We start from the raw sequence: 132,743 nt of genomic DNA, 5'->3' as shown, positions 1-132,743 counted from the left end.
CACACGTATAAAAATTGCTGTTTTTATCCAACGCAATCATAGGTTTGAACGTTGTTTTCATTTTAGACTTGTTTATATATATTATATATAAATATATGCACTTACTACTATTTATTTAGACTTGAAGCGGCCTGTTTTAGAATATGTCATCATTATATTGGACAATTGTACTTTACAGGGATCAAATTTATTAGAAATCAAGTTTTGAAAAAAAAATTGAGACAGAAGGGAAGAAACATGAATTTACTTCATAATAATAAGATATTAACGGATTTTCTTCAAGTTTTATGTGCTTATTATGAGAAGCTTGCCTCCATACATAAACTTGGAGAAGAGATGCTCAAAATTATAGACTTCCTAGTTGCAGGATAGATTCAAACTTTGAAAGTTGAATACCATATGTTGTAAAACTATTCAATGACCTGGATCCCATACGTAAAAATATTTTGTCGATAAACCAATTTATAAGTTGATTAGTTATATAGTTGGAATACACCCGCACACCATTATTGTGATTCTAGTATGGAAAATTCAATAGCATCCATTGTCAATTACTAAAGATACCAATTGATACAAATTTTCACTTGTTTCATTGTCGATTTGTGTGTTCATTTTCCCCATACCATGTTTTCATTTGAACAATTAACAGTTTCTTCTATATTTGTCATATGTAATGACAAATTTCAATTTTAACTTGTGTATCATTTGTTGACTCTTGTTAATTATGTCTGAAATTTTGAAGTGACCTTAAGCAAACTAAAATTTCATTGAAATTCAATTTCAGAACAGAATTTAAGCAATTCAAATTAAACTGTGATCATATCACATGAATTAAATCCCGTCCCCTTTTCCCGAATGTGACCTACTGAATTAGACTTATTACCGGGTTTGAACTAACATGAGCAACACGATGGGTACCACATGTGGAGCAGGATCTGCTTACCCTTCCGGAGCACCTGAGATCACCCCGAGTTTTTGTTGGGGTTTGTGTTGCTCAGTCTTTAGTTTTCGATGTTGTGTTTTGTACATACTATAATTGTTTGTCTGTTGGTCCTTTCTTTTTTAGCCATAGCATTGTCAGTTTATTTTCGACTTATGAGTTTGAATGTCCCTTTGGTAACTTTCGCCTCCCTTTTAAAATACTGAACTATTTGGAATTTTTATTTATCAAATTAGCATAGAATAAATGGAAAATGTGTCTATGGGCCACAGATGCCCCCGCTTGTAAATATGCATGAGTCAACTTCCACATACAGATGCAGGATTCACGTAGTTAAGACCGTTTTGTGATTATAAACATTGTGTATAAGTTTCATAGCATTTAGTTGAGGCAAACTAGAGAACGGAAACAAGAAAATCAGCAATTTTTATGTTTATAAAGGGGCATTACTCATGAACGGTAAAAGTGAATCCACCCAATTTCAAACTTGATCTGTGTTTTGTGGTAATGAGCATTGTGAATAAGTTTTATAACATTTGGTTGAGGCGAACTACAGTTAGAGAACGGAAACGAAAAATTCAGCAATTTTTATGTGTATAAAGGGGCATAACTTATGAACGGTAAAAGTGACGCCACCCAATTTCGAACTTGATCTGTGTTTTGTAGTAATAAGCATTGTGTATAAGTTTTATAATATTTGGTTGAGGCAAACTAAAGTTAGAGAACGAAAACCAATTTTTGGGACGGGACGGGACGGACGGGACCGACAGACAGGACGGACGGACAAGGGTAACACTTAATGCCCCCACGGCAACATCGGGGGCATAAAAATAGATAATATTAGAAAAATTTCAAAATTTAACGTGTTTTTATTTTTCGGGAGCTATGATGTTTTCTTTTCCATCTATGACATTTGACTAATGAATTATCTAAAATTTTGTCAAATAGTAATAAAACACTATACCGTGATGCTTGTATTGAAGTTAGCATTGACGTTGAATAAGGGTTCAATCAGATGTTTAAAGGTTTAACGTTGAATAATGATTTGAGGCTTCTTTAGTTTGAATTGACGATTCAAATAATTCAGTGAAATACCCAAATTCTGCTCTTGTTTCAATGTTGAAATTTGATACAACTTTCGATTGTTTGGGTATGAGCGTTCCTGATGGAGGTATATCCAGAAAAGAGATTTGGACGCACGAAATCCATCAAGTGTTATTTTCATTTGCAATCAACGTTGCAACGATGTCATATGTTCAACGTTGGTTACATCAAATCGTTATTGATCAAAGTACCGTAACTCTGGTGGTTAGTTGTCTCATTGGCAATCATACCACATCTCCTTATTTCTTTATCCTAATTCACCTTTGTTAAAAAATAAAATTAAAAAAAAATCTTTCTTTTAGTATGAGAACACACAGACACAAACGCGCCAAAGCAAAACCGATTCCTATCGAAACCATGCACATGAATGGCAGCAGGTGATCCATATTACGTCACGTTTTATATACAAAAGATGTAGTTTCTTTGATGACTTTAATAAAGAGGTATACCAAGAAGATTTTAAAGCTTTTATAAAGAAATGCAATTACTTAAATATTATATTGAATTGGATTAAGAAGTTGGTGTAATTGTTCTAAATTAATTTGCTCCATTTTATTCATACTTTTTAATGTGATCTACTCATATTAATTCTGTACCCCAAAAGCAACATGTGAGGGGAAAAAAACAAGATAAAAATGCATGTCAGACATTGGTTGTCTACTGTTCTCTATTTAAAGACTAAAAATATAAATATATATACATTTGAATAATATAAAATAAAGATAGCACCAAACGATTTATAATAATAGATTAAGACCACCCTTCAAAAAAAACTAGAAAAACCATAATGAACACAGATAAAAAGAAAAAAACACAAAAATCATTATCCAACTTCTCGAAATCCTGCAGTAGTGGTATGTTAGTGATCTTGTATTGACAAGTGATTATTTGTTATTAGTCAAATCCAATGTGACAACAAGAAGTTGAAGAAGTTTTTTTTATTGTCAGTTGTATGTTTGAGATAAAAAAAATAAAATTAGATGGTAGGCAAAATTGGTTCGTGACTTTAAATTTCTATAGCTAAAACTTGACAACATAGGTCTTTTCATCAATAAGACTATCATGTCATTTAAATCTTCAACTTATTGGAGGCGAATTTGAACTTGATATTACGCTGATCGCATTGAAAAAAAAACTTTTTATCTGCTCAAATTATCAATTCAAGTACTTAGTATTTTAAATTCAAGTAGACATTCTTTGTAAATATTATAAAAGATTTTTTTTCATTATAAGGTAAGGAACATATGCGTGCGTTTCAGTACAATTACTAACAAAATGAAATTAAATAAACAAAAGAATTAAACATATTTATTATTTATGTATGAACAGTGTTCTATTGCATTCGCTTAAATGGAACAGGATCCTAGATTGATGAAGTATAGACTAGGAGATGAAATTTATGAGTTCGATAGTTAGTCATTATTTACAATGAACTCATGTTGTTATCTTATTCCCAAAATTTTCTAAAAAAATATATTTTTTTTTCGCTAATGCTGCCATTTTTTATTAAACAAAGTCAGGCTTTTGATATCTGTTTGAAATACGGAGATGCCATCGTTTGGTAGTTGTTTAAAAGCGCTTGGATCTAATGCAATATTTAGGATATTTAATTCGTGACTATATATAGAGCAAATATGATTGATTGATTGTTCATTGTTTAGCATCCAGGGGCAAATATTTCAGGCATGTTAAGGGCGAGAGCAAATTAAAAATCAATACAATATGCAGTTTCTGCAAGGAAGGTAGACAATGGTGAAGGACGGCTACCGAAAAATGAGGGTATGTTGAATAGGAATAGTAATTTTGCCTAGCAACAGGCCACCTCCGGACTCCTCAGAGAGTTGTTGAAAGGTTTCTGTAATGTGCTGGGAACGTGGAACTCACCGTACACGAGGCACTTAATTTAACGTCTCCATTTGAACCGGACGTGGTTGTCTCATTGCCTTAGAGTTAATACACATGCTTATTGCAACTGCTTAGTCCTTATTCTCGTCTTCCCTTTTCGTTTTACGGGTCCGGGTATTTTATTTGTCATTCTGTGCTGTTCTAGTCCACGGCTTTGTTTTTGTCTCTTGATTTACCATCTTTTTACTAGATCTTCGGTTCCCCTGGCCCCTCTCGAATCAAGGGAGTTAGGTTTCACCGCTATATTAACTACATAAATAAATATATCAGAGTTGGATAACCCTACCCGCCTTCTTTGGTCGTTACATTTTCAACCCTTGAAGTTTTAATTAATTGTGTCGCGGAAAATGGCGACAAATGAAGCGTCAGTCAAAAATGAGGAAAACCACGAGACAAATACAAATCCAGGGCCCAGAAAAATGAGGACAAAAAAGGACGAAACTAGGTGCTCCGAAAAGATGAACAACTCCTGTTTCTAACAAGACACCCACCGTGCGTTTGATGAATGTCATGTTCGGGAACATGAATCCACAAAATACGGAGACAGAACGCGGCACTTCCCATAACGATCGATCAGACATAAAGATGACAATATATATGTAGGGGTCCCGACTTTATGTCCCGAGCTTATTTTAAAATCTAGAAAAAAACATGCCACTTTTATAATGCAGTTGGGCGGGCAGGACGGGGTAAAAACGTTTTTAAATTTACTCCGTTCTCAATGATTCTAGTTCCATTTCAAACACAAATGTAAATGTGAGAAGCTTAGGGAGTTGTCGAAGGACAACAAGATACACGCGAAAAATTGCATGTACAGCAGGGATAGCAAATAGTTCCTTTTGGCGAGGGTCCTGATAAAGTGAGTGTAAAATAACAAGATATTTAAGCCAAAGATGTGGATGGAAAATAACTATACAAACACAAGTAAAACATATGAGTTTGATGTGTACTGAATAGTTTTTTATAGGCTCTTCACCATCTTTGTGAACGTTTCAAACAATATTTATGACTCGCATGTAGTTTCTACTTCCTCGTGAAATTTTGAGGGCTGTAGATCTATTATAAAGATCCAGAGCCCCATTATTTTTCCTAAAATAAATTGTATGCAGTGATCCCCTGATTATGTAAATTTTATGGCAATGACCAATTGATGGAAATCTTAGAAATGTTCTTTTGAGGAATACATGTGATTTCTAAAAAAAAAACAGTCAATGGTACGTTGTACAGCATCTTAACCGAGATCACCCTATCAGCATAAATTATCATAATCGTCCGAAATTCGTACATACTTTAAGGCACCGAACATTTATCTTTTGTGAGGGGGACATGTTTTTTCTTAAATGTGTGATTTGAAAAAAAAAATTTGATTCATAAATATAAAAGCCCCCAAAAAAGTGTTTAATTTAAAAGCTATGTACCTGTTGAATAAATACCGTTTCTAAAAATATATTATTTTTCTGAAAAATAATTTGAAAAAAGTTTGCTTCTGCCAACTATTTAAAGCCTTTTTTTGCTTTGTATTTTTATTGGAATAACATAGACTCTAGAAAAGAACTATGCCCCCCCCCCCCCCCACCTAAAAAAAAAAGATGAATGGTCGATGCCTTGGTAGAGATATTAAATATTCTAGGTGCGGGTTATTTCGAGCTAGATACATCTCGGACCATAACAAACTTGGACCATTGCAAACTGGGACTACTTCGTTATTGAATTTGATTGGCTGTCATGCAAGGAACCAATCATGCCCCCAAACATAATAATAATAATAAAAATAATATTTATTCAGGTAAAAGCAGTATATACAAATACATAATAAGTTTTAGAAACTTAGCTAAATAAAAATACTTTCCGACAACATCAATATAGTTTTATCCTGGGATCCGTAGCAAAAATGTTTTTTTTTTCTCATGAAATACAAGAAAATAGGAGAAACCGGGTAATTTGTGGTAAACTCATCGTATATTCTTTTATTGAAAGCATGTAAACGGGGCCTCCACAACCACTTAGGTCAGAAAAATCATGGGTCATTATTCTTAACGCATGACTGTATGTATCACAATGGGGTTCTTACTCATTTTTATATTTTGATGAAAAACAATCATAACAAAACAAAATCAGATGGAGGTCAATAAATATATACGTTGGTTTAACTAGTTTTAAGTGTCTATTGTTTGTTCTTGTGTAATATAAAAATGCGGAGATGTGGTATATTGGCCAATTAGACAACTATCCACCAAAGTTCAAATGACGTGGATGTAAGCAATTATAGGCAACCGTACGGCCTTCGACAATGAGAAAAACCCATAACGTATAGTTGGCTATAAAAGGTCCTGACATTAAAAATATACTTACTCACAACAACAAAAACACAAAGTACAGATCTGAGAGTACTCGCAATTACTGACAGCTAGTTCAAAGCCAATAACAACTAATAAAAAATCATGTATCTAAGACGCTGTTTGTTTTTCTTGTCCCGTGTGTGACTTTGTCAAATGATTACCCTTCTCCTGGACTATCGCTTGGTTTGTCTACCATTAATTGGTTAAGTTAAGAAAATTGTTGAGGCAAGCTGACTGTGCATAATACTAATGTATAGATTTAATTCTTAATTTTAGAACAATTGGCGTCAATGTCTCTTAAAAAAGCGTGTGATGCTGAAGGTCAATTTCAAAATGTGAATATTGAAGAAAGCAGATACTACTATTATTGACAATATCTTGTAAAATGTACAGTGTATGTTTTTGCATCACTATACGGGGCCTCAGTAGAATACCCTCCTTAGGTCGCGTTAAAAAAATGCGTCAGTTTGCCTCAGTTTTCAGCAGATTTAAGATTTTGTTTTTAAAAAATGCCATAGGTTGTATTAAATGAGTCGCCCACCTAATCCCTAAGGTGGCGGGTCAGATTTGGCCAGATTGGAGCCATACAATATCAAATATACAGAATAGATTCTGTATTTTATAAAGCAAATCATATTGTGACCCCGCCTAATTTGTTGAAAATAGTTTGATGAGAATCTGTATAAATAATTCCCTGTATAACGTATTCTGCATATACTAGTCGACAAAAGAAACGATACAAGGCAATGTATTTTCCATTTAATATAATGAAATTGGATACACTGTACCAAGGTAAATAATTGCCCAATTGGTCTAATATTTAATGAGTGTTATTTTCTTATAAAAATCATTGATTTAAGGCAAATACGCGAATCTTTTTTTTGGCAATTTTTGTTATTTCAAAAATCATATTTTCCCCTTATAATTAAAAAAGTCGATAGTAGAACTTAAACATAGTCTGCTAAAAATTTTGAATGGTTTTGCAGATATTTGAATACTTTATTCTCATCTTCGAAATTAAGTGCCGGCTTTTGTCATCATTTTCCGCAAAATAAATTTGACCCAGGGCTGTGTTCAATAACACGGTATTTTCTCACTTTCCAATTTGGTCAGATTCTTTTAATCATATGCATTTGTTTTGCAAATGAATTTTTTTCATTAGATAATTTAACACTTTTTCCAATTATATTGTATGATAAACTGGAGTTCAAACTTGTATATCGTTACTTTAGTTGACTAGTATATATATATATGTAATAATAATTATGTATTTAAGAATTGTTACGTCATAATACCGTATATACGGAATTCGAAGTCTATCCATACGGAAATAGTCTGTATATCAGTTTTTTGAATTCTGTTAATACATAAACGATTCCTGTATATACGAAAAGGCGCGAAAATATATAATGACGTCCATAATCACTGAACTAGTACACATTTTTGTTTAGGGGCCAGCTGAAGCACGCATCCCGGGTGCGGGATTTTCTCGCTGTGTTGAAGACCCGTTGGTGGCCTTCGGCTGTTTTCTGCTCTTTGGTCGGGTTGTTGTCTCTTTGACATTTCCATTCTCAATTTTATAATTGAATAATATACCTCTATTCACAAATTTTAATTACGTATATACAGATTTCGAATTAAGTGTATAAAAGTATTCGAACTACCTATATAATATATATGGAATTATTTCTGTACATATGTAATAACACGTACGTTATAATACAGATAGACATAATTTGTTTACCCTTATACCGCGCAATAATTATTTCTAAGTGTCGGACTAATGGGTTGTCGGATTATTGGGCTGTCGGATTATTGGGTTGTCGGACTAATGGGTTGTCGGACAAATGGGCTATCGGAACAATGGGCCGTCGGACTAATGGATGTCGGAATAATGGCGTGTAACCAAAAATTTCAATCTCTATGCAGGAAATATTTAACTGAATAATCAGGGATAAAAGAAAGATCTGAAAAAGTGTATTAAAAAAAATGTCGAAATAAAAAGCTGTATTTCAACAACACAAGCTTCGTGTTGCTTATGTTAACACACATAACGATACGGGAATATATACCGGCATTTGATCGTTAATTGACAACCTAATTTGAGATTTATCAAAAGTTAATGTTGTACTTTTACTCTTTATTATTTTTGATTAAAGTAAAAAAAAAGACTTTCTGTGTTGTATCATTTACTTCTACTAGGACAGCACAGGAAAGCCAGCATTTTAAAGATGATCATTATCATCAAAAGGACATAAAATCATTATTTCATGCGGACTCTGCCAGGCATCGATTTGGCTAATCATTTTGGAAAAGCTTTTTAGAAATTTTGGGATGCTCTTCAACTTCGTAATTGTTCATCGCTATTGATTAGTCATATGCAGACGAATAATGACTAAATTATAAGCCTGGTTTCTTTGATTATTATTACGAAAAACCAGTAATATTTGGTATAGTTTGGTAGGATTTACTTTTTTGTAATATGCATCAAAGGGAATTTAATGACTCAAAAAGTGCTTACATGATACAAGATATACTTTGAATAGGTTTTTGAACTTTAGCAAAATGGCAAACAAAATTGATTGGCTCACCGGGCAATCACTACTGTAAGCTAATTTTACGGACAACTTGTTTTGATAACATTGACATTCCTTTCAAGACAACTTTTAATATTCAAATGATCAAGTTTATTTTATAAAATATGAATTGTGTATATATACATATAACAGAATAAATAAAAATAACACTGAAATTACAATATTGGTTTATTCATTTGAGGACATATTTGTGATATTATGAGTTTGACTTTGACAGACTTGTTAATCGTCAAAATATAATAACATTTAAAAACATGCCATTGTATAGCAAACTTTAAACTCAGACAATTTCTACACTGTTATGGGATTATTACTGCATTACACCTTTTTTCCATTAACAAAAACATTTGTTTATTACCAATAAGAAGAATAACGTGACGAAGAAATAGTGGATGAACATTGTCCTAGTAGTATTTGACCTACCTAGTAGCTTATCTTTGACTTTTGTTAGGAAAGCGTTTTCTATTGTTATGATTTAATTTTGAGTTACTGACAATAACCTATTTTTGCTGCAATTCAATGACACTGTCTGAATATAGTACAAAATATAATACAATCTATAATTTTAGCTACCAAAAAAAAATATACTGTATATATATCTAATGTGCTATGCTATGATTACTTTATACACACGTAAACATGTATCGTGGCATAAATTTAATGTTTTTTTATATCGGAAAATATCTAAATTACTGTTACATGATAGATAAGAGAACACTAAAAAATCCAACGGAGGTAATCGTGGAAAACAAACAAAATATCCAACTACTACGATAACAGATAACACAGTTCTTAAACTCTGAATGGTTATGTACAAAAGGGACAGAATATATCAAGGAGGCAATCACCAAAAACATCATAAGTCGAAGAAAAACAGAGAAGACCACGACCAAAAAGACTAACAACAGTCTACAGAACAAAAGCGACAAAAGGAGCTCCAGAAGGGTAATTTCCAGCTATGCCTAGTGGCACCCGTTGTGTTGCTCATTGCAAGTAAACAAGACGTGATAAGTCGCATTTGGCGATATTATAATCGAGGAAAAGAAAAGAGGCTGTGGTTACGACAATTAGAACATATCAATGGTAATCTGTTACACATATATTCCATTACCAGTTTGAAATCTAGTGAAAATCTTTTACGAAAAAGTTGAGAAAATAAATAATAACACAATGCCGGTGACGATACTGATCAAAAGTTATTTCTAAACAACAATTGTACATTTCAAAGAATTTATTTGTTAAACTGTGTTATTAGAAATATACATGCAAATACACGATGCTGTCCGTTCAATATTTATCAAGATAGAGGCTTGTGAAACTGAAATCTAAAAAATGTTAATCCTTGGTGCATAAAATCATGTACATGCAAAATCTCAAGATATTTCGGGTCACCTGTCTGATCTTGTCACGTGAACATTCAATATAGAAATATTGTCTTTTCGTGAATATAACAATTTAAAAGTGTGTCTGTGCAGGTTCAAAAGTTAAAGATAGATGTTTTTATACAGTAGGTATCTTTATACTATTTTTTTCAATACTTTTAAGAAAAGGTCGTCTCGATTTTTGTACATGTATTTGCGGTCTTTTCGATCTATTCACATTCAATGTTTACTTCGGGATAAGGTCCGTTTGGATGTGCTAAGTGGATTAATTTCAAACGTGTTAATCTTTACTGCATATCAACCGATTCATTTGAGATGATTTGATCCATAGAAAGCCTTTGTTCATTAGCGTCCTCGTAAGTAGCAATCTCCTATCAAGTAAATCATGTTAGGAAAAGCAAGCAGATACGATATTACATAGCTCGTGTTTTCTATTAGAATTATTACGACAGAGGTTTACTGCTTCTAAAAGCATGAAAATGTAATTGGTTACATTCCCAATCGTCTAGCACACATATATCAAAACAAATCCTTTAGAAAGAAAAAACATATCTTCTATCATTTATTCTAATGTATATAAATTAATGCTGCAACTTAATACAGAAAATTTCGTTTGATCACGAGAAAGATATATATAACTTGATAAGGTCAGTCAAGCTTTCTGGCAAGCTTACATTTGTATTCATTTGATATCATAATAATCTCACTAAATTTAAACAGTTGATACCACAACAATAATATATTGTCAAAGGTGAAACAAAATTTTCAATAATATTTCGACAACAATCGAGCTAATATATTTACACACGAACAAAGAAAATGTTTTCACTTAAACTAGATATAATAACGGATTCCTAAAACGAAATGATCTTATTGATAGAAAATATTAGTCAAGACTTTTGTATTTAAACCACGTGATACAAACGTATCATAAGCTCTGTCGTGGGATTTTAAGGATAGCGTAACGGAGAAGACATATTAACATGAAGCGGAAAAGGGTTATTTTGAGTTTAATTTTATTTGGTAAGTTCCATAAGAATATTATAACACCCACAGAAATAAGGATTATAGCTAAATACTCTTAATTAAAATATACGATATTTTTCCAGAAAGAAAACAAAGTCGGGTCGTAAAATGAAGATGAAAACGCAACTGTTTTATGTTTTATATTTTTTTTTAATTATTTGACCCGTTTCTTAAACAATAGCATGGATCTTAATTTCAATAGTGCTTCAGATCTCTTAGCGCGTTTTTTGTGTGTAAAGGAAAAGCTGAGACTATGATTTGATTACTTTGTGTAATGTACTGATATAACGGTGTTTTTTCTATTTTCAAATTGAATTTTGCTATTCTTTTTTTTTTATGATAACCTTGTGTATCTTTAAAGTGTATCATTTATTCAAATACTTTATCGCTTTTGTTATCTCAATCCTGTTTTAAAAAGACAAACGTGTTCCCGTGCACTGTCATTGGGTGATATGTTCTACTCGAAAATTAGAATAGAAACAAATATTATTGGTTACAAGATTTAAAAAAGATTAAGTGGTAGATGGCAGGAAAAGAAAAAGAATATAAAAATGGAAGCCAAAGCGAGGAACATTTGGAAATTTCAAACCTTACATTGCTTGCTGTTACATTCATGGTATATTGTAGTAAGGTGTTAAGAAATCAGCGTCAATATTAAACATATTAGGAAGGATTTTTATTGCTTTTTTATTTGAAATCCACATCATCTTTTTTTTTTTTGGCAAAAGGAATAAAATGATAATCTCTATTCAATTTATTTACAAATTTTCTAGACTTTGTGCGGTTAAAAGCTGGACAACTGTGTAGAGATTTGTCTATTGTTGATGACTGTATGTTGTATTCAAAATTGATCTTTCTTTGTGTCATTGAAGTACATATCTGTCAATCAGTACTAAAAACAAAAACGGAAAGGAAAACGTTTTGATGTATGTCGAGTGCGAATCATAAAAATATGATGAGAAAGTAAGATTTGGGCTTATAAATACTCGGAAAATAAAAACTAATGCATGATACAATTTTTTATCACAAGTTTTAATCATCTTAATGAAAAGTATGAGAAAAATAAATATATATAAGCTACAGCTTGCTAATAGATTTTAGTAAAACTAAAGTTATTCCATGAACAGTAGCCATCATCTCTAGTTCCTATTCCCAGAGAGTTTGCGTTAAACAAAATCTTGGGAGAGCGAGTTGTTCTAATAACAAGGTGTGTATATCATACCAGGTTTAACCCACCATTTTCTATATACGGAAATGTGACAGTTGTTTTCTTTTCGTTTGATGAGTTTGAGATTTTGATTTTGCAATTTGATAAGGGAATTTGCGTTTTGAATTTTCCTTAGAATTCGGTTTTTTGTTATTTTACTTTTTACTAAATTATGTTAAAAAAAACCAATTTCATTTTGTCCAAATTTCCTTAATTAAGCATGAAAATCTGCAAAAAAGAGTTCTCAATGATTTCAATGATTTTATAAAATCCCAAGTAAAAATCAGGGATTTTATAAATTCATTTATCAAGTCAGTGAGTATACAAAACTTCTGAATTTCAGGTTTAAAATCAAAAATAAAATCATTGTAACAGATACCAAGCCTACTTTCTAAGTTTTGTTTTCCATTACTCTCAAGCTTGATGGTATAAATAATTGTTTTATTAAACATTCGTAAAGTTGAATGGATGTCACGAATATCCTTAAAATTACTCATTTAAGAGTTGTCTCCTTTCGCTAAAATTATTGGAAACAAAGTAGGTAGTTTGAGAATGAACTTTCAACAACAAGAGACCAAGTGGTCAATCAGAACAACACAATTATCATTCAACACATCAGGATATAAATGACTGCTCCCTATCAATCATCTGTGCGTTCGGTCCCTTGTCATAATTTAAACATAAATTAAAAATCCCACCACAATAACACATTTCTTTTGCTTCATTTTTTAAGAGATTATCGAAACACTTTAAAGTTTTTAAAATAGGTCAAACCTTTGTGTTCTATTTCATTTTCTTATGGTAACTGATAGTATTTACGTAATGTAATGATTTCATTCTGTAATTTTAATTGATTCGTGACAATAAATATCTATATTTAAATCATTTAACATCATATATTCACACTATCATGCTACTTTTTTTTATTTTTGTGTATTCGGACTTATAGGACAGATGTAAACCTTTTTTCTGTACAATTTGTGAGTGCAGTTTGATATGATTTCATATCAGTGCTTATATCAGTGCAGGTTAAGCACTTAAGTTTGCTTTTAGTAACTGCCAGCATTCTTATATACTGTATAATATTGTTTATTATTTATTACATGTTTGATATAATATCCAAACTTTGGTTTTTCTACACACTGCACTGTCATTTATAATGCTGAATTAAAAGATCGACTACGTCTTCTTATCAAACAGTGTCTTTTCTTCAAAATTGAAGTCACGGATACAAATTTGTTTTTCAGGCCATGAAAAATCATATTTTGTGAACAACCACACTGATTCAATCAACGAATATACAACGAATACGATATTATAAATTTGTTGAAATTTCTGAATGACTAAATTATGTCGAGTTTGGTAGATTGGTATTCATAACAAACAGTCGGTAATCCAATGGGAAATTATTGTGCACTCCTACTGACCGACTTCATATCATATCAAGCAGAATTCATACAAACCCTTCTTAAAGACAAAGAGGAAAAGCACCTTACAAAGTTCTTTAATTTCACGTTCAGGTATATTTATATTGACGATGTCCTGTCACTCTTTTGTCCACATTTCAGAAGGTTCTTGTGAACTTGATATTAAGAATACTATCGAAACTAGAAAGTCTGCTTCATATCGAGATATTTTTGGAACGAATTCAATCTAGGATTAATGAATGTGACGATTTCAAGTTGTCAACTTCTCAGTAGTAACATACCCTATGCCAGTCGTATGTTGTATATTTATCCCAACTGATACGTTAAGCACGTGCATATTCACAATATGCAAACTTCATTACCAGTGTTGTGCTCCTAACACAAAAACGCCGCAACAGGGTAAGGAGGAACAATAGCTAAAATAGTCAATACACACTTTTTACGGTCACCATCACGAACTGTTTGATCGTCACGATGTGTTTTGTGTCTCAATTGTGACATTTTCCCTATTCAAAGATCTTAAAATATCAAAAAAGTTGTCTTTATTCCTCATTGCGACATTTTGACTGAGGTAGGATCCATGCATAGCAAGACTCTTACTCTGTCGACCCAGTCTCGTTCTATTTTGAGTTCACGAAATTTTACATCTTGATTTGATTAGTATACTTAAAAAATTGGTTTACGAGTTTTGAACATAATTATACTACTCTTGCCTCTTTCTTATTATAATTTAATTTTTTGTTTGTCCTTGTGTTTTTGTTTGTCCTTGTGTTTTTGTTTTTGTTATCTATTATACCCTTGTTATTTACCCTGCACTGACATGTAATTCGTGTATTTTTTGTTTGTCCTTGTGTTTTTGTTATCTATTATAGAATCATGTGCATAACAGTGTAGACGAGACCATTGATTGGCGCGCTAAAATATCCCATTGACTTGGTCAGATTAGGTGAACGTTCGTCTGTAACGCCCACTGCTCACGACGTACTTATTGTAGAAATTTAAACTGGGGGGTCACCAAAGGGTCTCAACGCCTAAATAAAATAATTCGAAAAACTAATCAGGAATAACCTTTGTGTTTTGATTTTTATTGAATACTTAAACGTTCTTTACTTGTGTTTTTGTTATGTTTTGATAATCAATTTTTATGACATCGCACGTTCTTTCAGCAAAAAAAAAAGGATTTAACTGGCTTTAAAAGTTACAATGCATGTGTTGATTATTATCTTTTTTTCGGACGTCAAAGCGATTTGATAATTGCGGTTGTCCAATTATGTCATCTTTTAACTTTTATCTGGTCAAAGTTTTATTTTAGAACGAATGCATGATCAACTTTAAAAAGTGTGCAAATACAAAACATATAGACAAAATATACTTCTGTCCTGTCTTTTTCGTACTTGCAAGTTATTAGACAGTAAAAAAGCTATTTGGATCAAGCCTTGTGAAATTTGCATTTACGTTATTGAATAGGTAAAATGTATAGTTTGGTGAATTTTTCTGCTAACTACTATACTTGAGAAAAACCCTTGGCAACAGAAACGTATTCAGCTTTTTTTTTTTAAATCGACCCAATTTACATAGTAATGGACGACTACGTACATTTTATGAATGCAAATAAAATATGTATATAATATACTGTGCACTGTAGTTCGTATAGTCATTTTTTCTTTTGTTAATGGATTTGCCCGTCTTTCTGGGAGTGATTTGTTATTGACTCCTTAAGCTTACTCGCAAATAATTTAAAACCAAGACTTGCATTATAAAAATGTCCAAACAAACCTTGATTTTCCTTTTTTTTTTAAACATACATCTCAGTCATAGATAAGGACTTAAATTCGCCAGGTCTTTAATTTCAAGTTAGTGAGTTGACCAAAGTAATATTGCGGACCATTTGCCAGTTTCCATGCGGTATCCGTGTTTTTTTCTCTCGCTCTGTTCTGCATCCACTCAACTTTCGTGTTTGTCATGACAAGGCCATTTGAAGCTTTCATGCTATACAGTGTGTGTTTTGCTTATTGTTAAAGGTCGTACGGTGACCTATATTGCTAACGTCTGTTGTTCACTGGAAGGGATTTGTCTGATTGTCTATCACACCACATATTTTTATTTTTTATATGCAGTTATATCTATAATAAAATTGAGAATTGAAACGGGGAATGTGTCAAAGAGACAACAACCCGACCAAAGAGCGGCAAATTTGTTTTTCGTTAAATGTTTTGTTGTAGATTAGGCTGTTGGTGTTCTCAATTGAATTGTTTCATATTTTTCATGTCGGGGACTGTTGTAGCCGACTATCGGTATGGGTTTTTCTCATTGTTGAAGGCCGTACGGTTGCCTATAATTGCTCACATCCACTTCATTTGAACTTTGGTGGATAGTTGTCTTATTAGCAATCATACCACATCTCCTTATTTTTATATAAAGCTGTATCAATTGTGACTTTAGATACATTGGTATATTGATTTTTGTTTGCGTTACGTCTAGTGTCAAATTTTTCATGCATGTTTAGGACTATTAAATATATTGCAGATAGTTTCGTAATTAAACGGCTTTAGATCTGTTATACGACAATAATACATAAAAAGATAAAAGGTAGGAAAATTAAGAGACCACAACAACAAAGACCACCGAGTCCTGTTCATAAATAGTAAAAATAGACATTTAATCAAAAATGAACAACACCAAAACCCGGATAGCCGGACGTTTGGCTCAAAATTTAGTGGGGCTAATCCAGTTTAACATGCAATCCCTCCCTGGCCAGACTTGGTGCAGGCACACAATCCGGTGTGTTAAATCAGTATAACATGTATCCTCCCCATCCCGACTTTGGCACAATATGTAGCGGTGTATTGCTGTGTATTTGTTTAATCTACATTGGCTAGAAATATAAGGGGAAGGTTGAGATCTCACTAAACATGTTTAACCCCGCCGCATGTTTTGCTCCTGTCCCAAGTCAGGAGCCTCTGGACTTTGTTAGTCTTCAAGTTATATGTTTTTTAATTTTAGTTCATTTATTTGTTTAGGAGTTTAGTATGACGTCCATTTTCACTGAACTAGTACACATTTTTGTTCAGGGTCCAGCTGAAGTGCGCCTTCGGGTACGTGATTTTCTCGCTGTGTTGAAGACCCATTGGTGGCCTTCGGCTGTTTTGTTTACTCTTTGGTCGGGTTGTTGTCTCTTTGAAACTTTCCCCATTTCCATTCTCTATTTCAACATGTAACTTTCCAACTTTTTTTTGTCTGTCTTGACTATATTAGGCATTAAACAATACAAGAAAAATAGGCTACACAGCGCAGCTTCCAACAGGATTACAACAAGAAAATTAATTTTAAAAATGCGGTCAAAGGTCAAAATTTGCTCGCAGTGGAAAAATGCAACAGCTTGATATTCATTTGAAATGAAATAATTGTAATGATTTACACAACGTTACTTTTTCCAATATAAACATTCAAATTATATTGTTTTTTTGTTGTTTTTGATTAATTTACAACATCTTTACAAAGACCACATTCTGACTTCGATATTAAGTAAACCATAAAAGCGATGTTCATTATCTTTCTTCTTTTGTAAGTTTAACTTAGTTATTTTGTGTTATGAATTGATATTGATGTCATCTCGTATGTTTTTAAATATGAAGAAAGGGGTAGTCTGGTTGTCTTATACGTCAATGAGACACAAAAAAAACCGACAAAAAATAAAAAAAGGGGCAACATTCATTCTTCAACAAAAGAATACATAACAAGAATATAAGTTTTGTAAGAAAAAGACCAAATTCGTGAGACGTTGTGTAGGTTTTGAATAGCCAAGGCAAACTGATAAATATCTGAATGAATGAATCGATTTATGTAAAAAAAAATCAAGGTTTTAAACAAAAAAATAAAATGATTTTTTAATAATCCGGAACTCTTCATAAACAAAACCTACATGTATGCATTGAAGAAATAGTAGGCCACTCTTTTAAAATGATTACAACGTGGAAGTACTTATTCTCGTAATCAATAAGATATTTTGTGAATTAACCCCATCAACTTAAAGTTTTTTACCCTTGCACTGACATGTAATGCGTATATTTTATTGTTTGTCCTTGCATGGAAGTATTATATGGACGTCAATATAATACTTCCATCATGATGGTCCTTGTGCTTCTGTTCTCTATTATACCCTTGTTAATTACCCTGCACTGACATGTAATTCGTGTATTTTATTGTTTGTCCTTGTGCTTCTGTTATCTATTATACCCTTGTTAATTACCCTGCACTGACATGTAATGCATGTATTTTCATTAACTAATTGCTATTCCACTGATGGAAGTGAGGGTTGAGATCTAGAGATAAACCAATTTAACCCTTCCAAATGTTCATGTTCCTGTTTACAATCTCGTTAGTCACGGTAGGTATAGTGTCCGGCTAGGATCGTGGTTTTTCGAGTGATTTGATCGGGTTTTTTCGAGTGTGACTACTTTTTTCGAGTGAATATGATCAAAATGTAAACAAACAGACTTCCTTTCTAGCAAGACGTGATTTATAAGTTTAAGTTTAATATACAAGGATAAACAAGGTGTGTTAGTATTTGAGATAAAAAGATATTATCAAACCGACATTATTTTTCGTTAAAAAAGATGAATTTAGCCTTACAATGCTTTTATTCCAAAATACAGAATAAAGCCATTTTTACACACATACCAATGAAAATGTCGATGGAAATGCATACATGGAATCCATATATCCTTAGATATACAGACACTTTACAAAAATTCTTGTTGTTGCATTGAAAACGACATTTTGAGACTAAATTCATTTCTATGTGTTCGGGTTTGATCGAGAGCAGTCCGGGCTTTTTCGAGTGCGTCCGTGTTTTTTTGAGTGATTATACTAATTTCCTATAGCTTAGAATGTTATGTGTCAGTGTATTTACTTTTAAAAACAATAAAAAAAGGTTCAAATTGTGTAGTTTTTAAGTCACGAAACCAATGCATTCATCAGTTTGATAAAGGTGTACTAACACTTACACTTTATAAACAAGTTTAGTTCATTTGTATATATTGTTGTTTGTCACATCTTATAAATTACATGTACAGTATATATTCATGATGTCAACAATCTAATGTAAGCATAGACAATTTGGATTGAGACGTACGTACAAATAGTGAATTAAGCTGATGAATTATTCATTTCATTGTTAACTATATATATGTACGGAAGCGTATTAGCGCCACACGTTTTTTTTTATATTTCTTCCTATGTTTGCGTTATAACGCAAACCTTTTGCATTATAACGCAAACATTTGCGGTTTTTCTTGTCGTAGAACACACCTCGGGGTGTCAGGATTCCCCAAAGAAAGACCTTCCGTAACGCAAACTTTTGCGAAATAACGCAAACCTTTGCGTTATAACGCAAACATTTGCGTTATAATTTGCGTTATAACGCAAACCTTTGCGAAATAACGCAAACCTTTGCGTTATAACGCAAACCTTTGCGTTGTAACGCAAACCTTTGCGAAATAACGCAAACATTTGTTTTATTTTATTTCTTATTTAAGTTTCAAAGGAAGCAGCTGTTATAAATGGAGGAGGCTGCATATATTAAAATTTATCACTCTTTGTACTCATTGCAATGTTAAATGCTTGAGTGTTTAGCACACATCATGGGATAATAATGAGCAGGATAATACATGTATATATATATATATATATATATATATATAAAGAAAATTGAGTAAATTGAAGTTATACCGAAGAAAATAAAAAATCAACCCCGCTAGTGTAGCCGAATTTAAGTATACTTCCAAAGTAAGCGCTCGTTTGAGCATTGTGTAAGATTGGTTAGATTCAAACAAGCTACCCTTTTTCCATAAATGTATAAGATGAAGATGTTATTTTATTTTAATTATGTTCTCTACATTCAAATTGCTACCCAAGCATCTTATATAGCTACCTCACTAGATTGAAATTAAAATTCAATGACTTTTTTTAAAGAATCTTTATCATATTCTGAGATTTCAACAAACGATTTCTTACATCAAAATTTAAAAAGAATGTTTTTTTCTGAATAATAAATTTTAAAGCAGAAAGATCATTTTGTCTATTTGACTTATAGTTTCACAATTGTATGACATTATTTTTGCTCTTATCTAGTTTACCACTTTCCGTTATTCAAAATTTTCAAAATCTTGGCCTTTCAATTAAAATTTGCCTATACCATATCTATTTACTTGTTAAATTTATATAATCTTCTGATGCATAAACCATTTATAAATTTATGTATAATTGCACTTCAAGTATTCCTTTATTTCTATGCATATTTATTATAATGATTTGGCCTTGTGTTCATGGTTCTTCTCTTAACTAAATCACAACCGAAATTTGATGACAGTCGGACATGCAAATGCCGACATTTACAAAACACTGCTTTCAAATTATATAATAAACATTAAGTGTAAATTTAATATTATATATAGTTTTTTATTATTAAATATTCAAAACTTAATGAATAATTAAAATCAAAATGTTTGCGTTATAACGCAAATGTTTGCGTTATTTCGCAAAGGTTTGCGTTATAACGCAAAGGTTTGCGTTATAACGCAAACATAGGAAGAAATATAAAAAAAAAAACGTGTGGCGCTAATACGCTTCCGTATATATGAAATTTAATTCAGATTTTATTTACAATGGGAATAAAAACTGGTCGGATTAAGTCTGTGAATGTGTGTGAATGAGGGGGCATACCTCTTTTAGTAGAATATTTTTTATTACATAGCATTTTTCTGATTCTTCTCTGCTGTCCAGTAGGTTTCTTACTCCGTTTTATAATAACAGCTAGCTGCGCCATGGGCGCATGATACGCCCGTCGCGTTTTCAAATAATAAAGTTCATTCTCTTATGGTTGTGGTTTATTATGTATTTCTTGCACGAATAGAAATTTCTTATATCACACTGCACGGAGTGTGATACGAAAATCTGCGTTAATTTTATTTGCTTATCCAGCATCATAAGACGACATTACGGCATTTCCATTGGCTATTCGTTAGGTCATTGACGACCATCAAAGGTTACGACGATGTACATTTCGTGTGCAAAACACTAGACCAACGATTCGCGGAAATATTAATTTAACACAGTGATGGTGTTGACAAAAGAGAAATCGGTTTAACAACTTGTGAGAATGGGATATCGCTTGATATCAACTCTCGTTATTTAATTCAAGTAAGTAAGTCAGTAAGTAATTTCCTCTCGTTATTTTATTCAAATAGTAATAATAAACTCACCGGAGGCTCGTTTATTATTATATTGAAATTAAATAACTCGAGTTGATATCAAGCGATATCCATTCTCACTCGTTATGAAACCTGTAAATAATTTCTCAATGTCATTTAATTTCTCAAAAATTTATGAAAAAAAAACTGAAAGGGAGGTTACCTTAATCTACATAAAGCAGTCACCAAAGTTTCATGAAAACTCCTCAAAGCACTTTAAAAATATTGTCCGAAAACTGTAAAATCGTCCCTTTTTAGCTCACCTGGCTCCAAAGGGTCATGTGAGCTTTTCTAATCACTTGGCATCCGTCGTTGTCCGTCGTCGTCGTCCGTTAACTTTTTCATTGTGTTGTCCCGTGATGCTCGGAATTATACGTCTAGAGTTTTAATTGCTGTTGAACAGATCACAATCTGAGCAGCTAAATAAATGTATTTTAATGTTAAGGATAGCGGATCATGAGCAACGCAATTTTTTTAACAAAAATCTTCTCCTCTGAAACTTATGGACCAAGTTCATTATAGATAGAATAAACAGCAAGAATGTTCAGTAAAGTAAGATCTACATACAAGTCACCATCACCAAAACAGAGAATTTAGTCATGAATTCTATTCTTGTCTTTAAAATAGAAGAGTGTCCTTTGTTTAATATGCACTGCAGCACATAGACCAAGGTGAGCGACACAGGCTCTTTAGAAAAATCCCATAGCTCGGAAACGTAAAATCTAAAAATTTTAAAATTCTAAAGGGAGGATACCTCAATAGATATAAACAATTCACAGAAGTTTTATGTAAATTGGTTACCGTATACCATAATACGTCCCGTATAAAAACTCCGGGGTTCACCTCGAAAAATATTATTAACTGTGACAACAAAAGTAGCATAAAATGAAGTTGAAATGATTATGAGTCCCCTGCACTATGGTCTAAGGACCTTTTAATAAAGAATCCAATAATTTATAATTTAATACTGGAAAGTAACAGTAATTTTATCCGAACAGAAAATTTGCATTAAATTGAAAATGGTTAATTTTGATCAACGTAGTAATATGTTTTGGTGATTTATTGAGAAAATTTGATATTGTCATTCATTAAATTACATTTATAAACTAGAAAAGTCATTTTTTAAAGTCAAGAATTCTTTTTTTCTTATTAAAATTTCTGTTAAAAAACCCGGACCATTTGTTTAAAAACCGGGACGGTTTCACAGTTCCTCTCGAAAAAACCCGGACAGTAACAAACACTGAATTTAATGGTTAAATACAAGGTTATTGTGCTTCTTTGTTACTCAAAACATGTATAGCATTCAAAATAAGATGGGTAGTCATGTAAAAGACTATTTTGATTACGAATTAGCAGTTAATTGACCTAATCGCATGTTTTATCACTCGAAAAAGCCCGATCTACACTCGAAAAAATGGACAGATTCACTCGAAAAACCACGATCCTAGCCGGACACTATACCTACCGTGTTAGTGATTGATTTTTTTTTCTCATATCTTGATGTGTTTTGTCTAATGGGGAATTTGGGATTTATTGTAAATTATTGATATTGTCTCTATCAAATTAAGGGACTTTCTTTCGTGCCAAATAATTACACTTTTTTATTGCAGGGTGAAGCGTAGGGTGTGCGTCGCCTAATTGCGTATTTCCAGGTCATAAATCAAAATTATTTATGAAAAGACATGTTGAAAATGCCACGCTTAACTCCCAGATATTATCTTGTACCATTGATATAATCGTATATATGCTCAATCATGAGTTTTACGATTAATCATGTAAGGGAACAGCTATTAATACTATAAGTGTTCTTATTACATGAAAAGGAGTATAGTCAGAAAAGTTACGAGAAATCCTGCAAAAACTAAGACATCAAACCATCAATCCCTAATATTGTCGTTTTTCATGTCTAACAAACAAACAGAAGAAGGTACTGACTTACATTGCAATGAAGTTTGAAGCCAAAAATGATGACACAAGAGATATATAAATGACATTTGAATCAAGTGTTAGACACTCCTGCTGAATAATCAGTCAATCAGATACTGATTTAGTGTCTGCATCAAATTATCTAGAAATTTGTCATGTTTGAAATACAGAATTGCTAAATTATTGTGAACAAATTTCGATGCCCCTTCCCATTTGGGGTATTTAAACATTGGAACCCCCCTTTCCATTCCCAATTTTTTTTCAATGCTCCCCTTAATTTACTCCAATTTCCCCTTCAGGTTCCAAATGACCAGTCCCTAATTAACATCTTTTTGAGACTTTATGCGTTTTTTTTTTGGTTAAAAAGTATTTATTATTGAAAACTATAACAATTGAACAATACAATTTTACATAGCAGTAAAAATATGGGGTTCGGAAACAAGTTTTGATTTTTTTATAAATCCGTCTCTTTTTTTGGGGGGTGGGGTGGGGGTAGGTGGATAGAGTGTGAGTTGGAGTTGCTTTCTAATTTTCGTTTACCCAACATCATGTTGTTATTATGTTCCGTTTAATATATAGTTTAGGTTTATTCCGTTTTTTACCACATATATGGCAATATATTAATAAATTATAAAAAAAACTTCAACAAATCTATTGTTCGAAAAACAAACATTGTAGTTTTAAACTTTTGTTCAATTGTTGTCAAAAGAAAATTGATAAGTATGTTAAGATGAATACGAGCTTTCTTCATGTCAGACTTGATTTGTGTCTTTCATTATTATATAAAGGACATGTTGTGTTTAAATACTTTTGAAAACGTTTATTTCAATAACTTAACAACTAGTGTATATATTAAAAAAGGACACATGTTCTGTTTAACATCAATCCATGGTATCTGGGATCTAATATATCATATAAGACCCTAGATGGTATTTAAAACTAAAATCGTATTTTATATTCTAATTTCATATTATTATATAGATTATAATATGTTACGTACGAAGTTCTCCAATTATACAATGCAATGCTTTAATTATTCTCAAGATTGAAACCAGACAAATATTTTAGTATAAACTAAAAAACGTCCATTGGACCATACCAATGAAAAATTCCGAAAAAAGATTTGAGATTTCAATGCGCAACGCAAATATTCTTTTAAGTATTCCAAATGTTATTCTGTATTTGTCAATTAGACAAAAACAAATATTAAGCGGATCATCCTACATGCATGTATCCTTAAAGAAGGATTAATTATGATGGTAGTTCACTAAATGTAAACTGTAAATTTCAAGGGTAGAATATATCAAATAATAAAGTTGGATTTACATGATTGATTGATGTTTAACGCCACTTTCAGTACTATTGGCTATTTTGTAGTAGCCAGTTTTTATCAATGGATGAATCCAGAGTTCCCGGAGAGAACCACCGACTTTCGGTAGGAAAACTGACAATCCTAGTCAATTAAGATTAGAGTCGAACACACCTGTCACATACGGGGTTCGAACTCGCAACTTCAGTTTTGACAGGCTAGTGATACAGTAGTTGAATTAATTAAACCACTCGGCCATCGAGGCCCTCTTATTTATATGACATCTCGTATATAATAGGAAAAACTGTGTACACACATTATGAAAGCTTTAACATAGAAATATACAGGAATGTGTAAAATATGTAAAACTTTCGATATGTGTTGTGTCGGAATACCACCATAAATTTATTCAAATATACTCCGGAAATATGATAAGTTCCTGCTCCACTTGTGGCACCAGCACAAGTGAAAATCCGGTGATAAATTGTGTTCAAATAAAACCAAAATGTACATGGCATACAACTTCAATATGTATGTAAGAATATTTTGACATATATATTGAAAAGGATCACTTACAAAAATTGATCACATGAAATTGAACTGACTTTCATTTCTTTTTATTAATGCATTTGATTAATAACTACTATATCTATTATGGTAGACACCAATATCATTTTTTTAAATCTAAATGTTCTACCAAAACTACTCTCAAAGGACTCATCCATATTATTAACATATTTTAAAAGAACTGTGCTAGATAAATCAAATGATTGACCTGGACAAATAGACTAAGACATTTGACAAGTACTTTGTTACCCCCTCTCCCTTGGACATAATATATTGACAGTCCCAGCCTCTTCCAATTCTTTCTGAACCAGTGCATAGACCTGTAGCTTATAACCCAGTTACAGGATTGATATAGCTAATTTCATTATACACTTCAGGTTTGTGGGCTGTGTTACCGGAAGTGTATGGAAAACCGGCATATAGCGCATATCTTGAAACGTCACTTCGAAACGAGTTGTTCAACACCTATGAAGTTCTCCAAAGACCAGAAAATCAGATGTTCATATCAATGAGTCTTACTATTTTGACTGTTAATGATATGGTAAATAATTACAAATTATCATAAAAAATCATATTAATCTAAACTGTTTAAATATATTTTCATAGAGATATTATTTGTCGATGCTGCTGGACAAGCGAAACCAGAGTACAGTACGGATCTGGAGACATCGCTTCGAAATGAACTGTTTAACCAATATGAAGTCCTTCAAAGACCACAGGAAAATGTTTATGTCAATGTGACCTTAACCATTTTGACAGTGAACGACTTGGTATATTTTATCAACTACGCGTATTTGCTTCCCTTACTGCTTACTATCGCTTGTATGTGATTTTTTATATATTTATATAGTTTTTATTCAGAATAGGCAACATTTTTTCATTTGTATATAATACTAATATCTGTATACTAGATGCTGTGTGGATAACTTCGCTTGTGCATTGGCAGGAACACAGACGTTCGTCCTTCTATTGCAAATAATTTATATTGCTTCATGGTATATGCTGTAGTTCATGGTTTTTTTTATGTTTTTCTTAACATTACATATATATAGGCGTATTGGTGTTTGTCACTCATATAAACTAACTTTGTAGTTTCCACCAGTTTTTTTTAATTCTATTTTATTATGACAGATCGAATTATTTTTATTTTATATAAAGATAAGAAGATGTGGTATGACTGCCGATGAGACAACTCTCCACTAGAGACCAAATGACGTAAAAGTTACAATTATAGGTCACCGTACGCCCATCAACAATGAGCAAAACACATACCGCATTTTAGTAAGATATAAAAAGCCCGATATGACAAATGGAAAACAATTCAAATGAGAAAACTAACTGCTTGATTTATATACAAAACAATAAACGAAAAAAAAAATATGATATGCATTTTATAGCTCACTATGCGGTATGGGTTTTACTCATTGTTGAAGGTCGTCCGGTGACCTATAGTTGTTAATTTTTGTGTCATTTGGTCTCTTGTGGAGAGTTGTCTTATTGTCAATCATCCCATATTGTCTTATTTTTATATTTAGGCTATTTTACTATACATTTAATTAAAAAACAAATCAACATCGGAACATGGGGAAGCTATTCACAAATGTTTTTGATGAGGAATATTGACACAGTGTAATGAGTTGAAACACACTTATTTTAGTGCCTAACTATATAATGTGGACTATAATGCATTCTGTTTCGATTTTTTTTCTTTTGACCATGGTATTGACTATGCTTATTGACTGTATCCTTGTTTTTTAGTTATTATTATTATTATTATTGGGGATTTTTTTGCTTTTTCGTGTCGCTTGACTCATAATATTGATGTCAGTTGTTGTTTGCGTAAATCTCTATACCTTTTCCATCCACTAGTCCTCTTAAATTGCTCAATAAAAAGCAATCTAGTCAACCTTGAACTTAGTTTTCAACAAGAAGTCCAATTTAAGACTGTTACTGTCATGTGCTTGTATTACTAATTTCGGGAAATCCCCATAGCCATTAAAGGTGCTTTGCATGGTTATTTGAACTTCAAAGAAAACTTAAACCCCTAAAAAAAAAGAAAAAAAAACTCAAACAGAATCTTCAACAAAAAATGGTGTTGTACAAACCATATTAGGGTTTTTGCATGATTCATAAGGGCTACATACTTACATCCCGAAAAACAACAATCGGAATCTCACACACGTGTAATAATTCTCACCTTGTCAGTTTTTGTTTGATTGAATTTGGAATGTTCCTTGGCACGTTTGTACCTGTACGTGGATTATATGGGGTGTGCGACTTGTTTTCGAATTACACCTTAAACCACTGAACATGAACAAACCATGCATGGACTAATTCTTGTGGTGATGCATATTCTATTTCATTATTTTATTTTTATTATTGGATTTTCTATGCTTAAACATGATTTTTTGCTTTAGACTAAGATGGTTTGTATTTGAAAATCTATCTATATTTATTAAACAACATTTTATAACCTTAAAGGATGAAACAAAAACAGTTATAGTAGAATCAATTGATTGGCTTTTATTTGTTTAATTTTGTGTGGCAAAATATAGCAGTTTGATTAATTTCATTTTGCTCTTCCTTCTTTATAATTTCAAGAAACGTAAGACTTCCCTATATTTTATGAACGATAAATAGTACATTGTAAGATTTATATGTCTATTCTATGAGTGTCCATTCTTACTAGAGATAACAATATTTTATTCTTCAGAGCATTAAAGATCAAGCACTCTCAATATCAGGTTACTTAAATGTGGTAAGTTTAGTATTGAATAGATATAAGAAAATCTAACGCATCCTTAAAGGAGACATGACACGATTTTCAATTTGTGTTTCAAAATGTTTATTTATACTTAACTTTCCCCAAAAATACATCGATAGCAATATAAGTGTCAACTATTTAAGAAAATATGTATTTTAATGAGATTTTAATGCAACGATTTATCGACCTGTCAAATATGCATATTTCCATCCCGGAAGTCACTCAGAACGAGGCTAATACGTCAGTGGTTACATTCATTCATATTGACATATGGGTACAGCACAAATTTAGTTTCGATTATTATCCAACAAAACGCATGACAGTGATAAACAATGATTATGTGTGATGCCGATGGATTCAACAATATAATTAAAAAGAATATTGACATGATATTTTGTTTTTTTAATGACACGCAGACTTAGAGGGTGTAAAGATGGGACTTTTTAACAAGCCCAAACTACACTTCTTTTCGCCCACTTTCATTATTATTCTAGAGTTGGGGTCTCGGGTGCCATGTCATGAGTTCATCATAGGTCACAGGTGTACGGTACAGATGATTGAGTTTCGCAATTTCAGGTCTCGTTTGAAGTTGCAAACTTCAAGTGTCACTCCACATGGGGGGTTGATAAAGACATATAGTGATTACGCAATATTACTTCATAAGCTCTTTGTGTACATCCTGGATGTTGGTTTTGCCGAGGGCACAGGTGAGATTGGAATATATTATTGTTGTGTACAGAAAACAGGTACAACTACCTAATCATATATGTTTAATGAATACCTGTAGTACGACCATACAATACCCTATGCACCTTCAATTAAATACCCTAACCCGTGTTGATAACAATAGACAACCTGTATATAGATCTTATTTTTATTGCTTTTAAGAATATGCAGATATAAAAAGGTTTATAACAGATGCATTTTTAATTGACTTCTTGAGATGGAAAATTAAAATATTCTTGTATGCTTGCAAGTCTATAACTTCATAAGAAATTGTTAGACATAAAGCATAAAAAGCAAACAAGGAAATGATACGAGAATGTGAATCATAAGTCTTTTACATTCTTTTTCTGACACATTCCCTATTTCCATTCTCAATTTATTATATTGAACATCGAATATAATTATTGACAACTATTTAGTTGATAAAGATTCAGATGATGAAAAACATTTCTTTTTAAAATGGAAACTTTATAATAAATGAAGAAAGTGTCGTTTACCGTACGGCCTCCAATAATGAGAAAACCCCATACCGTATATTCGGCTATAAAAGTTCTCAACGTGAAAAATTTTAACGAGAAAACTAACTTATTTATAACAAAATAATTTCCGTAGAAAAAAATTGACAGACGTGAATCAACGACAACAACTGATCTATATGCTCCTGATTTCAGACAGGCACATTCAAAATGTGTCGGTGATATATATTTGTGAGCGCCTACGGTACCCTCTCCCCCTCCCAACGTGTGACAGTGGTCTTACAGCAGTACATTAGAACTATAAAAAACAGTCTAACGCAAAAGATCGGTACGAAGTAGAGAAACCACTAACGTTAAAACAATAGAGACAACGCAAAAATACTGATAGCTAGATCAAAGCCAAGTACAGCTAATACACAAGTCATGTTCTCGAAGACTGAAGTATGTTACATGTAAACATTTTCCTGCTCAGTCCCATTGAAAATCTAACATTTATTCAAATGACCCCTTTTGGAAAAAATATTTTGAAAAAGAACATTATGTGTTGCGAATATTTTCCTGGACTCAAGCGTTTTGCTGGTAGCAATAAACAAATTGATAGCTAAATGATATTTGGAAGAGAGGGGTGGAAATAAGTGAATTTGAATTTACTTTGTGTAATTCCTTAAATTTGAAGTTAGATTTATAAGGGTCTGGATGGAATAGCATACTTTAGAAGTGTAGTATAACTATATTAATTATTTCAACATAAGATAGTTTTTCTTAGAAATGTATTGTTTTTAAAGGTAAATAACATAACACGTGACTAAATCACACTACAGGTGCCTTCTTGCCTTTCTCCTGGTCAAGTATGCTATAGGTGTCAACATTTAATCACTAAAACAACAGCCTCCAATAAATGTTTTGTATTGTGTAATTTTATACATTAGGTGAGACGTAAATAAAATATTGAATTGAATTGTTTACATAAAAGAGGGAAAGTAATAAAATTGTTAATTGAATATCCTAATGCAGAAATAGTGTGATAACGGATTTTTCACTATACAAATCCTTTGTGTGATGTATGGTTTCCAACCAAAAAAATTATAAGCATAACTTTTGGTGATAATTTATACCTATTAAAAGTCTCTATGTAATAAATAAAATAAAAACAGACACTTTGCGAACGCCTAATTTGACTTTTACTATCTTTTTTTTCTGCTTCTGGCGCACACATAATTATAACATTACCGTAACAGAGAGAGAGAAAAGAACAATTTGATCATCAATAATTAGAAATTTATATTTTCAATCATGATTAAAAAGTAGTTTTATTTAAATGAAAAAATGCAGAAAGCGGTCTATTAAATTTATTCATCAGACAAACCAAATATGTATGGTAACAATCCGATCGGTATTGTCTGAAAAGTCGTCGTTTTTGGACTCTACGCATGAAGAATTAATATCCTTTTCTTGGTTATTTTTCACACACAATGTCTTTATAGTTTGTCAGTAATCTGGAAAAGTGCAGTCAATACCGTCCATAGTGTATCGACATCGTCTAGTTAAGAGACATTTTCCCAGCTTGTAACCACTGACGTAAGCACGATCACGTGATCGTTATCTAATTAAAAATCATTCTTAATGACAAGCGCTTGATTCTTTGATCAGAAAAATGCTGATTTATCAGGTTTTGACCAGCAAAATTGTACAAAACATGTATTAAGACCAATATTTATTAATTTAATAAAAAAAAAATTTAAAAAAATCGTGTCATGTCTCCTTTAATAAACATCATTAATGGTTAAAATCAAGGAAATCACTGAGGAATTGAGTAACTGTTTGAAATTACGATTGAAATGGATCACTCAAGGGATTTTGTAACTCTTGGGATAAATGATTAAAATGGATCACTAAAGGAGTTTCTTAACTCTTGTAAAATACGATTAAAATGGACCACTCAAGGAATTTCTTGATCATTTGAAAATACGATTAAAATGGATCACTCCAGGAATTTCGTCACTATTGGCATTCTTTTAGTAACTAGGTGGTATATTGGTGAAACGAATCCCTGAAAAATTGAGTAACTGTTAGATAGAAGTATAATTACTTTCTATCCGATGATATAGAAATGCGTTTCAAATACCACAGAAGCACATATTTTTCTGTCCAAGGGCAATAACCACTATATTTTTTTGCCCTTTTGAACATTTTCTATAAAATCCGACATGAAATGTAGGCGTTAATGTGCTAACAAGATCGGACTGACGGACGCTCGAGAGTTCTATGTCAACACTCTGCATTACGATGAGGGACAATACATTTATTTTCATTCAGACTAAAATTAAACCCAGACTCCTGAGGAAATTACATAGCATATGACTTTTACTTTGTTTATTATTATTTTTCTTATCTACAATGATTAATTACCTTCATCACTTTGTTAATGCATTCAGCTTATTCAGTTTTTAAGAGTTATTCTCCTTAATTTATACTGTGGACCAAAATCTGATTTCAATACAGATCATGACTGTGTCCACACTTCGCTTACAAGGATCCGAAAATTATCTGGTCTACTTTCCGTTCTTGTAATTAATACATTAGCCAATGGAATTTCTGCCTCCAAATTTATGAAAGTATGTATCCTTACGACAAAACCCGAGGATCTCGAAAGGTCTTTAAAATAAAATATACGGCGTGAACAAATGATCTTTACCTTAGGTAGCAATACACAGTTAGAAGTTTAGTTTCGCATTTTAGTTATGGTGAATTTGTTAAATATGATTTTTTTTTTGTACAATAAAATAGATTTTTCTGTTTGATAGTCCGTATTTTCACATCCGTACCGCCAATAGGTCCAGAAATTATTGTAGTGTTTTTCAACAAAGATTTGACCCCTCGAACTTTTTAATTCAATTTTATGGAAAAATGAGGTAAAATGCATATAATTTTTTTAACCTCTTGATAGATAAAAATCTATGGTTTCAGGAAAGGTATCACTCGAATGGATTGAAATTCTCCTTTGGATCAAATTTCTGGGACTTTTGTGACATTTTAACCCCCCTATTTGCAATATTTTGTATCAAATAAATGCAGATTGTTGCCATGGTTACACCAAAAAGAGATTATATTTCACCATTATAACTATTGTAAATCAAATCTATGGAAGATGCTGTTTCCATATATATACACATGCATAACACAAAAATAAAGCCTTATTTGTTAGAAAGCCAGAGAAAGAGGTGGTTAAAAATAATGAGTGTCAATTTTAACTTTTTTTCCTAACTGTGTATTGCTACCTTAATCAGATTGTTTGTACACCGTAGTACAACATTTATATATTATTTCGGGTTAAGAGTAAAATGCGTTTTTTGAGATTACTATTTTTGATTAATGCGTTCAATATTTGTGCAAGAGTTACAATTTAGAATATATTGCATTAATGCGTCTGTTAAAGCAATGTATATTTCGTCTGCTAGTGAACATCTTTGATGCGGCGTAGTTATTCATTCAACTCGGTTCAACTGGAAAAGAAAACAAAAATGTCTCCTCTGCCGGATAATCAAAGTATAGAAAGATGTACCACCAAACATTCTCAACATTGAGAACTACAAGCCATTTAAAGTTATAGATTCATAGCCCACATTATGCTAATAGTGCCAGCCAAGTTTTTGATATGTAAGCGTATTTCGTAGACCCTTTACAAATCACAGATGTAAAATTTGGTGTAGATAATATCCAAATAAGAAATTTAGACAATTTTTGTGCTCCTTGAAAATCTCAGTATGGTTTACTTTGTTTTTACACAGTTTTGACTTAGAAGAAAAACCGACATGGTTAGAAAATACAAATAATTACACCATTACTAACACAATTCTATATTAAAATTCTTGTAATGATTAGAAAATACATAAAATAAAACCAATACAAAATTCATCCCAATTTTATATTCTATTTTTAGAAATTTACCTGTGAAGTCACTTTTTGTGGCGTTGATACATTCGTGTGACGTACAGTTCATGATTCTATTGTGGTGAACTGGTGTACTCAGTCGTAAATTTATGGATGTTTGTCCGTTGTTATTCTGTGGTTTAGATGTTGTAATGTACTATCATATTATTTATTTATGTACATTGTATTTCTCTGTCCAGAGTGTTCTTGCGTTTATTTGTACTGTATTTCTGTCACGTAATGTTGTCATTTTAGTGGTATTTTTAACATTGACATATAAGCGGGAGTTTTGGCTAGCCATAAAACCAGGTTCAACCTACCATTTTTATCTTAAAACGTCCTGTACCAAGTCAGGAATATGGCAGTTGTTATCAAATAGTCCGTTTTTATGTATGTTGGCTTTTGTTTTTGTAGCAGTTCAGTGTTTCTGTTGTTCCGTTGCTTACCTATTACAGTTGATGTGTTTCCCTCGGTTTTGGTTTGTGATCCGGATTTGTTTTCGCTTAATCGATTTATGACTATTGAACAGCGGTATACTACTGTTGCCTTTATTTACTTCCATTACATAAAGATTCATTGAAATTCGTTTCTGATTATTTGGTTATTTCTTGGTCGTTAGTTTTATTGGCGGAGGAAACCGGAGTGCCTGGAGTGAACCACCGACCTTCGACAGGAAAACTGACAATCCTAGTCAATTTAGAATGAAGTTGAATGAACCTGCCACGTGCGGGGTTCGAATTCAAATTGATTTCTGTGTAGGAGAAGTAGGAACAGTTTCTCTTGGAAACTTGTTCATTTTGTTTGGTTTGATATTTAGTTTTGTTTTAAAAACACTTGAGTTTTATGACTTGTTGCTATTCATCCTATTCATAACTTTATTAAATTCAAGATTTTGCTCTCTTACGAACAACGGCAGAAAGTTAAATATCCGAAAAAAAACCCAGATATTTTATTTAAGTGTCTTTGCATTAATTTCTCCTTAGAATAGTACGTTAATGTTCAAATGTCTATTTTCTGTCCGGTCTTTTGCAATTGCTTTCATAAGGTTTTATCGAGGACTATTAACAAGCAAGGAACTGCAAATTTGGACACCACATGTTAAGTGAGTTATTTCAAAACAAACACTGGCGGATCTTTACTCTTATACTTAATTCAAAAACTATAGTTGTGTAAGTCTTGGATTCAACAATGTCACCAATTAAAGTGTATTTGTGTGAAAACACTTGTAACATGTACAACTGAATTGTTACAGGCTTGGTCAGATGATCGACTAGATTGGTCAAATAGTTCCACGACTATGCAAGACTATACTAATGTCAAATTTTTGTTTAGTACTGAAGAATATGTTTGGAGACCAGCCCTTATTATAGAAAATTCGTAAGTGTATCCTACATAATGTTTATCACATCACATCATTACATATAATTTAGTATCTTGGTGAAGTACATGTATCTATATATGCGTGTCACTATAATTGAAAACCTAACTCGGTGAGCGGTTAAAATTCGTGTTGTATTCTAATTAGTGTTTCTATAGAGAGGAGGCAGTCAAATAAAAACCAATATTTTACATATGAAATTTCCCTTCTTTGACGATATACAACATAATATGTATCTCAAGACCATGTCAACGAATTTGTATTAAAAGTTAAAAGAAAAGAACAACTGCTTCAAACAACATGTGACTGAATAATACTGATAATTCAATGGGTCTTCAATCATGTGCTGTGCGCATTCCCAAATTGATGTGTTACTTGGTCACTCGTTTAATATTTTCGACATTAAAATATTGCTTTAGTTATTTTTATAATTATTTAAATATATTTATCACTACCACGACAAAATTTCTACATGAAAATATTCTACACATATGGAGGCGAGGATTCAGACGGGGTCACACCCTTTACGCGCCCCATTAAACAGAAAAAAAATATATAATAGGTTAAATTACAGCAAATTTTGTGTCAAAATATGGTCCTCAAACTCCTAATTCTCAAGAGGGCCCGTATACTCAAATTTCGTTTTTTAAAGTTTAATTTAAATCTAATTGTCGATAATGTTACAGCTTTTACCGAAGTGTAGAAATCACTGGTACTTTTGCATGGAAACAGAAACTGAGATGAATAAAATTGTATATACAATATCAGATCTTTGCTGTAGAAACTTTCTGTTTTGCTCAATGCTTATCGATGTTACGAAAATTTAATATCACATTGTATATTTCAGAGTGAACGATATAAGTATCATAAGCGATAAAACCATTCCAATGCGTATAAACAGTAGAGGGATTATCTATTGGAGTCCATCTGGTATTTACGTAGTTAGTTGTGAATCGGACACTACATATTATCCCCTCGACTCACAGGAGTGTTCTATTAAGGTTTCTTCGTGGGCTTACACGTCAACTGAAGTATACTTAACATTGGGAGCAGATCCGATTGATTTGAGTTTTTATTCAGCTAACGGTGAATGGGATCTAATTGCATCTAGTGGTACAAAATCTGGTGATAAAACAAGAGGCTCAGACTCGTTTTCATCTTTAACGTTTACGGTCAAATTGCAGAGACGACCTATGTTCCACGTACTCAACACCTTATTTCCGGTCGCATTAATGGCGGTCCTAATAGCAATGGTGTTCAAGCTAGATGTAGATTCTGGTGAAAAGATCGGATTTGCCTTGACTGTCCTGTTGGCCTATGCTGTGTATTTGACAATGATATCTGATAATATTCCCAGTACATCAGTAACTGTTTGTTACCTGTGTAAGTATAATATTCCCAGTACATCAGTAATTGTTTGTTACCTGTGAAAGTATAATGTTCCCAGTACATCAGTAACTGTTTGTTACCTGTGTAAGTATTATGTTCCCAGTACACCAGTAACTGTTTGTTACCTGTGTAAGTATTATGTTCCCAGGACTTTAGTAACTGTTTGTTACCTGTGTGAGTATAATATTCCCAGCACATCAGTAACTGTTTGTTACCTGTGTAAGTATAATGTTCCCAGTACATCAGTGACTGTTTGTTACCTGTGTAAGTATTATGTTCCAAATACACCAGTAATAGTTTGTTACCTGTGTAAGTATAATGTTCCCAGTACATCAGTCACTGTTTGTTACCTGTGTAAGTATTATATTCCCAGTACATCAGTAACTGTTTGTTACCTGTTTAAGTACTGTATAATACCTTTGTAAGTATAATGACTCCAGGACATCAGTAACTGTTTGTTACCTGTGTAAGTATTATGTTCCTAGTACATCAGTAACTGTTTGTTACCTGTGTAAGTGTAATATTCCCAGTACATCAGTAACTGTTTGCTACCTGGGTAAGTGTAATGTTTCCATTACATCAGTTACTGTTTGTTACCTGTGTAAGTATTATGTTCCCAGTACATCAGTAACTGTTTGCTACCTGGGTAAGTGTAATGATTCCATTACATCAGTAACTGTTTGTTACCTGTGTAAGTGTAATATTCCCAGTACATCAGTAACTGTTTGCTACCTGGGTAAGTGTAATGTTTCCATTACATCAGTTACTGTTTGTTACCTGTGTAAGTATTATGTTCCCAGTACATCAGTAACTGTTTGCTACCTGGGTAAGTGTAATGATTCCATTACATCAGTAACTGTTTGTTACCTGTGTAAGTATAATATTCCAGGTACATCAGTAACTATTTGTTACCTGTGTAACTATAATATTTTAAGTACACTAGTAACTGTTTGTTACCTGTGTAAGTATAATATTCCCAGTACATCAGTAACTGTTTGTTACCTGTGTAAGTATTATGTTCCCAGTATTTCAGTTACTGTTTGTTACCTGTGTAAGTATCATGTTCCTAGTACATCAGTACATCAGTAACTGTTTGTTACCTGTGTAAGTATAATGTTCCAAGTACATCACTTACTGTTTGTTACCTGTGTAAGTATTATGTTCCCAGTACATCAGTGACTGTGTGTTACATGTGTAAGTATAATATTCCCAGTACACCAGTAACTGTTTGTTACCTGTGTAAGTATTATGTTCCCAGTACACTAGTAATTGTTTGTTACCTGTGTAAGTATTATATTCCCAGTACATCAGTAACTGTTTGTTACCTGTGTAAGAATAATGTTCCTAGCACATCAGTAACTGTTTGTTACCTATGAAATTGGGTAGTAAGTTGGAAACAATTAAATTAAGGAGGTTTTGAATATTGAATATTGAAACAAAAAACTTTGTTTTGAATGTAGCTTTGATTCTCATAATAATAGGCCATTATAATTTTGTTAAAAGATTTTTTTCTTTTTACCATATTAGTTTCGAATGTTTAAAATAGTGTCATGATAAAATTAATGAAAGGTTCTAAGCTTTAAAAGTTTTTAAGATCGATATTGTGCAGATAAAGAGTTACAGAAAAAATAATAAAAAATACCTAATGCACATTCAGAATTCAATATACAACACCAAAACGACACGTAAACACATTTGTTTGGAAAAGAACAACTAATTAGAGCTCTGTTACTTTGCATTTTATAAAAGGTAGAATATGTGGTATGATTGCCAATGAGACAATTCTCCACCAAAGACCAAATTACATAGAAGTTCGCAACTATAGGTCACTGTTATGCCTTAAACGACGAGCAAAACGCATAAGGCATAGCAAGCTATAAAAGGATCCGACATGACAAATGAAAAACATTTCAAACGAGAAAACTATAGGCTTCATTTATGTACAAAATAATAAACGAAAAACAAATATGGTCCACAGCAACGAACGCCATCCACTGAATTACAGGCTCCTGACTTGGGATAGGCACATACAGAATGTTGCGGGTTAAACTTGTTCGATGGCGCCCAACCCTCTCCTAACATGTCACAATAGCGCAACAGCATGTGAACAAACTATAAAAATCAACTGAAAAGGTCTTTACTCATCAGATCGATATTAAGCACAAAATCAACTATCAAAAACACTAAAGACACAAAGTCCAGATCTGAGAGTACTCGCAGTTATTGAAAGCTAGTTCAAAACAAATAACAACTAATAAAAAAAAACAGGTGCATCCAAACACTTGATAGATATTATGCAGATATTCAAACCTCATTCTCTATCTAACAAATGCTTTTTTTTTCTTAATATTCAAAATGAAATTGATGCATTAGTTACTTTCACTCTTTCTTAATCTGAAGTTAAAAGGGTTTTTTTTATACCTTGATCTTAAAAAAATTCTTGGAAATCTGCATTCCAAATTTATGACAAAAAAGAAGGACTATTCCTTACCTATTCATTTGAAATGTGTTTTAATGGAGTAAACATTTCTCAAATATGAATCTATAGGGAAAGAAAAATTTCGATTGAACTATTTTTTTAATGAAAAGTGGTATTTCAGACCCACTAGGTTTATATTAATATTATTTATAATATCTGTAAGGCAAACAAGTAAAAAAAAATGCCCTTAAAATCTTCCTACATGTATGCCTTTTATTCTTGTTGAAAATGATACGGCAGTTAATCTTATATTTTAGGAGATTAAAAACGAGTCGCCTAGGTTAAGCAGTCTGAACTTTGAATAAGGAGAAACAGTTCTTGTTCATATTGTTGTTTGCAGCTGCTTTGTCGTGTAATAAACCGATGTCAATAAGTTAAGGCTTGATTTTGAACTGTTCTGTAATGTCTGTTTTTCTCTGTACTTTTTATTTCTGTTCGGAATAAATAGGGGAGGATTGAGCGCTCACGAAACTTGACTCCTCCTCATTTATATATGCCAGTCCTGTCCAAAACCAGGAACTTTTTAAGTGGTTGTGTTTATTTATACCTTAGTGTTTTGTCCTGAAATTAAGGAATTAGGTATTGATTCTTTGATAGTCTTTATTATATTTGATAACTTATGTATAACGTTTAATGATATTGTTCTTGACATATCGTTTAATTCCTTGCCTAATGGTTCAACTGTAGATGTAATGTTGATTTTTATTGTATACCTCACAACAGATTCTGACGAAAGTAACATTTAGAGGTCAATTGTTCAAATTCAAGTTCTTTATTAAATTTTGAGCCTCATCAACTTGACATTTTAGTTAATAGAAATGCATTTTTGAAGCGCTGAATGTAGGCACACTTCTATGAAAGCTGTAAAGGTATGAATAAAAACTGCCGCCAATTGCACATACACACTTCTATATAAACAAAGACAATAAGTGACAATGTCAATGGCTTCGGACAACGCAAGATAACAACGTATCTGGTGGGTCTCATTTGGGGTCTAAGCGTGATGCGGGATTGCCGATTTTTTGTAAGCGTGACACATGAAAGTCAAATTATTGTGCCGTGAAAACGGGAAATGAAGTCTAGCGGGACACGGGAAATTACAAAAAATGAGAATTGCTTACGTACATAGTGTAAGCGGGATACGGGAATCTGACAAAACAGTAAGCGGGATCCGGGATCAGAACCCCCCCCCCCCCCCTTCCCCCCCCCCCCACCCCAGAGTAAAGCCAGAAATAAAGTTCATAACTTTAACTAAAAAAAAACGTAAACCTTATTCAGCATTACACAAAAATATCTTAAAGTCTGCACACGTTGTTAGATTACACACCATGTAAACAATTTGAATGAAAACATCGATTTATCTGGAGGATCTTTTTTTTTTGCAAATCCTATTCCAAAAGTTTGGAAATCCAAAATATCAAACGTTTGGGACAATAAAAACCAAAATAGGGCATTAAAGGAACAACCAAACCGTTAATGTTCAACTTTGCCTGAAGGAGTTTCAGTCGTGCTTTTATTTGAATTAAAAATATTTCCATACCAATATGATATTTGTTTTCTTATTTCAGCGTTGTACCTGGCATTTATTTTTTCCTTAGGGGGCATATCAGTAGTCCTTACAATCTTTGTTCTCAGTTTACATCACAAACCGGAAGAAGATGAAATACCACGATGGGTGAAATCTCTTACCAACACAGTTCTCCTTAAAATGGCATTAATGAAAAGCTGTGGAAAATGTTGCAGAAATTCCAAAGTAGCAGAAGTGGTATCCTTATCCGACAAAACAGAGACCAAGAAACTAAAGATATCCGAGAAATGTGAATTCCCTATTGTAGAAGCCACTGAAGATAAAAATGAAGACGGGATTACTTGGCACAAGTTATCAATTATTATGGACAGAGTTTTCTTTAATATTTACCTTCTACTGATAATTTTGAGTACTAGTATGCTACTAATGGTGATCTTTATTCATTATTCCAAAGCATAATCAAACCATTGCTTACCGGTAAAGGGAAGATAAACTTGTATAATCTTTATTTTTTCTGGAACATAATCCTGTTGTTAATTGTATATTTTTATTGAAGTCAAATTGTATATATCAAAAATATTGCCGATTTTTTCGCTGCGTACTATGCATGTTTTCATTTACCTTCATCACGAAAGGCAGATGCAAAAGTTCGGACAGCGAAAACTGATTTTATAGTATCAATAACAATCATATATTTAGAGTACTAATATTGCATCACACTAATAAAAGGAATCACTTACTGTTCCCTTTTTTTACATTACCTTTAGTACGACAACATAGAATAATTACAAAAAGTCATTTTCCATGTTTCCTTTTTTTCGTCATTCTGTAATGTATAACGAAAGTTTAGCTTTGAAAACAAATCTAGGATTTCTTAAACTGAACAGCACTGTAGTTGTTAACATTATCGTTCTTTGTTCTATGGTGGATAGTTTCTTATTTTTGTACTGTACCACTATTTGCAAAAGTTTTCGTTAATGATGTTTTGGATGTTCTATTTTTATATAGACTATTTTATGCTCCCAATTGTTCATAAAATGTATTCAGCGTATCTGACCTTTGTACTATCAGACGAAATATGCTTATTATAGAAATTTGGTTTTCCTTTTTTTTTGCATTGAACATAGAATAATTGAATTTAATATGATTGATGTTTACAAGTAAGTGGCATGTGCACAATTATATTGGATGTTTTTATTATGAAACTTTGACGATGCAATAAGCTACATACATTGAGGGAAAAAAAATTCTTTGTGATAGTTCAATCATTTATTATCGTATTAACCACTATATTATAATATTGTATATCGTTTTTTTAATAAATATAATGTAATTTCTAAGTATGTCATTAGCTCAGTAAGTAGGGAGATGACAAACTGTGCAAGGGATCCAGGGTTCAACCACCCACTGATACAGGGGTAATTTTGGAACGAAAATCATGCTCTACTGTTACAAATAAACTGATCAAAGATACCAGGCTTAAAATTTTGTATGTCAGACCCGCGTTTCGTCTACAAAAGACTCTCAAATAAAAATGTTAAAAGGGCCAAATAAGTTAGTAAGTAAATAAATTTTCTAGTGTCGGTACATATTTCCAAACAACTACAAACATGAGTTTAATAAAGCTCTTACAACCGTCTATAAAACATATACAAAAACTCATAAATACGAAGTTGAAGAGCATTCGGAGGTAAAAAATTCGGAAAAATTAAGAATACACTACTTTTCAGTCGAATACTTCATTCACATTTAAAAACTGTTATGTTATCGGTAATAGCCATTATTTTATATGTACAATGTCGTTATGTTGTTTGTAAAGTATAGATTCAACTATGAACAGTTTAAAGAACCGTAGAAGCAGTTTTACTCTATTCCCACACTATCGTATGTAAAACTATATTTCGCGTTGACAGCCATTAAAAAAAAATAACAAGATGTGATATGATTGCCATTGAGACAACCATCCACCAAAGTTCAAATGACGTGGAAATAAGCAAATAGATCACAGTACGGCCTTCAACAATGAAAAAAAACGCACACCGTTTAGACAGCTATAAAAGTCCCCGGCATGAAAACTGTGATTGTTTTTGGATTTATAGCAAAATGATAATTGATAAGGGCATGTCAAATGACCTCAAATGCAGAACTTATATTTAATCACTGAAATGGTTCCAAAAAATAGCAGTTAGCATGTAATCCCCAAACTGTACAACTGTGTGATTGCTGTTATTGCCTGTTGAGTCGACATATTATATGTAATTTTTAGAAAGAGTATGCTTTAAACAATTTTCAAAGGAAGTAACTGACTTTGATGCCGAAGACAAGTCGGAGGCATCTGAGGTTTGTTTACACCTCAAAACAATTCCAAGATCAGATTTATAGGTCTTTGTGAAAATGAAAATTATTTTTTCGACAAGTCAATACAATTTTCCGTCACACTTAAGCCATTTTCCAGAAAGGGTTAGTTAATGTAATGACTATATCATCTTTTTGGTATTGTTTCGGTGTATGCTGTACTTTAGGTTGTTGTTCCTTTAATTACTTTTTTTCTTCCTCATTTTCCATTGTTTTTTCCTTGTATTCCAGTTTATACCATTTCTTGCATATTCGATTTTAAAACTACAAGTCGGTCTCGCAGGAAAATTGAAAAGATAAAAGCAACATGAACCCTTCAGAAAAACAGGGACGAACTCAGATGATATGGAAAAGAAAACATAAACGGGGAACTATGCATATCATTTGTATCACTCGTATTTCTTTTTTTTTTAAACCAGACGTTGTTTAGGAAGATATTCTTCAATTGAATATATTTGACGTTCCCTTGTCACCATCTTATGGTGTTTATATATCTCAACTTGTTCGATTCGCTCGTATATGTAATAACTTATTTGATTTCAACGAAAGAAATCTCTGTATTACTGAAAAATTATTACACCAGGGTTTTCGATATCACAAACTAGTCAAAACATTTACTAAATTTTATCATCGGTACACTGAGGACATCATTCGTAAATATAAATCAACATGCAGACATCTTATACGTTCGGGTATTTCACATCCAATATTTTATGGTAATATTCTTTATAAAGCACAAAAATATCGGCATTCACCTAAAAAGCTAACCAAACCTTTAAACAGACTTATTCGGAAAGGATATGGTTAAGATACTGTTGTCAAGTCATTAAGGATTGCATATTTTGGTATTAATATTGATTCACTCATAGGGTCTTTGCATCGGAAATAAACACATTTATTCTAAAACCAGTTGTTGGCATGATACGGGTTATGTTCTTCTCATATATTTTATGATGGTATGATACTTAAACCCTAACGATAGGGATTGTACTTGATTTTCATATGATGAAGACATAATCTTTCAATCAGTTTAATTGAGGTCTAGAGCTGGCATGTCAGTAACTGCTAGTAGTCCTTTGTTCATTTATGTATCATTGTCATTTTGCTTAGTTTCTTTTGTTACCTATTCTGAAATCGGACTCGGACTTCTTTTAAACTGAGTTTTACTGTGCGTATTGCTATGTGTTTCTTTATTCTACATTGGCTAGAGGTACATGTTTAACCCCGCCGCATTTTTGCGCCTGTCCTAAGTCAGGAGCCTCTGGCCTTTGTTAGTCTTGTATGTTTTTTTAATTTTAGTTCATTTATATGTTTTGGAGTTTAGTGTGACGTCCATTTTCACTGAACTAGTACACAATTTTATTTAGGGGCCAGCTGAGGACCACCTCTGGGTGCGGGATTTTCTCGCTGCGTTGAAGACCCATTGGTGGCCTTCGGCTGTTGTCTGCTCTTTGGTCGGGTTGTTGTCTCTTTGGCGGCATATTCCCCATTCCATTCTCAATTCTATTTTACACATATGAATATGTGCAGTGGTCATTTTTCAGCTTAAAATGCCTTTGTGTTTATTTGAAAGATGGATGGTGGCCTTGGGATATTTTCTGCTTTTTGGTCCGCCGGTTGTGGTAATTTTGACACACTCCCTGTTTCTATTCTGAATTCTATGAACTCACAATTATACATATGTGATTGGAATGATCACATATTAACGTTTACCCTACATTTCTGTCAATACATACATTAATTCCATTTCAAATTTTTTCCATTTGTTTGCGTTTTTTGCCAATTATCTTGAAAACTTTACTAGATAAAAGAAACTTCAGAAACGAAAAATGATCAGCAGGATAAGATCAACAAATATGTCAACATGACTATAATGGTAGGTTAACCCTTAATAGAGTTATTTCCCTTTAATGGTAATTTTTATTAAAAGTGGCCATTGTTGAAGATGTAGGTGAGCGACATAGACTCTTTAGAGCCTCTAGGTTAAATGAGATTAATGCATGCATTTCTGCTATGTGATGTAATTTTGATTTTGGGACTGATATTGTATGTTTACGTTTTGTTAGTTTTCTGTCAAACATGTTATCGCACCGTATCATGTGAATTTGTTTGGGTTTAGGGTTTTCTATATGAATTAAAAGAAAACTAGTATTTGTTAACCTAGTTAATTATGTCAAGAGTTTTATTGGTTGTTTTTCAAATTATAAAGTATAACGGTACTGTAGCCAATATATAGCATGGGACATTTGGTATTGGTTTGCACCTGATGAGATTTATTTAATAAATAATTGTCTTTCACATGGAAATTGAATTCATACCATGCATTTTTAAATGAGTAGGTTGTCACCTGCCTTTTTATTCAAGTATCTGAATTTCAAGTGTGATATATAAACATTTTCAGTTTTGGGATTTTACTCTACTGTTCCTGTCATACAATAATATTCATATTGTGAAGTATTTATTTCTAGATTAAAAAACATTAACTCAAAATCTCGCTTCCTTGGTCTTTTGCTAATTGTGTCTAGCTCAAATGCTATATATTGACTGTGTGGAATGGATACCCGCTAACATCTATCCTATTAAATGAGAAGACCTCATTTTGTGTGTCGCTTCTCCTCATTCCACAATAAATTAATCATCATGCCTTTGTGTCCTATAGGTACCATGCATAGTCCCATTTGTCATCCTCGCTTATGATTATTCAGTTTGGGTTATTTTGGGAGAAAAACGAAAATAAAAGCGTCCGAATATTGTTTCCGTCATCGGACGGACTTTTAAGTCATGGACAAGACTTCCGTTTAGGACAATTATTTTTGCGTTTTTCTGTATACCATGCTCATATACTATAAATAAAGTGTATTTGCTATTCACTTTCAATTCAAAGTTTACTATCCGCGGCTGTCACTGATATAAAATATAGATAGTCTCTATAATGACTATATCGCCTAGGATAGTATTAAAACTTGGAATTGATAGTAAATAGCAAGTACACTTTATTTATAGTATATGTATGTTCATAGTATACAGCAAAACAGAAAACAAAAAATAACGGACTTTGGAAAAAAGGGGGCGGGCTAAAAAAACAATGTCCTTTCATCAAGTACCTATAACTTTTGATACCTCTCCTGAAATTCTCCAGTCATAAATTTTTTTACAAAAATTCATCCTACAATAGTTTATATACTTTCAACCACACTCTAAATGCCCGCGATTTCACTGGTGTGTTCTAGTTTTATTGACTTTGGGACGTGAAGTCCAATAACTTAGTTTTAAAGAGCATTTAAGACTCACAGTAACACGGTAAGAATAATCTTCAATGGGTCTTTTGGAAAGTTAGATATCTAACTGGTTTCCATATGTTAACTTACCATGCCCTTAATTCGATGTTTATTTGCTTTTGGTCTGTTTTTTTCCGCTTTTTTTGGTGGCGTTGGATCTTAAATGATAATAATTTGACTTTCATAAATATTAAGTTTTTGTCATCAACAGTGTTTTAACCATTTACCTATTATGCCCTTGAATATACACCTTTTTGAGGCGTTTCAATCTTTTTGGCTGATAACAAAAACATGGTGTTTCGTTTTTGCGAGTTTTTTTTTAAACTTTCAATCTTTCATAGGTTTTTTTACACAACCTTGGAGCTATGTCCATTTGTTATTTCCAATTTTCCCTGTTATTGATCAACCTCATATTTATATTTGCCAATCATATTCCCGGATGGACCAGTCGTAACCTATTGAATTGCTGCAGGATTACTACTAATTTCATTATGTAAACAAGTTCGAAATTAAGAAATATACAATTAAACTTGGGCGAGAGTCCAAATGACGTAGATGCATGCAACTATAGGACATCTTATGGCCTTTAACACTGAGCAAAATCCATACCATATAGTCAACTAGATTTCATTCATAATTTGATGCTATTTTGGTAAACAACAAGACTATGAAATCCGGCAGTAATATTCGTATACTGTAAACATGAAATTCTTATTTTCGATAAGCATTAAAAGAACTATGAAGTAGGTGCAACATTTAAAATTGGTATTTTAAGAACTATTCATGTCGATTTGGGAAACATTACAAATCATGTGTCACTTTTTATGGACAGGTTGGTTGTAATTAATGTTCTTGTCTATCGTTTCGTTGCTATACTTTTAGAGGTAGAAATTCAGATTGAAGCTAATTTTCATTAAAGGTACTCATAACTATCAAAATTGATACGTTTTATATGAAAGGTAATGATTAAAACACACACGATTTTGAATATTTTTTGCTATGTCACATGCTTTATCCTTATTTTGATAGCAATGTACTTCAAAATATAAGTTTAAGTACAAAAACACATTTCAATTGATTAGTTAATGTGAAATAATATTTCAACTATAAAAATGTAAATTATGTAAACACTTCTAGAATGGAAACTTGTCGTCTCTTCTGAACACAAAACACGACAACAGATAAATTAACAAACATAGATTTAATTAAATTGGAATTAATTCAACTTCGTGTTATATTCATCAAAAACGATCTATATCGTGATTACAAGTGCAACAATTCTCTAATGATAGAATACAATACAAATGGTCTAAACGGATTTCTGCACCGGTAGTTGTAGTGGACACTGTGTAAAGAATCACCATTATTTTTTGTAGTGAATAGGTGAAGTGTAATTAATTTTATTTACCTTAAAGATTAATAAAAATGTAAACATTTAACTATGTTGATAATTAAACACCACCAATCAAAAGAAAATCGTTGTAATCACGTGATTTAAACCATATTTTAAAGGTATCGTTTCACATCTGAAACTATTTCTTTTGCGTGGTTTAAAAATACATGATATATGATAGATTGCACACAATGGCATGGACAAAATTGATATTATTAATAACTCTGATGGGTAAGTCTCGATATGCATTTCATTTACAAATTTTCAAATGAAAATAAAATAAAAATAGAAACAACAAATTAATTTTTCTTATCGAATAATTTTATTGATCATGAATATTTACTTTTTTGAGATAGCTTAATATTTTCCTTCAATCTGATTTTGGCGGTCATGTTTCTATTTATGTATTAAAAGACATTTTTCGAGAAAAAAAAACTCTTCCCCTCCAAAAAAAACAACAGAATATTCCGCAGGCTTTCCTTTGTCTTCAAATCTCGTTCATATCGTAATTTCTTATATTTAAGTACTTGAAGTGTTACCTTTTCGAAGGTTTTTGTTGTTCTTTCGGAGAACCTTTTGATTATATAACATCCCATGTATATACATCTATTGCTTCCCAACTTTTGACTCGTGTAATTTTCTTGAAAAAATAAGGAAAATTTAATATGATTAACTGCCTCTGGATCATGCCACTTTTGGTAGATGTATTATTGGTCAGCTATTGGTTTTTTATTGCACTTCCACCATTTATCATTATAAGACAGAATACTGTAAATTGTCACATATCAAACAAAGGCCAATGGTGGCAATTTCCCTTGAAAGGGTTGATCTTAGATGGTCGTGTATTTTTGTGTTTATATATTTTCTGCGGTTTTTTTTTTTTGCACGAATCTTTGGCTTTCACTCGAGTACCTATTGAATATAAATCCGAAACTGTGCAATGAATACAGAAAAATACGATCCATTCTCATTGATTATTTGGGATTAAATGATAATAATGAGTGAAAGTAAAAGATATAGGGTCAAAGACACTGAAGTATCAATGTCAATCAATAATATTTTAAAATTAATAACAAATGTATTTCATCTGTGTTAAACTATTTGAGTGCATACTGACTGGGATCTCAGTCTTGAGAACAATAACACAAATTTTCTCGTCCTTATATGACTTTGATTTAAGCTTTACCTTAAAACATAATACTGACAACAATTGCTGTCACGGAATTTATTTATTAGGAGATGTTTTGTTTTTGTGTTTTATGTATAAAATCTGTCTTCTTCATAACGTTTTTAATCTGACTTTTAAAAAATATAATAAAATGAAGAATCACTTTTGAAATCTTATATTCATTTGTCCCTATGGAGTTTAAGTTTCTAAATTTTCCATTTGTAAATGTTCGCCTATAGATAGCGGCATGACAGTATTATAGTACTTCCATGATAGGAGCGAGGATATTTTTTGTTTTGGATCAATTAATTTTTCAACAACAACAAAATCTCACAAACAGGCTTTGAAAATTTGGTTGAAATGCTTGCTTCCAAAATGTCGTATGTGAACTTTAACATTTTTGTAAATGGATGAGAAATAAAAACTTGGACATTTCTTGATAACACACAAACTAACCTAATTTTAACAGAAATAAAGAAATGTACAAGTTCTTGATTCCCAAAGCCATTATACAACACTTTTTTGCAATGTATATAATTCTATATTTTTGTCAAAACTTCAAAATTGAATACACGTAAAAGGTATTGAAGTAAAGATGAATAACCGGGGGAAATTATTGTAAATATGTTCATCATCTGTAGATGTGTTTCTTTTGAAAGTCACAATCCGTTACATCCAGCACTAAATTTTGTGAATAGTATAATTAAAAACTAGATGATCAAATTCTAATTGCAAAGTAAAACGTTAATTGATCAATTTAATGAAAACCGTTAGATAGCTAAAACTGCAATCAAATTCGCCCGTCCGTTTATTCATCACTTAAGTCACCATATCTGTGTCCAATCATGCTATTAATTATGATCAATCAAGCTTCATCTTTCATTAATTCCTTTCTATTTTTATTTTTTTTATCTTTTTCAAAATTTACAGTGCAAAAATAAATCTTCTATATGTATATTACACATTATCACAGACATTTTATCAAAGGGTATTTTTTTATCTTATTAAATTATATTTTCAAAAATGTAGGTATACGTAGGTAGGGATACAAATCGCTCTTTTGGTGCTTAAAATATACAAAAAGACTTGGGAGAATATAAGCAAATTTAAGTTAAACCCAATTGGTGTAATGCTTTCTTATTTGATAGTGGTATATGTCATGATCTGTATGGATAAAGGCGTTTACTGTGTTGGGTTTAACATTTTAAAACTCTACGAAAAGATAACAGGAATAACGAAAAGTATAGGACAACACAACTCAAACTAACCTGGGACAGTGGTGTAACACCACAACATAAGAACAAACTGTAAAAGTCAGAAGCAAGTGGCTTAACTAAAAAGATCGGTAGGAGGCATAAAATCAGCTAACATAAAAATAATAGACACAAGGCACCAAAATAAGAGTACTCGCAATTACTGAAAGCAAGTTCAAGGCAAGTTACAACTAATAAATACGTCTTTTTCTCCCAAACTAAAGTATATTAATCAGTACAAATCCAACGGATTTAGTGTAAGGACGTCATAAACAGCCTGACTTGGTACAGACTACAGGCACAAAATCTAGTAAGGTTCGTTAGTTTTTTTGTTTTTTTTTTGTACAAATGCACTTAACATGTCTAAACAACGGTAACACCAGGTATTAGACGTTCACTGATTGGTTGTGTTGTGTCTGTTTTGCGCCTTCATTGTTGATACTTTTTTCGAATCTCTGTATGGGAGCAAGTAGTGAGCTTATTTGTTTGCTTGTTTTTCTCTCTTTTGTGTATTGTCTCATGTATATTTACAACATATATCTTTATATTTAATAAAAAAAAATTCTACCACCTGAAATATTTTGTTGTGTCTCTTTGAAAATATTCGTTCCATGGGTATTTCCTTGGCTTTTGGTGTCGCATTGAATGGAAACTTGTATCTAAACTTGTTAATATCCATTTAATTTGTAATGTATTTTGAAGTCGGAAATGATAAATTGAAAAAAATATAATTGCGAGTATAAAGGCTTCTGTTCGATTAAGTATGACAAGAACGGACAAACGGTGTTTTATTAATTCCTATTAAAATCTATTATCAATACAGTATTTGCTTTCGAGAAAAAGTAAATAACTGTCTTTTCGATCTTAATGCTTAACATCCTAATTATTGATAGACTTTTGTTTTACGATGAATATATTGTATTTACTCAATACAAAAGTAAATATCTTTTATTAACTTTAAAAAATTATTCTTCTACTCATTTTGGTACAGCCAATAACTGTATTTAGCTCAATTAGACACGCGACGATTTATCTTTTCTGGTGTTTACATGATACTATTGAGTCATGGAAAAGTTGGAAATACACCGAAAATGTCATACAGAGAAACACTATATTTGCCTAATTCATTAATTTTTTCCCCAGATATACATTAGACCACTTTATGACATTTTAGATAGGTTATGATTTGTGTATATTTATATATATGATATTAGTACAGTGTAGGAAAATATAAAATTTATTTGACGAGCTTTAGAAACAGAGACAAAAAAGAGGCTCGTCGAGCTTTTCTCCTGTTTCGTAGCGAGTACAAATAAATAATATTTTACTACACTGTACATGTATTGTTTTTATCCTGCAATTTAACTTTGAGCTTACACGTATAGTTTTTCCACATCAGAATCGTTGAATTTGGTTTTTTTTTGCATGAAATCGGCACGACTGAAACGCGGACCGCAATGAGGACCCTAAATTGAACATCACAATTCAGTAGTCCCGATTTCATTCAAACAAACAAATTCAACTATTCTGATGAGGAAAAACTATACGTGAAAGCTCAATGTTAAAACTGTAATTTTAACATAACCGTTCGCTCGCAACAGAATCAGGTTACCAAAAGACTTTAAACGTATACGTTTATCGCTTCGTGTTATCTGTACACTCTGTACACTTGTGTATTTGTATAGTAGAAAGGGCGATTGCAGGATAAAATGGACATTGTCTGCTGAAGTCTAAATTCCTAAACACTCTGCAACTTAGAAATAAATAAAAAAACGATTGTGGTATTCCATAACGTTAACTTTAATGAAATAAATGTCGTTATATTGATGTTTTTACATTAAAATATTTGCATTTCAACTATTAAAATCAATTTTTATGTGTTACACATATCGAATTGTTCCCAATATATTTTATTTTGAAATTTCAGTGTCATTTAAACCTGTTCATTTCCTCTAAAGAAGAAGAAAAGAAAAATAATTTATTTAAGAACTCAAGATCAAATATTCGATATAATCAAGCAAGATATTTTTAGCATATGGGGTGATTCTGCTTTCCAGGCAATAAATTATACCAAGTAAAGTTTATATTTTAACAATTACACTGCATGTTCATGATACAATGCAAAAATCTGAAATCATGCTTTAAAATCAGTTTCATTTTACAAGAAATAACAGACAGTGTCAATGTACATTGGTTGAATACGATGTCAAATTGTTTGTGACGTTTGAAATAAAAGGAATCAAGTAAAAAACAATTTTTTTTAACCTACAATGAAATGTGCTTTTGGTGATTTGATCCAGAATATAGGTAGTTACAGGTTTTTCATACAATTGAGCATTAAAATATTTGACCATGTCTTAATTGTTATTTGCCCCGACTCATATCATTACGTTGGGATTTGGTTGAGCTTGATTTGTTTTTTTCTGTTTGCGCTGGACCAACCGTTTATTTGTTAAACACTGTGATCACGCTAACATACTTTGCGAACTTCTCCACAAGCTAATTTTGAAATAGTGTTTTAGAAATCAGTAAGAATAAAATGAAATAGGTGGGATCAGTCAAAGAGACAACAACCGAACAAGAAAAAAACACACAAAATACATCTAAAAGTTAACATGCATTCTTGGGCTATGGATAATTGTCTATAACAAATGTGAAGTTTAATATCTTATTGATATGAGTGGACATGTTTTATCTAAAACATAGTAAAAATTTAACTCTTGAGTTGACAAACTTAGACACTTCAACGATCAACCAAATTATGATAGCGAACACAGAAATTGTGAAGTGATGACACCAATCGTTCATCCTCATCAGATTGATTCATTTAAACCGCAATTATGAGAAATTGCTGTAGCATATATAATCAACTCAGATATGTAAACGTCATAGGCTGTGTCAGATGGTACTACCATAGAATGTGAAGTTGACAGTGAGAATACTTGTCATAGATTCAAGATAAATAGTAATCATTGAAATATTGACTGTTTGTTGGAATATTAATCCTGAAAATTAATCAAATATGGTGTTGATAAAAACGCTCAGCATATATTTATATACCTACGCTATCATTTTTTTCATTACACCCACAAAGGGGAGCTATCTTCAATTCCCTTGTCAAGAAGTCTCCTATTTTATATCGATACAAATTTTTTATGATTTGAAGGATGATAATTATTTGCTTACTCTCGTAGAAGCAATGGAAATGCTGTTTTTTTTTAAGTGGGTATAGAAAATTTATTTACTGTTGGAACCATCAACATTAGAACGGGAATCTTCCATGCTTTCATAGAGTCTTTCGCCTGATTCATTAGAATTATTTAAAAAGACATCTGTTTTACTCGAATTTGTCGTGTTCTTGTAGTTGGAACGTATCCGTCCATCATGTTCATGACTTATTATTATTAACCCCACAGGCTGTACATGTGCCATAGGATGTATTACCTTCTAAAGTACTTTGTTTCACCATCGGTTTAAAGTTTCTGTTAATGCAAAATTTCTTTGAACATATTTTGAAATTATTTGCCGAAATGTGCATCTGGTGCAGTAAACTTAGTACCGTTTAGTGTTTTATTTCAGAACAAATAAAATTTCAATTTATTCTCAGAAATAACAGACTGAGGGGGAAATATGATGTATTGCCTTGAAAACATATCATACACGCACCACTAGTACAATAACATATTCATGTCAAACTTGTGAATGCATTTAAATCATATTTGGTTTTATTTTACAATATGTATTGTCTCTTCTTTACAGCTTGTCACCTTTGTTATGGTATGCTTGTAATGGGTTTTTTTTCTGTGTAGGAATTTAGTACTATTTTGTTATTACACGTTTTCTTTTGTGTGAACTTATTTTTCTTTGATTTATCATTGAATATTTATGTTTTGAGTTTCTTTGTAGAATAGTATTAGTATCAATTGTTTTTCAATGTCAATAGATAAATGTTTGGCTCTTACGGAATAGAGTGGCCATGGAATTTGTAAGTAGAGCTTTTACAGATCTTTGATTCGTTGCAATATATTTCATAAAACATCTCTGATAACAATTAATTATATGACAGAGCGTATCTACCTATAAGATTTTAATTTTAACATATATGATAACAAATTCAAATGAATGTATGAGAATATGATGATGAATTTACAGTTTTTAAAAACAATCAACCGTTTTGTCACCTTTATAAGGCTTGAAAAGAAGAAGATCGATTCGTCAACAGAACCATTTCGTTACATCCATACGCTGTCGTATACGTAAAAAACTAGAACTAAGGTAAATTCCTCGACTACACAACGGAAGACTATTGGCGTTTGGTTCAGTGTCACTGACTATGACCCAATAGCATTTGCTGTTCATCTTATGAAAGATGAGTAAATTCAAAACTGCTTGAAGAAAGATCCCGTCATTAACCTCTCCCTTTTCGTTCCATTAAATTTTATTGTAATGCAAGTGCAGCTTTTACTCTCAATTCGTCTGTTATTTCAATAGTAATGCAATATCGGTTGATCCCTTCGTGGTTTCTTAGAATTTTTGAAAACTCATAACCTCATTTTAGTATTCAAAACTGTTTTGGTTGGAATAAGGTCAATAACACTCATTCCGGTAAAAATGGAATTTGGACCATTTACTCACCATGTACATTTCAGATTCACACAAAATTTCATGGTAAAAATACATTGATTAATTAACTTTGAAAACATTACAGATTAAAGCACTTGATATATCATCCAACTGGGCATACTATCGCAGTAAAAAGAGGGTTAATGTATGACTTTATTCATGGTATATCTAAAGATTCTTATTAACTAAGTACATATGCGGAACTGGGCTCCTTTAATACGCTGAAATATATCATTTATTTTGTGTTTTGTTATGCATTATACCGTGTTTTTTTTTGGTTAAATGCTTTTGCTTTACTGGTTTTTATTGTATATTCTTTTATGTACGTTTTTTAATCTACTGATCGAGATTAAAAGGAAAAATAAAGGGGGAGTAGATCGCAAAAACTAGTTTAAAACCGCCACATTTTGTGTGCTTTTCCCATATCAGGAACCTCGCAGATATTTCTCATATGTCAGATCTTAACTTTTTTCGTTGTTTGGAGAATTGGATGTTTATTGCAAATCTTTGATTGTTTTTGTTAAATTTATCCACAGTATTTATATATACTTGAGACGATTTAGAGCTTGATTTATTGCATAGACACCTGTCTGTTGTTGAAGACTGTATGTTTCCCTCTAGAATACTAGTGGTTATTTTTGTCGTTTCCTTGTTTGTCTCATTGACGCATGCTCATAACTTCTAGCTATTCATATTTCTGCTCCAAAGTATTGTATCATGTGATCAGATTCAGATAAATTAACCTATGTTCCATATCGTGATCTATAATATTTTCCCTTTTATTATCATGTAAACTTCGGATGGACGTACTGAATTATATATATTCATGGTGACGGCATGTAAGTCTCTGAAATCTTGAATGAAATAGGAAATACTTATTTTAGAGATTAAATATAGCATCGTAATTTGACAAATTTCGTCTTCATAATTATTCACATAGTGTTTGTACTTCCGGTTTAGATTTTTGTTATTTACCAAATATGACCTGATTTATTATATATGTTAATCTAAATAAATGCCAACTGTAAATCTACTGCCATCTGCATTCGGGGAAATAGCTCAATGAATTAGGATTCTATAATTGGTATGATACATTTTATGATTATTATTACCAAACATCGTCCAATATATATATATATATATATATATCCAAATCCCGGCGAGGGAAGAACAAAAAAATTGCGACATTGTTGGGCTGATGTTTATGTATATATATTGGACGATGTTTGGTAATAATAATCATAATTCAAGAGTCTATCCTAAATTGAGGTAAATTATGTGGCATCCAATAACCGTTTCGATTCCTAACATCACTGAAGAGACATTAATTGTCGAAATCCGGATATGGTGTACAAAAAATCTTTGCACCTTTGTTTGCGGTATACCATCTTTGCCGCAAGTTTATTGTTTTCTGTTTGGTATTAAATTTATAGTTAAGATCCATTTATTACACCTTGTGATCCGTTTATTTGGCAATCGCCAATGGCAGTCAGCAGGATTAAAGAACATTTGTTGTTCGACCTGTTAGTCAAATGCGTTTTGTTAAAATATACTTTTTCACTTTTTTGGTCTTTTGGAAAATGTTGTTTGTGCTGTATTTAGACCCCTCTAACAAGAAATTTGTTTTGAATGCACACGTATAAAAATTGCGGTTTTTATCCAACGCAATCATAGGTTTGAACGTTGTTTTCAATTTAGACTTGTTTATATTTTTTCGTTTGGGCTTGTATTATATTTGCCTTCGGGTTTATATGATCCGTTCATCCTATTTTGACTCCTCAAAATTCAAGAGTCTATCCTAAATTGAGGTAAATTATGTGGCCTTCCAATAACCGTTTCGATTCTTAACATCACTGAAGAGACATTAATTGTCGAAATCCGGATATGGTGTTCAAACAATCTTTGCACCTTTGTTTGCGGTATACCATCTTTGCCGCAAGTTTATTGTTTTCTGTTTGGTATTAAATTTATAGTTAAGATCCATTTATTACACCTTGTGATCCGTTTATTTGGCAATCGCCATTGGCAGTCAGCAGGATTTAAGAACATTTGTTGTTCGACCTGTTAGTCAAATGCGTTTTGTTAAAATATACTTTTTCACTTTTTTGGTCTTTTGGAAAATGTTGTTTGTGCTGTATTTAGACCCCTCTAACAAGAAATTTGTTTTGAATGCACACGTATAAAAATTGCGGTTTTTATCCAACGCAATCATAGGTTTGAACGTTGTTTTCAATTTAGACTTGTTTATATTTTTTCGTTTGGGCTTGTATTATATTTGCCTTCGGGTTTATATGATCCGTTCATCCTATTTTGACTCCTCAAAATTCAAGAGTCTATCCTAAATTGAGGTAAATTATGTGGCCTTCCAATAACCGTTTCGATTCTTAACATCACTGAAAAGACATTAATTGTCGAAATCCGGATATGGTGTTCAAACAATCTTTGCACCTTTGTTTGCGGTATACCATCTTTGCCGCAAGTTTATTGTTTTCTGTTTGGTATTAAATTTATAGTTAAGATCCATTTATTACACCTTGTGATCCGTTTATTTGGCAATCGCCATTGGCAGTCAGCAGGATTTAAGAACATTTGTTGTTCGACCTGTTAGTCAAATGCGTTTTGTTAAAATATACTTTTTCACTTTTTTGGTCTTTTGGAAAATGTTGTTTGTGCTGTATTTAGACCCCTCTAACAAGAAATTTGTTTTGCATGCACACTTATAAAAATTGCGGTTTTTGTCCAACGCAATCATAGGTTTGAACGTTGTTTTCAATTTAGACTTGTTTATATTTTTTCGTTTGGGCTTGTATTACATTTGCCTTTGGGTTTATATGATCCGTTCATCCTATTTTGACTCCTCAAAATTCAAGAGTCTATCCTAAATTGATGTAAATTATGTGACCTTCCAATAACCGTTTCGATTCCTAACATAGCTGAAGAGACATTAATTGTCGAAATCCGGATATGGTGTACAAAAAATCTTTGCACCTTTGTTTGCGGTATACCATCTTTGCTGCAAGTTTATTGTTTTCTGTTTGATATTAAATTTATAGTTAAGATCCATTTATTACACCTTGTGATCCGTTTATTTGGCAATCGCCAATGGCAGTCAGCAGGATTTAAGAACATTTGTTGTTCGACCTGTTAGTCAAATGCGTTTTGTTAAAATATACTTTTTCACTTTTTTGGTCTTTTGGAAAATGTTGTTTGTGCTGTATTTAGACCCCTCTAACAAGAAATTTGTTTTGCATGCACACGTATAAAAATTGCGGTTTTTATCCAACGCAATCATAGGTTTGAACGTTGTTTTCAATTTAGACTTGTTTACGTCTAAATGTGTGACATCTTTACGACAGATGTTCTCCATCGGATAATTTGTGGTTCTACAGGACTAACCCCATAATTTATATATATACTACATCTCAAATTTAGCCAACAATGTTAGATCTGCAAATTTGCGTTAGCAAATTTTTGTTCTTCCCTCAGCGGGATTCGAACACCTGCATCTGAGACATCGTGGCAACACCGCCAGCACTGTGTCCAGCGCACTAGACCACTCTATTAACTAGGCTATATAAAAATATAGCATTCGTTAGTCGAGTAATGCCTTTCTTCGTCGGCGTTATCCAGGGTTGTAGCACAGTACATGATGTATAGTGGCTAGTAGTTGGTATACTTTTCAGATTAGCTGTTTTTTTGTCTGTCGTAAAGGATGATAATTTTACTTACCATGCCTTCACATCAAATTTTAATTTCAATTTTATACGTCTAAATATGCTTTTGGTACATTGTTCAATGTGAATTTTATTCAAAAATTATATATATATTAGACACACACTTTAAATCCGATGCAATTAATATCATAATAATCAAAACATCGACATTATTCTCAAAGTGTTTCTTACAGCATTGCCAGAAACTAGAGGCGGCTTAGGACCAGGAGGACCAGGTCCAGATAAACCAGAATACAGTACATCATTAGAAACAACACTAAGGCGTGAATTGTTCATGGACTATGAAGTGTTACAGAGACCTCGTGAGAACGTCAGAATATTTATCAGTTTAACCATTCTAACTGTCAACGATCTGGTAAATATATACATAAACTGTTAATTAATGCAAAACACCAAAAGAAACTAGTAAAAGTAAAACACTAATTAATTATAGTTTGTAAATGTTAAAAAAAAAAGAGCTACACAACTTATATATTTATAAAAACCTAAAAATGAAGTTTTGAACTTCACCGAAACTTTTACCAATATATTGCGTAATGTCAACATTGAATGCTGATATATAAGTATTAAATTTATTTTGTTAACATTATTTAGAAAGCTTACATTTTATTACATTATATTACTTTAATTTACAAGGCTCACAAGTAGTAGTGTTTGCTGTGCAAATGTGACCATAAATACAATACCGTTAATTATTATACCTCAGTATGTTTTTTCTATATAAAAAAGAATGAAATATTTGTGCTTTTTCATTCCACAGACTATTTGCCAGTCAATCGTTTCAAAGACTATTACCCCGCTCAATAGTTTTATAAACATATTTCCCGTACTTTTTCATACTAATTTTTCATTGAACAAACAATGACGTCATTGACTCTTCCGCTTGGATTTGTGCGCTTGGCAAGGTTAAACTCTGAAATATCGCAAACGGTATAACCTGTATGTGTCTGTCGTCGTAATTTCAAATTAATATATTAGTTACCAGAAGCAATTAAGGGCATACGATACAGTGTTGATCCCATTTTTCACCTAGTCAATTCATATATGTAATAAGAAATATACCTTCATGTGCTATTTTAGAGATAATTGGGATCGAAATTTTAGACATTTACTAGAAATTTCGGTTTCTTTGACATTTCTATCCTTTGGAAAGACATACCTAACTTTTTTGTTTTAAAAGATAAACGCAAGCGGACTTTTGTAAACACATCTGTGATATCTTCTCTATATAAGTGTGCTTTGAATTTGTGTAACACATCTTTGGAAATAATTAATTTCTATCACATTTTCATGATTTTAGTAAAAAAACGGCATTTTTGCTGCATATATATCCAATTTAAAATAAATTCATCGGTGATTTGTTTATAAAAATTGGCACAAGTAATCTTCATACATAATCAAGCCAAATGTCATTTTTAGAAAGAGTGGTCCATGAACTCGTTTTCAAGATAAATCAGTCTGAATGATAAAAATCAGTCAAAAGATGCATCTTTTCCCGATATGTCACAGTTTGACGTCGCGAAAAATAACATTTTACGTTAGCGACGTCATTACCTCCCCTGTAACTATATACGGCAGCTGTGCTATTTTATACTGCAATCAGCTATTTTACTATACAGATAAAGCTATACGTATAAACGTTAGCTTTATACGTCAATGACCTCAACTAACCTATTAGCCACGCCTACTTACCGGAACTACTGTATTTCATCAACAACGTCACGTCACAACCATGACAACGTGTAGTAACAATTGTCAAACTTTTGTAAATTTAAACTTGTTATGTCTTGAAATTCGTAATTTACATACCATATTTATTAAATACTATTAAATTAGTTTATTTTCTCTTTCTAATTCCTAAAAATGTCAATGTCTTATCGCCTGGACTTTATGAGTTACTACGCTTATAGGGAAATACCCAACAATGGTACCCCAAGAGGGAAATTCCAAACACTTTTTTTTAACAATAAATTTGTTACGTATTTTATTTTATTTTTTATGTTTTTTATCGATTGCAGTATAAAGACAATATACGTATAGTGTCTTGAAATATGAAATTTATTTGTATTCGGCACGAAACAGGGGGAAATGCTCGGTAAACCTCGCATTTCTCGGTAAACCTCGCATTTCCCCCCGTTTCTTAGCCTCATACAAATAAATTTCATATTTCAAGACACTATACGTATATTGTCTAATTTGCAGTCAAATTGCATTTACCGTATAATCATTTGTGATATACATTCACTGACCGTATATTGCCTTGTCTTTATGACGTTGACAATGCGTTTCCGTAGAGTTTTATTTATGACGTCAATAAACAATAAAGGTTCGCGAAAGTTTTACGTCGTCCGCTCCAAATTAAAAAATGATGGTTTTTACCCCAAATATTTCATTTAGAACAGTTATAGGAGTTGCAGTATATAAAGAATAAACATACATTGTCTCGAGATATACATTTTATTTGTACTCGTCTCAAAACAGGATAGAAATGCTCGGCAAAGCCTCGCTTTCTACATGTTTCTAAGCCTTGTACAAATAAAATTTATATTTCGAGACAATATATGGTTATTCTATATGTATCGTATGCCCTTAAGGATGTAGTTAGGTGAAATTAAAAAAATCTAGAATTTAAAATTGATACTATAAGTCAGAAGAGCATTAGTAAAGGAACAAAATAAGCTAAAAATATTGAAAGGTTATGGAACTCCTTTTTGCGATATTTGATTTTTTTTAAATGGCGGGAAAAGGCTGACTCGGACTTTAACCTTATATTTAGCATTGGCATTATTTGGGTCTCAAATCGTAAGAAAACAAATCTAGAATCTGCCTAAAGTTGGTAATGATTTTTTTATGAGCTATTGAAGTCTTCTATGAAAAGAAAAGTGGGTGATATGGGGTAAATTTTTTACCTTGTATCGTCGGAAAAAACCCAAGAAGTCCGAACATCTGACAAAAATTCATAAACCTGACCTAAGTACATCCTTAAAAATGAAAAAGAAAATCTACGTGATATATTTTAAGAACTAAAACATAACAAATGTATGGTATGGGTTTGTCGTTGTCTTCATAATCTGGGATTGCTTTAGTGTACGGTAAATTTTAGCTAGCGTTTATTATATGCAAGGGAATTTTACACAAGGATTCCTGGTCTTTATCTCACAAATGTCGGGCTACTCATGGTAGAAGTCCGGTAATAAATAATAAACTAAGAAGAGAAGGTAGTGTTGCGACTACACCAAACAGAACACACAAAGTGTGTCAAAATTACCAAACAAATTTACGATTTATGTATTTTCAATGAATAGTACGATTCCTCAAGCAGACTTTATAACATTTAGATATCATCAATTTTTTTAAGATTTCAAGCGTTGTCTATTTTCAATAGAAATACTATCTGTTATATTTCCTTTAACTTGTAATTGACAATTTTCGTGCATTTGTCCAGTAGATAATGTTGTTTTTCATGCGATATTAAGGTTTGGCAGGATTCCAGATTAGACTGGTCAAACAGTTCCACTACCTCACAAGACTTTACCAATGTAAGATTCCTCTTCAGTACAGAAGAATATGTTTGGAGACCCGCGCTTATCATAGAAAACTCGTAAGTATATTAAAACACTCTGATGGTTTTGATACTGCAAGATTAAAGGAAAAGTTAAGAATTTCCATTTCAAGTGTCAAAATATATGATACTAATAAAAGGATGATGCATACTTTCTTTAATTATAACATGTAGCTTTTAGATGACACAGTCAAAATGAAGCAAAACTCGCACTAAGGAATTGCTTTTGTTTATATTTTTTTTTTTTGGAGATGGGACAGGGTCAAGATCAACAGAGATCATAAGTACCTTAAACCATTAATATGAAACGTTATGCAAAAAGACGTCAACTGTTATTTATGTCATGAAAAGATGAATATAATAAAACGTTGTTTAAACGTCCTTGAGACACAAGAGTAAAAAAACAAAAAAACGGGAATTAATTTTTTCGAGGTAACGATATTTACATAGACTAGAAAAAACAGTCTATCAAGTTCTGAATTGCTATGATTCTAAAGAACTTGTGAACAAAAAAAGCGAAGATGAAAGTGGATGAAAAATCGGCATCATGCACTGTTATTCTATAAGAAATGTATAAATACCGCACCAGATATAAAGCAATCTTTCAAATAAAAAATCAAATAATTTGGCAACAGAAATGAAATGTACAGATATTGAAGAACATACAATCACCCATTTGAAAATCACTGACAGCTTATTCCTTTGAACAAGGACAGCCAAATGAAAATAAATTGGTTTGTGACGAATATGTGTAAATTAAAATTTCAGAGTTAAGGACATAGGAATTATCAATGATAAATTCATTCCAATGCGAATTGTGAGTGATGGAAACATAGTTTGGAATCCATCGGGCATATACGAAGTGAGCTGTGAATCTGACATCACGTACTACCCTCTGGACACACAACAATGTACGGTAAAGATAAGTTCCTGGGCTTATACCTCCGCAGAAGTTTCATTAGACTTTGGACCTGAATCTGTAGACCTCAGTTTCTATTCAGCAAATGGTGAATGGGATCTAATTTCTGCATCAAGTAGCAAATCGGGTTCCAAATCAAGAGGGGGAATTTCGTTTTCAAGTCTGACTTATTCAATCAAACTCCAGCGCCGTCCGATGTTCCACATCATTAACACATTGTTCCCTGTTGCATTGATGGCAATTTTGATTGCTATGGTGTTCAAGCTGCCGGTGGATTCAGGAGAGAAAATAGGTTTCTCATTGACCGTTCTATTAGCCTATGCTGTATATCTGACCATGATTTCGGACAATATTCCCAGTACCTCTGTCCATATCTGTTACCTCTGTAAGTAAAACTTCTGTGGTTAACATATAAAGTTACAACATATTTCTAAAGTCATCTTTGTTACTTTTTCTTGAATTGTTCTTAATAAAAGAAGAATATATGGTAAGGGTTATAGATGGTCCTGTAAATTTGTAATAAAAAATCAAACGTGCACTGTTCCATCTAAAATCATAAAGGAAAACGGTAAAAGGTCAACATTTTGTATTATTAAATTTTTGAAAACATCGAGGTAAAATAATAAATCCATCAAATAACATTTTTCAGATTTTCACAAGATATTTCTTGTCAGATATCAGTCATATTTTTGATTTTTGTTTAAATATGAATAAAAGGAGAAATGGGTTTACGTCAATGAGACATCAAACCAACGACACCAAAAGTCATTAAATATATTAGCTTGTGGCCATCATAGTTCTTTTAAAGTAAAAATACAAGAATTGCGACCCTTTATTCACTTTCTTTTAGATCTATTCATCAATTATTACATTTGAGCAGGAACCCTTTTTTAAATTAACATTTTACAACAAAACGCTTCTTCAATCTTTTGATAGTAAATCTACTAAATTATGGTTGTACCAGTTACCAGCAACACGTTCATAAATATGATAACAGTAATCAACAAAAATACTGGACAGTACAACCTACCACTTTAATTACAAAAAGCGGACTCCTCCAAAGAAATCTCAAATATTAAAAAAACCAACACACAATATAGCTTATATATAACAAAGTATACAAAAACGAACAACACGTTTCAGATGTGTTAAAAAAACTTTTATCTGATTCAAATAATTTTGGGGTTACCCCAGTAGATCGTTGCTCACGTTTGATTGTACCAAAAGATGGATCGAAATGATAACTTTGCAATTTTAGCGTGTTAATGATGTCACAATGACATCGCAAAATATATTTCAGCAATTAAAATATCAGAAATGTTATTTATTCATTTATCAAAACAATTGATTATGTTTCAAATATTACTTGTCTGGCGTACGAAATTTTGATCCTGGTATCTATGATGAGATTATTGAAAGCCGCTTATTTCAAATTCAAGAAATAGAATAGGCAGACTGTTGTGGTCAGGTTTTTAATTTTTTAATTTTGTGACAGTATTGTTAAATCAATACGAATGAAATTGATCAATAAAAAAAAATCTCTTTTTTTTTCTCCAAATTTTGTTGATTGTCTATGTGTATGCAACTACATACCCTGTGTCCATATATGTTAATAATAATGAAATACAAATAATGATGAAATATAGATATAGATTCATTTTACTGTTGAAATTACAAATGAAAAGAGACATTGAGTAAAAACAAAAAAGATACCTTTTTCTTTCATTTAACCTATTAGAGAGTTCAACGTATTTATGATAATATTTCCCGCCATAGCTAACGCCTTGGAGACATTTTACTTATATAATGTGATATAATTTTACAAAACTGGTTTATTATTTCATATTTCAGCTATATACCTGGTATTTATTCTAACACTTGGAGCTACATCAGTTGTCCTTACAATCATTGTTCTCAGTCTGCATTTCAAATCACAGGAAGATGAAATACCACAATGGGTTAAAACCATGACAAAGAAATGTCTTCTCAAAATTGCTGGCATGCAGAGTTGTTGTAAATGTTGCGAAAATCAAAGAGAAACCGAGGTTGAAGTTCTGACACAGACGGCCATAGCAAATATGAAAATAGTAAAGAAAGGTCACCCTCCAGTTGTTGAAGCAATCAGTTCGATGGACAACGAGTTGACCTGGGAAAAACTATCCAAAATAATGGACAAAGTGTTTTTTAACATTTACATCGCCATGATTGTCATAGTCACTGTGATGTTGTTCTTGGCAATATTCGTCAATTACTACACGTCTTAAATGACAGTTTTGATTATTGAAAAAGACTGAAGGAATTGACATAAGGCCACACCAATTTGATTCCTAGTTCTTTGGATTTTCCCGCTCCTGTTTTGGAGAAATTGACTTTTCAATGAAAAAAAATTATTACCGCTTCCGCAAATTTTTGGTCCGCATGCCGCTCCAAAATTAGTTTCTCCTTGAATTTTTTTTTCACATAGACGTTTTTCTATTGCATTTATTGGTCCGATCGATTTAAACGCACGTGTGATAAATCGATTTGTAAATAAAAGGTCAAAAATTGGGATGCCAACATGCAGTTGTGTCAGCTAATTGCCGTGGACAAGTAGTTATTGAACACACAGTTATCCGAAATGCATCTCGTTTTACCTTTGAAGACCTGTTCTAGGAGGCAAAAATTTAAAATCTTTCATTAGATGACCACAATCACATCAATATTTGTTAGAACCATCGTCATCCCCGATCCTTGTTTCAACAGGCATAGACCTATCTATCTTCGATGAAATAAATTGTAAATTTCCATGAACTTTTTAAAAAATCACAGAACTATCTTATTTTGATGAAACCCCATATCCTCTTGTTAGTCTATTGGCATGCAAGCAGAACTCATTTGTTAGGGGAAATTTAAGAGTTCCAACGTTCGAGACCAAGGTGGTAGTATTGTGATTGCCATGCTCATAATAATAGGGATGTGTAATTGGTTCAACCACTTCTAGTCAAGCTAAAGAGTTTTAAATGCATTGCAGCTTTTAGGAGCAAAAGGAAAAAGTATTTTGCTCAGTCAGAATAATGCATGTGAATGTGGTGACAGGTAATTTAAGGGAATATTTTAATACATTGAGATCTACATGCATAGCAATATAACTATCTTACTCAGGATGTTGTTTTAGTACAACGCAAGAAATATTTGCCTCACTCATTATGTTGATCCTAAATATGGATAAATAGTTCCAACTGGATTTCAAGCAGCCAATAAGCAATCATTACCATATAATGAAAACAACTATATCAAAAAATATTTAATATCTTTCAGGGGCATTCTTTTGGATACATACACATATTTTAATTTTATTCAACATATGTCATTTACCTAACTAACATAATTCCTCTTGTAAAACTGCATCTGCTATGCTTCCTTAATATATATACATGTATGGATTTAAATGAAAATTCACGCAGACAAAGCTTATTTGACGAAAATAATCAAAATTAACTAAACCACAGTGAGACAAGAAAGTCTGGTATAGTACAGGCACCAATAAATCAAATTATATGCATTAGAGCATGTTTCTCCTCGTTTTTCTATGAAGTAACCCAGTTATAACATGTACATAAACTCTAAATCGCACAATTTAAGAAAAAATATACAGCTCGCTTCACTTGTAGAGCACTCGTCTAAAAAAAAAACTCATTTTCAAGAAAAAAATTAAATAAAAAAAATTTCGCTCGCTCTTCCCATATTTTTTGGAGCTTTTGTCCGAAGAACTACAAATCAAATTGGTGTGGCCTAACAAATGAATTATATGGACATTGATCTGAAAGTTTTGATAAAAAGCTATATTTCAATTCACTAGTATTTAATCTTATATCTGATGTCAAACTCAATTTACAAATATAATGCCATTCAATTTGTTCTAATAAAACATTAAGACAGATATACCAATTGATAAACCGAATTTAATAATTTTTACTGTTTGTTGTGTAATTAAATACTTCAGAATGAACATAGTTTTTAACCTGATAGTAAAAACGTTTTTACAAGATTCAATATGTTTAAAGCTGCATTTTTTAGGCTATCACAACGAATTTATTTCAGTTAAATATTCTATATGCATTTTTATCTGTTCGTATCCAATTCAATAGTGCAATTGCAAAATGTAAAGCGTGCTTTTCAACTTTTTTTTATAACCCCAACTAGTCCATTGGGCTAAGTGAGCTACTATCATCACTTGGCATCCGTAAACCTTTTGAAAAAACCATCAGGGCAATCATTGATTTTAATTGGCTTGTTGGTTTTTTTATATTTTTTCATCTGGAGACTACCTAGCGAAAGGTTTTCGAAACTTTGGAGTGTTAACGAGAACAAATTCATCCAACGCTACATTTTTCAAAAGGTGTGTACTCTTGTAAAATGAAGGGGTATGTTTGGCAGGTGAATGATTCAGGCTCCAAGAGTTTCTTGTTACTATATATATATAAAAATATTAATTTTCGCGAACCATTTAGGTCACGGAAATTCCAATTTTTGCCATCAGTAAGGAGAGTTGTACAAATAATGTGAATACACAGAACCCCGATCCAATTCATCTTTTGCTAAAAATATTTATCATTTTCTGTTTTATATCTCCTAACATCCTTCCATTTTTCTTTAATTTCGATTAAAATATGCCAAAACCTGCAGTAAAAATAGATGTATGCCCCAAATAAACATTCACCGATTGGTTGAACTACTATGGCGTCGATGTAAAGCAACGCAAGCCTCGATGTAAAGCACACGCTTCCCAAAAGTAAGGAGAGTTGTACAAATAATGTGAATACACAGACCCCGATCCAATTTATCTTTTGCTAAAAGTGTTCATCATTTTCTGTTTTGTATCTACCAACAAAATTCCATTTTTCTATAATCCCGATTTAAACATGTCGAAACCTGCAGTAAAAATAGATGTATGCCACAAATAAACATTCACCGATTGGTTGAACTACTATGGCGTCGATGTAAAGCAACACAAGCCTCGATGTAAAGCACACGCTTCCCAAAAGTAAGGAGAGTTGTACAAATAATGTGAATACACAGACCCCGATCCAATTTATCTTTTGCTAAAAGTGTTCATCATTTTCTGTTTTGTATCTACCAACAAAATTCCATTTTTCTATAATCCCGATTTAAACATGTCGAAACCTGCAGTAAAAATAGATGTATGCCACAAATAAACATTCACCGATTGGTTGAATTACTATGGCGTCGATGTAAAGCACACGCTTCCCAAAAGTAAGGAGAGCTGTACAAATAATGTGAATACACAGACCCCGATCCAATTTATGTTTTGCTAAAAGTGTTCATCATTTTCTGTTTTGTATCTACCAACAAAATTCCATTTTTCTATAATCCCGATTTAAACATGTCGAAACCTGCAGTAAAAATAGATGTATGCCCCAAGTAAACATTCCCCGATTGGTTGAAAAACTGTGGCCTCGATCTAAAGCAACGCAAGCACACGCAAAAATTTTCGTTGATATGTTGAACTTCGACCCCGGGATTCAGCTAATTCACATATAGATTTTCTTGCGCTCAAATGTAATTCTATGTGAAGTATATTGGAAAAGTAAAATTATATTCTTTTACAGAAATATTTACACATTTTATCATTAATGTATTGTTATGCTTCTGCATATTTACGCTGAGCTTTAGTTAAATATAATTCTATACAAATTTTGTTACGTCAAGCATTAAGAGTAAGAATATTTCGCGCCAAAACAAGATCTGTATCACCAAATAAGTTTATCAGCATCTTTCTGAAATTTTCCAACCGAGAATAGCGTTAATTATAGAGAAATTTTGGTAAGTATTACTTATTAATGTTAAGGTTCTCCAGAGGTGGTTCTCTAGACCTTCTTGGCGGTCAATTTAATCCCATTTATATCAATTATGATCAATTATCCCCGATGACACCCAGTCGATTTGTGTCATGAGTGAAAATCTTATCTATTTGATGAAATAACTTCTTCATTAACTGTACATTCAATATTTTTGTAGTTTTTGATAACCGTGCACATTCCCATTGCATGTCCGCAAGATAAATGGGTTATGCATTTGTGATAAAAATTGGTGACGTCAGTGCGTGATCACGTGACATTATTATTTGTACAAACGGGCCCCCCATGTAACACGTGTCGGAACTATCCATACAAGGTGCAATCAATCTTATATTTCACTTTTTGATGATATTTCTGTGTCTGTTTGTAGGTTTTGCAGATCAGATGTCATAGTGTAGTTTCATAGAAAAAAAAATACCATTGTTCCTGTTCAATAGTCAGTTCTGAATTTTTTTTTATAGAATTAGAAGGTGTCTACATTAGTCATTATTTAAATTAAGTCTGAATAAAATGACTCAACTCCTCAATTTTCGAAATACACATAATTTAAAGAGCATTTGCTTCCCTTGAACCCCCCCCCCCCTACAAATTGCCCAAAACTCATACTCATAGTCCGAGATTACTCTGACGTCCAACGTCTGTTTTGCGATTCCGGCATTTTAACTCTTATTTTCAAATTGAACACACTCGGCCATTCAGCTTATTTGCATCATTAATGAACGAGGTGTTAGATTATGTTTTCCTATTGACTGAGGGTCATTTGCATAAATCAGCTCCCATAATGCATTGTAAATTACTTTTTCTGTTGGTCATGTCACAATCTTTTAAAGTCAAAGTAAAAATTCCAGTACTGATGTGTCATTGTGAAAACTGTCCAAATATGAGAAGATAACGGGTGGCAGGTCGATCAAACTTACTTAAATGAAGAGAAAAATGAAAAATGAACAAATTGAGGCTTGATTTATATGGATCCAGTCACCTCCAAAAGCAACGAAGCAGCACGTCCACTTGGGACGGGCAAATATCATCTATCTGATATGGGACGAGCTGAAGTCCCACTGCCCTAGCTGGTGTCGCAAAACCGTCGTTGGAGGTTAGAGTAATCTCCGACTACAAAACTCAATTCCAACGACAAAAATGCCCTAATCTTAAATTGAAAGCAATGGAAAAGTAAACTGTAAATTATAATTTTGACAATGACCACATTTTGTTTTAGTTCAATGTACATGTAATAATATGCAGGATAATACATGGACTTGATACTGCTTCAAGGTTGTACAGGTTTGTCAATGTAAAAATAAAATAATTTTTTTGCTAACTTAGGGAGCTACCATTTAATTTTAGGGGGGGGGGGGGGGGGTCTAGGGTGAAATTTGAAAAAAAGGCAGGAGATGAGTTTTTAAATAAAAATAAGGCAGGTCATGAGACAATTTGAAAAAAAGGCAGGATGACAATTTATGTAAAAACAAGTCAGGATAAACTAATAGAAAAAAAGGCAGGACAAAAGAAGAGTGAAAAATAAAAAGACAGGACAGATTACAACTCAACTAAACAAAAATTCAGGACAAAATTTTCATCCTAGCCCCCCCCCCCCCCTTTTTCCCCAATAAAAATGGAAAGGAAGCTCCCTTATAGTGTTTCCTTTAGAGGGTGTTGGCCTGGAATGGTACAAAATGTACCCTGCAGTTTTCATACGCCTGTTCATGAGAAATATTATGGTATGCCTTTGTCCGTCTGTCTTTCCTGATCTGTCTGTTTCTAGCATGTTGTTCACTTACTCAGTAATATATTCACCAATTTGCTTAACTCTGGTGAATTGATTATATCTACTGACGTGAGCTCCCTTTTAGATTTTTAGGAATTTTATAATTTACGTTTTCAAAATGTGAGGTTTTATTCATTAAAAAAGGGGGATTTTCATGTTATCGCCCATTAACTCTAAAAATGCTTTGTTCACTAACTCTTCAACGCTTTCACCAATTTGCATGAAACTTGTGAATTGATTATTTTATAAATTTTAGGTGTCCCGTTTCAGAGTTATACAATGTTATATGGGATTGTATTCATGTATTGATGTGAGCTCCCTTTAGATTGTTTTGAAATTTTAGAATTTACATTATCCAGTTACAATGTAAGGGGTTTTATTCATTCAAAAAGGGGGATTTCCATGTTTTCGGACATTAACTCGAAAATGCTTTAAGCAGTTGTCATTTGTCACGAAACTTTGGTTAATGGTGTATATATATATATTGATGCAAGCTCCCTTTCAATTTTATAAATTTAAGGTTTTAGGTTTCAGAATTGTGGGATTTTATTCATTAAAAAGGATGGCTTTCCCAGTTTGAGGATCAAATTCAAAAGTTTGTACATGCACTTCTCTGACATGTTTCAGTAAATGTGTAAATTATAGCTGACATAACTAACTTTGACAATGACCACATATATTTAAGTTCAATGTACATGAAATATACAAGGTAATGCATATAGACTCGATACTGCTGTAAGGTTATACAGGGTTGTCAATGAAAAAAAAACCAATTTGTTTGCCAACTTAGTGTTTCCTTCAGAAGGTTTTGGTGTGGTATGACACCCTGTCATTTTTATACGCCCGTTTACGGGACGTACTATGGTATACCCTTGTCGGTCTGTCTGTCTGTCGTCAACATGTTGGACATTAACTCAAAACCGCTTTAACCAATTTGCATATAACTTTGGTGAATTGTTTATATCTATTGACATGAGCTCCTTTTCGTTTTTTATAAATTTTAGATTTTACGTTTCCGAGTTATGGGGTATTATTCATTAAAAAAAGGGGGATTTTCCAGTTTTCGGACAATAACTCAAGAATGCTTTCACCAACTAGCAAGAAATTGTGGTGAATTTTTTGTATCTATTGACATGAGCTCCTTTTCGATTTTTATATATTTTAGATTTTACATTTCCGAGTTACAGGGTTTTATTCATGAAAAAAGGTGGGATTTTCCAGTTTTTGACAAAAAATCAAAAATGCTTTCAGCAGTTCGTATGAAACTTTGGTGAAATGTTTATATCTATATTGATGTAAGCTCCGTTTAGAATTTTATAAAGTTTACATTTTACATTTCTGAGTTATGGGGTTTTATTCATTAAAAAAGGGGTGATTTTCCAGTTTTCGGACAATAGCTCAAAAATGCTGTCAGCAATTCTCATGAAACTTTGGTGAATTGTTTATATCTATTGATGTAAGCTCCCTTTACATTTTCATAAATTTCTAATATGACTGGGAATTAATTGAACTTTATTTGTTTATAGTCTGACAACAGATTTACTAAGTATTGCGCAACAGCACAATGTATTGCACAACAGCAAGAAATCTTTAATTTCATCACGTTCTAATGAAGTAACAAGCTTATTTTGCCGAAAGTTAGAATGATTTGATCTACGCTTGAGTACCAAGTACCAGAAGTGATAAAAAAAATTGTCTTTATGAAAATAACATGCAACCAACTTTAAAATCAATGCTTTAACCTTCTTAAGAAAATAAATCGTTTATGTCTTTGAATTTCTTTACTTTCAAATGAAAAATTGCTGTTTCATCGACTTGGTAAATGTTGAATATTGCCGATGACGAAAGCGACTAAAAGCGAATATCGTAAACAACAGGGCGACTAGATTTCGCTTTTGAAGGTCGGTCAATGCGAAGTGACGACCGGTAAAGCGACTTTGTCGCCCCAGTCGCATGGTAGTGTGAGCCCTGCACAATGCTTATTACTTTAAAACACAGTCCTGTAATATGGATGCGTAGAATCCTTTAGGATTTTTTTTTATTCTACTTTGAATATTGCCTGCTTATTTCAGCAACTATTCTTACAAAACAATCCTCTATTTATCCTAGGTGTTGCAGTATTGTTGATTAAATTTATATGTATATGTAGTAAAGTGAATGCAACCCCTTTTTGAAGGTAAGTAACAGTTTACAAAATTTATCACTTATCAGTAGTTTAGAATGGTTTAAAAAAAATCTAATAGATGTTACATTCGTTATGCCTTCCTCACAAAAAGTTTGCATGTGTTTTAAAGTGGTTATTTAGCAATGTAATTTTTTCCCTCAGTATTAACATTAGTTTGGAAGTAAGTTAAAGGATTTCAGTTAACCAAAATTATTTCACGCCTGATTTATATAAACAAATCCCACGTCGGATATATAACATGTACAACAATCAAACATCAACCCACGCCAAACTGGATGTAATTGAAAGACATCTAGAGGTCAATATACAGTCTCGAACAAAAGACAAAATAAGGAAAAATATAGCGAATTTTTGAGAAGAATTATTATTGTATGTATTTGCAATATTTAAAATGTAGCCTTTAAAATTTCTTGAGTTTTAGGTTCTACCTACCATTTTAGAAAACTGGGATTTCATTGCAGCTAGTCTATTAGATAACATTTTATAGTTTTGAATGTTTCTTCATCAGTTTACTAAAATTAGGTGGAGGTATGTTCTTATTTCCGACAGAGGGGTACTCAACCTATATCAATTTGTGCATGAAGCGATTGATAGTTGAAGAATTTTACCACAAATTCGTGAAAGTTTTAACCGGTGTATATACTTAAAATATGTTAATAAAGTTAATGTCTTTTTCAGGACTTCTGATCCAACCATGTAGTATGGCATGTTTGTGAGATATGGTTTTGGCCAATAGGATGTTCATGAAGGACCTGTAGTACAAAGTAATATCACTGGATTGAGCTCATTGTCTAAGTGTATTATTAAAGTGCTTTGCTTTGAGCTCAGTTCATTGTTATGCAATTCATTCTTTGTGAAATAAAGATTTGACAGACAACTCTCATGTACAAGGAATTGTCAAAGTAGTATCCATTCTATGTACAATGTAAGTAATAGGGAGATAAAGGCATTTTATTTAGATTTGAATCAAATATTTTTTGTCCATCAGCCAAATTTAAAAAAAAAAAAGCACAAATTCACCAAACAATGCTACTCGCGCTACTAGAGCAATATGATGCTAGGTTCTTTTGTTACACTTAATTTTTTAACATCTGTACAGCCTACTGGCGACTCAGTCCTGAGTGTAAATGGTCATTCAGTATGTTAAGAAAAAGACCAAAATTTATAAGGCCTATCTGGCCTAATTGATTTCTAAAATATATTTCATTGTACATGTTCAACATTTATCATTCATTTGTTTATTTCTTAATTTGTGTGAATTAACAGTAAATGTTAATTACTACACTTTCATACCATATCAAAACTGCCTTACTGTATTGGTATCACTTATATTTGTATCCGTATAACAAAAAAAAAATGAAAAGAGAATACTTTTGCAATACCTTTTTCATATTGAATACTAAAACTTTTTAGATATTTAGACATATTAATTAGATGTTCATAATATCCACTTGACATTTTATCAGCTTCGGAGGAGATATATTCAAAGAATTAATAAAAAATAACACTAGAAGTTCACTTTCTAGCCCCAATCATCATGTCAGGCATTGTCATTACTAAACACCATTAAATGTCTTCTAATCTGAGAAACAATTTCGACATTTAACAGAAATCTTTTACTTATGATACTGACGATCCACCACAAAGTAATATAAATAGAACCATACAAATAGTAAGCAAATACATGTTCTCAGATACCATCTCCCATATAAAAAAAATCACATTATGAAAAAAATGAACCTATTATGTGTTCCTCTCCTAGCTACAAAATGTATCCAAAATTATAGATGTGGAACATATTCTATCATAATCATTTGGTAATTAATGCAATTAGTACCTCTTCCATGCCCGTGTTGAACATAAAAAACTAAATATTAAATAAACAACACCCCTAATGCTCATGTTGGTTGTCATTGTGCAACACAGTTAATACATAGAAAACATAAAACATAGAACTCCTTTTGTCATATAAAACACTTAGTCTAGTCAATTTAGTGAACAACCTTCAACTAATTGCAACACAAAGTTTTTCTCTGAAAAACAAGTCTGTTACTATCTATGAACAACATACTAAAACTATACAAAAATATATTTTGCGGAAAGTGGTGTAATTTATAAAAATGTTTAGTAGTAAAAGTAAGGTTATATGAGTTGCTTCCCCTTATTTACCAAAATTGAAAAAAAATAAATTATACAAAAAATGTTCTCTCTCTTTTAAAACAGTTGAAATAATACAATACAATACATAATTATTTCAATTTAAAAGAATAATATTACAAATGAATCACTTTTCTGTCTCAAAATTTGTATATTTGAATAAAGATATAGACCGAGATTGTGTTCTGCTATTTTACAATCCAAGAATCTAATTCTCCAAAATAGTGTTGGTAAGTAACCTATAAATGGAAAACTGTACTAAATTATTTCTATATACAAAAAATATTCTCGCTAATTTCCTAGTATATATATAAGTTAGAATTTGCTTTTTCGGAATGCAAAACACTCTTAGTATTATTTTCGAAAGCATACATCAAACATTATGATTGGCCAATGTCGTAAAAAAAAACCTATGAATATTCAACAGATGGCGTGAGTTATTGTCATTTATATTATAATATTGTTTTGTAATTGAAGTATGAACTTGCCCTTATTCTTTAGAATTACTACCTTGTTAAATCATTTATTTCACCGGAGGATGTTGCTCTATTTTTTATGTTGAAGTCTTACCCAAAGATTATGTTGGTATATTTCGAAGTGAACAATATTTTTTGCATCTGAATTTTTATTTTTTTTCCTGTAAAAGTTATTTTTGTTTTTCTACGCACACTTATAGTTTTATTTAAAGATAGACAGGAGTTTTATTTGAATTATAAGTAAAATATTGATGTCTCATACTGAAGACCTGTCGAAATAACATTCTGCTTCTCAGGTGACTTTATTCCTGACTTCATTTACCTTTCCGTCTCATTTCTTTGCTTTTCTTTTCCTTTTCAAATCTTTCAGTTGCAACAGGTCTTTAGGTACTTCTTGAACTGATTTTTCTAAGTCTGCTTCATATCTTTATCATTTCCTCGTCATTGACACAGATGGACGACTTTAAACTAGAATATATGACAAACGTGATGATTTCAACTTTCCAATTGTCAACCTCCCATTTTTCATCATATGGCGTTTACATTTCTCTGTATATAAGTTACGTTCGTGCATGTTCACATTATACAGACTTCATTAACACGGTTGTTCTCCGTACACAAAAACTGCTCCAACAGAATTACGAGGAAAAGCGACTGAAATAGAAACTACATGTGTTTTACTGTTACTAACACGATATGATTGACCGATTCAATGTGTCGGTGTCTCAACTCACAAACGACATGTTTTCGCGGTCTTAGATCTTTAAATACCAGTAAAGTCGTCTGATCTGAAATTTTGTTTCTGTGCTATATCCGTCACTTTTACTGAGTGTGAATTTGCGTGGCGGGGGATACATGGATATGAGTATAGGCTTGCGCTGGCGGCGCATCCGATCTCGCTCCTTTTAGGGTTCATGAGATTTCTTCAGTTACGTTTTTTACCTGTATTTGTATGTTCATAATCGATTTGCGAGATTTGAACATCGTTAAACTACTGTCGCCTTAATTTACCCTTGTGATTGTTATGTGAATATGACCCATATTAACTTAGATTTGATCTTATGTTCATATAAATTAACGATTTTTGATTTCATGATTTAATTAAAATCTGCATACAAGCCTATAGAAAATGTGCATTTCGTTGAACATTTTTAGTCGTTGTTAATCATGTTCACGAAATCTACGAAAATAGGTACTCAACGAATAATAATGATTCAACAGTATGATGAATACTTGTACATAAAAAAAATTTATGAACTTTTTCCTGATTTGAATGCATATTTTTGTTCTCCGGTCTCATTTTGAAAGACATATTACTATCCATTTCATCACAATACTGTTTTTAGAACATGTAGTTATTGTTTGATTAAAGCTAAATAGTAATCAGTGTTGCTAATTTTATTCAACTTAATACATGGGCTATCAAATGGTTTTAATTTGAATGCCGTTGGTGAGTCTTATGAAGATGACACCCACGTTTGGCGTACTTAATTATAAACCAGGTATCCGCCAAATTTAATAAAAAAAAAATAATATTTACGGTGTTGAATGGAAAACATATATACATTCGTAGAGTTGTCACACATTTAAACGTACATTTGTATATAACAGAAAGATATTGATGTGACTGCATGGTAAGTACATATATTTATCAATCTTAACGACTGACAAAAATAGCTGATCTGCAAGGTTTTCCATCTACATGCCACCCTAAATCATGTACTGCGTTATGAACCTAGGTAAAGCTGACGAAGAAAGGCATCATTCGAAAATCTAAAGCTATATAGCCAAGTTAGCCTAGTGGTTTAGGATATTGAACGTGCATGCGGAATGCCAACGATGTCACAGACACAGGGGTTCAAAAATCGTTGAGGGAAGAACAAACACTTGCTTACTCGAATTTGTAATTCGATGGAAACAGTCAGTCGTAGAGTATATATATATATATATATATAATTCGTCTCAAATTTAGCCCAACACTGTTAGATCTTCAAATTTGCGTTAGCACATTTTTGTTCTTCCCTCAGCGGAATTCGAACCCTTGCTTCTGATACATCGTAGCAAGGGTTCGAACAAAAGTTTGCTAACGCAAATTTGAAGATCTAACATTGCTGGGCTAAATTTGAGACGAATTATATATATATATATATATATATTATGGTGTTAGCCCTATATAACCACATGTTATCCGATGGAGAATGTCTGTCATAAGTTGTCACATGTTTAGTCGTGTGTGTATATATATATATATATATAAGAAAACATCCACACAAATCACATTGTAAGAAAACAAGTATATAAAAAATACCGAACTCCAATGTAAATAAAAAAAAAAGAGGAAGTCCATAAAAAGTGACAAAATCAAACGTTAGACTTTATCAACCAATGGAACTAATGGAAAATAACTGTAATATTGCTGACTTGATACAGACATTTTCCAAAGAAAACGGTGGGTTAAACCTGGTTGTATAGCTAGATAAATAACTCACTTGTATGACAGTTGTTTGAAGTGATATTGGTTGAGTAACCCAAACATACATAGCATGTTAATGTGACAATAAAGTAGATTGAAAATGTCTCGTTAGACTTTTTCTATATAAGATTAATAATACAATAAGATTGTTCATAATTACTCGTTGGTTGTAATTAGTAACTTTCCGTAATATATATCATTTTCCGACATTTCCAGTGTAAGATTCTGGTACTACGCAGAATCCATTATAACAACTGCGATTCTTATGTTAGTTTCTTTGATTATCTCGTACCTCTCATTTCATTATTTATGTACGATTTGCAATTATTTTCTGTTGAAATTTGACTGGATTTGTCAATGTGCTAAAGTCGAATAAGGAAAATTTTATATGAATTCACAGTAGTTATCAAGTATTTTTGCTGTAGTATAACCTCTCTTGTTTCTTATAAAGAATTCCTCTTTATCTTTATCTTTGGAAAGGCGAAGTTTTCTGCAAAGTTCCGAAATGATATCCTTAATTCTTAATAGTTTGATTTCTGAGGCGTTGGGGTAATTTTAAGTCCATTTGATAAAATATTCAAAGTATTATAAAAGTAAATGTTGCAAACACTGCTTCTGGTATCCAAGGTTTAAGGAAGACTTCAAAGCGTACTAAAAGTAATTGGTCAAAAAGACCTCATGTCGGAGCAGTTTCGACTGAATTGCACAGACGTGCATGAGAGTGTTGTCATACATTAGGGACTTTGTGGAATTGGAGCCGAAATAGTTTCAGCGATGAGTCATGATTCCCCCACTCCCCCCCCCCCCCCCAAAAAAAAATGTGATTAACGAACCCGCGTGTACAGGCGATTCCGAAAGTTGACAAATTTGGCGGTGTTACCGTATTGATGGCGCAGCAACAGCATACAACCGCAGAACAACCCTAGTAAATGCTCGAGGAAATTTAACGGCTCAACATTATAAAGACAAAATTTTGTAACCACATATCCTCACTGTTATTTACCAATGGAGAGAGATGTTTCATCAGGGCAATGCTCATCCCCATACAGCAAGGGTAAACGTGGATTTCCTGTGAACAACATTACTGTATTGCCATTGCTCTAAAAGACGCTTGATTTGGACCGATAGAACATCTGCGGGTAGAACTTGATAATTGGTGATAATATTTTTAATCTTGTGATAACTTCCCTTTTTCACTGAACTCTAACAACCGTCATACAAGTGGGAGGTTTAGCTGGCTATATAACTAGATTTTACCCACCATTTTCTTTGAAAAATGCCTGTAACAAGTCAAGAATATGACATTTTTTTAACTGCTGTTTTTATGGACTTCTCCCTTTTTGATTTTACCTTGGATGTATTTTTATCAATACTTTTTACCCTTTAGATTCGTATTCCATGTTTATCGAAATTATATTGCGGTCAGTCCGATTTGTTTGTCCTATTCATATTAATTTCTATCCAAGTTTTTAACATAACATTAATGGTACATATTTTACAACAAATATCGGTATATGCCACATGGTTTTCCGAATGTTTGTACTATTTTTTGAATTTTAAAAGTAGATAGTCGGACAAATTCTTTTCCTTTTAGTCTATATTTTCTTTACATGTCTTCTCGTCTGTGTGCAAAATACACATACGCAGTGTTATCGACATTTATCAATGAATTCCATTCAATCCAGTGTAAATTGACTTTCTTGAAATTATATTAAGGAATGGTCTTTTGTCGTGTAGAAGATTTAATTGTGATTTGAACATAAATTAAAGTGGTGTTCCTTTGCTTTTGTTTTTAAAGGATTTCGGGTCACGAATTAATGAATCATATACCGTCTTATTCATTACATCGCGTTTATCTCCGACTTGCTGTTTGGTTGCCATAAAAAGTGTCCCCGTGGTTAAAGGTGTTATGTTTTTTAATTCAATGGGTATCTTTTCTTGAGATAACTCCTCTTATGTGCATTTCTTCACTGTTTTCCTTCGATTTTTTATCTTTATCGAATTTGTTGTGCAGTCCTTCTGAATTGTTTTCCATTCATTTTCATACATTATCATTCTTCTCAAGTAACTTAAAAAAATATCTTGCAACGCAGCAACACAAATAAACCAAAGTGGTAATCTAGAAATCACCATAAGATACTTTTGGGCCGTTAATGTAAAGGCAATCCTTTTGTATGAAGTAAAGTTGTTATTTTTCTTTCTTGCTTGTATGTAAGTATGTATAGAAAAAAATAATGTCGACAATGTCTGCAAGTATGATAAAATACACAATAAGTTTCCATTGAAGAGTTGAATGACTAGTTTGTTTTGGTCAGCATATATTGTGTGTATTTTTTCAATGCCTACAATCTACTAGCGTTGCAGAATAATTGAACAAGTAAACTATGTTAAATATTAAAATTATGGCCCGGATGTTAAACATTTTGAACATTTATAAAGAATAGAAATATAACAAACAGTTTTAACATTCATATATTGTCCTCAAATTTATATGACGGTTCTTTATATAACACTACCAAATAAAGCTGAGCTCCCGCATTATGTTACCACCTTTTGTTGGTAAGTAAAAGTATTTTTGTTCGGTTTTGAGAGATAGATATGCATTGTAAAATTTAAAAAAACAATCTTTTTCTGTCAAGGATATAGAAATAAAGTTAAGTATGTACATCTTTGGTTCTATGCATAATCATTTCATTTACCAGTGTCACGTTCATTTCAGAATTTATTTTGCAAATTAAAATTGTAAATTTTCAAACAAGGGCAGAAGTCAAAATACATACACATTTAAAATATAATAGTGATATGATGTAATTAAAAAAAGGAAACAGTTTCAGTTTTCAGGATTTTTTCATAATTTGATATTGTATTATATTGTAATATATTGTACTGAAAATTGATATATATATAGTCAAGCAAGCTTAATATAACCGAAGGACAAAAACAATCATCATTTACAGGAGTAGGTATAATGCTAGTTAAAACATAAGAAGGTGTACATTGTTCTGTGTTTTTTGCACATGTTCACCACAGAAAGGAGAAGGTTCCATAAGGCCCTAAATGGCCCCTATTTCTAGATAAAATTTCAAATAAGATTAATTGACCAATAGTACAATGAATCATGAACTAGGTATGTATATCTATTAAAAAACTTACAAGAAACATATTTTCTAGTAAAGCTGAAATGTCATGGTAAATCTCAGATGACGCAATTAATTTTTCAAACACTCATAGAAAAATAATCTATGTTAATTTCTGCAAAAAGTGCTGCAACAATTATCCTATATATACCTTTTGATTTTAATATCATGCATTTAATGTTTGGTAAATTTCACAACATGTAAACAATTATCTTAGTGATACAAAGATGAAGGAATATTTTTAACAAACGCTTCCATAGTCTCCTTTTGCATTATGTTTAGTTATATAAAAAGTAATAAGTATCTATAAAAAAATTAACCACAAACAAGTCGTATTACTGATACTCATTAAAGGGCGATTTCCCATTTAGACAATTTATCACTAGGACGATTTGACTTATTGACACCATAAGGTTGTTTTTTATTCTCTACAAAGAATTGATCAGAAATGACAGCTTCCAGGTTCCATTGTTCTTAAACACAATGAAAAATCCATAACCCCCTAAGAACACTGTATTTGCTAATGTAAGTAACCTTTTAGCATAAGTTTGTACTTTACTAATTGGGCAGATCTTTTCTATCTTTTGTTTTTAATATTTGATGAGTTTCTACAACAATTTGGCCATGTATATATGAAGACAAAGACACAAAGTTAGGTATTGTCTATGGTAAAGATTAAATCATTTTTTTGAAAAAAATTGAAAACAACACGTTTAATAATTTCATGCGTCCGAAGCGCTTTTCTGGATTTACCTTCATCAGGAACGCTCAAAGCCAAACATTTGAAATCCGAAAGTATACGGACGCTATAATATTGTTGACTGTTATGGAGTATTTGTGTCATACATGACTACGGCTTGTAGCCCAACTTATGTCCTCTCTCTTTGTTTGTGACCTCACCGAGTGCAAATTAATTTCAGATGTTTACTTATCAAGGCCCTCAAAAATCACTAGTGGAGCTGTAACTGCTTACCAAACCGGGTTTTTATGGAAATTCTTGTTATCTGTGAAGAGTTTTGTGGGCTAGTGTTTGTCTGTTGTTCATATTTTTGATTACACAAGGTGTTATTTGTCTTTTTTGTGAATATATGATTTGTAATAACCCCCCATGTAACTTCTTTATTTTTTGTTGTAATTAAATGTAACTCTCTGTTCTATATCGTGATCTACCCTTTTCACTGGTTACCTTTACTTCCAATGATATTATAAATTACATAATTAGTGATGGGATATAAGTCTCTAACGTAAAAAAAAGTTAATTGCTCCGGAAATTGAATTTAATTGTAAATTGAAAACATGTTATCATGAATCTTCAAATGACAAATATTCGAATATAGTTTTCTAATTGTTGTTGTTTCCTTTTTGTTGTGTTTCTGTTTATAAATACACAGTGTTTCAAACAATTTCATTTGGGAGAATATCTGGATGAATTATGAGTATGGGTTGTTTGTATGATTATCAGTTGTTTTGAATAATAGCATAATGGCTACAAATAACAATAAGGCTACCCATTCATGGTACCAATTTTCTAAACCAGATGCTCATTTCGACATTAAATTTCTCTTCAGTGATGCTCGAGGCCAAAATATTTGAAAATCAAAAACTTATTACAAACATGAAGAGCTTATTAACCAAAAAGGACATTAAGTATAGCTAATGCCGGGCAAGGAATCCGAGTTTTGCATGAGGGAGATGTATTTCTTAGTTTGAAATAATTATTTCAAAATTTTGTAACAGTAAATTTTAATCAAACAATATCCGTATTTTCATCCCAGTACCGAAGTACTGGCTACTGAGCTGGTGATACCTTCGAAGACTAGCCGTCCACCAGCAGAGGAATCGACCCATTGGAATTAATAACTGTAACGGTATCAATTTTTCTTCACCAGAGGCTCATTTGGACAACAAAATGTCTCTTCATTGATGTTCCAGGACAAAATATTTGATAATCCAAAACTTTAAAAAAAGAAAAAAAAAGAGCTTATAAACAAAAAAGGGCAAAAAGAATAGCCACCTATCATATTTTTTTATATATTGTATTCATATTTAAGATCCCTAGAAAATAAACATTGATATGTTTAATATTTATAGTATAACCTGATAAACCATGCCATAATGTTTATCTATTTATTTTTATCGATATCTTATTCGGTGACCTTTTATCTGATTATGTTTTGTCAATTGTTCATTGCAGATATTAAGTTGTTTGTAATATTTCTCGATTGTTCATAGCAGATATTTTAAAAGTTGTTTGTGATCTGTCTTAATATAAATCTTAAACCAACATCATTCTTATTCATAATACTTTTTACTGTTAAAGTTTAATTTTTCGCGCGAGGGTGAAATTTGCTTATTTTGCGATCACGTAAACTATGAGAAATATTACGAGCGCGAGAAATTTGCACAATGCAACAACACAGATTAGAAGGGCGCACTTATCGTTAGATGCACGAAATTTAACCGCAGAAAGAAATAATAATGAATCGAAATCGTGAATATATCCACGTTAACAGTGATTCTTCATGACGAACAAGTAGTTTTAACATACAGAAACAATTCTTGAATTTTCATAAAAATATTTTGAAGCTTATATACATTAGACTAAACATTTATATAAAAAAACTAATATTCTTTCTAATAGTTTTTCTAACAGTATTACACGCATCGGGAGGGTTGAAACCACGTCCAGAAAAACCAGTTTACAGTCCATCGTTAGAAACAAAGCTAAGGCATGAATTATTCATGGGTTATGAGGTGTTACAGAACCCTCGCGAGAACGTCAAAATATTTATCAGGCTAACCATTCTAACTGTCAACAACCTGGTAATTATATATGTATATAAATACAATTACATATCCTACAGCTATTTCCAAGCTTTTTTTAAAATTTTGATTGCCTGTATTATTTTATATTTGTGTTTTCAGATTATTGTATTATATCTTTAAGATATTATGGAATAAGTTACTGCTTCTGTCCAATATATTGAAGAAGAAAATGTTTTGGTTATTTTTACAACAATATCATGAGTGTCTACAGTAGTACAATAAGTTTATCATAATGTAAAATTGGTCTGTCTTTGATAAAAAAATATCTTTTCTATTTAAATTAAGTTCTACTCAAAATTTAGAATTGCTGAAACACTTTATGCTTATGCCTCAGTAACAATATTTCACATGAAAAATCAAAAGTATATTAGTTTTTCTTCAAAATGAAGTAGAAAGTGGACGTTTTAAAACTGTTGACCATGTATATAAATGAGCAATATTGTGTTAGAGTCGATGTTATTTCTTCATCACTTTTGTTTAAGAATATTAAAGACCAAGAACTATCAATATCCGGATACCTGTCTGTTGTAAGTACGATAAAGATTCTTTTATTTTTTTTTTCAAATATACATATTTTGGATATTTGATGACCTGTGATTGTTTTTTTTTTTTATGAAGACGGCTTGTTTGCAGTTTGATAAAAACTGGAAATTTTTATTCAGGTGATGATGATGATTGTTGGTGTTTTATGCTACTTTAAGCACTATTGGATATATCATTGCACTTAGCTTTTTTTAGTGGAGGAACCCGGAGCGCCCGGAGAGAACCACCTACCTACGATAGAAAAACTAACAATCCTAGTCAATTAAGGCTGGAGTCAGACGCACCTGCAACGTGTGGGGTTCAACAATACTACCTCAGTGTTGAAATACTAGTGATGCAGAAGGTGTACTACTTAGACCACTCGGCCACCGAGTGCAAATATCTTATGCGATATATTTTGCAGTCTTATGCCGTAAGGAATAAATAGTTCTTTATACATGTCACCTGATACGTATTTTAATTTAGTTGAAATATCCAAGCAAATGAATTAAGTTATTTGGATTGAAAATTATATTCAAAGGGAAATCAAAAATATATTTGCATTTTGAAGCAACAATACATACTTTTTTTTAATTAAATTTTGGTATTTTTTATAATGCAAAAAGAACAAAATAAGGCAACAATAGGTTACCGATGTTCAAATCTTTTAAATCGACAAGAACGTTACACTTTCTTTTTTAGTTTGAGAAAGTTAGCTCAAATGACGACATGACAATAATCAATCTGAGTTTGCCTAACAGTATACTTAGTAACTAACATTTTATATATTTATAAAAAATCAATAGCTTTAAGAAAAATTCTCAAAAAAGTATATTTCCATTTGCTTAAAGGGACATTAAAAATGCATCAGTCGAAATGAAGTGACATATACAAACACGTCTGGTGAATGAACTTGCACGAACATATTTTGTCTGACAGAAGTTTATTATTCCGCTAAACATGAACTCTTTGTTGACAAATTTAATTTTACAAATATCGTAATCTTATTTTTATCCGATAATCTCTTTGAATATATCATATATGATACATAAGGGTACTGTGTGTCCTTTTTTTATACAGTAAAGTGTTTATAAAATATAAATTTGTAATCCAAAGTATTGATTTGAACTTTAATGTTTATATAAGTGAAACATTTAAATGACATTACTTTTATCACCGTATGGGAGCGACACTGTTTATTGGTACTAGCTGAAGCGGAGATAGGTTGTAAAATGCAAGCTGTCGTACATATCACTAATAATTTGTCGTACACTATCCAAGCTTTGTCTTTGTGATTTACATAACTGTAAAAGACATTTTATGAAAATTTTGGTCTTGATTATTTATAGTTGGTAATAATGGGAAGAAATATCCAATTTTTAGGAGCAATCAACCACCTTCTTTTCTTGATCTGAAGTAATCAATGCATTGTTTTTCTGGTACTAAATGGTTGTTTTTTTTATCTCCAGATTTAATTTACGCTGATGTCTAACATTCCTTAACTATTTGGAGAATAGGTCAATTCCCACCATATAATTATACAAATGGAATTTTTACCTGTGATTACAAATTTTTACAATCTCTCTTCGCTTCAGCTAGTACCAATATCCGGTGTCACTCCCATATGGTGTTTATCATGCAGAAGGTAAACCAATACTTGCTCCTAATGAAAGAATTACATATTAAGGCTACTACAAATGAAACACAAACCAAATGTATCAAGCAAGATAAACAAATAGCGATTAATGTAAATGTACTTTTATTGCGTCATATGATTTCTTGCAATAATGGCAAAAACGTTCGACTTCGTGAATAATTTTACAATTTAAGGTGCACTTACCGCTTCATTATCGAAAATATGCATACAGGGTATACATTTCATGTCATTATGACATTGTATTCACTAGACGCTTTACGTGAAATTATCTAGGGTATTAACATTAAGATATTTTTCATGTGCTGTTAAGGTTTGGCAGGATTCTAGATTAGACTGGTCAAACAGTTCCACTACCTCGGAAGACTTTACCAATGTAAGATTTCTCTTCACTACAGAGGAGTATGTTTGGAGACCCGCGCTTATCATAGAAAACTCGTAAGTTTAGTGCACCCCAATGATCATTTAAATATTCGTAAATTAATGAAATGTTGAGAACCGATATTCTTTATTATATATTTTTAAATTCACGTTGTAGATTCTTAAATACTACAATGGTGTAGTAAACAAACTTCTCTGATTTAACAGTCAAAATGAAGAAAAAATCTCCTTTTGATTGGAGCGGTGATATAAAAAAACTTAATCGGAAAAGTTTCCTAAACTAACATAATTTGATATTTCTATGTAAAATTTTATTGGCAGCTTATATGTAGACATTCAAATCAAAACAAGATTATATAAAAATTGATGTTCCATTTCAGAGTTAAGGACATAGGAATTATCAATGATAAATCAATTCCAATGCGAATTGTAAGTGATGGAACTATAGTTTGGAATCCATCGGGCATATACGAAGTAAACTGTGAATCTGACATTACGTACTATCCATTGGACACACAAGAATGTACGGTAAAAATAAGTTCCTGGGCATACACAACATCAGATGTTTCATTAGACTTTGAAGCTAATCCTGTAGACCTCAGTTTCTTTTCAGCAAATGGTGAATGGGATCTTGTTTCTGCATCAAGTAGCAGATCAAGGTTAAAATCAAGAAGAGGAATTTCGTTTTCAAGTTTGACTTATTCACTCAAGCTCCAGCGCCGTCCGATGTTTCACGTCATTAACACGTTATTCCCTGTTGCATTGATGGCAATATTAATTGCTATGGTTTACAAGCTACCGGCTAAATCAGGACAGAAAATAGGTTTCTCACTGACGGTTTTATTAGCCTATGCTGTATATTTGACCATGATTTCGGACAATATTCCTAGTACCTCTGTCAATATTTGTTACCTTTGTAAGTAAACCATCTAATTTGAATTGACTATCTGCTATAACATATTTCTGAATATATCCATTAGTGTCTTTCTATTTCAATAAAAAAGGAAAAACCCTGCACACAAACAAAGCATGATTAAAACTATTTTTTTTAGTTTTCAACTTAATCAAACCAATAATAGATCTTTAGAAAATTTCTAGTGCTGGAAAAATGTTACTGCTTATGTTATAATATATACATACTAGAACACACCCGCGACATCGCGTGTCCGTGATTGAAGTAAAGTAACTACACCTTATTTTAAGCCTGAATTTTAGTATTCGTATTAGCATCTGATAAAGTCATGCTGATTAAAAGGTGTACAGTTTTCTCTGCTTTCAAAATCTTTCTGTTTGAACCCGTCTTGGTTTTCTTACTACAACCGGAAAATTCATGTGACAACGATTGTATTTAGTGGTGTTATTTCCTGTGTAATGACGAAGTTCAGGTGTAATTATGACCCGTGTTTATAGCAAATCCCAAACACTCCGTTTGGTGGTGCGCCTGACAGGGGTCGAACGCTCAGATTAGGTAACAGGTGACATATACTATTGGTATCGGTATCGGATTCGGATTCGACCCGGAACTTGTTAATTATTGGTAACATTAATTATGTGGAAAATAAAAGGGCCTGGAATGGTGTAATTTTTAATCAACACCATTGTCCTATATTAGTTATATATAAAGTTGAATTCTTTGATTCGTCGTTGTTCCGTCATGCCGGCTAGCAAATTGGACCTCGTTATTTTAGTATTATAGATATATTTAAATTAAAATCATCTCAAAATATTTAAAAACATATTACCTTGTTATCTCAAAATGTTTAATAATATATTTTACCTTATAAGAGGCAATATAAAGGATCTTTCCTTTTCCATTTTTAAATTTTAAATCTGTGTTTTAAAAAATTACCATTACCAAAATTTCAACGATTTACAATTATTTGATACGAAACAGTAGACATGAATTTAGTCAATAAGGTACGAAATGATATATGCAGTTGTCCGATATGGTACGAAATGGTTTTGATCATTGGTACCAAATGGCATATTCTAAGTACGAAATAGTATTTGAAGGTACAAAATAGCAAAGGTAAGAAATGGTTAGAGTACGAACTGACTAGCTTCCAGCTGGGACAATAAAAAAAAATCTAAAGAAAATAAACTGTAATAATTCTATATCGTACATGTATGATATCCGTCCTCACAACAAATGATTAAACAAATTTTTTAAAAGTTGGTTGGCAGCATAACTATATCTAAAATGGTACAAACAGAACAACCAAAATCGTATAAGGTTAATCTTGCCAGAAAGAGTTGCACCCTTTGTTTTAGCACGATTCAATACTTAAATAAGCTCGGAATAAACAATAAATATCATTTGAATTATACGAATACAGAAGTGTTAGAACTAGTTGGATGGTTGCATCTGATTATGGTTAACCAGTTGAGGAGTAAATGTTCTTTTGTTATCTTTCAAAAATTTCCTCTATTTCCTTTTATGACCTTTTCTATTGTATTTTGTTTTGTATTTCAGCTATTTACCTTGTATTGATTCTTACATTTGGAGCTGCATCAGTTGTCCTTACAATTTTTGTTTTGAGTGTACATTTCAAATCACAAGAAGATGAAATGTCAAAATGGGTAAAAAACACGACAAAGAAATGTCTTTTCAAAATTGCTGGTATGCAGAGTTGTTGTACCTGTAGCAGGAATCAAAATACAACAAAAGTCAAAGTTTTGAACCAATCTACCATTGCCAAAATGGCAAACAAATGTAACCCTCCAGTTGTTGAAGCAGTAAGAATGATGGACAATAAGCTGACCTGGGAAAAGCTATCCAAAATAATGGACAAAGTGTTTTTCAACATTAACATCGCCATGATTGTCATAGTTACAGTCTTGATGTTCTTAGCAATATTCGTTAATTACTTCACTTCTTAAATAATTCGTTTTATATATTGTTATTGTTTCGGAATCCATGGATTAACATAAGAAATATTATCAAAAAGAGGTAGAATTAACTGATTTCTATGCACTACCTGAAATGAAACCTTGAATATAAAGATACCAGGGTTATAATTGTGAACGCCCGACGCAAGTTTTGTCATCAAAAGACTCATGAGTGACGCTCAAATAAAAATAATTAAAATGGCCAAATAAACTATGTAGTTGAAGAGCATTTAGGACCGTAAATTCCGAAAGGTTTTGCCAAATGCATAAAGTTTTTTTGCTGTTTCATATTCATACTGAATTTTTCAAATGTTCATATCGGGTCCAGTAAGTCAATACACTTTGTCTACTTTTTGTTTTTAACTATTTAACCTAAACTTCATCGACCACTAACTTGCAAATAAAGATTTTGTCGTCTCTGAGGTTACAAGCATTGTGTATAATACTTTCAAACGCTTATAAAAATCGTTGGAAATTGTTAGTACCGTTCAGAAATTTTTTTACAAAAAAACGTGACACATTTGCTATGTTAGTGTTTGAAAATACCCAAAGTCTTTGGAACATAAAATGGTGTCCTATGAGTTCGTCTCAAAACATGAATGTTGTTCTGGGTTATCTTTTATCATCGAAACCAAAACAGCTTAGTTGTCATAAATCCACTAGTTCGTTCGTGTTCCCGCGTATTGTTTTACGGTAACCGATTGGGTCATTTTTACAACCGGCACGAGTTATATTTAGGGACCTACAAAGGGTACATGCTCTAACGCTTAATATTGAATATTCTTAAAATTTTTAAAATCTTATAAAAATAATTGGGTTTATTTGCATGATACACATCTGTTTTCAAACATTCAAAGTTATGAAATGAAATTAAGTAAAAATACACGTTAAAATGACCTGATTTTCTTCCTTTTTTGATGGAAGTTTTTTCCCCCATTACTTTTTAATACGTTAAGAAGACGATTCATGTCAAGTTACCTCATACGTTTCAATTAAAATTATTCAAAGGAAAATCAAGTTACTTTTTGTCAAGGGAAAATATATTAGAAATTGACCAAAAAGGGGGAAGAATGACATACTATATCATGTGTTATATGTTGTGTTTGGTATCAGAAAATTTCGATGCGATATACAATGATCTTGTCATATCACTGTCAGGAAGTTATTCTTTGGTTCCATTCTTTAGATGGACATTAAGCATTGTAATTTTTAAACTATGTAACCCAAAGTGTTAGGTCTTCAGTATCAAAATCAGGTAAATAAATATCTACAAACAGATTTTGTTTTATTATTATACAAACAAGCCGGGCAGTTCAACTGTATTGAAGTTATGATACAAAATGTATATGACCTTCGCATAACTAAACCCAGCAGTCGAGGAATTTAAAATAACCCAAAAAAAATTTTCACTTTCAGGGAACAATAAATATTTAGAACTTTAGTTTTTTTTATGTCTTAATTATTCAATAGGGAATTTGATAAATGTATGTTATAAATCATGTCACAACCGAAACACTAACTACAAAGCTCAAATATTCCTTGGCAGGGTTTGGATATACATTGTATTTTATGGGTTTGGTCAGCTCTTCAGCGTTTGAACAAGTTTTGTATTTTTCACATCAAGCATCACTGAAGAGCATTTATTTTCGAAATTGAATACCTACAATTCAATTGGTACCGTTAATGTACAACTCATCTGATGATACCCTCGGGGACAAACCGTTTAGCAGCAAAGGTATCGTCCATCATCATAGGAATATTGTATCTTTCAAAATTCACGTTCAACAAATAAAACATCTTTAAAAGGACTACAAATGTTATGTAAGGTTTTGTTACTTGTAATATTTAGTGAAACAAAGATACACGTTGATGAAAAAATCTAAAAAAATCTGGAGTCTGTAACTCGAAAAATGCTACTTTTGTCGCCTATGGGTAACATATTGTATTACTTTATACAACTGGGTGAAGACTGAGTACGATCTCATCACTTAAGTCATGATATAATTTCTATCTGAACTATGTTAGAGAAGTATATACGTTTTCTTGCTTCCTTTCTTCTTTAAATGCATTGACCGTTGATAATGAAACCTCTCCCAGATAACTTAAATTATCTAAAAACTGATAATTAAAATCTTTTAAATGAACGTCAATTTCTTACCCCTTTATAACAATAATCAGGTCAATTACTTTATAGTATCAAGAAAAGATATATTGTAACAAGCAAATAACGAGAACAAAAAATGTATTAGTTTAATGAAAGGACTCGTGAAATATAGTCTGATAGCTTTACAACAGCACAACCAATTTGGAAATCTTAATCGATGTCACCTGAAGATACTGCGGCGGGGCAATTCCTTTTCAAAAGGTAAAGTAAGCATACTGCTTTCTTTAAAATAATGTGTATATTTGTATTTATGTGTGTATGCATGCGTTTGTCTTTAAAAAAAAAACCCAATGACGTCAGGACATTCAAAATTAAGATTATAACAGTTTCTTCTAAAGATATGAATGACTAGTTTGTTTTGTTAAGAAAGTATTACTAGTATTTGTTGTCCACCGTGTACTGTTGTTACAGAAAGTTAATACAATAAACAGACTTTTCATTCGGTATATAAATATATCATGGTCAGGATGTAAAATATTGCCAGTATAGTACATGTCATAAAGAAATAGACCTACAATTTAAACTTTTATGTAATATTCTCTCTTATTTACTTGACGGGTCTAGTAGTTTGTATAACATTATTAATAATCGGAGATCTGGCATTATGCTACTCGTTGTTTTTGGTAAGTGATAGCACTTATTTTTTTCTAACTTTTTTATATTCACAAAATTGAACATATTATACTTACGAATTAATATTGAAAACTAATAACTGTAAATATCTTAACAAAAAGCAACCATTACGAAACAAACTTATGAAATAACATTTAAATATATAAATATAATGTACTTGTTAACCTGTAACTTTTTACTCTTTTTTACTTACTTTTAATGATAAGTATTATTTATAAGGTACTTGCATATTTATTTGCTACTAAAACTGAAAAAGATACAGACTTTTGGTCACCGGTGCATATTTTCTCATTGGCACATACCACATCTATCCCTTTATAAAAAAAAATTGATAACATTTTAAATTTAAGGAAAATACTTTGGAAAAAACGTGATTAGTATTAGAATATATATTAAAGTGTGATTAATTTTAAAATCGAATAAATATGTAATGACAGTTAATAAAAAAAACTAGGAACACGACTGTCATTTTGTATATATCGAGAAAAACAAGTTGTTTTTTTAAAACAAAAAGACAATACGTGAACCTTAGAACTTTTTCATTCTAATTATTTATTCAACTGAATAAGAAATTATATATCAGTGTTATCTTGGCCATGTGTGTGGAGGATAATATTTTCTTTTTATTGTAAATCATTACAATTTTGGCATGTTGAGAGAAGTGTTAAATATAAAGCAAGGAGAGAAAAAAAAAGATTCCCGTACGTATAATTTCTTAAAGAATAATAATAATTCAAAACATGGAGGACACATGTACCTTCTTCCAAAAATTCATAAAAATTAATCTAGAAATAAGTAATGAGGCATCGCGAACTGGTCAGCTAGCAGGACACATTAATGTTCGTTACTGACCAATCATCAATAAGTGTAACTCTCCCGCGAGAGATACTTACTTGATCTAATTATAAATATAAAAAAGAAAATGTGGTATGATTGCCAATGAGACAACTCTCCACAAGAGACCAAATGACACAGAAATTAACAACTATAGGTCACCGTACGGCCTTCAACAATGAGCAAAGCCCATGCCTCATAGTCAGCTATATAAGGCCCCGAAATGACAAATGTAAAACAATTCAAACGAGAAAACTAACGGCCTAATTTGTGTACAAAAAATGAACGAAAAACAAATATGTAACACATCAACAAACGACAACCACTGAATTACAGGCTCCCAACTTGGGACAGGCACATACATACAGAATGTGGCGGGGTTAAACATGTTAGCGGGATCCCAACCCTCCCCCTAACCTGGGACAGTGGTGTAACAGTACAACATAAGAACGAACTATAAAAATCAGTTGAAAAAAGCTTAACTCATCAGATGGATACAAACAGAAATACTACACAGAGTGGACGTGGCCGGGTACTTGTATATCCTAAAACAAATAGACACTACGTACAGATCTGAGAGTACTCGCAGTTACTGACAGCTAGTTCAAAGCCACTAACAACTAATTAAAAAAAATCATGCATCTAAGACTAAATTATCAATTAGTACACACCCAACATTCAATTATTGAAGAGGCATAACTTTTACATTCAAGATACAAAAAATTTCATTAATAAAATTGAGTCACACGAGGTAAAAAAGTATGCATTCTTATTGCCTATGATGTACGTCAATGTACACAAATATGATCATTGATAATTTAGAAGAAACTGTTATCAATGCATTAGAATTTATTGACACACAGGGGAATATACTTTAAAGATTCTAAACAAAATAGATTTAACTGCATTTGTTAAATTAATTCTTAGAAACAATGAATTGAGTTTAATGGACTGTTATACAAACACATTTTAGGAGCGCCCATTGTCACCAACATGTACAGATCTGCATCTGCCTGCCCTATTCATTAAAATCTTAGATAAGTTCCAATGGAGAGAAAACATCAAATTACACTGTCAATAGGGATGACGGTGTTATGGTCTTCACAGGCAAATTAGAGCAAGTTGAAGATTTCTTTAAACTTGCAAACGAAATTGACCATCTTCTTAAGTTCTGATATGAGGTGTCGACATCTAGTATGGCCTATTTAGAGGGTAGTAAAGGGTTATTTTCGTGCAACGTTTTCGGACTTTTTATTTCACGTGTTTCCGTGTTTCGACGTTTTATTTCTCGTTTTCTCGTGTTTGGTTCGATGTGCGTGCTTCGTGTTTTCCCTTAATTATTTTCCGTGTTTCGTGTCGGTACTCTTATTTTCTCGTGCTTGTCCCGCATTTGATTAAAAAGTAAACCGGGACTAATTCAAAGTCAGCCCAAATATTGTTTTAAATTATAAACTAATTAACTGGTCCCACGATATTTATTAATAGCCTATTGTATTACTATGATAAATCGGATGCAACTAACGGACGCTAAAAGGTGACCACATGCAGGGTCACCATGTCAATTTATAATGACTGCATGATCTCCAAGAACGGCTGAGTAATAACTTTTGTTACTTTTTTCCTTAATATTTACGATTTTATTCCTTGGCTTCGTTTTTCCAGAGTGGTTTTTTTCCGTGGAACGTTTTTTCGATTTGTTATTTCACGTGTTTCCGTGTTCAGACCCTCCATTTTACCACCCTCTATTTAGAAACCGAAGTGTACAAAAGTGAACGATTCCATAATAATGGAATTCTTGATGTTAAGTCACATATATTAAAAACACAGAAACGTATCAATATTTACCAATCACTAGTGCACATCCAAAACACACATAAATTTAAGAGCATTACAGTGTGTGAATAATATAAGAAATTTCTACTTCTACCACTAAGTGACCACCGTCATTTGGTTGACTATCCTGTCACTGTTTGGTGTGCGCTTGCATATTTAACAAGTCCAAAAATAATTTTAACAGAAAGCAAATAATTTGTGCAGTACATAACATTTATACATGGTGCAAATAAAAACATGGGACTTGAAATTTAATGTGCATGCAGTAGTCTCTTGAACGAGTGACGACTTTCTGCAGCGGTCACTGAAATAATAGTGACATCAATGAATTAAATAAACATTTAATTAACTTACAAGATAACTTAATTGATAGAGAATACTGTAAAAAGGAAACAGTAAAAGTTGTAAAAATGTATATTAACAAACAGTCTTTATTTTACTTGTTTTATTTTCATTTGAAACAGATTGTTTTTTATCTGATTTGTCAAAATGACAAGTGTGCATAATGATTTTATTATTACAAATCAAATCCCAAAGCCCACTATAACTCATTATGTAGAAACCACAGCACTATTTTAAAATATCTCTCTGTAAATATCTAGACACAGATGTTTGATACCATAGGTCGTTATAATTAATTCTTGACCATTTAACTTCCACTTTTTTATCAAAGGGTACAACTGTCAACTTTGCTCAAGTCAGTAAATCCTTGCAATGCATAAAATGTAGCTTTACAATAAATATACATGTTTGAAAAGGATCTATAGATTGTTTATTATCATATATCAGATAAGTGAATTAGCGATCTGTGACTATTCTTTATTGCCATATTTTAAATACCTAAGGTACACCGTATGGGGGTGCTCTTAATTGCAGGAAGCTAATACAAATAAGATGAATAGGTGTTCCGAATGAACAATAATTTGGCTTCCGAATATTCCTCCATAGACTATATTTCTAACTAATAAATATGCGTGAACCCTCAGGGGTTCACGCAATAATCGTGAAGGAATAAGTAAAGATGGTCAATCATTGCGATCGGATAGTGTAAGATCTTGTATGATCGGAACCTGAATGCAATTAGATACAATTCAACTTCAATATTTTTGAAAAAAATCTGCTAAACTTCTATTATCAAAAGGCGGGAAAAATCAGAAAAAAAAGAAGTATGGCTGTCAAAAAGGTTCAAATCCCTCTACAATACTTTGCACTATTGGAAAAGAATAAATTTAGTACATTTTTTAAGAAAACACAAAAGGCGACACACAACACTATGCGAATCATCAAAGAAAAGCCCGTTTTGAATCTATAGTGATCACATTCCAATAATCTTGATTAATTCACAAGGGGGGGGGGGGGGGGGGGGTTGGATAAACAACATATATTTTAAACGTCTACCGCTTTCATCCTTGATGAAACCTATATACATAATTGATAACTGTTAAATACTTGAGAAAAACATTCTTATTTATAAAATATATATAAATAATAAACACATTAAATAACAGGTGCCCCGATTACGTTACGTGACTTTACATCGATATTTTCTCCTCATGACGTTTACCGCCATAAGCATGGAAATGTCATGGCGGGTCACATATTTAGACCTGTTTTCACTTAGAGGCAATAATAACTAGACACACAAGATTAGAAGGCCACCAGGTTCCTAACTTGTCGAAAAATAAGTATAGTTGTATCTATAATGCTAAATGCATTTGCAATGCGAGAAGTGGTCTGGGGATGTTCATTGGAAAGACATTGAATGTGAACGCAGCTTCGTTTTTTGCCTGAGAGTTGTTAACACTTGGCATCCTACCGTACTATCATTTTTTTTTTGGAGTATCATACGTAAATTGATTCTCACCATAGTACCCAACTAGGTGGTGACAATACCAACGTACGTACCGCAAGTGTTTAGGGATTGATCCGATAGCTTGGCCTGTAAATTTCCAGATCGTCACAAGTCTGCATTCGCTTGCCTTGTGATGCATGCATAGCAGAGGACGCTAATGTTGTGGACACATTCGGCCTCGCCCAGTTTGAAGATAATTAGTTGCCATTGATTGCAGTAGAAATCCAATCACATAAAGATGAAAATCATAATTTGTTAATTTTTTATATAATAAGTAAAATTTTTACATTTCTCCCCGATTTTCACATGCAGCAAATTCTAAATGCCCAGTATCAATTTAAGATAATATATTATACATACTTATCATTTTTCTTTGAAATTCTAGCTCAAAAAGATATTCTCAAAATTTGTGAGGTTTTTTAACGTAAAAGAATGATTTTTTACCACAATGTTTCCCGCTTTTATTTTTTTACAAAAAATCGACAAGGATTTTCCTCTTATCGATGTAGATAACGTTACGGTTCATGCAAATGATTGATATCAGTTGGGGCAATCTTGAATTCGACATAAAAATGTTGACGGCTGGATTGATTGATTGGTCATTTGGATTCACATCTTTTTCACAGCAATTTAAAGCTGGAACTATTGTACAGACACCTCTCTATTGTTGAAGACAATGTGTTGCCCACATGATTGGGTTTTTTTATCGTTCAGTTGCTGCCTCAATGATGTTTAACTAACAGCTCTTTTTTTATCCATAAACATTATATAATAAGAACTACAAACAAGTCAGACATAAAACAGGTGTTCTTCTCTGTAAGTCTTAACCTTTTGAACGCCTTTGTTTTTCAATGAGCTAATCTGACTGAAGGAGATTTAAGGTACCACTATTTGGTCCGTTGTCCATATGTTGTTCATCACTTAACATTTTAATTATAATCACTGAACAAATTTTGACCTGGTTGTTTTAAATCAACCATGGGGCGTCAGCTTTGAATGTATAGAACCACTAATTCGGGCATACAAGAAAGTGTTACATATTTTTAACAAAATAGTGCCTACACATTGCTGAAACTTTGTCAATAAGTAAATTATTTAGGTAGTTTTGGTATCAAATAAAAGCTTAAGGACTTGGGCTCCTTCTTAGAAAAAAACTCTTAACAGATCGGAGAAATATTACAAATTCTTTGATAATATTTCATGTAAATTCTTGATGTCAACAGTGAGTACATTTTCAGTAAAACCGCGTAATCTATGTAATACATTTATTTAGCATAATATCCATTGTAAACTGTCATAACTCTAACTTTAAGCTGAAACCGGACGGACGAACAGACGATCGGTCGGGCTAATTGACGGGCGTTCAGAAGGGAAAACATAATGGTCAAAACTATTTTAGGCGGGGTATAGAAATCATTTATTAAGATCGAGTGTGCATGATTATCTTATTATTTCCAGGAATAATAACATTGTTATGCTTACCGGTTGAATATGCTGTATTAAGCAATTCAAGATATACGATTGACTTGGAATCGTCACTTAGGAGAGAATTGTTTACAACAAACAGCTATGAAGTGCTACAAAGACCTGAAGAACAAGTTTTTGTAAGGATAAGTATGACTATACTCACAGTTAATAACCTGGTGAGTATAATAACTGCCACTTACACTAAGTCTGGCTTTACTCAAAGTTTACAATCTGGTGAGTATAATACAATGCCATTTACACTAAGTCTGACTATACTCACAGTTAACAATTTTGTGAGTATAATACAATGCTACTTACACTAAGTCTGGCTATACTCACGGTTAACAATCTGGTCAGTATAATACACTGCCACCTACAGCTTCCAAATTGTGAACTTTCCATTTCTATGTAGCAACATTCCAGCAGCGCCTGCATACGGAGTATATATCTCATAGTTGATACGATATTCCAGGTCTTGTTTTTCCTATCATAAATTCCTTGAAAGATGGTTACTGCTCACAAGGAAGCTATTAAACCAAGCGTTCCAAGTGGTGAAGTTGAAATCATCCCTTCGTAAGTTTCAAGGACACCATCACGAGTTGGTTGATCGTTATGGAATATCCGTTTCACATATGATAGCGGATATGTTCCTAATGTCGTAACTACAATCCCGTCCCCTTTTCCCGAATGTGACCTACCGAATTAGACTTATTACTGGGTTTGTACTAACATGAGCAACACGACGGGTGCCACATGTTGAGCAGGATCTGCTTACCCTCCCGGAGCACCTGAGATCACCCCCAGATTTTGGTGGGGTTCGTGTTGCTCAGTCTTTAGTTTCTATGTTGTGTTTTGTGTACTTATGTTTGTCTGTTGGTCTTTTTCTTTTTTAGCCTTGGCGTTGTCAGTTTATTTTCGACTTATGAGTTTGAATGTCCCTCTGGTATCTTTCGCCTCTCTCTTACAATAAGTCTGATTATACTCACAGTTAACAATCTGGTGAGTATAATACAATGCCACTTACACATTTTTCTTAGATTTGTGGAAATGTGGTTGTAATGAATTTTTGTTTAAGATCCAGTGACAAATATCATGTGGTTTGAATCATTATATGCTGTGTACAAAATGAAAGTAACACTTTATGAATTTCTGGATTTACTTTCATCAGGTACGCTCAAAACCAAATATGAGATAATTCAAATGTTCCTTTTTCAAAGTTTTTTCCCCTAAAAAATGTTTGGTTTTAGTAATCAACTTTTTGGATTGTCACAGTTCTTATAAACTGATCAAATAAACTCCAAATCGAAAACGGAATTTATGTGACCAATATTCAAGTACAACTCAAAAAGACTTTATTCAAGCTAAAAAGTTACAAAAATGTGATAATATAAAAAGAGTCACAATTTTAAATAAAGGAAAAAATCCAATATCCACTGTATTAAATAACAAATGTTCCGTTGTCCAAATTTAGAATTCAAAAGTTTTGAAACCATTACTTTGGATTTCAGGATATTAAAGACCAGAGTCTGTCAATATCAGGATATTTATCTGTGGTAAGTAATTTTTACCCATATTGCAATTACCTTTATCATTCAAATTTGTTTAACCTTAAACATGTACTAAAATTCCTAAGTTTAATTAATCAAAGGTAATATTGTCAAAACAATTTAATTCTCCAAGTGTCAACTTTTTTCAAACGAACGATGGCACGGCACGTGGAAACAAACAGATTCGATGCAATTCAGAGCTTGATATATATAGACACTTGAAGAATATGCTTCTCTTTAATCAAGGTTATCTTATAATATATTCTAGGCTGAAATGTTTCAGATTCATTTATACTAATGTTGTATCGAACAATGAAACTATTGGAATTTCTATATTTGTTTATGTGTATCAAATACTATGGTACTTTTCCTGCTTCAGATTTGTTTGCTTAATTGATCAAATCGACTGATATCACTTTTATAGGTATGGGACGACAAAAGATTAGATTGGACTAATCCTTCGACTACAACATTGAATTATTCCAGTGTTAATTATTTGTTCAGCAATGAAGTGTATGTTTGGAGACCGGCTATCGTAATCGAAAATTCGTAAGTTTGATATGAAATATATGCATATCAAGAATCTAATAAAAAGTCAATATTGATGCAATAACATAAAAAAAATTAAAGTTCATTTCTTAAGTAAAAAAAATAAGCTGAATATATATATTCTGGACTTAGTTTTTTATTCACCGTTTAACAAAGTTTTGTCATTTATCCTCATTTATCACAATAGAAAATACCATTTCTGTTTTCCCAGTTTACTCTGCTCTGTGTCCTAGTATCGACGAATGTTATCAAACGTACAAACCATAAAACACAAAATTCTAACATTTAATGTGTACCGCGTATTTAAATATTTCCAAAAGCAAACAAAAATAAACGTAAAAAATAAACAAAAATAATGAGTGCTAAGGAAATAAAAGAAAGTACAAAAATAAACAAAAAAAGATGTATGTTAAAGAAATACAGGAAATAAATTTTCTTTTGAATCTATAACATTCAGTTGTAATTTCAGGGTTCGTAACTTGGGCGTTATCAGCGACACGTCTATTCCAATGCGCATAGTAAAAAATGGACAAGTCGTCTGGAATCCATCAGGAGTTTTTGAAGTAAGTTGTGATTCTGATACAAGATTCTATCCCATAGACACACAAGAATGTACCATAAAAGTAAGCTCCTGGGCATACACTTCTACGGAGGTCGAATTGTTTGTTGAAAGTGATCCTGTAGACTTTAGTTTCTATTCTGAAAATGGCGAATGGAGTCTCATTTCTTCATCCGGAAACAAAATAAGCGACAGTTCCAGAGGAGGAAGTTCTTTTTCCAGCGTCAGCTTCAGTATTAAACTACAGCGTCGTCCAATGTTTCATATTATAAATACTCTTTTTCCAGTCGCATTGTTGGCAGTGTTAATAGCAATGGTCTTTAAACTTCCGGTAGATTCTGGTGAAAAGAATGGATTTGCTCTTACAGTTCTTCTTTCTTATGCCGTGTACCTGACCTTAATATCAGACAACATTCCGAGTACTTCAGTTTCAATTTGTTATCTCTGTAAGTATATAAATATATGTAAGTATAGGTAATCTATAAATTACTAGTAGATTATTAAGTCAGGGATATGTTACCACCAATTACTTAAAACCTTTACTAAATTCTTCCATACATACAAAGATTTGGTTTGCAAGTTTGGCTGTACCTGTAGAACACTTATTTCAAACGGAATATCACATCCTAAATTTTTACGGTGATGTTGTTAACCGAGCACAGAAATTTAGATACGATCCGGGTAAACTTATCAATCCTTTAAATAAACTTATTCTAAAAGGTTACCAATTCAACACTGTAATTAATTCTTTGAATATTGTTTTTATTGGAATAAATATTGATTTTGTTATCAGTAAATTAAAACCATACTAAATATTATTGTTATACACATATGTACTTTCACGTTACTACAATCTGTCGATACCTATATTTTGGAATTGCACAAGGTCATGTTTTTCTCTGACTGCTAAATTCATTGGATGTTGAATGTGTACTGATTGATATTTTACTCTAAGATACATGATTTTTTTTATTAGTTGTTATTGGCTTTGAACGAGCTGTCTGTAACTGCGAGTACTCTCAGATCTGTACTTAGTGACTTTTTGTTGTTAGGTATGAGGGGTAGATGCCACATCTAGTCTGTGTTATTGTTTGATGCTTTTCTACTTTGTATTGATTTGGTGAGTTAAGATTTTTTCAACTGATTTTTATTGTTTGTTATTTTGTGCTATTACGTCACTGTCCCCAAGTTAGGGGAGGGAGAGGGGGTTAGTGCTCACAAACATGTTTAACCCCGCCACATTCTGTATGTGCCTGTCCCAAGTCAGGAGCCTGTACTTCAGTGGTTGTCGTTGGTTCATGTCTGTCATATTTGTTTTTCGTAAATTGTTTTGTTATAAATTAGGCCGTTGTTTTTCTCAATTAAATTGTTTCATATTTTTCATGTCGGGGAATTTTATAGCCGACTATACGGTATGGATTTTTCTCATTGTTGAAGGCCGTACAGTTGGCTATAATTGCTTACATCCACTTCCTTTGAATTTTGGTGGATAGTTGTCTCTTTGGCAATCATACCACATCTCCTTATTTTCATATATATGTAAGTATATGAATATATGTATGTGTGTTTTGAAATATATCCAAGAAAACAGATTAGAAAATAGAATTGGTTAAAATTGAAGAAAATTTAACTGAACATTAAATAATTCTTTTAATTGTAAAGGTTTTCCATTATCAAAATCTTTTAGTAGACACTTTTCAATAGTCCCGAGTATGCATCAAATATTTGCAACTTGACCTTAAGCAAACAACAATCAATCAATCGGTTTGTTTTGTTACGTTATCTGAGGTTTTACACTAAAATCCTGTCGTACGCAGTGAAATTGATATTGTTTTCAATTAATTTTAACATGACATAAACCGAATGCAATCCACAACTTAAAGTAAATCTTTATCAAAGGTACCAAGCTTATAATTTGGTAAAAATGCTTTTAATTGCATTTATTAATTATTTTTTTATAAATAGTGTTTTATTATCATGATTTTTGGCTTGACAATCTGATAGAAAACACTGATTTGAAATGTAATATTATATGTTGAATGTAATGCCTTTACTCCGAGCAATTATCCTGCTTACAGCTGCCTATAATATACGATTGAATCTATTATTATTATATTTCAGCCTTATATTTAGCATTTATTTTGACGCTAGGAGCAATATCAGTAGTCTTAACTATAATTGTGCTACGTCTCCACTTTAAAACAGAAAACACAGTAATACCAAAATGGCTAAAGACATTAACGAAAACAGTTTTAAGAAAAATGGCTTTCATGGCACCTTGTAGAAAGGAGTTTAAGGTGAATGATATTCAGAACTTAAGTACTGCAGACATCATAAGTATTGATGACGTTCAAGGCTATAAAAATGATCCAATCAGAGTTATGAAGAAGGAAAATATTACATCAATACCAGACACAACAGAAAATGCGGAATCCGAGTTAACATGGCAAGAGTTGGCAATAATAATGGACGCTGTTTTCTTTAATATATATATTGCACTTATCACCATAACAACCATACTGTTATTTATAACGTTTACTATTCATTATAACATTTAAGGCGATTAATACAGTAGTATAATAATTCATTGCTTACTAAGAAAAATAAATCATGTGTTGGTTCCTGTAAATAAATTTACTTATCTTAAAAGTTTGATATCTGCTTGTGTGAAAAAAGTAAGAAAATACCAAGAAAGAAGTCGAATATAGACAGAAGATACAATGGCTAAAAGACAAAAGGCGAAAAGACAAACACGATTCGATAGAAAGCTACACAAAAAAAAAAATTAACAACACGAGCACAACAAAAAAAGGGTAAACTCAGGAATTCTGACGTTCTCCGTAAATGGCACCTGTTATGCTGATCAGGACAAGTAAACATCCAGTTAAAAGTAACATTCGGTGATGAAAGATCAAGCAAAGTATGACGATTTCTAACGATGACAATGGAAAATATCCTCGGTCATCTGTAATACAAATATCCCGTACGTATGATGAGGGTTATGTTCTTCTCGTACGATTTATGATGGCATGATACTAAAACCCCAAACGGGAGGGATTGTGGTTGATTTTAATATGATGAAGACATAATCTTTCAATCAGTTTAATTGAGGTCTGGAGCTGGCATGTCAATAATTGCTAGTAGTCCTTTGTATTTTTATGTTTTTCATTGTCGTATTGCTTAGTTTATGTTGTTACTTATTCTAACATCGGAATTGGACTTCTTTTAAACTGAGTTTTACTGTGCGTTTTGATGTGTGTTTGTTTATTCCACATTGGCTAGAGATATAAGGAGAGGACTGAAGTCCCACAAAACATGTTTGACCCCGCCGCATGTTTACGCCTGTCCCAAGTCATGAACTTCCAGCTTTTGTCTGTCCCTAGTCATGAACTTCTAGCCTTTGTCAGTCTTGTGTGTTTTTTTAAATTTTGGTTCATTTGTATGTTTCGGAGATTGTAGTGGCGGCCATTTCGAACTAGTATACATTATTTTTTAGGGGCCAGCTGAAGGCCGCCTGCGGGTGCGGGATTTTCTCGCTGCGTTGAAGACCCATTGGTGGCCTTGGGCTGTTTTCTGATCTTTGGTCGGGTTGTTGTCTTCTTGAAACATTCTCCGTTTCCATTCTCTATTCTATTCAATGGTAATTGTCATATTGATAAACTTTTACATCAAGTATCATTAAAAATTGTTTATAGGCACCTGAAATATCTCTTCATAAGTTATGAACATATCTAACTTACATACAATTAACACATTTAAAAAAGTAAATATCAAAAGAGGATCATTTATACAACTAACTATACAATACACATAAAATGGATTTGCACTTTTTGAAACGTTTTCAAAATTCTACGATAACTAAAGAAAATTTAGAAAAACTGAAGCATTTAACATATCTTCTCTCTGAATATATCATACGTTGTACAGGTTACCAGTGAGCATTACACAACGTTCCGATTCAACGTTGTTCCAAATAACGGTTCAGGCGTTCAAGCTAGTATTAATGTAAATGCAAATGGTTATCTTATTTGGTGTTCCGGAAATTTATGCCAACTTTTTACTTATGCGAAAATAGTTTTGAAAGACCAATTTAATAGAATGTGAATACGTGCCACCAAATTTTATAGAAGATTAAAACAAACTATAATGTTTATACTAAAATGGAAAATACACCAAATGTCAAATCGTCATCATGCATGGGCATCATTTTAAACGAAAATCTAGCTTCTTTCTTTGCTAACACAGCATGAAATGACCTCTTCAGCTTGACAAATGCTTTTTGTATTTTCTGGTTCGTGACAATAAAATTAAGGCTAATGGACAGAAAATGAACCGTTCATAGAATTATTTCAAATTTTGTACTCGAACACATATTGAATTAATGTACATAAAAATTTACGGTATGGGTCTTCATCCGTGCGGTGAACTAAAGTTGACTACAATTGTACTCTGGTGAATAGATATCTCATTTGCAATCATTCTATATCTTTTCAATTCTATATTAACTGTTACATGTACAAAAATATGTTTAGAAAAGAAAACATGAAAGTTTGCTAAAACACAGAGCAAACTGTGCCAACTAAGAACTATCCAAGACTGTAAGCACACAAAGACAAAAACATATACAGAATAAAAAATGGGGAAGCTAGTTTAAGTGACATAAGTTTGAAAAACATACAGTCTTCAACACTGTTCAGTCCCCTATCGTTGCGTATATCCTCGCATTTCGATCTTCAGGAACACGCACATATGCACACGTATAGAAGGTATTGATTTGCATTTGAAAGCAGTTGCTGAATGATGAGTTACAGATTGAGTTAAAGTGTTTCACTGCGTCGAATCTACTTTAAATGAATTATTTGCCCTTGACAAAGAATCCGCGATTTCAACTGTCCCTTACCAGTTATTATTATGTCTTGATACCAGCTTGCTCTGTTAGTAATCTTTATCATCCAGCCATTATAATGCAAAACAGTCTTCAAAAGACTAGGCATTTGTCCTTTTTAGTTATTATCACAATGGTGTCATTATTTTTTATTACAGATTTTGCCACTACCCACTTTTTTACTTTTACTTTAGGGGTCCCAACCCATATAGAGCTATACTAAACTATCCTTACCCCTAAACCTTACCCTAATCCATAACTAAAACCAACACTATCCCTAATCATAAAAACTAATCCTAACCTAGAACCTCCTCTAACCTAACCATAACCACATGAACCCCAACTAAGTATAGGGACCCCTAAAGTAAAAGAAGTCCCCTTTTCCAGAGAAAGTGCATAAAAACAAAATGGATCCTCATCAAAACACAAAAAACGGAGTCCTTGTAGTTTCTATACATTATACGCAATGAATAAAAAAATCAAATAGAATTGATACCGGGAATTAATTCATTTATCTAAATAAAATCAGTAGGATTCAAGGTTGACAAACAAAATGAAGTGCGTTTTTTTATTTTCCTAATTCAACGTTAAATAGGAGTCAAATTCAGGTTAATTTCTGGGTGCATTGACTTTTTCAATTGTCTAAACACTATTGATACACTAAAAGAGGATTGATGAAATAATTAGAAAATGACATAGCACTACATTAAAAAGCAGTAATTGTTTATCTTAAACTATTTGCACAATTCAATGTAAATGGGTAAATCAAAAAATCCTTTATCAAGTTAAGTACATTAATATGTTTGTTTACTTCATTCAATGGAAAGATATTCATTTTTTATCGAGCTAACTGATTTAAAACATTTATTATTATTAAAGTAAGAATGTGTGGTATGATTGCCAATGAGACAACTATCCATCAGACACCCAATGACGTAAATTTTATCAATTATAGGTAATCTTATGGCTTTCAACCATGAGCAAAATCATGGACAAATAAATTTTTGCTCAAAATGGTCTCAATATATTTCTCTTTCACAAAAATTTCATATCTGCAAATTTGTTTGTTACTTTAAGTAAAAACTGACATCAAAAGCACTATATTTTTTCAGGGAAGGGCTACTTTTATGTTCTAAATTGGAGTGGGTAAATTGGCGGTATGACAACTAACTATAGACAAGACAAGACAAGACAAGACAAGACAATATTTTATTTAAGTCTCACCTCTTCATTTTATAAAACATACAAATAGTTAATAAAACACAATCATAAAACATACAAGAGCCACTCTAAAAAGAGTATATCAATATTGTTTCCTATATAATAATAAGAAGATGTGGCATGATTGCCAATTAGACAACTTTCGACTAGAGGCCAAATGTCTATTTCTCTATCATATTTCTGCTTTCGTCTTTGTGACATTATTGTTTGTATCTAACATATCCAGGGTACATGTACGAATCTTTCATGAAATCATATACTATTTACAGGTTCTTTTTTTTTCTAAAAAAAACAAACCATGAACATTGGCAATCTTCTTTTATACATCACAGTTCCTTATGTCAATAAACTCTTCATAGATACCATGATCAAAATTGTGTACGCCAGACGCGCGTTTCGTCTACAAAAGACTCATCAATGACGCTCGAATCAAGAAAGTTAAAAAGGTCAAATAGAGTACGAATTTGAAGAGCATTAGGACCCAAAAGGTTTTGACAAATACAGCTAAGGTATCCTTTTCCTGGGGTAGAAAATCCGGAGCATTTCGAAAAATTAAAAAAAACAGTTAATTTATCATTATTATCATATCAGTGATAACTCATGTCAACACAGAGCAGAACAGAGGAAATGTTATTGTCTCCTTATGACGACAAATGGTGGAAAATGGTAATCAATTACTTACCCACAGGAAATGTAATTTACTTCAGGCGTATTACCAATTTTAGAACAAGACATAGAAAGTTTTTTTTATTGAAAAATTCTGAGACTACTATAATTGTTATCTTAGTAAAAATTAATAATTTTTATATTATTTTTTTAAATCATTAAAAGCGAAAAGAAATATAATGCAATTTATAAACAAAAGGTGGTACAAAAGAGGATTTGTCATTGAAATTGTCATCATAAAGGTAAAGGCACTTTTTGTTTTGCATATACAATCTCCCAGTGATGACTAGATTTACGATAATACATTAATGACATTTTGTTGTTAAATGTTCTCACTTACTTGATTGATTTTATAACTACAATTCATTCATAACTCCATAGAGGAACCAGATGAGCCGAAGAGATGTGTCAGTTTGAGTGTCTTGTGTGGGTTGGGAGGAACAATTAGTTTATTTACAGAGATCGATATTTCTTCAAACAATATAAAAATTATTCACATACTATCAGATTATTGTTTTTAGCTTATCATTGACACAGAATGAGCCATCACCGTTTGTCGTGTGAATTCAGATAACTATTGTGGGACACATGAATCTATAAAAATGATTTTCAATACGACAGCAATCCAACGAATATTATAACCAAAAGAACATCTATAGAGCTATATATAGTCTTCAACGATAGACGAGTTTTTCTTTACAATATGTATTTATAAATCGTCCAGGGTCTATAAAAGTTGTAAATATATTTAAAAGAGACCATTAAAGATCTGCCCAATACGCTAATTGAGAAAAAAAAGATATATTGTTTTTTTTTTTTAATTCAAGTGATCTTATCAGAATCATGATAATATTAAAATGACCATATTTTCTGGCGATTTGCAAGAAATGCAAATGGTATAGGGAATGTTGGGCGAACGGGTGAAGGTTTGGATATCTGTTTTGTGAAAATAATTTCTCTTCCAGTTTCAAAGTCAGAGCCATTAAACTTTATGGAATGTTTGTATATACATGGAAGATGTGCTATACTTACTTTGTGTTTGGAGAATTCCTTGCACATATCAGCAACACTATCAATGCAGATACCCATTGTTTGCAATAAAATCCTACAGGTTTAAACCCAGAGCCTTTCAACTTCAGCAAATGTTTGTATATACAATAAAAAAAAATGCTATCCACTTTATGCGGCTATTTGAAACTTTCCCAATTTATTTTAAAAAAGATGATGATTTATCGTTATGGAGTATAACTATTTTTGTAATCAACGCCTTCTTTTTAAACCATGAGACCTCAAACTTTTTGGAATTTACATAGTCTCTTCGTGTACAAATTTTGAGAATTTTTGCAGATTTCCCAGATGGCAAAACTAAATCAATTTTTAGCGACATTCTCGAGGGTGGTCTTCATTTGCTTTATTAATCTGTAGATCGGTTAATATCAAATTTGCTTAATGGCATTCATGAAGATGCTCCCAAAAGCCTACTAAATACTATTGTCGTTGTTACTTCATTTGGCCTTTTAAATAGTAGACCATCGGATTCGTTGATTCGTTTTACTGAAATAATCATTTATAAAAATATGAGTTTTAATTCAATCGCGTTTTTACAAGTTTAGGGGGTATATCTTTCTGTAGGGCTGGTTAGAGTGGAGTTATAAAGGAAAGTAAGGTTGGTAGTATGAACACCGATGTTTATAGCAGATAGAAATATCAAAATAAGGATGAAAACATATACTGAATTACACAATAACATTATAAGAACTTTAACAACAAGACTGAATGCTTTACTAATATTTGCACGATTTTAGTATTCCATATTGATAGAATTGAGAAGGCGTATATTTAATAAACTTAAAGTTTATCCCCTAAAAAATTCTCAAACTAGTATTGTGAAAAAGTAGAAATTATAAGTATTGTATTATTATCAATACATTTATAACAATAAAATTCAAATCGTAAACTCGTAAGTAAATTATATGTTCATGCCATTATGTGTTCGTAATGACGTGGTATATACTTCTGTCCTCCAATAATGAAATAAAAGAGGAAATGACTGACAAGCTTAACTTACAATATAAAAATAATAAGATGTGGTCTGATTTCCAATGAGACAACTCTCTACAAGAGATCAAATGACACAGAAATTAACAACTATAGGTCACCGTACGGCCTTCAACAATGAGCAAAGCCCATACCACATAGTCAGCTATAAAAGGCCCCGAAATGACAAATGTAAAACAATTCAAACGAGAAAACTAACGGCCTAATTTATGTACAAAATAATGAACGAAAATAAAATATGTTACACAGCAACAAACGACAACCAATTACAGGCTCCTGACTTGGGATAGGCCCATGACTTTTTTAATGAAGAGTGTAAGTTTGTATATGCATCAACAAGCGTGACCCCCTACCCCTCAAAAAAAAAAAAAGAAGAAAACAAAAGTGTGGTGAATAATGTCTGTTACCAAATAGAAAGTATTCAAGGGTTCATATAAATGCTTTTGGAAAGATTAAAAGTCATTCAGCATATGGCCTTAGGTGGTAAAAATATCATATGAATTATAATATATTTTTGTATTATTTGACGAACTAGTTCTGGGTTTTTATGCTTGGTTAAATCTTTAAAGACTCTGGCTGCTTTTATCAGACTTGTGATTTTTTTTATTGCATCCTTGGTACTTAACTGGTTTCTCGTTTTTCATTTGAACAGTCTGCGTCATGGTTCTATCTGTCACTTTCATTTTGGGAATTTCAGATGCTAATCATACTGAACTATCTGGTAAAGAGATTTTTATTTTCAAACATAAGACTTCAAACCTTTAACTTTGAAAAGATATTAAAACATCTGAAAACTTTTAAAAAAAATAACAATTAAGAGCTTTTCTGGATTACAAGTATCCTTCATTAAGAACGCTCACACCCAACCATTTATATTATATAGATATATTAGCATCAGATGTGGATGACTAAAATAGTCAAATATGTACTTGAATATCTACAACAAAAATTAAATAACTTTGCAAAGAAATATTCTAATTTTCGACAATGTAGAGTACTATCATTATATAATAATTCATTTTATAGATAGCTATTTCAGTATTCGCTCAAAGGAATCAAAATTTAAATCAAGTGTTTTCATTCCTTGCAGTAAAGTTGTACATCACGTTAAATTTGAAATGTTTAATTAGCATTTCAGTCTAAAGCAATTTGTATTTTTTATTGTAAATATTATTTCAATTTTATGGACCATCATAAAATGTAAATTAATTAATATTATTATTCGAATCGAGTTTGCCAATATGAGACTTTGTCTGCGGATCTAGATTTCTATACTGAAATTGGAGAATGGCTGTTGGTACAGGAATTAGGAAGTAAACAGCAGTGACATGCGGGAAAAGAACATCCTTTACAAATTTGGTGTTCAATAACCTTACAACGTAGACCAATGTTTCATATCATTAACACTATTTTTTAATGGCAATTTTGACTGCAATGGTTTTCAAACTCCAGTTAGACTGGTAGAAAGATTGGTTTTGGATTGACAGTTTAACTTGCCTATTATTTTATATAGTGTCAAAGAGACAACGAACAACCCCATCAAAGAGTAGAAAACAGCCCAAGGCCACCCATGGGTCATAGTGTTTACCTGACGTTGATATATGACAACATTCCAATTACATCCGTCACAGTTTGTTATCTATGTAAACTCATTTGAATGTTGTTTTTATTGGTATTAATATTGATTTTTTATCAGTAAATTAAAATCGAAATTATATTTATATACATATGCACATGCATGGCACTACAATCTGTTGATACCTGTATCTTGGCATTGCACAATGTCATGTTTTTCTCTGACTGTTAATGACGTCTTTACACTAAATCCATTGGATGTTGGATGTGAACTGATTGATATTTTAGTCTAAGATGCATGATTTGTTTTATCAGTCGTTACTGGCTTACTGTTAACTGCGAGTACTCTCAGATCTATACTTAGTGTCTTTTTGTTATGGGGATATATAAGTACCCTGCCACGTCCACTCTGTGTTTTTGCTACTTGTTTTTGTACTGTGTATCGATCTGATGAGTTAAGCCCTTTTCAACTGATTTTTATAGTTTGTTCATATGTTGTACTGTTACACCACTGTCCAAGGTTAAGGGAGGGTTGGGCGCCCGCTAACATGTTTAACCCCGCCACATTCTGTATGTGTCTGTCCCGAGTCAGGAGCCTGTAATTTCGGTGATTGTCGTTTGTTGCTGCATATCATATTTGTTTTTCGCTCATTATTTTGTACCTAAATCAGGCCGTTGGTTTTCTCGTTTGAATTGTTTTACATTTGTCATTTCTGGGCCTTTTACAGCTGACTATGCGGTATGGGGTTTACTCATTGTTGAAAGCCGTAAGGTGATTTATAGTTGTTAATTTCTTTGTCATTTTGGTCTCTTGTGGAGAGTTGTCTCATTGGCAGTCATACCACATCTTCTTATTTTTTTCATTTATTTGTTATAGACTTTATGTTAATGTTGCCATTGTGGCAGAACCCTGTTAAAAACTAAAACTAGAAAGTTTTATCTTCGTCATTTGAACTCCCTAATGTTTAGCTTCTTTTGTCATCACCTCTGTACTGACATTTTCATGTTTAGGGTTCCAATCTTTTAATGACAGTGTGTACTACGTTGGTAGAATCAATATCAGGACTTTGAATTTCAATTTTGGTTGAAGCCCAATATTCATTTAAAAAAGGCTTATCATGTCAACTCCTTTTTTTTGGGGGGGGGGGGGGGGGGGGGGGGGGGTCTAGTAATGTAATATCAATTTAGAATCATGGTGCATTATTTATCTTTTCTGTGGGACTTTTGGTTGTGTTACATAGTCCAACGTTTTGTTCAAAAATAAACAAAGGTTTAAAAGCATGTTTGATAATCATTCATTTCAGTTTTTATATATATTCATTTAATCAAATATCAACATAAAACATTACAAAAGTAGTATAAAAAAACAATATCAGACATGTAAACATACTAAAATACAAAAATCTTAAAACAATTGTTGATACCTAAGCTGGATTGCCCATGAAAGCCATACAGCTTATTTCCAATGGGGTCCAAGCAATTAAATAAAATAAAAATTTGCAATTAAAATCGTTGCTTTTCTTTTTTGACAGAAAATGTTTAACATCAGATTTAAAAGATTCAAAATTTGTGTTGCTCTTTAAATCATTTGGCAACAGGTTTCTTTCCTTTTAAAACCTCAATACAATTTATTATTTTAATCATCAATAGATGCGCAATAATGGGTAGATAGATATGATAGTTACACCGCGCTAGGGACAGAAGAGGGCTTAAGTTTTTAAGGGATGTGTACCTATATATACATTAAGCATTCGTAAATGTTTGAAAAAAAAATCATTTCAGATTCTAGTTTTAATTGTCTAAAAAACTAATTGGAAAACGTGCTGTGAAGGCTTTTAAATAAAACTATTGTACACATTTGGTATGAGAGCAGTAAATTTATAGTGAGTAAAGTTTTTTAGAAGTAAATTTTGTGTAAATGTTTCAAATTTCTGACCGATTTTGAAAACATTGTGACATACATGATTCCCCTTTCATTTATGTATATTTAAAGGCTAGCATTCTTTTATGTAATCATTGTAAAATACATATTATTTTCCCGGCAAACAACAGTATTTTTATAGAAATACAATCGGGCTTTTTTATTTAGAAAAGGAAAATTTTCTATTTTTATATTTGATTTAGGTTCTTAAAGGTTCATTATTATTAAACCGCTTCAGTGGTTTCGTGGTAACTTGCTTTTTTAAATTATAGTTGACTGATGTACTGAAAAGTATTTTAAAGAAAATAATATTTTATTTATGTTTCAGTCATGTACCTGGCCTTCATTCTGACACTCGGAGCAATAGCTGTATGCTTGACAATTTTAGTTTTAAGTCTTCATTTCATTTTTGAAACAGAAGAAATTACAAACTGAAAGTGGTTGAATACATTTGCTGTACATTGCCTGTCGAAGTTAATCTGCACTAAATATGCATATTCTTGTAAAATGAAACTAAGTGGAAAACCAGGTTGAATTTCTACAGAATCAGTTAAAGGAACGCGTTTTATTTAAAGAGAAGTATGCACTGGAAATAACTGAACGGGTCAATGATGGTCATCACAACCTTACATGGAAGCAGCTAGCTAAAATGATTAATGCTTTATTTTTAAACGTTTACATTTCAATAATATTTTCTCTGATCCTAATATTTTCAGGTCTTATTGCAATTGTTTATTACAATTAAGGTAATTGAACCATTGTGGAAAATGCCACGATAATTGTATGCCCCGAATGTGCTTTAATTTACTAATATTTTGTCCATGAATGAAGCTTATAATAGTTAATCAAATTAAGCATTTCATTCAAAATTTTAGCTTTTCAAAAGGAGGGGAGAATAGAAGAAAACATATGAAGGAATGAAGGATAATCATGTGTTTTGCACAGGCAGATTTATTCCTCTTAAAAATTTATGTTTAAAGTACAGTCCTTCTGGAGCTCGAGGTTCACACGTATCTTTTTTTAAGTACGTGCTGCTTTTTCCTTTCGTTTTATTGAATTTCTGTTTTTAGATTCTTCCGCATTAAACTGTTTACCACTTGTTCGAAAAAATAACCCTCTTCGATAACATATTTCAAATAAGAAGACACCATAGAATCGCAGAGTTTACACATGAAGCTGAAATACTGAGAAGTAAAGTAAAAATTCAAGGACGTTTTGAATAAAACTTTATGGATTTTAATAGATATAGAAAGAAAGGCGTAGGGCAATTTTCATATTGGAGAGTCTACATCATATTTAAAATAGTGTTTAACAAATATGTTTTTCATAACATAAAAAAGTTATTCAGCGCTACATTGTGCTAGTGAAGACATTTTTGGTCCTAATCCTTTATCATATTTATTAGGTTTGGGTGATATATTTTTATGTTTATAAAAAGTTTAAGTGATATCTTAGAGAAAATTTCCATCATTTTCATTCATCGTTGAGGGATTCTTAATGTATCTTGGGGTAACTATTGTTGATATGTTGCTTTCTCTTTGACGTTTGTGAATGCCGCCATTTATTCATATCGTACAATATAAATAATACGATGAATATTGTGTGATCTATCTTTCAAACATACAATTGAGATTTAGATAATCTACTGAATTATTTATATTCACAGTAATGGCAGAGATTATATTGACTTATAATGTACCATGGTGTTTAATTTTTCATTTGATCAGATGACCATCAGTGGTCATTCCCAATAGACAGGTGAATCTATTGGTCATTAAAGTGTTGACTATAAATATAAGTTGTCCTACAAATGTTTCCGTAACATCATAATGATATTCCTACTTTTACTAACCAAATTTGGTAAGTGTCCGTCTGATTTTATAATCTATTTACATTATTCATGATTTTTTTCTTCCATTTATTTTGTATGATTTCTTATTATTAAATATTCATGCTCCATATTTGACTTAAATGTTAATACTTTTCAGAGTGTTTTTTTTTAAATATTGTAATTCATTTGGACTTTAACTTAAATATCTACCATATTTATGCAATTTTAATTTTCCAACATTCTTTATTTTTCTACAAACAAATGTAGCATCGTATAGTCTATTTTATCTATAGGACTGATTCTAGCTTCAGATGATTATGAGAAGCCAACTTACAGTACGAACCTTGAAACAAGTTTAAGAGATGAAATATTTGCCAAATATGTGGTTCAGCAGAGACCAAACGAAACAGTTTTTATTATGATCACTTTAAACATACTAACAGTAAACAATCTGGTAAGGTAACTCTCAGGTTCAGTTTTAGCTTAAAGTTTTTTGTCATTTGGGTAATTTGAAGTTCAAGGCAGATTTAACTTGTTGGTCTTTGATAAATTTCTTTATACCTTTACGATATTGAAATTAACACATGGTATTGACAACTGTCTGGTGAAGACCATATTGACTATATGACCCCTAGAATGTCTTTTGGTTTGTTGTGTGTAGTTGGGTTGCTATCCTATTGGCGTAAACCCACATTTCCCTTAAATCATATCATTTGACTAAAATTTGATGTTTAAAAAATAGTAATAACAAAGCTGTTATCAAATGGTGAGTTGAAATAATTAAAAAAAAAATGTAAAGTGAAACATATTATAAAGTTTTACCGGATTATGCACATAAACATATCGGCCCATAATTGATTTGTTTTTTTGAGTTGACACGATTGAGAACATAAAAGCTTTATAGTTCAATAAAAATATATTGACAATGTAAAAATAAGAAATGTGGTATAATTGCCAATGAGACAACTCTCAACCAGAGACCAAATAACATAGAAGTTAACAATAAAGGCCACCATACGGCCTTCAACAATAAGCAAAACCAATACCGCATAGTAAGCTGTTTATATTGCTTTAAGACAGTTCGGTTAGTTTTTTGCTACAGTATTTGTTTTTGATTCAATAATATTTTGATGTATGTTATAATATATGTCATATGGTTGATTTTTTAAAAATGATTTTATTGGTTGTTACTTGTAGTTTTGTCTTTTAGGATATAAAAAAGCAGGAACTTACAGTTTCGGGATATTTATCTGTTGTAAGTATACTAATTTAATAAATACTTTCCTTTTATCTTATCACGCACACACACACACAATCAACCTAACAACCACCCACAAACAGCTTCATCCCACACCGAACAACTTGTGGTAGCGTGCACTAAAAAAATTGGTTAATACCCTCCCAAAAAAAGAAACGCAACATGTGAAAAAATATGAGTTACTTTAAATTTTCAACATATTTTTAAATACAGAAAATAAACATCACATTACACTGAAATTTGGCACACAGATTGTTCAGACTTTAAAGTTCGTTAAAATGTCAAAAGTCGCCATAAAGTCCATATCGTTCAGATAACGTTACTTCAAAGTCAATATCTGTCGCGCCATTATCATAAGCCTGTAACCCAGCACGGACCAGTCTTGGCATATAATCGATCAATCGACGAATACGTTCTTACGGAATTCCCCACATTATTGTTCAAGAGACCTCTGAATATCTTGCAGAAATTGCGGCACTGAAAGACAACTGCGCAAGCATTTATCCGAATCATTCCACAAATATTCTATTGGGTTCAAATCTGGTGATTTGGACGAGCAGGGGAGCACTGTCACGTTCTGGTTGGCTAGATAGTAGTTCGAGCTGTTTGCGGACGAGCGTATTTGTGCTGAAAACTTCCCTACGGAGGTCATTACGTGTAAAAATCTCATCTATGTATCAAGCGACGTTAAGGACATACGATACAGTTTTGATCCCACAGTGAATTTTTGACGAAAGTTTGCATACAAGCTAATTTTCACCTAGTCAATTCAAATATGTCATAAAAAATTCATGTGCTACTTTTAGAGATTTCTTGGTCATTTCTATCCTTTGGAAAGACATACTTAACTTTTTTGTTTCAAAAGATAAACGCAAGCGGATTTTTGTAAAAACATCTGGAATATCTTCTCTACATAAGTGTGCTTTGAATTTGTGTAACAATTCTATGGAAATTATTAGTTTTTATCACATTTTCATGATTTTAGTCAAAGAACGGAATGTTTTGCTTTATATTTATTTAATTAAAAAAGTCGGTGATTTGTTCAAAAAAATTGGCACAAATAATCTTCATACATAATCAAGGCAAATGTCATTTTTAAAAAGAGGGGTCCATAAACTCGTTTTCAAGTTAAATCAGTCTGAATGATAAAACTCCGTCGAAAATGCATCTTTTCCCGATATGTTAACAGTTTGACGTCGTGAAAATATAGATTTCATCACTACAAAATTTGACGTCATAGTTAAATTTCGACCAATAATTTGCCGAGAACAAATTTTTCACTAGTGAGGAGAAATATTTTTCTCACACTGGTCAAGAAATGTGAAAATAGCACAAAAATTAGAGATTTTAGTTAGAATTTAAGCGATCTTCCCGTTGTCTGCCTTTTTTTCACTTTTCAATGTTGACATTCTTTTCTGTTTGATAACTAAACAGCATTAGCCCATGCGTAGCCCACCCCAGTTTAGAGTTAAACTGAAGTCCGCATGAATACGGATTTAAATGAGATAGATTATTGATTTCCAAGCGAATATTACATCATCGATGTTTTTGAGTTTATTTTGACAAAATTGAACCAAAACTGACTGCTTATAGCGAAATATTATTTCACAATTCCGCTTTAATAAATGTTTGAAACAATAAAAATCATACTTTGATTTTTTTTGTCAACTTCGTAACTAATGCCCCTTTAAGGTTGCCGGGGATGTGCACCAGTTGAGTTTCGGGCGTAGGATATGGCACATCACATCATCACACTTCCTCCGCCAAAATTGTCAACCTCAAGGACACTCTTCCTTGTGAACCTTATACCGGCGTCTGTAGACACGTGTACGGCCATATCTTATCTGCAACACGAATATTGAATGTGTCTAGTCTTGGCATATCGAAGCAGGTTCGAGAAACAATTTAATGACTAATTTAGGTTTATTTTTTGTCCGCTTAAAGATTAGGCATGATTCGCACGTGCAACTGCCCTTATTATTCCCGTACGCCTTCCAGACTTTCAGCGTTACATATGCTGACTCGAAAAAGTCACGTGTGATCAACAGCCACAATCAGGAGTTTAAGTAATAGTTATCCCATGAGGACTTGGTGTGTCAGTGTAAGATCACCCCGATGGCCGGAGGCCAGAGGGTGATCTAACACTGACACACCAAGTCCGAATGGGATAACTATTTTACATCCCAGCTGTTCTAGATTAGACGAAAAACCATTTACAATTCATAAAATCTAGTTTAGAACGCAACACAACCATTATAATATACTTTATATATTACTAATCATATATACCCTGTATGACCCCCGAACACGATGTTTAAATATGAAACCATGTCAACTCGCCCCACTGGCCAATCGGCCCACACTAAATTGCCACTTTCTAAAACATCGCCCCACTCTTGTTTACAAACTCGCCCCACTTATGAAAAAGGATAAAATCCCTTTGAACAATCAGTCTGACAACTCGCCTTATTTATGAAAAGGGTTAAAATCCCACTGAATAAAAGTCTGCCAACTCGCCCCACTTATGAATATATATTGCTTCCTTTAAATATGCTAAATTACTGAGAGTTGGTATCCAGTCGTCCTGGTGTAGGGGTATGTGTCGTGGGTTGATATGCCAAATGTCTTGAGTTCGAATCCCAGCATAGACAATGGATTTTTTCTACATAAATTTTGAAAGTGTGTCTTTTCTCAATGAATATTTCTAAGTTTTATTGTGGATTAGGCATTCCCGCCAAAATGTTTCAAAACAAAGAAAAGCATGCAAAACAAAGAAACTCAAGCTGGGGTGATCTGGTAGGGATGATCCGGCTCAGATCACCCCTGGTAGAACAAAGGAGCTGGAATGTAAATTAAATTACAGGTCATTTAAATTTTAACATGATCATATTTTCACGTCTCAATCAAGCAAACGTTTTAGAAAATTCATGTTTTGAAAAAAAAAAAAATGTTTGTTGCGTTTCTTTATTGGGAGAGTATATCGTTTGATTACTCCTTTGACTTTGTGCGTCGGTCTAGTACAAAACAGGATATAGTTCTATCACTTTAGAATGTTATTGTCTTGACTATGCATATAATAAAAGTCAATATGTGAAACAATAGTTTTTAAAACTTTATTCTTATAATGAAACGGTTTTATCAAATATTACCTTTCTGTGTTATTTTTATATCTAACAACTTAAATCTGTTTTAATTTAAGACATGGGATGACTATCGGCTAAATTGGACTGCTCCATTGAAATTTTCTGCAGATTTTACAAGTATAAAGTATTTGTTCAGTTCTGAGACTTATGTTTGGAAACCTACACTCGTCATCGAAAACTCGTAAGTATGAATCACGTAATACTGTTAAGTTCAGGGCCAAAATAACCCACAGAAAAAAAAGTGTTAAAGTTTTGAAGTTTGTTAACATTTGTATTAGGAAATGCTCCAATTTACAAAGTGTATCTGTATTTCTCGTCCTAACAATTGTTGGAAAAAAAATGAACATTGACAGTTTTATGCTAAACTCGAGCAATGGAATATTTTCATATTACCGACTTTTGACTCCGGATTATATAATTTTTCGACAGGTTACCTACTCTGTGGTAGAACGTCCTAGTACTCAGTCAAGTAAGAGCAACCAAAAAGAAGTAAAATCAAACATATAATAGGTGCAATTTAGGGGGACAGTTTGCTGTTTTCCCATGAGGTTTTCGTCTATAGGAAACATGATACAGTAAAATTTCCCCCCAAATCGTACCGATTGTACGCTTGATTGTACGGAGTCAAAAGTCGGTAATATGAAAATAGTCTATTGCGATTGTACACAATGTATAATGTAAATGTATACCGGCTATGAATGTTGGAACACGCTTCCTAGTTCTTTAAATCAATTCAAGACCATGGCGTTTTTAAAGCCGATTTAAAATTATATCTGAAAAATTGTTGAAGTCTGAAGATCTAAATAACACCTAAAAGAAAACAATAATTTAAGTTAAATTCGTACCAGTTTGCTTGTCGTTAACAAATTTTTACATTAAAAAGACCCCATTTGAAAAAAAAACAGAAACGCTTTTATGGGCAATCCTTTGAAAGATTTCAATTTATAAGTACATTTTTAAGGCTTGTTCGCATAATTCAAGCTAATATTATTTTATGTTTCATAGTTTTAAACACACTTGTAATATTCAATATAATTCCTGAACGAATCTTACCTTTAAACTTATAATAAACAGATAAAAATGACTGTACACCAAAATAAATATTGGTGACACAATTATACCCCTTTCAAATAGGACTCATCAATTTTTGGCACTTTTTTCACGAGACGATATAGATGTCAAAACTCTTATTAGAGGTTTTCCGATTTTCTACGTATTAGATACGGTTGGTACGCAATGAATCAAACATACCTTAGATGAACTGAGTTGAGACGGCCTTTAAATTCTAAATATAGACTTTCTGTTTGTTTAATATTTATTTTGTTTATATACAAAAAATAGAATAGAAGAATATTTTTTCTTATGTATAAACAGAATTTGGAATAATTATAATACTATCTATGAACGACTTTCTTAGAGCTATTTTCCTTATGCATGTAATTTAAATGTTTGATTGGCTTGCTTGCTTTGTTTGTATAAATAATTGTTCAAGTATTAAGATTAACATCTGCAATCAATAGATAGGTCGGGTTTCGGCTTGTATACATTATACTCAGTATTACACTAACATATAATAACATGTTTTTGGTACAAGATTTCTATATTAGGAATCAGAGGAAGATTGCTTTATATTTTAAAATCAATGTATAGCAATGTAAGATCTTGTATTAGATTTAATGGATTTAATTCTAAATATTTTTCAAATAATCTTGGCTTAATGCAAGGAGAAGTTCTTTCACCTATATTATTTTCATTTTATGTTAATGACTTCGAGAATGAATTCATCAGTAATGGAGGCTGTGCACTTGAATTTCATGACATAACACTTTTTTTTATTAATATATGCTGATAATATGATATTGATGTAAGAATCAATCCAAGGCTTGCAAAATATGTTAAATACTTTATCTGGTTATACTAAAAAACTAAGATTATGATGTGATAGTAGTTTTTCGTAAAAATCAGACCTAATGAGACATGGATTTATAATGGTAAAACATTAGATATTGTAGATCATTTATGTTATCTGGGTGTATTATTTCATTATAACTGTAAATTTTATATTACTCAAAATCACTGTGCTGAACAAGGCCGGAAAGCTATGTTTGGTATGAGGAAAAAGGCGTCATCCTTATACATGAACACTGTTACTTCTATTAGTTTATTTGACACTTATGTATGTAGTATTTTAATGTATTGTTGTGAAGTATGGAGTGTTCATAGAGCACCAAATGTAGAAAAAGTTCACTTGGACTATTGTAAAGCATTACTAGGGGTTAAGAGATCGACTGCTAATGTAATGGTATATTATGAACTAGGATAATTTCCATTGTTATATGAGCAAAATTTATGGTTTAAAATTCACGGTAGTGAAAATTGTATTATAAAGTCATGCTACAAAGAATTAGTAGCAAATAGTAATAAAAGCAATGGGCAACTTCTATTAAAACACAGTTATATGACCTTGGTATGAATAATTATTGGGACAACCAATGGGTACTTTGTTTGGATAGTTCAGTTTTACAATTAACCAAACAACGGTTATATGATCAAGCTAAACAAGAGTTACATTTTACGCTTGAAACATCACCAAAGTGTAGAATATATAAGTATATTATGTCAAATGTAGAATTACAATTTTATTTACGATAATGTATTCCCTCTAATGTCTCGTAAATGGATAACGAAAATTCGTTTGTCCTCACACAATTTATGTATTGAAACTGGTCGTTTTTATGGAATTAGTAAAAATAGTAGAATGTGTATTATGTGTGATATAAATGTAGTAGAGGATGAATTTCATTTTATTTTACAATGTACAAATTATACTGATATACGTAAGAAGTTTATCAAGACATATTATTGGTCTAGACCTTCAACTTATAAATTAGTACAATTACTTTCTGTTGAAAACACTAAGGAACTTTATAATTTTGGAAAGTACTTACTCTATGCATTTAAGTGCAGAAACAATATTTTAGACATATTTATAGTATATGTAGTCTAAAACTCACAAACTGTATAATATGTGACTGATATTTCTGACGTTTATTATTTCTGTGTTTGTAACCCTATACAACTTGTAAATTGTATATTTATGCATACTATACTGATGAACTGTATTGTTCAAAGTAATAAAGAATTGAATTGAATTGAATTTAAGTACAATGATTGAGCAAACATTTATACAAATAAAGCAAGCAAGCCAACCAAACCTGTAAACTACATGCATTAGGAAAATAGCTCTAAACACTTTTTACTGATGTTGGTTATATACGTTAACATGTTAAAATTGCGTTGATTTCTCAATATCGTTCTTGCATGATTTTTAAATTAGTTATTTTTATCTTAGTAATATATTTCGATAATTTCACAGAATTTTTTTTTCTCGAAAAGATGATAGAGCTGGGATTTCATATTGTGTGAGAAAAGGGCACCATTCTTATGTTTTTTTTCATTAACGACTGAAGATTTATTTTCTATAAATGCATTCTAAAAAGTAAATTTAAAAGTATTGAAAAATAAATATTTACGACTGTATTGCCGATGAAAAAAAAACAAGAACAATTGTCATACAATTATAGTAAATTGCTCTGACACTGTTCTTGAAAAAATTACCAGCGTATCTTATAATTTAACCCTTTCTTCGTATTTTTTTTATTGGTAAAATCTTTCGTCATGTGTAAAACTACTTTTGTGAAAATGCCAAAAAATACAAAAATGGTAAAGATGATAAATATTTTAGAATGTGAACTACGATATTTAATGGTTTTAAAGAATGTCAACTATTGATACTGATTAATAATGAATATTGTTCAGCACCTATATGGAAATGTTTACATTAGTATACTACATATATAAATTTCTCTCATCATAGAGAGACTTGCACAGTCTTGTTTATGTTATCTTTATTATGATAGACTTGCACAGTCGAATTTACCAATTAGGTTTTCGAAACAACCACACGGTGGCATAGGGTTCACGCATATTTATTAGTTAGAAATATAGTCTATGGAGGAATATTCGGAAGCTAAATTATTGTTCATTCGGAACACCTATTCATCTTATCTGTATTAGCTTCCTGCAATTAAGAGCACCTCCATACGGTGTATCTAAGATATTTAAAACATGGCAATAAAGAATTTTCACAGATCGCTAATTCACATATCTGATATATGATAATAAACAATCTATAGATCCTTTTCAAACATGTATATTTATTGTAAAGCTACATTTTATGCATTGCAAGGGTTAACTGACTTGAGAAAAGTTGACAGTTGTACCCTTTGATAAACGACCTATGGTATCAAACATCTGTGTCTAGATATTCACAGAGAGATATTTCAAAATAGTGCTGTGGTTTCTACATAATGAGTTATAGTGGGCTTTGGGATTTGATTTGTAACAATAAAATCATTATGCACACTTGTCATTTTGACAAATCAGATAAAAAAATCTGTTTCAAATGAAGATAAAACAATTAAAATAAAGACTGTTCGTTAATATACATTTCTACAACTTTTACTGTTTCCTTTTTACAGTATTCTCTATCAATTAAGTTATCTTGTAAGTTAATTAAATGTTTATTTAATTCATTGATGTCACTATTATTTCAGTGACCGCTGCAGAAAGTCTTGACTCGTTCAAGAGACTATTGCATGCACATTAAATTTCAAGTCCCATTTTTTTATTTGCACCATGTATACATGTTATGTAGAGCACAAATTATTTCCTCTCTGTTAATATTATTTTTGGACTTGTTAAGTATGCAAGCGCACACCAAACAGTTACAGGATAGTCAACCAAATGACGGTGGTCACTTAGTGGTAGAAGTAGAAATTTCTTATATTATTCACACACTGTAATGCTCTTAAATATATGTGTGTTTTGGATGTGCACTAGTGATTGGTAAATATTGATACGTTTCTGTGTTTTTAATATATGTGACTTAACATCAAGAATTCCATTATTATGGAATCGTTCACTTTTGTACACTTCGGTATTTAAATAGAGGGTGGTAAAAGGGAGGGTCTGAACACGGAAACACGTTAAATAACCAATCGCAAAAACGTTGCACGAAAAAAAAAACACTGGAAAAACGAAGCCAAGGAATAAAATTGTAAATATTAAGGAAAACAGTACCAAAAATTATTACTCAGCCGTTCTTGGAGATCATGCAGTCATTTTAAATGGACATGGCAACCCTGCACGTGGTCACCTTTTAGCGTCCGTTAGTTGCATCCGATTTATCATAGTAATACAATAGGCTATTAATAAATATCTTGGGACCAGTTAATTTTTTATAATTTAAAACAATATTTGGGCTGACTTTGAATTAATCCCGGTTTACTTTTTAATCAAAAGCGGAACAAGCACGAGAAAATAAGAGTACCGACACGAAACACGGAAAATAATTAAGGGAAAACACGAAGCACGAACATCGAACCAAACACGAGAAAACGAGAAATAAAACGTCGAAACACGGAAACACGTGAAATAAAAAGGTCGAAAACGTTGCACGAAATAACCCTTTACCACCCTCTTAATAGGCCATACTAGATTTCGACACCTTATATCAGAACTTAAGTAGATGGTCAATTTCGTTTGCAAGGTTAAAGAAATCTTCAACTTGCTCTAATTTGCCCGTGAAGACCATTAAACCGTCATCCCTATTGACAGTGTAATTTGATGTTTTCTCTCCATTGGAACTTATCTAAGATTTTAATGAATAGGGCAGACAGATGCAGATCTGTGCATGTTGGTGACAATGGGCGCTCCTATAATGTGTTTGTATAACAGTCAATTAAACTCAAATTCATTGTTTCTAAGAATTAATTTAACAAATGCAGTTAAATCTATTTTGTTGAAAATCTTTAAAGTATATTCTCCTGTGTGTCAATAAATTATAATGCATTGATAACAGTTTCTTCTAAATTATCAATGATCATATTTGTGTACATTGACGTACAATATAGGCAATAAGAATGCATACTTTTTTACCTCGTGTGACTCTATTTTATTAATGAAATTTTTTGTACTTGAATGTAAAAGTTATGCCTCTTCAATAATTGGATGTTGGATGTGTACTAATTGATAATTTAGTCATAGATGCATGATTTTTTTAATTAGTTGTTAGTGGCTTTGAACTAGCTGTCAGTAACTGCGAGTACTCTCAGATCTGTACTAAGTGTCTATTTGTAATTCAGTGGTTGTCGTTTGTTGATGTGTTACATATTTGTTTTTCGTTCATTTTTTGTACATAAATTAGGCCGTTAGTTTTCTCGTTTGAATTGTTTTACATTTGTCATTTCGGGGCCTTTTATAGCTGACTATGCTGTATGGGCTTTGCTCATTGTTGAAGGCCGTACGGTGACCTATAGTTGTTAATTTCTGTGTCATTTGGTCTCTTGTGGAGAGTTGTCTCATTGGCAATCATACCGCATCTTCTTTTTTATATTTATAATTAGATCAAGTAAGTATCTCTCGCGGGGGAGTTACACTTATTGATGATTGGTCGGTAACGAACATTAATGTGTCCTGCTAGCTGACCAGTTCGCAATGCCTCATTACATATTTCTAGATTAATTTTATGAATTTTTGGAAGAAGGTACATGTGTCCTCCATGTTTTGAATTATTATTATTCTTTAAGAAATTATACGTCTGGTAATCTTTTTTAATCTCTCCTTGCTTTATATTTAACACTTTTCTCAACATGCCAAAATTGTAATGATTTACAATAAAAACGAAATATTATCCTCTACACACATGGCCAAGATAACACTGATATATAATTTCTTATTCAGTTGAATTAATAATTAGAATAAAAAAGTTCTAAGGTTCACGGATTGTCTTTTTTTTTTAAAAAGCAACTTGTTTCATCATTAATACATTATTTATGAGGTTAATTTTGTATGTTAAAATGGCTCTTATTTTTTATGTTTGCTAAAAGCCTACCCAACAAATTCCAACCAATTCATTCTTCATTGTATTAATCATATATTAGGAAAAAATCAGATAGATTATAAATGTGTTTTCCTTTTTCGCTTCTTTTTGCCTTTGCAATTTCAGTGGAAATAAATCTAGAATACAAACTTTTCGTGCAACGGTTATTTGCGAAGGTTGCTTGAAAGCATAATCGATCATAATTGAGTACACACTCACACACAATATTGTTTGCTATAAATACGAAAAATATCCACATGAAAATAATACCAAGTTACAGCTAAATATCCTACAAATACTTTTTGATTATGATTCATAAAACAAACGTTGATATATATATGTCAATCTTTTTTGGTCGATCATTTAAATAATAAGTCAAACACACGTAAATAAATCAATGGCTCTAATTAAAATTGTTTGTTTACATATTGTCCTATATATTGAATTGTCACAATAAATATACAGCTCCCATTGGTATCATCCGCCCTATCACGATAAATACACAGCTCCCGATCGTATCATCCGCTCTATCACGATAAATACACAGCTCCTGATTTAATACCTTGAGTTCCGCTTTAAGCTAGGTTCACACTGACGATCAGATCAACTCGATCAAACCCGATCAAGACAGATTAAGTGATCGGGAGACTGGTCTGACTCAATCGACTAGAATGTTCGGGGTTGTCTACCTTGGTCGTCATCGATCTGACTTTCTACCCGAGAATTTTTGACATGTCAAAAAAATTCGAGTAAAGATCGAGAAGCCAGTTACTCATGAAGAGATCGAGAATTCGTCGAGTAGTGGTCGAATTGATCGGTAAAGGATCGTGTAGAGATCGAGTTTTTGGTCGGAATGCAAATATTTTACCTCGACTAATATCCGATCATTTCCCGATCAAGGCCAACCTGTTAGATCCGTGGTCAAGATTAACTCGACCAATGCCCGCTCGCTTCCAGATCACTGCGACTTCTATATTTTTTTTTATCCCAGACCAACTCGACCGAGACCCGATCTCTACTTGACCACATTCGACCAATCTACGATCTCTACTCGGCCATACAAGAGTACACATGACTGTTACACGATTCTCTAAAAGTGTGTGAAGATCTGATTTAATCTCATAACTTTGCTTTCGCAAATATATATATTGACTATATTTAATTTTAACTTGTCTGTACTTTTGTAAGGAGGGGTACAATTTTAAAAGAGAGGCAAAAGTTACCAAAGGAATAATCAAATTCAAAGGTCGAAAACAGACCGACACAGCCATTGCTAAAAACGAAATCCGACGAAAAGACAAACACCAGTCCACATAACACAACATAAAAAACTAAAAATTTAGAAAAACAAACCAACAAAACATGGGATGATCTCAGATGTTCCGGCAAGGAAAGAGATCCTGCATTTTGGCCCCGGAGGATTTTTCAAATATTAAGTGCAATGAAATACAATATTATATATGGTGTAGCATTCTCCTGTTTTCATTGGATATTACGATCACGTGTTTGAAAGGTTATTTTATGTATACGAAGCCTTGTTTCTATTTTTAAGGATATTGACGCTATTTTTCTATTTATATGTATATTGACGGTCAATATGAAAAATCTTGCTAAATTTAGATTAATGACGTCATGACGTCACACATAACAACCATGGAGGAAGCGCCGCAGCAGATCAAAAGAAAATTTGCAAGTTTATCACAACAATTTATGTTAAACGCAGACGCTGAGAATACAAGAAAGCTAACGCAACAAGCTATGAAGTTGTTCAAAGAATATTGATATTTTCAATTGCATGTTAAAATTCTTGCAAAATACAATTTAGAAATACCCAGAAAGAACATTGATCGCCATTTCCTAATACATTATTTACATATGTAATTAGACAACAGATGACTAATTTAGCCTTCAAAGTGGGTTTATAAGAACCCACAGATTATTTTTTACCTGTTTTATGGGCGATTTTCTGTTTGACTGTCTGTATTTTCCGTATGTCCAGAAAGTTTTGTAGTATACAAATAAGAAGATGTGGTATAATTGCCAATGAGACAACTCTCCACAGGACACCAAATGACACCGAAATTAACAACTATAGGTCACCGTACGGTCAAATGTTTACAAACACTTTTTTCACACGTAATTTTACACAAAAATGAGACGAAAGACAAATGATTTTTATTTGATCTCTTGATAGATATATGTACATGTAAACATTTTCAGAAAAGGTATCACTCCAGGAGATTGAAATTCTACTTTTGGCCAATTTTTGGGGAAATATGTTACATCATTACCCCCTTTTTGCAATATTGATTTAGGAAATACATGCAGGTTGTTGCCATGGATACACCAAAAAGAAATATCGTTAACCATTCCACTACTGGATATAAAATCTATGGAAAATACTTATTACATAAATATGTACATATATGACACAACAGTACGCTTAATTTGTAAGAAAGCAAGTAAAGGGGGTGGTAAAATTTATTTATATTGCTATCTAACATAAGTACTAATCCAGTGACAAATCTCATTTCGTGGTGTTATTTTCAAGAAAAGAGCAGTAAAACTCCCATCACATATCAGCGTCCACTCTGAGGAAGTTTTCATAATCATTTGGGTCCTCTTTGTTGAGCTCCTGCAAGTCTCTCATACTGCCCACACAGTGACCGCCGAGTCAGCCACTGCCTCAGCTAGATTTCTCGGCGCCCGTTGCTGTCTACGCCTTCTTGTTTGTCTTTTACGCTCTCTTCAAGCTCCGTCCCTGCTATTAACCTGGCTCTCTGAGCTCTAAATACCTTGCCCACAAATCTAACTGCTTTATTTCCATGTAGATATGTTAAATGTATGATTTTACTCAGACCTTCTGTGAACTACTGAATCTAACCAAATAAACGGAGATAGTGTCCATTGGACACAGATAATGCCCAAGCTTGCATGCATATAACGTTTTAAAGGGTCATTACTCAAAAGAACAGTTATAGTGACGCCACCCAAATTCGCACTTGATCTGTGTTTTATTTATAGGCATTGTGTATACGTTCCATAAAATTTGGTTGAGGCAAAATTAGAGAATGAAAACTAATTGTTGGGACGAACGTACGTACTTACAGACGGACAAGGCCGGGTAACACTTAATGCCCCCTCCGTTGCGGCGGGGCATAAAACATCATACGTTTTGTTACTGAATTTGGCAATCGGGATCATCGAGTTGATCTGATCGGCAGTGTGAACCTAGCTTTACGGTTAGCTTTTTTTTTAATTTAGAGCACCGGGTCACTCTTTTCATTTATGGAATGATATAACAATCTACCAGCTCATGGTTTGCCTTTACATGTACTTCCCGTCTGGTGCACTTTCATTAATTTTTAATTGCAACATCAAATGGCTGGATTTTCCCATACCTTTCGTGTTAGGAGTCCACGTCGGCCAATCGCAGATTCCATATCGAAAATAAATGAAACCTAGTGGAAATATCTATGTTATCAAGCCAGATTCCTAAAATCGTTAATTCGAATTCTAAGAATTAGTGATTACGTAAACACTTTAGCTGAATGGATCAAAGCTGTTCTTCGTGATTCCGAAGCGCATTTAAATTCTACCGATGTACAATGATCACACTAAGTTCAATCATTTCAGGAAGCCAGATGTATAAATATGTTGTTAATTTAGTAACACAGCCTCTAACAATATTATTGTTATTTGGAATGTTTAACAAAAGAGGTAGGAAATCCCACATATACTCCTACATCATTCATGAAACAGGAGATTTTAGAAAATCATCACAAATCCGTTCTTCTCTCCTTTGATATTAACATAAAAAAGGAAGATGAAAACCTCCCATCTTAGTAGTTATTTAAACTTACAAAAATCCTTATAAGGAACGATTTATACCTGGGTCGTCAAGATGTTCGACTTAACATTTATTCTTTAAGTTCGTGCAACCATTTTTTCTACAGCCAAAGATGTCCTACGTAATTATTGGGATGAGGTATATGTTAATAAAGGAAGATGAAAACCTCCCATCTTAGTAGTTATTTAAACTTACAAAAATCCTTATAAGGAACGATTTATACCTGGGTCGTCAAGATGTTCGAAATAACATTTATTCTTTAAGTTCGTGCAACCATTTTTTCTACAGCCAAAGATGTCCTACGTAATTATTGGGATGAGGTATAATCAACCAGCACTGTCAATTAGATGTAGATACAAAATTCTTGGTTTAGGTCATGTAAAATTTTAATTTGTTGAGATTCGATTTTAGCTCACCTGGCCTAATAGGCCAAGTAAGCTTTTCTCATCACTTGGCGTCCGTCGTCCGTCGTCGTCGTCGTCGCCGTTAACTTTTACAAAAATCTTCTCCTCTGAAACTACTGGCCCAAATTTAACCAAACTTGGCCACAATCATCATTAAGGTATCTAGTTTAAAAAATGTGTCCGATGACCTCGCTTGCCAACCAAGATGGCTGACATGGCTAAAAATAGAACATATGGGTAAAATGCAAGTTTTGTCTATTATTATGAAAACCGTTATAAATAGTGAAAATCTGACAGTGGCAAAAATGTTCAGAATGATGAGCTCTACCAATTGTCCGTATACGTCAAAATTATCAGACGACTTCTTATAGGAGTTATTTTCCTTAAATGACAAATTTTACCATTTTTGTTCATTTTTGCCTATTATCTTGAAAACTATAATAGATAGAGAAAAACATTAAATTGCAAAAATGATCAGCATGACAAGTTCTACAAATTAGTCTGATGGTCGAAATCGTCAGTTGATTTCTCATTGGAGTTGTAGCCCTTTGATGACAATTTTTACCAATTTTTTGCGTTTTTGCCTTAATTCTTAAGAATTATAATAGATATATAGAAACTTAAATAAGCAAAAATGATCAGCAAGACAATATCTATAGTTAAGACAATATGGAGGAAAGCGTTCAACGACTCCTTATTGGAATTATTGACCTTTGATGACGATTTGTACAATTTTTTTTGCGTTTTGCCTTACAGTGGAGATCACTTCTAACCTCTCATCAAATCTGTCAGAATCTGTCAGGAGAACTGTTCTAGTACAGTATGTAGAACTGTCATCCTGACACCTTTTAGACTGTTCTAGCTAGAACAGTTCTAACCTAGAACTGATTTAGACAGTTCTACCCTAGAAAGTTTTAGACAGTTCTACCTCTTTGGTCAGTTCTACGACTAGAACAGTTCTACGATTAGAACTGATTTGGTCAGTTGTACGGCTGGAATTGATTTAGTCAGTTCTATCCATAGAACAGTTTTAAGAACTCTTTGTCTTAAATATAAATAAGTCAAAAGAATATAATATATATTAAAAAATTGCAGTGACATCATTTAGAACTGTTCTACAATCCTGACAGGTTTGGTCAGTTCTACAGCTAGAACAGTTTTAGACAGTTCTGCTGACAGTTCTACGATTAGAACTTGTTTAGTCAGTTCTGCTGACAGTTCTACGGTTAGAACTGATTTGGTCAGTTCAGTTCTGCTGATAGTTCTACGACTAGAACTGATTTGGACAGTTCTCCCTAGAACAGTTTTAGACAGTTTTACCCTAGAACTGATCCTGACAGTTCTATCTAGAACTGATTTGGTCAGTTCTACTTAGAACTGATTCTGACAGTTCTACTTAGAACAGTTCTAGGGTAGAACTGTTCTAGGTAGAACTGTTCTAGTACAGTTTAGAACAGTTCTATGACAGATTATTCTGACAGTTCTCTTTTCTCCGAATGTGTCCTACCGAATTAGAGTTATCCCCTGTTTTGTACTTACATGAGCAACTCCACGGGTGCCATATATGGAGCAGGATCTGCTTATCCTTCCGGAGCACCTGAAATTCCCAGACCTAACCCCCCGGTTTTTGGTGGGGTTCGTGTTGCTCAGTCTTTAGTTTTTCTATATTGTGTTTTTGTACTGTTGTTTGTCTTTTTCTTTTTTTTTGTCATGGCGTTGTTAGATTATTCCCGACTTCTGGCTCATGCAATTACAACTTATTTTTATAGATTATATTTTCAAATTATAAATGCATAAGTAACCTTAAACTCTAAAATAAATAGTCAAACGTAACATTTTATTTTCAGGATACAAAACATCGGTGTCATAACCGATCCTTCTATTCCAATGCGCATTTCGCAAGCCGGAAGGATATTTTGGAACCCTCCAGGTATTTATAAAGTGTCTTGTAAATCCGACATCACATATTATCCTTTGGATACTCAGGACTGTACAATCAAACTCATTTCATGGGCTTATACAAGCACAAATGTTCTTCTAAGAATCGGTCAAAACGAAGCTGTTGACATTAGTGATTACACTGAAAACGGTGAGTGGGAGCTTATTTCGACATCGGAACGCAAAGCAAGTACAGATGGTGCACAAATCACAAATGGATATACCGATTTTTCTAGCCTATCTTTTTCGATAAAGCTACGTCGTCGACCAACATTTCATATCATCAACAGCATTTTTCCGATGGCACTTATGGCAGTCCTTATTGCAGTTGTATTCAAACTTCCGGTAGATTCTGGTGAAAAGACTAGTTTTTCCTTGACTGTTCTTTTAGCATATGGAGTATACCTTACCATAATATCTGCCGAAATCCCTAGTACCTCTGTATCAACTTCTTACCTTTGTAAGTAGATATGTCATTTGTTAAGTTAAATACTATAAGTTATATGGTTCGCTACTGACCCCCTACGGATCCATAGAGGGTTAGTAAAATCCATAGGGGGTGAGGTCGAAGGCCGAATCTCCTATGGATTGTATTCACCCTCTATGGTCCGTAGGGGGTCAGTAGTTAACCGTATAACGAATTTATCGCCCGCGAGACTTTTTTCCGCTGTGTTTTGTAGAGAAATAAACAATAAAACACAACAACATTAATAGATGACGTCACCATTAACAGTAGACGTGACGTCATGAACCCCCTATGAAATTTACTAACCCCCTACGGATCCATAGGGGGTCACCACGTGACGGCGTTAAACCAATCACAACGTGATAATTTACCGGCGGTGCGATAATTTTTAATATGAGGCAGGTGTTACCTGTGAAAGAGGACGAAGTACGAATACATTATTAGTAAGATACTTATTTTTGCAAAAAATAAACTACAATAAAATGTTATTAAGGACTGGTCATTTCAAGCCACCCTTTTAAAGACATGAAAATTTCACCACCCCCTCAACGTTAGTCAGTACTTTTATTCTTTATAACAAAAACACGTGCATACAATTTCTATTTATATCATTATTGTTCAATAAAATATTGCATCAGTAGTTGATTAGATCAAGCTTCAAGTGGTGAAAGCTGTTTGTGACTCCAGGAAATTTTATTTGGATATATATGAAAATGAGGAGATGTGGTATGGTTGCCAATATGAATCAACTATCCAACCCATACCGTATAGTCGGCTATAAAAGCCCCGACATTAAAATGTGAAACAATTCAAACGAGGAAACAAACGAAAAACAAAAATAACCTGAACCAACGATAACCACTGACTTGAGACAGGCACATAAAGAATG

At 32.2% G+C, this 132,743-nt stretch overlaps 4 protein-coding genes across 4 annotated transcripts; all 4 read left to right on the top strand.

Annotated features, from left to right (window-relative positions):
- The first annotated feature begins 11,197 nt into the window (after positions 1-11,197).
- LOC127698571 (neuronal acetylcholine receptor subunit alpha-6-like) lies at positions 11,198-40,989 on the top strand. Its single transcript, XM_052202080.1, has 6 exons — positions 11,198-11,290; positions 25,586-25,749; positions 27,693-27,737; positions 34,128-34,252; positions 35,101-35,636; positions 39,690-40,989. Exons 1-6 carry the CDS (start codon positions 11,251-11,253, stop codon positions 40,106-40,108), a joined length of 1,329 nt encoding a protein of 442 aa, XP_052058040.1. The 5' UTR covers positions 11,198-11,250; the 3' UTR covers positions 40,109-40,989.
- A 5,913-nt stretch (positions 40,990-46,902) lies between these two features.
- LOC127737000 (neuronal acetylcholine receptor subunit alpha-3-like) lies at positions 46,903-65,545 on the top strand. The gene is made up of 5 exons (XM_052247557.1): positions 46,903-46,906; positions 57,627-57,808; positions 60,930-61,054; positions 61,784-62,319; positions 63,786-65,545. The coding sequence occupies exons 1-5, from the start codon at positions 46,903-46,905 to the stop codon at positions 64,196-64,198; spliced, it is 1,260 nt and encodes a 419-aa protein (XP_052103517.1). The 3' UTR covers positions 64,199-65,545.
- A 14,414-nt stretch (positions 65,546-79,959) lies between these two features.
- Positions 79,960-88,248, top strand: LOC127736999 (neuronal acetylcholine receptor subunit alpha-6-like). The gene is made up of 6 exons (XM_052247556.1): positions 79,960-79,975; positions 82,627-82,808; positions 83,294-83,338; positions 85,301-85,425; positions 85,749-86,284; positions 87,842-88,248. Exons 1-6 carry the CDS (start codon positions 79,960-79,962, stop codon positions 88,246-88,248), a joined length of 1,311 nt encoding a protein of 436 aa, XP_052103516.1.
- An 8,941-nt stretch (positions 88,249-97,189) lies between these two features.
- On the top strand, positions 97,190-102,328 carry LOC127736998 (neuronal acetylcholine receptor subunit alpha-6-like). Its single transcript, XM_052247555.1, has 4 exons — positions 97,190-97,216; positions 99,012-99,136; positions 99,606-100,141; positions 101,817-102,328. Exons 1-4 carry the CDS (start codon positions 97,190-97,192, stop codon positions 102,251-102,253), a joined length of 1,125 nt encoding a protein of 374 aa, XP_052103515.1. The 3' UTR covers positions 102,254-102,328.
- The last annotated feature ends 30,415 nt before the right edge of the window (positions 102,329-132,743 follow it).

This window comes from Mytilus californianus, unplaced genomic scaffold, assembly GCF_021869535.1.
Source record: "Mytilus californianus isolate M0D057914Y unplaced genomic scaffold, xbMytCali1.0.p SCAF_4, whole genome shotgun sequence".
NCBI classification, from domain to species: domain Eukaryota; kingdom Metazoa; phylum Mollusca; class Bivalvia; order Mytilida; family Mytilidae; genus Mytilus; species Mytilus californianus.
The sequence above is the reverse complement of the archived record's forward strand: the minus strand, read 5'-3'. Positions and strand labels throughout refer to the sequence as shown.

What these genes read in the sequence shown, in the direction of transcription:
- LOC127736999 (XM_052247556.1), top strand. An exon ending in TTCTAACTGTCAACAACCTG is followed by an intron (nt 82,809 to 83,293) that starts GTAATTATATAT and finishes CTTTTGTTTAAG; the next exon opens with AATATTAAAGACCAAGAACT. An exon ending in TATCCGGATACCTGTCTGTT is followed by an intron (nt 83,339 to 85,300) that starts GTAAGTACGATA and finishes TGTGCTGTTAAG; the next exon opens with GTTTGGCAGGATTCTAGATT.
- LOC127737000 (XM_052247557.1), top strand. An exon ending in GCGCTTATCATAGAAAACTC is followed by an intron (nt 61,055 to 61,783) that starts GTAAGTATATTA and finishes TTAAAATTTCAG; the next exon opens with AGTTAAGGACATAGGAATTA. An exon ending in TGTCCATATCTGTTACCTCT is followed by an intron (nt 62,320 to 63,785) that starts GTAAGTAAAACT and finishes TTCATATTTCAG; the next exon opens with CTATATACCTGGTATTTATT.
- LOC127698571 (XM_052202080.1), top strand. Translation starts at nt 11,251, where the DNA reads ATGAAGCGGAAAAGGGTTATTTTGAGTTTAATTTTATTTG. An exon ending in TATCAGGTTACTTAAATGTG is followed by an intron (nt 27,738 to 34,127) that starts GTAAGTTTAGTA and finishes GAATTGTTACAG; the next exon opens with GCTTGGTCAGATGATCGACT. An exon ending in AGTAACTGTTTGTTACCTGT is followed by an intron (nt 35,637 to 39,689) that starts GTAAGTATAATA and finishes TTCTTATTTCAG; the next exon opens with CGTTGTACCTGGCATTTATT.
- LOC127736998 (XM_052247555.1), top strand. Translation starts at nt 97,190, where the DNA reads ATGACTATACTCACAGTTAATAACCTG. An exon ending in TACTCACAGTTAATAACCTG is followed by an intron (nt 97,217 to 99,011) that starts GTGAGTATAATA and finishes TCACTTTTATAG; the next exon opens with GTATGGGACGACAAAAGATT. An exon ending in AGTTTCAATTTGTTATCTCT is followed by an intron (nt 100,142 to 101,816) that starts GTAAGTATATAA and finishes ATTATATTTCAG; the next exon opens with CCTTATATTTAGCATTTATT.